Source organism: Homalodisca vitripennis, chromosome 7 (genome assembly GCF_021130785.1).
Source record: "Homalodisca vitripennis isolate AUS2020 chromosome 7, UT_GWSS_2.1, whole genome shotgun sequence".
NCBI classification, from domain to species: Eukaryota; Metazoa; Arthropoda; class Insecta; order Hemiptera; family Cicadellidae; genus Homalodisca; species Homalodisca vitripennis.
Window position 1 is genome coordinate 105,148,132 of NC_060213.1, and position 105,356 is coordinate 105,253,487.

At 33.7% G+C, this 105,356-nt stretch overlaps 2 protein-coding genes across 5 annotated transcripts; one reads left to right on the plus strand and one right to left on the minus strand.

Annotated features, from left to right (window-relative positions):
* Window positions 1-13,507: 13,507 nt before the first annotated feature.
* LOC124366126 (enhancer of rudimentary homolog) lies at window positions 13,508-46,706 on the minus strand. Its single transcript, XM_046822408.1, has 4 exons — window positions 46,409-46,706; window positions 32,416-32,500; window positions 30,548-30,668; window positions 13,508-15,423 (listed from the first exon to the last, which is right to left on the minus strand). The coding sequence occupies exons 1-4, from the start codon at window positions 46,451-46,453 to the stop codon at window positions 15,312-15,314; spliced, it is 363 nt and encodes a 120-aa protein (XP_046678364.1). The 5' UTR covers window positions 46,454-46,706; the 3' UTR covers window positions 13,508-15,311.
* A 3,559-nt stretch (window positions 46,707-50,265) lies between these two features.
* On the plus strand, window positions 50,266-69,101 carry LOC124366127 (polyubiquitin-C). 4 transcript variants are annotated; one of them, XM_046822412.1, is made up of 4 exons: window positions 50,266-50,438; window positions 60,526-60,719; window positions 66,782-67,177; window positions 67,252-69,101. In XM_046822412.1, the coding sequence occupies exons 2-4, from the start codon at window positions 60,530-60,532 to the stop codon at window positions 68,856-68,858; spliced, it is 2,193 nt and encodes a 730-aa protein (XP_046678368.1). In that variant the 5' UTR covers window positions 50,266-50,438; window positions 60,526-60,529; the 3' UTR covers window positions 68,859-69,101. The 4 variants fall into 4 exon arrangements, with proteins under 4 accessions (XP_046678368.1, XP_046678366.1, XP_046678365.1 ...); XM_046822410.1 differs by having other exon boundaries at window positions 66,782-67,053; window positions 67,263-69,101; XM_046822409.1 differs by having other exon boundaries at window positions 50,267-50,438; window positions 66,782-67,128; window positions 67,338-69,101.
* The last annotated feature ends 36,255 nt before the right edge of the window (window positions 69,102-105,356 follow it).

Below are 105,356 nucleotides of genomic sequence, written 5' to 3' on the forward strand. Positions count from 1 at the left end.
ACGATTCACTGGCTGCAGGTAGCTTTTAACTCAGCATCCACATGAAAGTCACTAAAGCAACTCCCAGCCTAGCGTATTTCTCAGGCCGGGAAATACAGCAATCCACTCGAAATTTTGGACTATTGAATGCTCTGATTCATTACTGGCGCAAGAATCGCTACAAACAATGGAGCAACAGCGTTGGACAATGCACTCCTCAAACTTAAAACAAGCTAGTCAATTAGGAAACGCTTAGAATACAACGCTGGTAGGCAGAACAACTACCCACATCTCACATGGTGACCTGGGTTATGTTTTCGAAATTAATCCAATTAGTAAACTGCTGAGAACATTCAACCTTAAACTGCTCACCCCTTGTGGTCCAAAACCTTGTGTGGTGGAATGCTTTACATCACCTGTCACAGCTAGACTCGTCCAATCCTACAAATGGGAAACTATATAAGAAATGGCTCAGTATATCTCAATTAAAGAAGTTTTTCATGCCTAAATATTTAATACTCCGTGGTAAGCGACCATATTTCCTACACAAATCTTCCCTAGGTGATATTAAGTTCAATGTTTCTTATTCCTCTTCTTTCACACTCTAACATTCTTCTTACACATTATTACACTTTTTTGAGTGGTCTGATAAGGAGTGATTCTAGGATTGAGTCCATGGAGCAGTGAGGACCGTCTGAATCGGCGGTGGCGGTGAGTACGGAAATATATACCATCGTCGCAAGTTTTTTAATTATTGTATTGTTTTTATGTGAATTATGTGTTTTATCACGTAAGGATTGGATTTAAATAGTCAAGGGGGGGGGTTTAAGGTGCCGGAAAAATTTAGTAGGGGGGTAATTGGTAAATTCTAAACTTGTTAGTAATGTCGGGGCGGGTTTTTGTCGTAATGGTAGGTGTCGGGGCGTGTCGGTATGTGTAAGTGTTGGTGTCGGTTAAGTTCTAAATTATCTTTGGCGTTTATTAAATTGTTTTTTAAACGATTTACTTTGTTACATGTTTTGTGCTTAAAATTATAATAACTTAGAAAATTCTTATCAAAGCTGTGCAGGAGCAATAATTGTTAGTAATTAGGATTATGGTCGCTCCACGTCTTCAATCGTGCATGGCGGGTACCAACCTAGTCCTGCGCGGGTGACAACGTTGCTTCCAAAAAATTCCATCCCAAATCGTCACACCATGTCATTAACAATATTCCAAGATGCTTTTTGTTTGTTGGTGGCTTTTTGTAAATGGCTAGTAATTGCAGCAGCCTTGGCAGAGTGGACACGTCTTCTAAATTCCTTTCTAAGATCAATGAAAGATCTCTTGACGGGATGAGTTGAGTCTAAATCCCTAGACAATGAGTAGAGGAATAACATTCTATCACGGAGGTTCTTAAGATCCTCATCAAGTTTTATCCTGCCACAATATTTCCTTGTCCTAACTTTGGATGTTTCTTCTGGGAAGGCAATGCTGAAGCTGAACTCCACAGCAGATAGGAAACCATCAAACTTCTCGCTCACATCCCTTCCAGCCACCATTTCTTTCCAGGATTCTCTTCGAAGAAGATTTGTGAAGATGCTGATGTTATTACTGGAAAAGAATCTACAGGTTTTAAACTTTAAATTAGTGTGCTGAGGTGAAACCGATAAAGAGATGCTCTCCAATTGTGCGTGATGATCAGAAATCCCAGTGACAAGGACAGTGGATGAAGCCTGCTGTCTAGGGATATTCGTAAATATGTTGTCGATAAGAGAGCATGAACCGCCGTATTCTCTAGTGAACGAAGTAATTTCACTATAAAGGCCAAAAGATGAGACAAGTTCCACAACCTTTCCAGCACTCCCGCCGACAACTGAAAAATCCACATTGAAATCTCCGGTCAGAACCATCCACTCACCGCGCCGATTTACATGCTCCAAACAACGCTGCAATGACAGCAGAAAAGAATCATAATCAGCAGAGCCTCCACCGGGAGGTCTGTACAGACAGATCACTACCGAGGCATGACGACCGATCCCAATCCTCACTGCAGACAACTCGCACACACCCTCAACAGCAAAACCCGACACATCAAGTGGTGATACCTTGCACGAATCACGTATTAAGATACAAACACCTCCCCTCTCCATATTGGCTCTACAAAATCCACCAGAGACACTATATCCAGGGAGACAAAATGAATCAAGTTCCGATTTTTTTAGGAAGTGCTCAGATAAGCATAGAATCTCCGGAGAGTAGAGTTCCAGCAATACTTCAATCTGGCACAGCTTGCTCTTCAACGCCTGAACGTTCTGGTGAATGATTCTGAAGCATATAGAAGGATTACTTAGTTCACCATTTCGTTTGCAGCACTCTTCTCTAAAAAAGGCTTGTCGGTTCTGGATGGGATGCGAGGGAGAGGCAAGGTATCCGAGTCATGGGAAGCCAGCTGGGGGGAGTTGGCCGAGGGGAGACAAGAGTTCTGGCCACTAATTGATACCGGAGTAGGGAGAGGCTGGGATACAACCTGACATTGAGTTGAATGTAAAGCATCTTGAGTACCCACATGTGTGGCAACAGAGGAAGTGGAGAAGCCCAGCTCAAGGACCTCTTGGATAGATTTGAAAAGAAGCTGGACGAATACTCTTTTACCAGTCAAATTGAAGTGTAGGCCCATTCTAGAGTAATAGGATGGTCCTCTGATAGGAGTGAGGGATAAGAAAGTTATAGTTTTCAGGGAGGAGACAAGGTTCTGAATCTGGGTGTTCAGAGATGAAATTAGATCATTCAAAGAAGGCTTATCATGTCTATATGGTAAACCCACTAAGACAATGTTAGTCTTTTCAGCCACCTTTAACATAGATTTGACACAGTCAAGGAGCCCAACGATATTTGTCTCTACATCATTTGTTCCTGCAAATAATATCAGGAAGTCATTAAAATCCATATCATCAGACACCCTGTCTATCTCCTCAATAACATCACACATCCTACCACTGGGCTTAACATAGCATAACAAATCAACAACATCATACAATCTGTCGTGTAACAAGCCACTCAAAGAGCGACCATGGCTGTCTGAGAGGACCCTGATTTTTCGTCTCACATTAAGATTAGATGTCAACTTGAGGCCAGCTGGTACAGAGAGAAAAGATTTATTAGAGATAGGCCTTTCAGAGGATGACTGTGGGGAAATAGTGCTAGAGTTCAGGAAATACTGGTGCTTCAAAAGAAAGCTGTTAGAATTGTTGGTAAAGCTGAATATCACGATCATTGTAAACCTGTTTTCATTAACCAACGAATTCTTACAATAGTTAATTTATATTTGTTTGACTTATCTGTTTACATTTTAAATTATAAGGACTTAATAAACCATACACAAACACATAATTATAACACAAGAAACAGAAATAACATTTTAATTGAATATTGTCGACTGAGCAAATCTTTGAATAGTCATGTTGTAATTGGCTTAAAAGTGCATAACAAATTAAAACAGCTGATAGAAAAATACCCTCTTAAAATTTATAAAAATAAACTTTATGAATGGCTGTTAAAAAACCTTTATATAATATTGATGAGTTTTTTTTTCTATTAACAAAATAGACTTTTAATGATTGTTTTAAGATAAACTCATGATATAATTAGTACAATTCTCAACTAGACAATTAATGTTATATATACATATTTATATACAGGGTGTCCCATGAAGAAACGGAGAAACTGTCAGGACTTGTTCTTACGGTGAAAATAACGAAAAAAGTTCATATACACATAGGTCCAGAAACGCTTAGTTAGCGAGCTATACAGGGTGAAAGATTTCGCCCAGATTTCAGTGCCACCGTTAAAAGGGAGCCCTATTAAATTATTTTGGGCGTTACCCAGGACGTAAAATTTAATGTATATTATGCAAATTGAATAAAATTGGTACCAGACCTCTAGCTGCAGTAATTTTTAAGATATATGAAGAAATACGCAAAATCCAGTGTCCAAAAACAAGTTTCATTTAGGTTTCAAGTAGATTAACTTTGTTAAATGTGTAACAAACACGTAAAATTCTTTAACAAAACTTGTAAAGAATTAATTTCTTAAGATAATGATGTAAAATAAGTCAATAAAAGTTATACGTAAACTTTAAGAAAATCAATTTTTAATTAAATAAATAACGTACGAAGAATAGACAAAATCGGTTACACTTTTTTTCTAGCTGAACGTACATGTTTTTATAAACTTTTATTTTCACTTATTGTTGCAAAAAAAGTAAATGCTAACAAAATAACTAACCTTAGTTTAGTAACTGTTCGAAATTCCCTCCTTCACAATGCACACAGCACTCTGCTCGACGTAAAATATTTGTGGTGGCTCTGCGAATTATGTCTGGATTGTTTCTTATACTGTCAAATGCGTTGCGAATTCTAACGAGTAATTCTTCCTTGGTATCAACTTTACGTTTATACACCATAGCTTTGATATGTCCCCATAAGAAGTAGTCAAGAGGCGATAAGTCAGGCGATCGTGGTGGCCAGTTGATTGGTCCACCACGCCCAATCCAGTTCAAGAAATTAGCATTCAAATGATTTCTAGCTACTAAAGAAAAATGAGGAGTTGCACCATCGTGTTGGAAAATAATTTTTAATCTTTTTTGTAAAGGGATATCTTCCAAAAGAGCCGGTAAATCATTTTTCAGAAATTGTTCGTACATATTTCCTGTAAGGTTTCCTTCAAAAACGAATGGTCCTAGAATTTTGTCATCAATAACGGCACACCAAACATTAATGTGAAATCTGTGTTGGAAAAGGGTTTCTACGGTACCATGTGGATTTTCTTCGCTCCATAAATGACTATTTCTACAATTGAAGGACCCATTTCTCGTGAAAGTTGCTTCATCAGTAAATAAAATTGAATTCACCCTATCAGCATTGTCTAGAAGCCAATGAGAAAAGTTTAACCGTAAAGGATAATCTGTCGGCGTATAATTTTTATTGGCTTATTTTACATCATTATCTTAAGAAATTAATTCTTTACAAGTTTTGTTAAAGAATTTTACGTGTTTGTTACACATTTAACAAAGTTAATCTACTTGAAACCTAAATGAAACTTGTTTTTGGACACCGAATTTTGCGTATTTCTTCAGATATCTTAAAAATTACTGCACCTAGAGGTCTGGTATCAATTTTATTCAATTTTTCAGTTCAATTTGCATAATATACATTAAATTTTACGTCCTGGGTAATGCCCAAAATAATTTAATAGGGCTCCCTTTTAACGGTGGCACTGAAATCTGGGTGAAATCTTTCACCCTGTATAGCTCGCTAACTAAGCGTTTCTCGACCTATGTGTATATGAACTTTTTTCGTTATTTTCACCGTAAGAACAAGTCCTGACAGTTTCTCCGTTTCTGCATGGGACACCCTGTATATACAATATTTATGTATTATACTTATTGAATATTATTTAGAGACAATGCTATTTAGTCTGTAGCTGAATTAGGCTTTGTCAGTGCATGTAACATGTTTTACGACAAATAAACAAATTTATTATTATTAGGCCAACATGTCACTTAGGGTCGAATAGTTCGGTAAGCTTACGGGTGTCTTTGAGGTTTCCTTGTTTCACAATCTTATTTTAGAGTTTGAGTCGGACCCAATACAATCTTAGGTATTTGGGTAACAATAAGGCTTCTGGTGCAGATAAGCAGAATTTTTCGGGATTATTTTATAAATTTTTTATCACTGAACGTGGGAACCCATTCCTCTGGCCGCGGTTCTCGGAGCTCTGTTTGAGGAGTTGGAAATCGGTAGTTGGGAAGAAAACTGTACTTTTCAGGTGACTGTGATTATAACACCATATAGCTCGGGCTCACGGGGTATTTCATTTACCATTTATATGAGCCACCCCCAACTCTGTGACACGATTTTAGATTTTCTTATTAATTTTTTTGAGTCAGCTATGATTTCTGGAATTAACCCAGCCATAGTAGGATGAGTGATCTGTGGTAACTCCCTCTTGCGGCAAATTTGTTCGATCTTATGGGAAATTTGTCGCACCCTTGTGATAATTTTAATGTTGTAACATCACTGATTAATCTTGTAAAAATTTTATCAAGTTTTTCCCAGATCAAAATTGCTTCTTAGCGAGTACCCAAGAAGCAAGATGAACTTGTGTATTAAGTTCCATGTAAATCAGTTATGTGGTTTCTGAGATTTTGTAATAAGTCAGTGAATTTGACTTTATATAAATGTATATGTATGTATGTGTGTGTGTGTGTATATATATATATATATATATATATATATATATATATATATAAGTAGATATGAATATGGGGTTCCTAGACCACTTTTGGGACAGACAGAAAATCAAGGAAAATACTGTTTAAAGGACAATAAACGAATCTGTAAAATCAAACAGTAACTCACGAATGAAAAATTAACTGAATCCGTTCCAAAAGCGCTACTTCATCACCCAGAATCCCCTACTGACCAAAAATGAAAAAAATCACGAATGAAACCGAATCTATAGCCGTTTGCTTCTACTTTCTTGAGCTGTTTTAATGTTGTACAATATATTGGAAAATGTTGTCAAATCTGCTACGAATAAACGAAAATTCTGTAGTAAATATATTAAAATCTTAATTAAAAATCTTGGAAAAGTTAAAGAAAAAAATTATTGAAAAAATAGTATAAAAGAATTTAAATTACCTCATACAAACCAATATAGTAATTAAAGTACTATTTTGTCCCTATAAATATACTATTTTTTCAATAATTTTTAAGTCTTAGTTTACAGATTTTTCTATAATAAATAGAAGAATCTATCGCTGTTTCACCAGAAATTGTGCTGATTTCTGTCAAATTCAAGTAAAAATCATTACTTTATCAAATTCATAGTTAAGAAATTTTCCCTATTTAAATGGAGAGGAAAAAGGTATCATGCCCCTACTGCAAAAAAGACATTTTTGACCACCATTATGATAGACATTATAATTCTAAAATTCATCTGAAAAAATAAAGATATTTATGAAAAAGAACTAAATTATTTGAGGACTTGGGCTAGAGAAAATCAAATTGATGATCACCAAAACATGTATAATATAGAAAAATTAAGGGAATTAAAGAGAAATTTCAAAGTTGAAAAGAAAAATTTAGATCTATTTAAAGATGAAAAAAATTCAATCAATCGCTGAAAAATTGTCCATAGAAACAAACGATAAAACTAAGTCTGAAATGATCGAAGAAATTGACAAAACTCTTAACGAAAAACATAAAAATATCATTGATGTAGAGGTTTTATCCTCAATTCACGTCTTTTCAAGCAATACATTTTAACGAATTTAAACGATAAGTTCATGTCAATTTTACAAATATCTATCAATTATGAGGCCTGAAATTAAAAGTTTAATCGAAAAATTTCAAGAAAATGTTAAAAATATGAAGGGCTATCTCTCTTTAGAATGTGAATACGAACGAACTTTAGTTAACGGTGAACCACAAATATGTCCAATGTACTTTAACTATAAAATCCGATGAAGTCTTTGACGTAAACGATTTTATCACTAAACAATTTAATAAATTAACGCATCGTGAACAATCTAATCATCCAAATCGAGGTTCTGGATGGACATTAAAACGCTGTAAACAACTGATTTTGAGCCTTAATAAACACGAAATAATGAACGCAGGATCATATATCGATTTACCAAAGAAAATCAAAGATAAAAAAAGCTTGTATAAATATCAAAAATAAAGATGATTATTGCTTTATTTATTCTATCCGATGTGCTATTGAAAAACCCGAGACTCATGTTGACAGAGCAAAACAATATGAAACAAATTTGTAAATGACGAGATATTTTTCAGGTTTCGAGTATCCAATGTCCTTAAAAGATATACAATTATTTGAAAAAAAACGAAGTCACAATTCCAAGTACAAATATCCAAAAATGTCTATAAATATCTACAGTTATGATGAGAAACTCAATATTGTTCCGTTACAAATTTCTGAAAAATATGATGCCGAGTTAGAAATTGATTTATTGTATGTTAAACAAGAAGACAAATCTCATTATGTTTTTGACAACCGATTTAAAATAAACTCGTGAGTTCTCAGTTATCCAAGCATAAGGAAAGAAAAAATTTCTTTGTAGAAGATGTTTAAGCCATTTCTACAAATCTGGAGATTTAACAGATCATTTAGAAAATTTGCAAACAACATGAAGTTTGTAAGCCCAATTATGCCGTTTCCAGGTCAAACGACAACATTTACTAATTATCAAAAGAAATTTTCTCATCCCTTACGTTATTTTATATGGATTTTGAGAGCATATTAGAAAAAATTCCGACATGCAAGAACAATCCACAAAGATCGACTACAACCAAGATTCAGAAGCATATTCCTTATGGTTTTACTCTATATTTAGTGTCAAATGTGACGAATCGCATGTATAAACCGATATGTTATCGAGCCGAAAATGAAGACGATTTGCCTAATGTTCCTGCAAAATTGTTTGAAGAGCTCAATAAAATATCAAAATACATAGCTAAAAAGTATAATTCTAAGAACAAAAAACCTATGAAATTGACCGAAAGAAGAAGAATTAGCGTACCAAAATTCTAGCCTTTGTCATATTTGTGAATGTGAGGGTTTTGATAATCAAACAAGAAAAAAAAGTACGAGATCATTGTCATTTAACAGGTAAAATTCGAGGTGCTGCTCATTTATCTTGTAACTTGAATCTCAAATTTCCTCAAATATTCCCGTTTTCTGTCACAATAATGTCAAATTACGATACTCATTTGTACATAAAAGAATTGGCAAAAAACAGTATGGTAATGTTGATTTGATCGCAAAACAGCTCCGATGAGAAATATATAAATTTTTCTGTAAATTCTGGATATGGGTATGAGTTTGAAGATGATAAACCAAGAAAGTTCATCAAGTTTCTTTCGTAGATACGTTCAGCATTTATGGCATCGTCTATTGAAAAGTTAGCTAAAAACCTCAAAAAAGATGATTTCAAGCATACAAATCATTTTATACAAGATGGAAGAATATTGAATGAATTCTAAAAAGACAGCCAAATGACGACAACGAGATTTTTAAAATTCTATCTGGAAAAGGAATATTTCCCTATGAATTTATCGATAGTATTGAAAAACTTGATTACACAGAAGACCTGAAAATTCAAGATTTCTATTCACTATTGACAGACGAGAGCATATCTGAGAAAGATTATCAACACTTTTTGAGCGTTTGGAACAAATTAAAAGAGAAAAATCTTGGAAATTACTCTGATTTGTACAATATCCAAGATGTTTTATTGCTTGCTGATATATTTGAAATTTCAGAAACATTTGTCTAAATTGTTACAAACTTGATCCAGCTCATTATCTAACAGCTCCAAGTCTCGCATGGTCGCTATGTTAAAATTAACGAAAATTGAGCTTCAGCTAATTAAACGATTATAACATGTATTTGATGATTGAAAATGTATTCGCGGAGGCATTTCTCAATGTATTAAACGATATGTTAAAGCAAATAACAAATATTTGAAAGATTTTTGATAAGACAAAGCCCGGAAAAACTATCTGTTGTACGTCGATGCAAACAAACCTTTATGGGTATGGCCTCATGCAAAATTTACCATATGGCGATATCAAGTGGATGGATCCTAAAACGTATACAACAGCAGAATGGCAAGAAACAATTTGGAACTCACTGGCGACGAAGATTATGGCTATATTCTTGAAGTCGATATAGGATATCCAACAAATTTACACGAACATCACAAGGATTTACCTCTTGCTCCAGAACATTTTTAAAAACAAACTTTGCACAACTCTACTGGATAAAACTGAATACGTTGTTCATTATCGAGAAATTGAAGTTCTATTTGGAACAAGGTATGATTTTTGAAACATGTGAATAGAGTTATCGCATTCGATCAGAAGCCCTTTTATGAAAAAGTACATTGATTTTAACACAAAACATGAGAACCAAAGCTACAAGTGACTTTGAGAAAGATTTTTTCAAGCTGATGAACAACTCAGTTTTTTGGAAAATCTATGGAAAAATGTGCGAAATAGATGTGATTATTAGACTAGGAAATGAAGAATTTTCAATGAAACAGGCCAAGAAAACGAACTTCAAAAGCTTCACTATCTTTGACGATAAACTGTATAGCGAGTCACATGTACAAACAGAAAGTAAAATTTAACAAGCCAATCTACATAGGATTTTCAGTTTCTCGACCTCTCAAAATTGCTAATGTACGAGTTTTATTACAACAAATTAAAGAAGTTTGATCCAGATTTGAATCTTTGTTACATGGATACAGACAGTTATTTCCTAGAATTGAAACGAGATCCTTTTAAAATTATTAAAGAAAATATAGAGGACTTTGATACGAGCGATTATCCAAAAGATCACGAATGTTTCAAATAGGTAAGAAAGGAGGGTTACTATACTACTTTTCAGCTGACCAAAAATTTATCAAGTTTTTTGCAAAATTTCTCTAGAAATTTCTTAAATTTAACTAGGTTTTGCTGAAAATATTGCATTTTTAATCAAATATTTAGGTGGAAAAAATTTCAGCTGACCTCAAATTCTAACATAAAATTGATATATTTTAAATCTTTTTACCTAAATATTTACAAACTAAAAATCCTAGTTAAAATTTTAAGTTTTCTCTTATAAATAACCTGATTCTCTATATTGTTTTAACAGATTTATACCTTGATTGGTATGCAATTTTGCGCGACTGTGATCAAGACTATTATCGTTTTTGTCATAAAATTCCAGGTCTTTGTTATCATTTTTATTTTTATAATATAGATTTAATCGTTTTTTATTTATACATTTTTTACAAGATGATCTGATTTTTTTCGAGTTGTTTTCCCAAATTCTGCAATATCTTTTACAATGTTACAAGTAGAACATTTTTTAAACAGTTATCCATTTATGACAACAAATTTGGTTACATACTTGAACGTAAAAGTTGACAACATGAACGTAAAAAGTTGACAACATGAACGTATAAAAGTTGACAACATGAACGTAAAAAGTAAAATAAAAGGACAACAAGAAACGTAAACAGGACAACAAGAACGTAAACATGACAACAAAAACGTAAAAATTGACAACACGAACGTAACATGAACGTGAATTTTGTATTTTGTGTTCTATTTAAACGTGATTTTGCATGTAAATTCGTGTTTTGAAACAGAAGATTGTAAAGACTCTCACTCTCTAAACTCTCCTTTTACTACTGTTTTAAGAACACGAATTTACATGCAAAATCACGTTAAATAGAACACAAAATACAAAATTCACGTTCATGTTACGTTCGTGTTGTCATTTTTACGTTTTTGTTGTCATGTTTACGTTCTTGTTGTCCTGTTTACGTTCTTGTTGTCCTTTTTACGTTCATGTTGTCAACTTTTACGTTCATGTTGTCAACTTTTACGTTCATGTTGTCAAATGTGTTGTCAATAAATGGATAACTGTTTTTAAAAAAATGTTTCTACTTGTAACATTGTAAAAGATATTGCAGAATTTGGAAAACAACTCGAAAAAAATCAGATCATCTTGTAAAAAATGTATAAATAAAAAACGATTAAATCTATATTATAAAAATAAAAATGATAACAAAGACCTGGAATTTTTATGACAAAAACGATAATAGTCTTGATCACACAGTCGCGCAAAATGCATACCAATCAAGGTATTAAATCTGTTAAAACACAATATAGAGAATCAGGTTATTTTATAAGAGAGAAAACTTAAAAATTTTAACTAGGATTTTTAGTTTGTAAATATTTTAGGTACAAAAAGATTTAAAATATATCAATTTATGTTAGAATTTGAGGTCAGCTGAAATTTTTCCACCTAAATATTTGATTAAAAAATGCAATTATTTTCAGCAAAACCTAGTTAAATTTAAGAAAATTTCTAGAGAAATTTTGCAAAAACTTGATAAATTTTTGGTCAGCTGAAAAGTAGTATAGTAACCCTCCTTTCTTACCTATTTGAAAAGTAGTATAGTAACCCTCCTTTCTTACCTATTTGAAAAGACCGTGAATTGAGGATAAAACCTCTACATCAATGATATTTTTATGTTTTTCGTTAAGAGTTTTGTCAATTTCTTCGATCATTTCAGACTTAGTTTTATCGTTTGTTTCTATGGACAATTTTTCAGCGATTGATTGAATTTTTTCATCTTTAAATAGATCTAAATTTTTCTTTTCAACTTTGAAATTTCTCTTTAATTCCCTTAATTTTTCTATATATTATACATGTTTTGGTGATCATCAATTTGATTTTCTCTAAGCCCAAGTCCTCAAATAATTTAGTTCTTTTTCATAAATATCTTTATTTTTTCAGATGAGAATTTTAGAATTATAATGTCTATCATAATGGTGGTCAAAAATGTCTTTTTTGCAGTAGGGGCATGATACCTTTTTCCTCTCCATTTAAATAGGGAAAATTTCTTAACTATGAATTTGATAAAGTAATGATTTTTACTTGAATTTGATACAGAAATCAGCACAATTTCTTCTGGTGTGAAACAGCGATAGATTTCTTCTATTTATTATAGAAAAATCTGTAAACTAAGACTTAAAATTATTGAAAAAAAATAGTATATTTATAGGACAAAATAGTACTTTAATTACTATATTGGTTTGTATGTGGTAATTTAAATTCTTTATACTATTTTTTCAATAATTTTTTCTTTAACTTTTCCAAGATTTTTCATTAAGATTTTAATATATTTTACTACAGAATTTTTCGTTTATTCGTAGCAGATTTGACAACATTTCCAATATATTGTACATTAAAACAGCTCAAGAAAGTAGAAGCAAACGGCTATAGATTCGGTTTCATTCGTGATTTTTTCATTTTTGGTCAGTAGGGGATTCTGGGTCGCTTTTGGAACGGATTCAGTTAATTTTTCATTCGTGAGTTACTGTTTGATTTTACAGATTCGTTTATTGTCCCTTAATAAAAACAGTATTTTCCCTTGATTTCTTGTCTGTCCCAAAAGTGGTCTAGGAACCCCCATATTCATATCTACTTTATATATATATATATATATATATATATATATATATATATATAATTTGATTACTTAGGTGCCACACTTAAAATATTTTTATTTGCCAAATGTAATATACAATTGTATTTACAATTTTAAAACAGTTTACAATATTGTTAATTTTAATGTTATAAATTTGTATCCAATGTTTGGGTTGAATATCCTTTTTGAAAATTTAATTTACTCAAAAAAATGTATATATTTATCTCTAACAAGAAATGTTAACAAGACCAGCCATTTTTACTTTTGTGTTAACAGCAGACTGTGGCATTAAAAGGATAATCAGTTATCTGAAGTAAGGTCTCATAGCAATAATAATGGAGAGCTCTACACTTCCCAACATTGATATGTCTGTGACCATAATCTTATCCTTTAACTTCATGATTTGTTGACCTTCACTGGTAAAAGTAATTAGGAAATTTCAGGATGGGTATCAATATATATATCCATGGGTATAATGAAACATGTTTATTTACAATTTATTCACAAAAATCCAAATTTAAATTTACATTACTTAAGATTACTATACACGAATATAATGCATTTAATGTAATCAGTTCAGCCCTGGAGTTAAATAGGCTCAAAATGAAACTAGAAATATCAAATTGTTGAGACATTACTGAACTAAGAAACTTGAGCACAAACCTCTCTGAAAAATACCAATAACACACAATTCCCAAAAGTTTTAATTTAATTTTTTATTTCCTTAATGACAGTTTTTGGGTAACTTCATCTCCACAACTCGAATATATTGAAGAAACACCCTTAATAAACTTAAATGATTGATTACTTGTTGACAATAAATTTAACCACACCGGTAAAACTCCTAAGTTCTATTTCATTAATCAAATAAGACAACTGTAAGTAGGAAGTAGTTACTATGGTGTCTGCTGTTATCAATGACTTGCAAATGTGTAGTTTGTATTCTACTGAATTGCTGCTTTGTATTTGTAATGTGCATTGTAGCAAAATATTATACTGTATTGCTAAGCAAGATATTGAAAATGAATGAAAATATAGTGCAGTTCAAAGTTATCTGGAATTGACATTTGGCCAACGCTACAACTCATTGGTAAACAATCTAAAATTGTTAATAAAGTAGCCACAAGTTATTAAATAACTTATAAAATTAACATCAGGAGGTTAGGTTTTAATTAATACGGCTGAGAAACATCTGGAATGTACTCTGCTGTTTGAGAACGATTGCAGTGCAATCGAAAATTTCTAATTATATGAAAAAAATGTGTACCCTTTAATCAGTGGAGCCTGGAAGATAGTTTTCAAGGCAAACTTACTGATTTTCCTATCAACAATAACAGATCATAAAAGTAACAATTAGATTATTCTGTTTACTTGGTTTATAATAATTAAATTTTACAAAACCTTAGCACTTGTATGTGTACAAAATAAGGAGTACAATTAACATTATAGTGTAGGAGCCGAGAACAAATTTGCACTGTATACGCACACAACCTGGACTTTATTCATGTCGATCAAGTAATTTTTCCCAAAAAGAAATTGATCATAAGGTGCACTAGTTTTTTGGTTGAGTTCAAACTTGGAAGATATCGAAAGAGTTAAAATTACAAAACATTAATTTTTACTAAGATTATATTTTTTCAGCTTGATACAATTGAACATTAAACACATAAGTAATAGTTATATCATCTTAAGTTAACTAAAAAGTGGCCTCTTTAAGGGTATGTACATGGATAGCTGACAGTGATTTAATGTTTATAAACAAATCTGATAATTAGTTTTAAGTTTGTTGAGAAAAATAAAATGATCTACAAACTAACCATTATTTCATATTTTTAAACCCTTTTCATTCCCTCTAAATGTCTACCTCCACCAAAATCAGCATGAATAAATTTCTTTCTTAGAGTAAATTTTTCTATTGTTTTCTAGTTACTCGAGTTAATAGCTTATACAATGCAAATTTACTTTCGGCTCCTGGCCTATATATTACACATTTGAAAATTATGAAATAAAAATTAAGGAAAAAGCTAGTTGTCCTCAATAAATGTCAAGTTAATCTTAGTGAAAGTTCTGAAATTTTTTATAAATCTATTTGGAACCAAATACTCTAACTTCAGTATCTTACAATACTCCAACTTTATCTGTAGTGGTTCATTTATAAAAATATAGTTGAATTATTTCGAACAACAAAAGTTCGAGATCTTATAAAGTAAAAATAAGTGTATTATAACAGTGAGAAATGTGCATTATATTGCAACAATATTATATATTATAAGATTTATTCATGATCATTGGTTAGAGCATTCTGCGCACGTTTGAAGTGCATCAGCAGCTTTTCTAAAATCCACTCTCGGGGGTATGGCGCATACATCCCGCTGGCTTCATGGTATCTGCATACAAATCAAAACAAACAACATAAATAAACAAAAAGATTACCAGAGATTTCATGTAACAAAATGAATTTAACGGTCAAATAATCGTTCCGACTCAGTCAGAAAAAGTAGGTACATATACATATCTTAATTGCAAAAAAACACTGATGTGAGAAAATACTTCTTTAAAACAAATTATGTCCGACAGATTTGTCACTCAATTGTGGTAGTGTCAATTTATAAATTGTTGCTACCATAAAATTACTATCATCACATAAATATAATAGTCCTAAAACGAATTTACTATTATACTAAACAATATTACTTTACCTATAATTTAATAAATTAAGCAACAACAGTCTTATACCTAGTGTAAGGGTTTAAATCATTTAGACTCTGTGTCTTATTTTCTTTTTCCTACTTTCTTATAAAAAAGAAACAAAGCTGTTATTAAGAATAAGGTAGGACAGGGCGAGGCAGGCCAAGAATCATATAATCGACACTTTTTTTCAGTTTAGTGGAGCGCTACTTTACCCATTCATTTATTATGCAGAGAAGTTCTCTGCCATAGCATATTATTTCAGTTCTGTGAAGCATTCCTCCACCACGAGTAATAGAAGAGCTGCCCTCTGCCATAGCATATTATTTCAGTTCTGTGAAGCATTCCTCCACCACGAGTAATAGAAGAGCTGCCCTCTGCCATAGCATATTATTTCAGTTCTGTGAAGCATTCCTCCACCACGAGTAATAGAAGAGCTGCCCTCTGCCGTAGCATATTATTTCAGTTCTGTGAAGCATTCCTCCACCACGAGTAATAGAAGAGCTGCCCTCTGCCGTAGCATATTATTTCAGTTCTGTGAAGCATTCCTCCACCACGAGTAATAGAAGAGCTGCCCTATGCCATAGCATATTATTTCAGTTCTGTGAAGCATTCCTCCACCACGAGTAATAGAAGAGCTGCCCTCTGCCATAGCATATTATTTCAGTTCTGTGAAGCATTCCTCCACCACGAGTAATAGAAGAGCTGCCCTCTGCCGTAGCATATTATTTCAGTTCTGTGAAGCATTCCTCCACCACGAGTAATAGAAGAGCTGCCCTCTGCCATAGCATATTATTTCAGTTCTGTGAAGCATTCCTCCACCACGAGTAATAGAAGAGCTGCCCTCTGCCATAGCATATTATTTCAGTTCTGTGAAGCATTCCTCCACCACGAGTAATAGAAGAGCTGCCCTCTGCCGTAGCATATTATTTCAGTTCTGTGAAGCATTCCTCCACCACGAGTAATAGAAGAGCTGCCCTCTGCCATAGCATATTATTTCAGTTCTGTGAAGCATTCCTCCACCACGAGTAATAGAAGAGCTGCCCTCTGCCTTAGTATGTTAATATAATGCAGATTATATAAATCAGATTCCAGAAGTAAAATTGTCTGATATTGAGGTTGTTCACTCTTCAAAATTCCTCAGGGTAGTTGTAGACAGACACCTTAAATGGAACGAACACGTAGAGCAACTGATAAAAAACCTAAATACAGCTTGTTTTGCTTTGAGAACAATTAGCTCTGTAACAAACTGTGATACTATTACGTCTGTCTACTACGCATATGTGTTCTCGCAGCTCAGGTATGAGGTGGCATTTTGGGGAAATTCATTAAAGTCAAAAAATAGGTTCAGATTGCAAAAACGAATTATAAGAATTATGTTTAAGCTCCGAACCCGACAGTCATGTAAACCATTGTTCATAAATAAGAACATTTTGACCCTCCCATCTCTATACATTTTTTAAGTTTTAAGTTTTTACAAATCTAATAGTGAGCAGTTCCATAAAATCAAGCATTTCACCCTTACAATACAAGGAATCAGATACTACACTATCCTGTCATCGGTTAAAACTCTATGAGCAGGGCTTGTATTACTCTGCATTTAAACTAAATTGCCAGAATCTTTAAAAAAATAATATTCAATTCAAACATTTAAAAATTTTTTTAAATGCTACCTCATAAACCGGGCATATTACTCTGTTGAAGAGTACTTAAATACCTAATTTACCTATTTATATTTCTTATTTGCCTTAAATAAGTTTTTTGAGCAAAAGTGTGTGTGTAATTTGTACTTTTGATTTATTTCTTTTTATTTGTTATTTTGACTGTGACAATTCACATGTTTATTTTAGCTCTGCTAAAGAATGTAAACACAATGTGAAGCTTTTATTGAATAAATATTGTAAGTACAGTAGTCCCTCTATAGTCAAGCCCAGTTCGGTTCCCCCAGTAATTCGGCCAGTAGACAAAGGCAATGTGGGAATGCATGTATCGTCGTCATTCATTGCTATCCTGCTCATAATGACAGTGTATTTAACAGCATTGTTTTCCCATTTTTGAATAGTGTACATGTAATAGAGGAAGTTTGTAAGATGTTTTTGTGATAATACTTTTTTTGTGCTTATTGTGTCTTCTATAATTTATGGTGGTTATTATTTGTAGTGTGTGAAGTTGATAAATTTTGTACTGTATAGTTAATGATAGTGATTCTGTGAGGTTATACTGTACTATGAGTTTATTTGTGATTTGAAATATTATCTGACATTGGAATCAGCATTTGTATTACTTTCTTTTTAGTTCACTTTAAAAATTCCGTCAAATAAAAAACGAAAACATAAAACTGTAACAAAAAAGAATGTGAATATAAATAAACTTGAAAATGCAACATTCACCAGAAAAATTAGAAATTAAAATCAGAGTTAGGTAAATTCGAAAAAAGGTTATTTGCCTGCTTACTTTTAGTGGTAAAAAACTATCTTTTGATGAATCACCAGTTGAGCCTTATAAACAAGTTACTAAAAGTTGTGAGTGAAAAGTTGAAACTTGTCTGGACCAGGTGTATAATACCCATGAATGTGGACTTTATTGGAGCTTTTCACAAAAAAAAAAAGCACTTGTACATACGGCTGAAGCTAGTCCTCTAGGCCCAAAAGTTTTGAAAGAAAGAATAACATTTATGCCATGTGCTAACACTAGCGCCAAATATAATCTTGATCTGCTTGTTATCAGAAAGGCTAAAAATTCTAGAGGTTTTTTAAATATAAATTTCTTTGTAATATATACAAATCAAAGGCATGTATATATTACAAATCTTGGATAGTGAAATCTTTGTTTTTTGCAGTTGTTTCATCACAACTTTGTACCAAAAATGTCTTAAGAAACAAGAATTGTCTCAGAAAGCCCTTACTTACTTGGACACCTGATGAAATCAAATTAAAAACAAGCAATGGCTGTATTTAAACATTATTTTTACCACCCAATGTTACCCCAATCCCACAGCCAATTATTCAAAATGTAATTCAGACGATTCAACAAATTACAAAAAAAGTCTACCCTATAACGTGTTGAATAGCGACAAGAGTATGGTCCAGTCTCTTAAGGAAGTCAATCTCAAAAGTGTTGCTTTCAAGCTGCAGAATGCTTGGGAGAAAGTAACTACAAAAACAATTGTCTGTCCATGGGCAAGCATATCGTCCAATCTTCTACTGTTAAAAGAATATAAGAAACAAGCATCAAGTACATCAGAAAATGGTCAATCTAGTGAAGAGGATTGAAGTGTTTGAGATCAAAATCATAATGTAACTTAGTTGAATGAACTTCAGAAACCTATTGCTTCCCTTAGTGGCAGTGATGAAGAAAACTTAACAATAAGTGACATTCAATCTTGGCTTGTTGGGAGTCCTACACAAAACCTTTAAATCATAAGTGTTAGAGAACTTATTCAAGAAATCGTTGAGGAAGAAGATGTGCAGGAAAAGACTGATTACATTCAAGAACTAGTTCCCTCTACAAATGTTGACAGTGCAATAGCAGCCTTTTGAACAAACATCAAGTGGACTGAGGAAAATGGAGAAACACCACATCTTGGTTTTACAAAGACCTTACCACGATGTTTTGAGAAAGTCTTTTAAATCTAAGAAGCAAAAAACAAACTATAAACAGTGTTTTGTCAGAAATGAGGCAATACAAGATTATCTCACAAAACTAACAATTCTTAAGAATTTGAAAATGATGTGAGCCTACTAATATGTTTTAGTTTTCCATTTTTATTTTTTTTACAATTTTTTTAATGTACAGTACTGTACAAGTGCCTAATACAAAAGTATGATAATGTAAATACATACTGCATTTCAACAGCTTTACTATATTTTTTTATAGTAAAGCTTGTAAATCTTTATAGTAAGAATCTACCTTTAGAGTAACAATACATTCTATTATGTAATTTAAACATGATTTTCAATTGAACTCCAGTAATCCAGCTTCTTGACTAATCAGACACATATTTGGTCTGAATTGTGTCGGATTAGTGAGGGACTACTGTATAGCATTATGGATTCAAGGTATGTTACAGTATCTCTTAGTTTACACAACTCCCTTTACAACTGAGGAGTTGTAGGAGTATTAAGACACTTCTCACTTTGAGAAGCGATACTGCCCAAAAAAATCCGTTATTTATTCTGATCAAAATCGTGTGGCTAGGGTGAACAAAGTTAAAAACTGAGCTTTGTGCTAATAGTCTGCTGTATATTCGGATTATATTCGGTCAGGGGGGGGTTAAAACCAACCCAAAATTGTATAGGTGCGAGAAAAAACCTTACATTTTGGTGCCCGAACAGCAACCCGACATTTTGTCACAGCTGAAAGAACATACTTCCTTCTAACAAAACGTAAGGATTAGAATAAAGAAAGTTCTAAACATTTACTGGCACTCAAATCCCGTGAAACTTAATAGGAGTAAGATGGCTCTTCTTGAAGTTATTGTAGTACCTACGACCATTTGTCGGCTATTGCTGCAATTGAGATGAGTATTTTTCGTGTTACTTTGAATGTATGTTATCGATCCATCAGCATCTAAAAAGATGGTACATAAAACAAGCTAATCAGTACATCTAATCTTTTGGCTGCTAACCAAAATCCAGGCACAACAGAGTGTCTGGAACTCCCGAAGCAACCGGTAACAACACAAACAGGGCCTTGCCACGCATTATTATCCTAAAAACTTTCCCAAACAATAAAATTCTACTGTAGATAGTAACTAAAGAGTGACCTGGGTGTATTGTTTGAATAAAAGTGAGATTCAAAAAGAACTTTAAAAGTATGGTCTTGACCAAAATGGAACAGTAGAGAAATTGGAAGCACAGTTAATTAGGTTATTATAGAGACCAGAGTCTACTGGAGTGTGAACTCTGATGACAGGTTATCAACACCCTGCCATGACGGGAAGCCATCCACCTTTAGCAACATAGACCATATCCGAACTATGCAGCCTCGTCACAAAATGGAATATTATATTCAATGGAGAAAACGACGCCATATCATTTATGGATAGGCTTTACAAACTCATAGTATCCTATGAGCTCAACCCTGACGAGATACTCAAGGCACTCAAGGAGCTGTTGAAATACAACGGAATGTCCATGCAGTAAGGGAAACTTAGTCGGCAAATCAACAATCAATCGGCAATCAATCCGATACCCCTGCAGCACTATCACCACGACCTGGAGCCAACACCTGCCGGTTTTTTTGTTCCCAAGTGACAGCTGATGACCCAAGATCGTACATAAAGGTGGAGATCGAAGGAGAAGCTTAATGGCATTGATTGACTCGAGGTCTACAGGCTCCATAGTAAATGAAGACACAAGTCGATTTCTAGAAAGTATAGGCGTACACGGAATACTAACAAATAAGGCAGTAAGATTTGCAAATGGGACTACTATAATGGCTATCAAGTGTTAAACTTTTTCATGAAATATTGAGGGGAAAATCGTCCGAATGTCCGCCCATTGTCTTCCAGGTTTGTTTGTCCCCTTAGGTATGGATCTTATAGGACCTTTTAATATGGTGTCCCACCATATGAACCTGATCTATAACCACATATGAGGTATCGGTGACTGCTGAGCTTTCAGAAGTACAATCATCAAAGTTGACATCTTTTCTCGAAGAAGAAAAGAAGTCATTTGAACCAGTCACTGGAAAACAGATCTTGTAGAGCATAGGATCAAATTGAAACCAGTGGATCCTATAAAGCAAAGAATCCCATAACGCAACAGTTAAGATACAGTGAAGTAGACAAAATATTAGAAGGGGTATTATCGAAACGTCAAGTAGTCCATGGTGCTCCCCCTGAATTTATCCACTTCAAGAGAAGTGAGGGAGCCCGGCAAAGAATTACCTTGATCCGACCCATACCAACGTCCTGGATCCCGGCACTCCAGCTGAGCGGAACCAATCCAAGGTCTTCATTACCGGGCTCCATGAGTCAAGGACGGGAAGTAGAATGTGGGTAACGTTGCCCCACAAGAGGGTGAATGGCTGTTGATGCTAATAAGCTTCTCTACACTGATGACACAACTTTTTTCAATAGTAGTAAAACCTGAATGAACTAAAGAAATTAACCAATACCACAATAAACAAAGCATCAATATGGTTTAAAGAAAACGGTTTTTTAAAGAATGAAACTAAAACTCAAAACATTTTGTTTACTTTAAAACCAATTCCTGAAAATAGTTTTAATCTTGAATCAAGTAGTGTAATCAAAATTTTAGGAATTCATATTGATAATAATCTTTCATGGGGACCCTACATTGATTTTCTCTCTACTAAATTATCTAGAATTATTTTTTTATTGAGACATCTATCTTGCTGCATAAGTGAAAATTATGTTCGGACTGCATATTTTGGCTACTTTCGGTCAATTTTGAGATATGGATTAATACTGTAGGGAAATAGTGCTAGAGTTCAGGAAATACTGGTGCTTCAAAAGAAAGCTGTTAGAATTTTTGGTAAAGCTGAATATCACGATCATTGTAAACCTGTTTTTATTAACCAACGAATTCTTACAATAGTTAATTTATATTTGTTTGACTTATCTGTTTACAATTTAAATAATAAGAACTTAATAAACCACATAGAAACACATAATTATAACACAAGATACAGAAATAATATTTCAATTGAATATTGTCGACTGAGCAGATCTTTGAATAGTCATGTTAATTGCCTTAAAAGTGCATAACAAATTGAAACATCTGATTGAAAAATACCCTCTTATAATTAATAAAAATGAACTTTATGAATGGCTGTTAAAAAACCCATTCAATAATATTGATGAGTTTTTTTCTATTAACAAAATAGACTCCTGGCACACCTGGATATAATTTAAACGGCCCGAGATATCTATGTGAAACCTTGACCCTACCTATTATAACATATTTTTTTAATTTTTCAAGTTGTTAAAAAGTTTGCCCCCCTTTTCTAAAGGGGGGTAAAGGGGGGCAACTAAACATTTTCAAATACAAACCCGTATTATGTGGCCCCTCATTTTAAAGGGAATAAAAAAAGAAATCCAATAATGCAAACTAGAGGTCTCTACGTTTATTTTAACAGATTTTATGACAAATTTACAATAATAAAATCATTAACTGTCTTGTCCTGTTTATCGTAACATGAGTCAACACTAACGCAAATTCTAAAAACAGTTACCTGTTTTAATGTAGCAGGTGTTCAAACTGTTCACCTTCGGCTGTTTGACAGTGTGCTAGACATGTGTAAAAACTTGAGACAGCATTCAAGAAATGATCTCTAGGAATTGTTTGAGATAAGTTCAAAATTCTTTGCGTTAAGTCATGAGATTCAGATTCAGATTCCTTTATTTGTCATTACACATTACAGAATGCAGGACAAGTGTCAACAACAACAACAATAAATTAATAAGTTACAACAATTAATAACAGTCAATAATTAAGAAAGTTTATGTCATAATACTCTTGAACACTGTACAGACATTCATCCAATAAAATATGCTTAATACTATTCTTAAATTTATTTACAGGCAGCACCTTAAGATGTTTGTGGTAAACAATTATACATTTTAATCCCTTGGTAGACGAAACTATTTTGAGTGAGAGTATAACAACACCACTCTTTTGTCACCAAATGTTGCCTGTATCTTGTGTTGTGTTCATGTACTGAGGTGTAATCCTCAAGAGTAGACAAATTGTTTCTTATGTACATTAAAACAGACAATACATAAATAGATGGCAGGGAAAGAATTCTTGATTTTATAAAGAGAAGGTTTACAATGTGTTCTAGCTGATACCCCACATATTAATACTGATGGACCTTTTTTGCAACAACAAAAAGTCTCTGAGCTCCATGATAATTGCCCCAGAGGGAAGTGCCATAGGACAATAGGCTGTGAATGTATGCATAATAAACACATAATAAGGTATCTGTGCCTACACTATCTTTCAGTATCCTAAGTACAAATATACCCTTGCTAACACGAGTAGATAAGATGTTTATGTGATTTTCCCATTTTAAATTAGATTGAATATTAATTCCAAGAAATTTTTAAACTACTGGTAACATCAAAGTGACTTAAACTAACAGGTAAGTCAACAACCATCTCCATGTTAATACAAAGCTTGTTAGCAGCGCACACAATCATTTATTACTCTGGTTTGCTGGCTTAAGACTGATCTCATGACTTCAAGGCTCTTTTTTTTTAACATACACACCTAAAATCATCAGCAAACAGGTAACTACTAGCACCAACAGAACTTAAATTAAAAGGCAGGTCATTTATGTACAAAATAAACAGTGTTGGACCCAAAATTGAGCCCTGTGGTACGCCATGTTTAACATTTAAAGACGGAGAAAATGAACCATTTAGAAACACTGATTGATATCTATTTGTTAAGTAGGATCTAAAAAACTTCACAGTAACATCAGTGAAACCATAAAAAACTAACTTATCAACTAGAATGCTATGTACAACGGTATCAAAAGCTTTAGACATGTCAAATGATCTAAAAGATTGAGCAGTCTTTATTTTCAACTCCATTTAGACAATCATTTATTAATGTTTGAACTGCATCAATGGTACTACGTTTCGCTCTAAAGCCAAACTGTTTAGTAGATAACAGACAGAGTTTCCTTCTACATATTTTACAAGTTGATTATGCACTAAGGATTCCAGTATTTTAGACACTGCTGGCACAATAGAGATAGGCCTGTAATTTTTAGTTCATCTTTGGCACCTTTTTTATGAACAGGAATAACCTTGTTTTGTTTTAAAATATTAGGAAAGACACCCTGACTTATAGACTCATTAAACAAATAAGCTAAGACTTCACTAATGTATTTAGCAGCTATCTTAAGAATAGGAGCATTCATTCCATATATATCAAGACATGTACTGTTGCTTAGGCTGCAAATCGCTGTGTACACACTTTCCACAGTGAATTCCCTCCAAAGAGAAACTAAAAACATTGTTTTGATTTGAACTGACAGCTCTCAAATACAGATGATAATCACTATTGCTAGGTGGTATATTATTACTAATATTATCAACAGATTCGATAAAAAACTCATTAAAATTTACAGAAGTTAGCCCATTTGGTTTTAGTACAGGCTTTCTATTTACATTAAGTGTTTGATTCACTACATTCCATGCAGCTTTTGTCTTATTTTTAGAGTTATCAATAAGGCTACTGTTATAATTAAATTTAGCTTTTCTTATTTCAGATTTATACATTTTTTTCATCTGGTGGTACTTTCCCCTTATAGTCTCGCAGCCAGTGGAACTGCTAGTCATTAGAAAATACAGCCTATCCAACTCTTGTTTTAATTTAATAAGGCCTACATGGTACCATTTACAGCATACCACTTTTCTTTTTATTCAAAATATATTTAAGTGGAATAGATGTATTTAAATGCTGATAAAAAATAGATCAAAAAAATATTTTAAATTTACTATTTACATCACCTTTGGAGCAGTAAACACTAATCCAATTTTATTTGGTTTTATAAGATTTACAAAATGGACTAATTTAAAACTATTTACAGGTCTAATAATATTACTATGTTTTAGACATATTCTCATGAGACTCCAAATAAGCAGTAAACAAAATTGCATTGTGGTCTGATACCGCAGTGTTAATAACTGTAGCAGTCCAACGATCTGGATGAATTGACGTAAGAAGATTGTCTATACAAGAGCCCCCTGAACTGGTTCCACTCGGTCCGAGTGATATCACGTACCGTGATGTGCAAGCCAAAATCACTTATAAGGTCACGCAACTGAACAGTGTATTCATCATGGACGCCAATTGGCTTTGTTTTGTAAACCAGATATTTCATGTAGCCCCAAAAAAAGTAATCAAGTGGGTTAAGGTCAGGAGACCTTGCTGGCCATTCCACAGCGCCCCTTCGGCCTATCCACCTTCTTGGGAAGACATTATTTAGATATTGTCGTAGGAGCACCTAAAACTACTAATACACCTTAGATATTAAGCAATCATGCGTCCGATCAGGTACATGGGAGTCTGAGGTATTTATTTAAGCATGGGATCAAATTTAACAAACCACCAATGCAAGCAAACAATAAAAAACCAATAATAAAATTAAATGCATAGCAATGTGTTCCCCATCGGGTACATAACGCACTTTACAAAAGCCCGGTGTGTACCCAATTGGGTACACAACGGAAGCTGTGAAAGATTGCGTGTACTCCATTGGGAGCACTGTTGTAAACGCGTTAAGCAGTTAGCGGATTCTCAAACACAGCTTTTCACTCATCTTTAAAATAGTAAGGCACCATACAACATTTTTTTTCTGACTTTTAAAAACTCGTGCAATATTATTTACACTGCATTGGATCTAATCCTTAGGGGAGCTTCAATCATTAAATAAGTCCAGTGTGTGTCTTATTGGATCAGAGCACACACCCGATCAACGTTTTCTTGAGTGATAGCTGAATGTGGCCTTTCTGAACATTAGTCATCTTGAAGCAAATTACAGCCCCTTCAAAAAGTCAGAATAAAAAAACAATAGCATTGGTTGGTACTTCAGAAACAAAGCCAATTTTTAAACGTTTGACACATTCCTAAGCCATCAAATCAAATTATTTATTGCCATTGATCACATTTGCATACATGAAATAGGCATTGTCATAGATTAAAATACTAAAATATAAAAGCACAGTAATAAAATACATCGTCATAATTTAAAATTATAAAATATGAAAGTACAATTATGCCATAATCATATAAGAGCTCTGCATAAGACAAGTCAATGTAGAATCAACAGAACATTAAATCTACTTCACAGTTGAGAAATTCAGCTAATGTATAAAATGGATTACTCAACAGCCAATTCATTAGCTTACTTTTAAACACAGTAAGAGATACTGCTTGCGCAGACTCATCTAATTTGTTAAAAAAGTTTACACAATTTATCTTATGAGATGAACCAATTTTAGTTAATCTATGCTGAGGAATATTGAGCTTAAACTTATTTCTTGTATTATGTACATGTATGTCTTGCCTGGTGAGGAATAAGTGTAGGTTAGATTTTGTGTATACTAATATCTGAAAAATATAAAGATTGATAACGGTTAATATCCCCAAATGAACAAAAAGTGGTCGGCAATGATCAAAAGGACCTGCTCTACAAATAGTTCTTATAACTCTCTTTTGAATCAACAAAAGATCTCTCACAGATGTTGCATGACCCCAAAGAATCAGACCATAAGAAATATGGGACTGAAACAAACCAAAATATGCTGTTCTTAAATATTCTATAGTAACAATGTCTCTCAATTTCCAAATCAGGTAACTAACCCTAGAGATCCTACAGCACAGGTTTTTAATGTGATGAGACCAATTTAATTTTGAATCAATGTACATGCCAAGTAACTTTACTGATTGAACCTCCTGAGTTTGAGCTGATAAGCTTAATATAATATTTTGGGTTTTATCTTGATTACAAAGCAATCTATTTGAGGAGAACCAATTCAAGGCTTCATCTTCCCCTGATTTCATGGTCATTTGAAGATTGATGAGATTCTTATTACAGGAGAAGAGAGAAGTGTCATCTGCATAAATAACAGCACCCACAGATACATTTTTTGGCAAATCATTAATCAAAATATTGAAGAAAAATGGGCCAAGTACTGAGCCTTGTGGCACTCCAATAGTAACTGTCTCCACAGGTGAATTTTTACCTTGAATTGAAACATATTGCTTTCTATTAGTCATGTAAGAATTTATAAGCATACATGAATGTTTTGACAACCCATAAAAATGAAGTTTATTCAGAATAATACTAAAAGGGACACAATCAAATGCTTTACTTAAATCCAACAATGAAAGAGCCACAGACTCTTTGTTATCTATTCCATTAAGGGAATAATTTACAATGTTCATAACAGCAGTTGTCGTTGACCTTCCCTTTCGAAAGCCAAATTGTGACTCAGTAAAAAGATTAAATGTTTTGAAATAAAATTAAAGTTGCTTGTGCATTAAAGACTCCAATATTTTAGAAAATATAGGAACAATAGATACAGGACGATAATTCTGAGGTAATTGTTTGTCGCCCTTTTTATAAATGGGGATAACTTTCGATATTTTTAGTAAATCCGAAAAATATCCAAACTCCAAACACTTATTAAAAACGAATGTTAGTGGTTCTTTAATGAAAGGAATAGTTTTTTTGACCAAGTAATTTGACACCCAATAAAAATCCATACTTTTAGAATTTGAGAGTTTTGCTGTAATCTTTTCTACTTCATTTGGCTCAACTGTTTGCCAAAAAAATGTTTCAGAAGGAACTGATCTATCGCCCAACAGGTCATAATATGAGGTGTTAGTGGGTGGAATACCATTTGAAAGTTGATGGACTGAATTTAAAAAGAAATCATTGATTCGTTTTGGATCAAGTGTTACTGCTTGAGAGTTGCCGCTAGAATTTTCCTGTTTAATGATTTCCCAGGCGGCCTTACATTTATTTGGGGCTGCCTCAATGTAACTCTCACAGGCCTGCCTTTTTGCTCTCTTTAACTCAGACCTATAATTGCGTTTACAACCTAAATAGGTATTATAAGCCAATAGAGCATGTTCTGACCTACTATCTCTTAAATTCTTATATACATTGTACAAGCTCAACATGTAATCTTTTTCCTTAGCTAAGTCCTGATTATACCATTGTACTTTCTTTTTTTTAACTCTACATTTATTAGATTTGCTAACTAGAGGGGAACAGTAATGCCAAAGATTGACAAAATGCTTAAAGAAATTGTCAAATAAAACATCAACTGTTATCATACCAGAATTAAATCTGTTGATCATTTCCCACTTTTCATACTTTAACAAATTTATGAATAAGTTTATTTGATTTTCTGTTTGCTTTCTGATTAAAATTTTATTGCAACCACTATTATAATTTTTACTAGGTTCACCCCTATGATCTCGGTATACCTGCATTACATGAGAAATATGGTCAGCGAAATGTCCCTCTAAATAGCTAATATAATATAAATTATCAGTAAAATTAACCAAAATGTTATCTATACAAGAATTAATATGGGTGGGAGTTTTAACTGTGCAATTCAAATTTAGTGACTTAAGTAAGTTTGAAAAATATATTGAGTTTTGACTCTGTAATGCAGTCATTTCTATATTAAAATCACCACAAATGGCAACCATGGCATTTTTAATCAAAAATTCTTTCATAGCCTGTTCAAAGTTATGAAAAAATGAATCAATATTCCCTTGTGGAGATCTATACAAACTAACAATATACATATTTTGTTCAATTAATTTTGAGCAACATATTTCAATATCCATTTCTATGCTAAAACGTTCTAAATTTATTACTTTATAATTTATATCCTGTTTAACAAAAATTCCTGCTCCACCATTTTTTCTAATTTTTCTACAATAAAAACTAGCAGGCAAATAACCATAAGGAACATACAGGCTTACTTCGTCTGTAGTCAACCAGTGTTCAGACACACAAATAATATCAATTTTTTCTTCACTACAAAATTGCTCTAATTCTAATAACTTATTTCTAATACTTTGAATATTAAGTTGCAGTATTTTTAAATGGTTTACAGGCTTACTTATTGCACTAAAATTTTATTGCCATTGATAAGCGCGCTCGCTTTGGGGCGGAGGTCAGGGCCTTGATGCTGGGGGCTCAGGGGGTATAGCGGTTGGCGGCTTTGGAATGTATTACTTAGGGCAACTGAATGCAAGTTGAATGAATGCATGCATGTATGTCTTATTATAGTTTTGTAAATATTTATAAAGTTACATTAATTATAGATGTTGTTTTTTATTATTTTAAAGCTAAGATTCTTTTAATGTATAAGGTAAATAAATAGATTTATTTTTAGTTATACATGTATATGTATGTTAGTTTAATTTTTTACGAGGTTAAGTGGTAGAGAGGACTTTATGGTCCTAACTTCGCCTCTAATAAAGACATTTTTCATTTCATTCCTCTTGAAACATTTTGACTTTAAATCATAGACCAAAAATGCTCTTGATAACTCCATGATTTCAAGAAATTGATCTTTCTGAACAGACAGCACACATACACTGATGAACCCAAGATGCTGTCAGGTACAGATAGGCATCCCGACAATAAGAAAAGAATATTAAGATAATTGCAGTATGCACTGTCTGCCAGTCTCAAAACCTTTAGAGTGACCCTCATATGATGCTGTGTAATTTTCTTGTGTAATTTGTGTGGATGTTATTTAAGTATTTGTGTTAGTTGTTTATGTTTTGACACTGTTCACGTACTTTTGATGGGGCTATTATGAATAAATTATATTTCAATTAAAACTAAATACACATTTTAAGTTCAAACAAACAAAATTGTCAGCATTTGTGCTCTAATTAACAACACATACTATAGGAACTACCAAACTTTTGGGACTCTCAATGCCTCGTCCCTGTACCACAGGATTTGCGGAGGTTTAAGTATGCCACTGGTTCATACAGCCTTTAGCTGAAGGCAGATCACCTGATTATGAGAGTATCTAGTCCTTATAAGAATTTCAAACCACTAATGGGTTGCAAGTTCTGGGCCAAGTCTAAAAAAAATAATTCCTCCAAAGTTGTACAGAGTAATTTTAGCTAAAATCTGTTTAAATACTGTTATTTTGAAGTTATATTTTTATATAGCTCAAATTTCTAAAGGATTTAACAAATATCTGGGAAATGAATGTCTCTGTTTACATATAACTGATCAACCTGTTGGAAAGAGAAAGTAATTTGGTGAACGTGTTATAAAGAAAAAGAGTATACTTACACTAGACAAGCAATGTCCTTCACATCATGTACGAATCTCAATGCACTTGCAGCTTCATAGGTGAGCATAGCTTCTTTATTATGCAGATGTCCCAGATAATTTTCATAGATTTTTAAAATACCTGAAAAAAACATTCCTTAAGATTTTGTATAAAAAGGTTTGAGACAAAGAATTATTGTTCTGACATTTAAAAGACACCTTTAATGTAACGTAACGTAATAACAGCTGCTCAAACTTGAAATATATTTTACCCAAAATCAAGATATACTAAATCAGGATTCATAAAGAAAATACATTAATGTATAATTTTTTTACATCAACCCAAATACTAAACTATTTAAGTTTGATCCCTAAGAGTCAGATCTAAGTCGCAGTCAAATTGTAATTTGTCAAATAAAAATGATAGAAAGGAGTCCAGTGAGACTGGTAATCTAGTTACATCACTAATAAGAAACGATCACAGTTGTATAACATATGCTGTGTATGACACTAGCGAGACTGGTAATCTAGTTACATCACTAATAAGAAACGATCACAGTTGTATAACATATGCTGTGTATGACACTAGCGAGACTGGTAATCTAGTTACATCACTAATAAGAAACGATCACAGTTGTATAACATATGCTGTGTATGACACCAGTGAGACTGGTAATCTAATTGCATCACTAATAAGAGGTAATCACTGTTATATAACATATACTGTGTATGAAACACTATTTCCCCTACAACGTAAATAGGTAAATTATGCATTTAAAGTGTGAGTAGACCTATCTCAGCTTCTGGTACAGATTGGCTTTACCGCTCAGCCTCTGAAAGTGTGCAAGATTTCACTCAAGACAAATTGACAAAAAACAAATTGCTACAGAATTGAACAGTAATGGAAATACCAGGGCAGATAATAAATATGCAACACATGTTATCTCTAGATCAGTCTGAACATAAGAAAATCCGTACCATCAGGAAACCTATATTAGATCAATGCATATTCAAATCCAACAGCCATCCTAACGCTAAATTTTGAAATATGAGATGAGTTACTGAACTAGTAATATATCTTACCTACAAATACAAAACCACAAGTACTGCAGGCTCAATGTTAAAAATTCTGTTACTTTAACTTCACGTGCTAATATCTGGTAGTTTGGCTTTTATCCATTAAATAACACTAACTATACTGATTTCATGTACGATCCAATCTGACAGTGTGGGAAACAATTACTTGAGACATCATATAAATATTAATTCGCTCTTCATCGTTTGTAGTTAAAAATATTATTACTGTGTCAAAGGCGCTACTTTTCTCCCCCGCTCTTCTAAAAACTGAGAAGACTTGATGTTAACTCAGAGTGATAACCTTGTTACATTTCCTCTCACACCTTTCTACACTTATGAAGATGGATGAATTCAAAATGCCACAAATAAATACAAAGGCAGAGGCATATTCAGGGATTCCGGTATACCCTCCTCACCAAAAATAATACAATTCTCTAACTAGGTTTATACAACTATAATTATAACTTAAGCATGAAATATGATTTGAGTATTTTATTAATTTCAAAGTGATGTTTGGATTAGTTTCTCTCTACCTGATGATTCTAAAACCTTCCTGTTGCTGGCATATTACGGCAGGCAAGCTCATGCATTATGTCATGAAATTTGAAAGCTCTAAATGGGAAAAAAGGTACTGTACGGGCTAAGTTTCTGTCTCATGCCACTCCTATTATAAGCGATTGGTGTATCACTTAAAACCGATAAGATTATTTTTATTAACAGAATATTGAATGTGAAGCGCTACACATAATTTAGTAGGAAGCATATTAACAAAACCATTTATTTTATTCAATATTTTACACTTCTTCTCTTACCTTTGCAACAATCCGTCACAGATTCAAAGTCTGAATATATCCTTGACTCAATTGGCCCAACCTGGATTAATAAGATGCAATGAGACTGAAACAAAATCATTTAGTTTTAGATATTGGGATTCATTATTTTTAAACAATTTAGTTTAAAAAAGAAAATAAAATACACTAATTCTCACTCAATGCACTCACAAAATATCTAGGTGGTTTGTTATCTGTTCAAGATCTTTCTTTGATATAATGGGCTCTTGCTAATTACATTCATTATACAAGTGTATAGCAACAATTTTAATGTTGATTGAAGACTCTTGGAGCAATTGGAAAACCTTTTTTAATAGTAGTAAATGTTAATAAAACAATACTTTTCCAATATAGTTTATTTTTTGGGCGAGGCCTTTCGAAAACAAAGATTTCATCATCTGGCAACTTCACAAATAAATATTTACATTACTGTATGAGTTTTTTTCTGTTTATGTATAGTGTTTCCCAAGTGTTTAAGTTCATTGGTTTTGTTGCTTCTTTCATTAATTTCAGATTTTTAATTCTGTGTCCTTAAGACAATAAGACATTTTATTTATCCTTCAGCATGTTACATACATTGCAATAGATATTGTCATTTAGTTTAAACAGTCATTCTCAGTTTTTATCCTTAGGTATATTCAAGGATTAGAAAGTAGATATAATACGAGTACTAATATTTAGATTAAATGTTGTACAACTTTTACAACTTCTTACTAGTACTTAATAGGCTACAACTTCATATCATATCTTTTATGGCTTTATAATATTCATCTAATTTATAGAATGGATTTCTAGATAGCCAGTCATGTAACACTACTGAAAACTTTTTCTCTGCTAGATTTTGCCATGAAGCAGGTAGACTATTGTAAATTTTTAAGCCTTGATACTTATGGTAATTCATGGTTTTAGTTAACCTATACCTTGGTAATTCAAGCTTATTACTATTTCTGGTATCATGGTAATGCGTCATGTTTCTTAAAAGGTATTTGTTAAAATCTTTCTTAACTAAAAGTAAAACATCAAATATATACAAATTTACAATGGTTAAAATACAGGTTTTTACAAAAAGTGGTCTACAATGAGTTAATGGCTTAGAGCCAGTTAATATTCTTACTGCTTTTATCTGCAGGATTAAAATCTTCTCTATGCCTACCCCATTCCCCCATACCACTAAACCATACCGTATAATACTTTCAAAAAATGAGTAGTAGGCCATTTGTACATAACTGGTAGTTACATGATTCCTTAAATTAGCTAGTAAAAATATTACTCTAGACAATTTTTTACAAACACTATCAATGTGACATTTCCATGAAAGTTTAGAATCAATATTTATTCCTAACAAGGTAACTAGATTATTAACATCATGTTTTATATTTACAGATCTTAAAACAAGTAACTTTTGAGTTTTATCTTTGTTTAATCGAAGGCCATTGATTTCAAATCAAGAGGTTGCCTCCAACAAAGTGCCCTCAGACAACAAATTAAGCTGTTCCATATTTTTATGTACATTAAGGAAAGAGGTATAATCAGCGTAAATTGTGGTAAAGTTTAACAGATTGAAACTTAAGTCATTTATTAAAATTAAGAATACTAATGGCCCCATAACTGACCCTTGAGTGACTCCAATATTTATTTCAACAATCTTGGATCTCTTTCCTCCTATCTCAACTAATTGTTTACGATCTTTGAGATAAGATTCCAAGACAGCTAGGTTTGTACCATGAAAACCGTAAAATTGCAATTTTGCCAACAATACATCATGCTGCACAGTATCAAAGGCTTTGCTAAGATCACATAAAGTGACCTGAGCTGCACAACCGCCTTCTAAAGTTAATAAAATTTGTTCCACAAGAGTATCTATGGCCTGTACAGTTGATCTTCCAGTGCGGTAGCCAAATTGACTGTCACTAAATAGATTATGGGATTCAAAATAGTGACAGATCTGAATCTTGAGCACTTTCTCATAAATTTTATTTAACTAACAGTGAAAATTACAAGTCACTATGACAGTTGGTTCTTATTTTCTGCCTCCTGAAATAATAAACTTAATTGGTATATTACTAGCAGTAGAAGCAAGATTTCAGAACGAAACTAAAGAAATCGGAAATAATCATTCATTTACATAGTTGTCACACTTCCCAATAGAACCTAGAAGTCAAGGTATTAATTTCATATTTTAAATAATAGCGACATAGTACAGAGGGTCTAAGTGTGGTCACCCGAGCTGTAGTGCCACTATTGTGACACAGGTGTGTACAACCGTGGCCGCCCGGCCTGTGAGTACTCCCTTGACATGAAACATCTGACCTGCACGTCTGCAATGATAAGAGTTGTGTGCGTGGTCATCTGATCTGCACAGCATTCTCAGCTTGTTTCATCCGAGTGCTATGGGTTGACAGGTGCCAGGTGAGGTTCACGAAGACATTGTGGATCGCCCCACACAGACTATAGTTAAGTATGAACTATTGATGCACTCTGCAAAAATCCAACGGCACATTTCCCCCATGTTTTTTTTATAAAAACAAAATGTGAAGTGAAACTTATAAACTTTGTTTTGTTCATTAAATTGCACAAGTAATTGTGAAGTTAACGGCTGACCCTGCAAAATATGAGTTTTGTGCTACTAGCCCTATTGCTATGGTCCTCCTGAACAAAACAGTATAAGGTTTCAAATGGTGTAGATTTTGTAGAAGAGTAGAAGAGATTCTTGCAAGAAAAGTAGTTCCACTTAAAATGTTCTAAAATTCATTGTAATTTTTATACCCTAAAACCTTATATTGTTTTGTTCAGAATAACAATAGCAATAGGTTAATAACGCGAATCTTGTTTCCAAAGTAGTAAAAATAAATTTGAAAATAAGCATTACAAATTGAACTTTCAACCAACCAATAACTGTTAGATGGCGCATAACTGAACTGTTCTGACCACAGAACACTCAGATAAGCTATCAGGAGCAGATAACTCTGTACCATAGTTCTAATTCATTTATGCTGAATCGCGGTAGGAAGTAGGTTCTTGTTAACTAGACGCGGTGCGTGGACATTGTTTGTTCAGTTAGACCGGTCAATCAGCTGATCGAGCGACGGTGATACGTTCCGACCCGGCTCGCTGCAGAGAGAGAAGCAGTCAGTCGAGTCTTGGAGTTTCAAGGAGAAGGTGTACCGGTCGAAGCTGAAGTTTTCTTCCTCTAACCCTATAGTTGGGATTTAGAGTAATTATTTATCGCGTGTAAATTCAATTTCAAGTATTTAAATTTTTAGTGCGTTTTATTTTCCGATCTGCCTCCGAATCTTCAAAGTAGTAAGTCCCGTACCAGCGTATAGTTAATATCTTTTATTTTTATAATACTGTAATAAAAATTTCTAAAGTTTCCCATCTTTCAGAGTCTGAAAATTTAATTCAATTTTTTGAAGTATTGTGAATTAAATGTTGGTCATAAAGTAAATATCAAGTTTTGTGTTATATTAATTTTGAGTATTTTGAGAAGAGAACTTTTTATTGCGTTTTGTTAATTTAAACCATTTTTTTTGGAGAAGTATACATTTTTAGTTTAATTTTAATTTTAATACCTTTTAACCAGACTCTTAATTAGATTTGTTCGATTGAGTGACATTTTGAAGAAAATTGAATCAAAAGTTTGTAAACTTTGTTAACTTTTTGGTGAACTTAAATTTCGGAATAAACCAAGTATTTCCGTAAAGTTGTTTTAATTTATAAAATATTAGCTCCATATAAATTCAATATATGTACTATAAAAACGGTACATAATTTGCGCCACTCTGCTATTTCTTTTTGAGCATAAACTTGTACAACAGGTTATTTACAGGAAAGAACTTGTAAACTGGTATAAACTTGTATAATTCATGAAAGTGTGTGTAGCTTGTGTAAGACTTGTATAAACTTGAAAAGTGTGTATAAACCTGCATAATTTTGTGTAGTGAGTAAGACTTAGGACTTAGAATAATATTGTGAGTTTGGAATATTTGATTTATTTTAAGAAAATTATTTTAAAATAAAAATGGAGCTAGCGCATGTGGATCTGTTGCTCAAAAAGGAATTGATATTTGAAATAAATTTTAGGGGCGGAAATGCTTCTGAAAACGACACCGTCCAGAATCTTAGAAAAATGTTGAGGTCCCTTTTGAAATTAAATATCGGGGCCAACGCTGGTAATCTGAAGGGGCGTATAGAACCTAGCACTGCATTAAAGGAAATAAAAGTTGATTTGGAGGCATTATCTGTCAAGATAGGAAACTTGTCCGAGGAAAAATCGACAGGCGAGTATTTGAGACTAGTGTGTAGGCACAAACATCTCACTGTGAGAGTTGATGTATTATGTGAGTTGTATAAGTGGGAAGGAGCGTCTGAAACCTTAATTTCAAAACTTAAGGATGGTTTGATTGAAATTAAGGCAAAATTAGGAAAACTTGGCGTAAGCGAGGAGGAAATAGTTAATTTTGAAACCAGTCTTTTAAATACAAGCCTGGAAGAGGAAGAATTCGAAGAGATGAGCAAGCCCGTATCTCAAACGAGAAATGAGAATATTTTAGGTTTGAGTCTTCCCCAGGGGAAACATGTAGAAGGGAATTTTGCAAAATTACCAAATCCCCTAGAGCGATTTAAAAAAATGTTTAAACCCACAGACGGACTAAATGTTTCAGAATTGTTGAATTATATCGAAATAATGTTAAAAATTAAGGGTGAAACTAGCTTAAGTGATAGTGAGATCATAAATATGAGTGTAGGTTATGCCACTGGTCCACTTTACAATAAAATGCTTCAATTTAAGGTAAATGCTAGTAATTTTAGTGAAGTACACAAAGGACTATTAGATTATTTTGTTCCATTTGGTCATAGAGAAGCCTTGAAGAGGGACTTAGTAACTAGATCACAAAAACCTGACGAAAAACTGAGCAGTTATATTTTAAACGTTAAGCAAAATGCAAAATTGCTATTGTGTGATTATTCTGAGACCGAACTAACGGAATTGATAAAATTAGGTATCTCATCTCAAGTAAGGGCCAGACTGGTATTTTGTACAAATCCGAAAAATTTTGCCGACCTTGACAATTTATGTATATATGAGCAGAACGTAGCTTATGAACAAGTGAAGGTATGTGAGGAACGTAGAGTTTGCAAATCGGACTTTGTTCAGAAGAGTAATGTAAATTCAACTGCAAACTCGTATGTAAATAATCCCATGATGGTAAAGAAAGCAATATTAAAATGTTTTATTTGTAATAAACCGGGACATATCGCTAGGGATTGTTTTAAAAATATTCAGAGAGCACAGATACCTAGATTCGAAAAATCTGCGGTCTCAAAAAACTTATAAATAGGGGAGAATTCCAAGAAGGTAGTGCGAGAGTGGAATCTCCCCGGTCACGTCCCACTGACATTAAAAATAATTATAATTATGGAAGAGGTCGAGAACAAATGAGGGCAAGGGGTAAGAATAATGTGAGAAATGCCTGTATGCATGTAAAAAGGGCCGGACGTTCAATGACCCTGCCCGTTGTGAAAGTGTTTGTTGGTAAGGGTACATACCATAATGTATTATTGGACACGGGAAGCGGAGTGAACCTGATAAGCGAAAGCATTTACGACTCATTATTAAAGAAAGGACTGGCCAGTATTCTTGAACATACTGACATTAAATGTTTGTCGGCAGATAACAATGAATTATCGATCCTGGGTAAATGTATTGTAAAAATAAAGATAGAATGTTTTTCTTGGAAAGTTCAGTTTTTAGTTTCGAAAAATTTGTCTTGGCCAATAATTCTGGGTTCAAATTTTATAAAAGAAACTGGCATGGTGGTGGATTTAATAAAACAGGATATGTGTTGGTTTAAGTTTAAACCAGAAGTCACAATCGAGTTATTTCAGAATAATACAATCCTTATAAATAATGTGAACCAGAGTATTGTGGTAGGGTGCAATAAGGCAAAGGAGGGTATTTTAAAAATTATTAACGAATTCCCTCAAGTTTTTACTGATAAAATAGGGCAAGCTATTGACTTCGAAATTGACCTAGAAGTCAGCGACCCCGAGCCAGTGAGATTGAAGCCGTATCCGCTATCCCCCCCCAAGCTGCAAGAATTAAGAAAAATTTTAGATGAACTGTTGGCACAGAACATAATTAGACCCAGTGTGTCAAATTATGCTAGCCCCGCATTTTTAGTAACCAAACCGGGAAGTGATAAATCTAGAATGGTGATTAATTACTCAAAATTAAATAGTAAGTTGAAGAGAGTGGAACATCCAATTGGAGACGTATACGAATCATACCACTACTTACAAGGGTGTACTTATTTTTCAAACTTGGATTTGAGTAATTCATTTTACCAATTGAAACTTACGGAAAAAAGCAAACATTTAACTGGTTTTGTTACGCCGTTTGAATCATATGAATTCAATCGTGTACCATATGGGTTACACTTGGGAAGCGGAACAATGAGCCGCTTATTAAATAAAGTGTTGCAAGGTGTAAAATTTCAGTATGCTTTAAATTATGTAGATGACATAATAATATTTAGCAAAAGTTTACCAGAGCATATAGAACATGTCAGAGATGTTGTGGAGAGGCTGGCCAAACATGGACTTACGGTTAACCCGAATAAGGTGAGCTTTGCATGTAAAGAGATCAAGTTTTTAGGTCACCTAATCTCTAAGGACCAGATAAGAGTCGACCCGGATAGAACTTCTGCCATTAGAGATGCGAGAGAGCCAAAGGACGCAAAAGGCGTAAGTAGATTTATCGGAGCAGTGAGCTATTTCGCAAAGTTCATCCCAAACTATGCAGACAAGGCAGCATGTTTAAATGAACTGAGAAAAAAGAATAGGAAATTTGAGTGGACTCAGGAGTGTCAGGAGAGCTTCAACAGCTTAAAGGAAAGTGTAAGTACACCACCGGTATTAATAATACCAGATTATAATAAGCCATTTATCCTATGTACGGATGCGAGTGACAAGGCAGCAGGAAGTTGTTTAATGCAGGAAATAGAAGGTGAGAATAAACCAGTGGCTTATTATTCAAAAAAATTCAATGAATCCGAACAAAGAAACTTGACTGTGTACCAAAAGGAAGCACTTGCAGTGGTATGCGCGATAAACAAATTTCGTAGTTACCTAGAAGTAAGGCCTTTTACGCTAATAACGGACAATAGTGCACTAGCGTGGGTACTAGGCAATTTTAGGAAATTAGGAAAGTTAGGTAGGTGGGCAGCTACAATTTTAAGCCTACCATTTAAAATTAAACATGTAAAATCAAAAGACAATGCGGTGGCAGACTATTTATCTAGACTATTTGAATGTAGAGATAAAATGCAAAGTGTGGAGGAAATTGAAGAATACCAGTACGGTATACAAAATGATAGTGTAACAGACAATAGCATAAGAGTAGCAATTAAGGAAGAAAATGTAAATAATGTATTTGTAAATAGCGTAGGTAATTTTCCACTAGCTTATACGGACTTTAAGGTTCACCAAACCGAGGACAATATAATACGAAAAATATATAATAGTATAAAAGGTGGCACTAACTCTGAAAAATATTTCTTGTGTAAGGGAGTTGTGATGTATAGAAGTAAGCCTACTAGTAAGCCAAAGATATGTCTACCAGAACATTTAGTAGATATGGTGTTTAAGTATTACCATGAGTCGGAAATCGGGGGCCACTATGGAATATTAAAAACTACCAGAAAGATATGCGATTTATTTTACCATGCGGATCTAGCCGGGCTGATAAAAGACAAAAATGTGCGAAGCTTGTGCGTTAGCGAAAACCGGTAAGGTTTATCATGGCAAACTGATTTCTGGTGTATCAGATAGGCCCATGGACAAATTGTACATAGACATTTTTGGCCCTTTAACCAGGTCCAGTAGTGGAAATAATAATATCCTGATTGTACTTGACGACCATTCAAAAATGGTATTTTTAAGCGCGATAAAAGACGCGAAAAGTAAATCAATAATAAAAGTATTAGAAAGTGAAATTTTTAAAAATTTTGCATATTGCAAAAATATAGTGTCGGACAATGCACAGTGTTTTAGAAGTGTCGAACTAAAGAACTATTTATTCGCCCGAGGAATCAATCATCAATTTGTAACTCCATTTGTACCACAGGGAAACAAAAGTGAACGTCAGTTGAGGACAGTAAAACAGATGTTAAAAATTTACTTTAATTCGGATCAAACTAAGTGGGACACCAAATTAACCGAATTACAATTAGCAATAAATTGTGCGACCTCGGAAGCTACTAAAAATTCACCATACGAAATTATGTTCGGAAATAGGCCTAACCTGGAATTGACCAATAGATGGAACATTAATGATTTATTGGACTGTGATGTGTCAAAGCCAGATAATTTGGATAGGTTTCAAAGAACTGTGTTAAACTTAAAAAAGTCCATTTCGGCTAACAGGAAGAGGGCAGGCTATAGTGATAAGGAATGTGAACACCCATTCAAAGTTGGGAGCCTTGTATACGTGAAGACACACTGGCTGAGTAACAAAGCGGAAAAATTTCAGGCAAAAATGGCAAACCGGTTTTGTGGACCCTACAGGATTATATATAAATTAACAGAAGTGACCTTTATAGTTCAGGATATCAAGGATGAAAGATCAGTGAAGAAAGTGCATGTTTCACAATTAAAGTTAAAGTACTAAAAGTGAAAGTTGAGAACTCAATAAACATTAGCCCCCCCCCGCAAAGATTGGAGGAGCAGGTAGCAGTGCTATTAGCGAACCAGAGCCAGCCAACCACGAGATCAACGAGGCCGCCGCACTGCACCGGCCGCACGATCATTGGAGAAGCTACCTGCCTCGACTCCTCACCTACCACATCCCTCTGCGATGGCTACCTGGGGAGCCACACTGGACATCGGGCAACCCCTACCACATCACCCCTCGGACTACACATCACAGCCTCCACGTAGTGATAAGTACCAAAATTGTTATTTAAAAGTGTGCATGTGGAGGGATATTATTGTACTTAATCCGGGATGAGTGTTTTAAAGGTTTAGGTTCCTACCGTGATTTCAGCTTCGGGCTAGGGAAAGATATGTACCATAGTTCTAATTCATTTATGCTGAATCGCGGTAGGAAGTAGGCTCTTGTTAACTAGACGCGGTGCGTGGACATTGTTTGTTCAGTTAGACCGGTCAATCAGCTGATCGAGCGACGGTGATACGTTCCGACCCGGCTCGCTGCAGAGAGAGAAGCAGTCAGTCGAGTCTTGGAGTTTCAAGGAGAAGGTGTACCGGTCGAAGCTGAAGTTTTCTTCCTCTAACCCTATAGTTGGGATTTAGAGTAATTATTTATCGCGTGTAAATTCAATTTCAAGTATTTAAATTTTTAGTGCGTTTTATTTTCCGATCTGCCTCCGAATCTTCAAAGTAGTAAGTCCCGTACCAGCATATAGTTAATATCTTTTATTTTTATAATACTGTAATAAAAATTTCTAAAGTTTCCCATCTTTCAGAGTCTGAAAATTTAATTCAATTTTTTGAAGTATTGTGAATTAAATGTTGGTCATAAAGTAAATATCAAGTTTTGTGTTATATTAATTTTGAGTATTTTGAGAAGAGAACTTTTTATTGCGTTTTGTTAATTTAAACCATTTTTTTTGGAGAAGTATACATTTTTAGTTTAATTTTAATTTTAATACCTTTTAACCAGACTCTTAATTAGATTTGTTCGATTGAGTGACATTTTGAAGAAAATTGAATCAAAAGTTTGTAAACTTTGTTAACTTTTTGGTGAACTTAAATTTCGGAATAAACCAAGTATTTCCGTAAAGTTGTTTTAATTTATAAAATATTAGCTCCATATAAATTCAATATATGTACTATAAAAACGGTACAACTCTAAAAATCATAGATAACACACAAGTCATACAAGCACAATACACAAGTATAACCATAAATTTACATTTCAGTTAATAAAAAAACAAAGTTATTTGAGATTTCCAACCCCTAAAAGCATATATATTTTGGTTAAACTTGTGACTTGCCAGATCGGCCATTAACCCCATAGATACCACTGAACGATAAACACCAATTTACAATGATTGACACAAACAGAACGCAACATGATCTAGAAAATGTTATGAAAAACAAGAACTAATAGGAAATAATTCATTTGACTATATTTATTACAATCAATGGTTATAAGTAAGATTTCTAATAAGCTAAGTAACAGTATAATTAATATAAACTTAACACATTTAAACTTTAAAAATAACATACATAATAGCTTTGAAACAAATAACATTTTAACAAGTGTTAAAAATAAAGGTACTTTGGTATTAACTGGAGGCCACTATTTTTGGAACAGTTGTTACCGAGGATCTACAAGACAAACATTAGGCTATTAGAAAGAACAGACTTAGTTTGATTTACTGTGAAGATTTCATGTCATTATGACCAACAGTTCTAGTTTTCTGCCGACTGAAAGTAATCGATATCGGCGAGAAGGTGGCCGCTCTGTCCCTATCTACTATTTATTACATGCTATCCATACATACGTATTATAAAAATAAAAAGTCAAAATTTATCAGCCCTCACAGGATCTGAGCTAGAATTAAAAATCCCCCACCATGATCTAATATTAGAAAATCGGAAATGCCCCTGGCCATCAGTGCAGGCTTCGGTGGCGCCTTAGGCGAAAGAAAGAAATCATCTGATGAAAGACACATCCCTCGATATAGTACCCAAATTCAAGCTCAGATCAAATGAGTGCTCTTAAAGGTTATCTTTAACTTTGGTACTACTGGTAACATATTTATGATAATCTAATCAAAACCTGTTTATATCTCGTAATAACAAAAAACACGTAGGGACAGAGTGACCTACTTCTCGCCGAATTTGCTTCTTTTTGAGAGGCAGAAGATCGTCATAATGACATGACGTTTTTCACATATTTCACATGACAATTTTCACAGTAGGCTAAATATAATCGGTTTTCTCTAATATTGTAATTTTTAGATCCCCAGTGAGAAAAACAGTTCCAAAAAAATAGTGGCCTCTGATTAATACCAAAGTACCAAAATAAATAGGAACCATAAAACCAGACAGTAAGATAAAGGCAATATTTATGGTAATTGAAACAAGTGGGTGTGTCAAAGTATGTGTTTTATTAAAGTGGGTTTGTTTGCAGGTGTGTGCTTTGTGTTGATGTTATAGAACACAATATGGGGTAGAGTACGATAAGCGGACCCGGTTTTTTATATAAAAACTATCAAACAATGGTTAATTATTAAACCCATTGATGTAATCAACCAATTAATTAGAACAATAATTAAATCATATGTACCAACTGTACACACATTTTCATATTCTAAACAGAATTTGTTCTGCACATAGCTTTGTTAAAATAAAATAAGATATTTAAATTTAGAAAACTACAAAATGAAAGATGATTTACTATGTGTTTCTCGGTTTCGGGATGATTGCTTAATTTTTCGTTTGATTAATGGTTATGGGGTTTTTATTATTTATAACATTACGTATTGTTTCAACTATTTCTGATAATATTAAACATCTGATTTTAGTACGGTATTTTATATATGTTGATATTGATTGATAGTTCTCTTATTCAATATATAAAGTATCGATGATTGTAATAAGTGATATAAAACCCGGGTCCCCTCATCTTACTCCGCCTGGTAATTGTAAAAGAAATGGCCGGAGCGGAAAAATACGAGTTTTGCGTTATTACCTTATTGGAATTTTCCTACAGAATAAAACAATATTAGGTTTGGATGGGGTGGAAATGAGAAATAACAAAGTTCTATAGGCTAACATAAAAAATCGAATATCTGTTCATGTGTGGAGCAATATTTCTATGTTGTACATCCCCGTTGGGCGTCTTGTGACGATGATTCAACCTCGTAATGATGTAATCGTATGCGGCGCCATCTTTCTAAACGTGAATCAAAAATAATACTAAAATGAGCAAAATTTTGACCCAAATGAACAATGTTTTCAGATGCGGCGCTATCTTTGGAAACGTAAATGAAAAATAATACTGAAACGAGCAAAATTTTGACCCAAATGAACAATGTTTTTCTTAATTTTGATCTACAAATAATTTAGTTGTCATCAGGTTGAGACGAATCCTTCCAGCCACTGCTGCCACAGCCGGGCTGATGTCAACCAAAGAAAAACATCCTTCGAGATAGTATCTGTTAGTAAAATAATAAATTCTAGAGGGGCTGATCAGAAATACAAATGGAAACATAATGCAAAGACAATTATTTAAAGTATAAAAAACTTAATAAATAATGAAAAACCCTAACATAAATATATAAATGGACATTAATAGAAAATAATTACCAGTAGTATGTTGGCGGATACAGCTGAGCAGAAGCAACAAAAAAGTGATAGAGCCTGCTATGTGGGTGGGGATATTTGGCCTTGAAAAGGACTTCTGCCAGGTACCCAACAAAATGGTCACCCCAGACACCATAACGAGGGATGTTCGCCCTGGCTCCTCGCCAGTGTCTTTCAATGGTGTTTGTATGTGCACCAGTATCAGGGTCAACAAAATTAATGGAATGATTCACGGAGAAGTGCCTGAACCCCTCATCACTGAGACAGTTGTAGGCCTTCCAACAGTCGCTTACAATTTTCGTACCCATTCTTTAATTACGTCAAGGAGGGTGTTCCTGTCACGTTGTTCAACAGCAACACTGTCCCTGAATTGTCAAATTAACTGCCGGAGCGGCAAAATACGAGTTTCGAGTTAGTAACTTATTGGAATCGTCCTACAGATCAAAACAATATAAGGTTTGACTGGGTGGAAATGAAAAATAACGAAGTTATAGAACATCAAAAATGGAACAACTGTTCAAGCTCAGAGTAATATTTCCATGTTATACATCCACATCGGGCATCACGTGACCTATTTTCATGATTCAACCTCGTGATGACGTCACCGGATGCGGCGCCATCTTTGCAAACATAAATGAAAAATAATACTGAAATGAGCAGAATTTTGATCCAAATGAACAATGTTTTTCTTAAATTTCGAGCAACAAATTAATTAGTTGTTATTGAGTTGAGACGAGTGCCTCCAGCCATCAGCGCGGGCTTCGACAGCACCCTCGGTGCTGCCCCGCACTGATATCAATGAAAGAAAAACATCCCTCGAGATAGCACCTATCAGTAAAATATCAAATTCTAGAGGGCCTGATCAAAAATATAAATTGAATTGTAATGGAAAGGCAATTATGTACCGTGTAAAAAACTGAATAAATCATGAATACCCCTAATATGAATACGTATATAAATGGACATTAATAGAGAACACTTACCATTAGTGTGTTCCACAGAATGTACAGAAACTAAATAATCTCGTTTCGGCCAAAACGTAAACTCTTAACATGCTTGACAAAACAATCCGACACACACGATTCACTGCAATTCATCGAACTAGTGGATGGTTGATCCATGATTATCACGCCCTCACTTGATCCAAACTACAGTACACGATATCTTGTGAAGCACTGACTTCTCCCAGGAAGCGCTCAGATAACAGATAAGCTATCAGTCCCGGCCACAGATAATATTTACATAAACAGATATCCAGACATAGCATGCAAACAGAACATTAAAAACTTAAATATTTATGAGTATACCTCCTGAAACCATGTTATATATGTCATTTGCATCCCCTAAAACCACATATATTTTTGTTCAGGAGGATGAATCTGATTTACCACATCAGCTTTTAACCTAATAATTGCCCTTTGCCCCACAATATGTTTTTCACAGTAACTTAACACAAACTCCACTATGAAAAGAATGTTCAAGGCATAGAACAGAACAGTACTGAGCAGAATATTGAGGGAATCATAAAATTAAGTTAGTAAAAATAAATAAGTTAGTTCTATTATGTAAACAAAGTGCTTCAAAATTATCTTAGCTCTTTAGGCAAGTACTTATTGCAAATTAGATGAATGTCACTTACTTGTCTAGCTCTAGGTACAATGTGGCCTGAAACCTCCATGTCCATATTAGCTCGCACAGTTAAACTTTGTAGCAAAAAACCCTTTTTCCAAATTTATAAACACCTTTCAGTATTACCTAACCTTAGAATAAGATTGCCAAATCTAGAAACCTTTATACTAAGCAAGCTAAAACTAAGATATCCAGTGGTTTTCCTACAAATACGAACTGAATCCAAGTTCAAACTTGTTCAATTCACTAACACCGGCAACTGTTAACTAACTAAACTAAACTGTGCATGGACACATGGAGTGCTACTCATCAACCGTCACTTTCCCGTCCAGACGTAAAACTCTTTTTACACTGTGTGTCAATATTGCAGTTATCTACGTGAAGGCGTGTCCAATAATTCAAAAACAGGACATTCCATATAATATAAGAAAATCACTTGTTCGCCAAATCTAAGTCCAATTTCTTATTAAAATTTTCCATACAGGTTCCCTCTAAACAGTTTTAATATAAACCAACGCCAAATAAAAGATTTCGACTTATCTTTTTGGCACGTGCAACCCTTGTTCATAATCAAAAGTTGCTCTTGTGGAGAATCTGGGCGGTTAGCCTTAATAGGAATTTCACACAGGTGCCCTATAATCTGTTATAAAACAGACAAACGCAAGTTCAACCATTAAGGGGTTATCGTTTCGTCTAAATGCACGTTCGTCGTGCGTTCATGGTGATAGTGTAGAGCTGATCACACTACAGATGAATGTGACTCTACTGTAAATATTATTCCATCCTGAATATGTGCTCTGGCAGCCTTGCATCAACTACATCTTCTGACAATTTTTGAAATGCACAGATAGCCTCTGGAGACAGCGGAAAGATTTCAGTGGATGGCATAAATTTTATTTTCTCGTAAAAGATTAGAATAAAGCTTTAATAGTGAGTGAACATGCCTTGACAAAGACGTTAAGAGTGGATATCCTGGGGCACGTTCAACTTGATATGATTAAGATATACTACATTAAACTTTACATCTTCTTCTCGCATTTACTGCATGTGTTTAAACTATAAACACCATTTGTAACTCCAAAAGACATCCTCCGAAACTGATAGAGCTGTCCACATGCCTAAAAACCTGTTTAAACAAGTTCATCATTTTCAATTTACAACTGGTAGATATAAAGATCTGTGACGATTCCCAGCATATAGTTGTAAAACCCGACTGTTGAAATCTTATACGGTCTGAATCAGCCAATTAAAATGTTGAATTATCAATAATATTTTTGTTTTAATTCAACATAACATTTAATGGTGTAATTGTAATAGTAAACAATAAATATAATGCAGTCATTCGTACTAGGTTAAGCAATGCAGGAGGAGAAGATATATAGCTATTTAATAGTATATATAGCGGTATAGACTACATAGCAGTTATATGTAAGGTTTGTTTACGGTGGTTTCACTGTAAATGTATTGATAAAACAAATGACATTTATGAAAAAGTGAAAAAAGCAAATTAAATGGGCATATTCAGACTGTACTACATCAGAAATTGAAGACAAGAAAAATAAAGATCATAATCTAGTTAATCATGAATTATTGGAACAATTGTAAAATCAAGACTTGATAATAAAGACAAAGTCTAAAGTTGCTTTCAGACTAATGATGCGATTTAAAACACGAAAAAGTCAATAACAAACTGAAATTACTTGTATTGGAAAAAGAATAAAAGATCATATTACTTGAAGGGGAATTAAAACAGCTATCTCAAATGGTTAAAGAAGTCAAAGTAGGCAATGGTTAAGACCAACAACGAGACGGTGAAAGATTGGTTCACACTTTAAACTCAACACCAAAGATTGATCATGGTAAATTAATAAAAATGAGTGAGTTAGGCATGATCAGCCCTACCGTGGAAACTTATTCTATTAAGGAAGAAACAAAACAAAAGTAATAATTAAAAACTAAATCAGTCTAAGCGTAGGCATAGATGGTCAAACTGTATTATTAAGTTCACTAACAGTTTTGGGGTATAGGAAGTCGAAGAGGGAAGTATGTTTGAAAAAGAGAGTATTCAGATTGGTAAAATTCAAGATAGTTTTGGTAGACTTGCCAAAAAGGTATGATCTGGTGGAATGGTCATGTGTAAACATGGAAGTTAGTAAAGTTAATTCAATTCTTAAGGAACTATGTAGCGAAAATTCAAATTTAATTTTAGTAGAGGCTAGTAAGGCTGAAACGACTCTTCATAAAATACACGGGATGCATTTTAATCCCAGAGAGAAACATGGTTGTCTATTCAAATAACTAATTCACTAGAAGATTTAGAACTTGAGTTTATTTCGATGGACAATTATAGTCCTGTTCTTGAGTCATAAAATGACATAGTATGTAACTCTCTGGAAACTCTTTTTGTACTCTAAGGTCCCCTCTTCGATAGAACCTAAGACTACATTAAGAGCAGAGCCCAATGTTAAAAGAAATCTACAACTTAACACCGGCCCTAGATCAGGAGGCTTGGGAATAACAAGTTCTGAGTTTAGTTGTTTCAAATATTTTCTTTTGTCCTTATTTTAAACATTCAGGGTGGATTGCTTGGCAAGTTAAATGCTCTTGAGTCTGTGATTGTGAATAATAACTGTGATATTATTTCTTTATCCGAGCATTGGCTAAGCAGTTCTGCCATTAAAGTCTGTAACTTAAGAAATTCTAATTTAGTTTTAATATATCAGACAGAAGTTAATAATTATATTGGTACACTTATTTATGTTTCTAATAGACTAAAATATTTTAATGTTGATGTTTCGTCTTTTTATGTTTAGAATAATTTTGAGGCATGTTTTTATTGCTTGATGAAACTTCAGATTATTAAGTCTCTACAGTACTCCTGCAAGCAATAAGTGTTTCTTTTTTGAAAAACTTGAAAGCCTTTTTGACTGATAAGTGGGCCATTTATAGAATTGTGTGTGGTGGTGTTATTAACGCACAGTTTAATGTAACCAAAGATGTAAGGTCTGTCAAAGAATTCCTCAATCTGTTGAGACATATCAATATGTATTGCTATAACTCTGAACCTATTCGCTGTAATGCGTGTTTGGATAATGTTTTTCCAATATCCCACTTGGTTTCTTGGTTATTTTGAATGGTCCATGCCTAATATGTGTAAAAGTCCTTTGCCTTCTTGTGCTTACTACCCATGATTTATGAACTTCAGAAAAACATGTGTTTACCTACTACTCCAGTCTCGTCTGAAAGATTCTTTTCTACTGCAGGTCTTGTCGCCAATGGTCGTATAAATAGATTGGAGCCAAAAAAATTAATAATATGATTTTACACACCAACATGAAATAAACATAAAATGTAAAATTAAGTTTTGTCTTTATTGTTTACATTGTTTGCAAATGTATTCATGAATTAAATAGGTGTACTATAATACATTTTGCCAAGTTTAAATATTTGTAATTATTTATTCAAAATGATGAATCTCCTCTTACTTATTTCTTTCATATATATAAAACATGAAACTCCTCCTATGAATACGAATACAGATTTTGAAAATTTTATTTGAATAGTATTTGTCCGAATGAACGAATACTGTAGCTTTGATTAGTATTGTAGGTTTGAATTCAGTTCTTCTAAGTTTATAATCTTGTTAACTTGAATAGTACCCAACCAAAACTCAAACTTTATTACTGAAACATATGAAAATGTTTATATTCCAGAGAAATTGTATTCATTTCAAAAGTCCTGGAGTTTATTTTGAGGTATTCGAATATGGGAATATCCGACTACTTTAATACTATTCGATTCTCTCGTTACGTCACACCATACGTCACTTCTGGAGAGTGTAGTAGAGTGGCAGTGGAGACTGAAAAGGACTTGAACTTGAACTGCCATTTTGTTTGGTATTGCTAACTCATCATAGAACGTCGTTGAAGTGATGAATAAACTGTAAAAGTAGCAGGATAGGACTAGGACTAACATAGTGATACTGCTCCTGCTAGTTTAGAGAACTTTTAAGTATACTTTTGACACTTCGTTTACTTGGTGTGAGTATTTTAGTTTACTGTTTGTCATTAATTTTATACTCTCGAAAGTCCCTGATATAAACCTCCAGAAGCTCTTGACGTAAAAATGTAGACATAAGAGTAACAACTTATATTAGACAGTTATTATAACTGGAATACTTTTGTCTTCATATTACTAATGTTTTATTGATAATTTCGGGAATAAAGGGATGAGGTTGCTGCAATCTCAAAATGACCCTATTGTGCAATCGTACTAAAGTTAAAATTTCACGTTTTGTTTTTACATGTGAGGAACAAGATGGACCCTTTTTTATAATAAGTGACCCTATTGTGCAATCTCAACAATGCTGCAACTTTTAAACTCTTAGGCTGTAAAAAAAGTGTGTTTTTATTGAAGAACTTTGGTTCATATTGTATTGCTCAAATTACCAACCATTTTTCTTAGCCTACCTTATGGCCTCAGAACATTGTTGGGAACAATTAGCCTAAAGTGGAATGGTATCAATTTACAATATCGTGACCATGGAAAGGTATGTTCATTTTTTTTTCCTGAAAATAATAGTGAAAAAAAATTCGTCGGCAATGAAAATCAAAGGAGTTACGATTTTTTGAAAACTCTGTTTTTGACAGTACCTCTGGCAACACTATCCATATTTGACAGTTTGGTATTACTCCGCGGCTCGGGTAGAGTCCAATAAGCGGACCCGGTTTTTTATATCGAAGAATATAATCATTGATACCTAATATTCGCATATCGAATCATAGACTATCAATCGATATAACAGTAATAACAATCATATGTTTAAATTAAAATGTGAATTTAATTATAACAAATAATAAATGAACATAACCAAAATCAGGGAAACTCATAACTTTAACTAAATGAAACAGAACGAAAACGTTTTTACTAAAGTTGTGTCCACCATTACCTTCTTTTTTTGCATCTGAAGACGACCATGTTAGCTCCTCTGACAGTTACATTTGTTAACTTTCCACAAATATCACATAATGGATTCTTAGGTACTAACCCAACATCCTGAAGCCATAAAAGAACATATTTTATCGTCTTTTAAAGCAATTTCGTGAAGCTTCCTAAGATTGACGGCCATTTTAATACACAATGTTACGTGAAATTTAAAATATTACCTTGTATTATTTGAAAGTGTTTACAGCTGTTCATATAGATTATTTAAGTTGTTAAAAATAATTCATCAGTATCGATTGATTATATAGATGGTTATGATTAAGTAATATCGTTTGCCAATTTCGATATAAAAAACCGGGTCCGCTTATTGGACCGTACCCCGCGGCTCTCTCAAATAAAGAAGGGACGCCATTTTGAACTATTTTGTTCCTCCGTGTCTATTCTTAACCTCCTTATTTGACAGTTTGGTATTACTCCGCGGCTCTCTCAAATAAAGAAGGGACGCCATTTTGAACTATTTTGTTCCTCCGTGTCTATTCTTAACCTCAATGAGCGGATCCACCATTTCTGGGTTGCGGCTGCAAAACTGTACCCACCTGAACATTAAGGTAAGTGATAAGTTACTGAAATGATAGTGACTAGTATGTTAATCCTGTTAACGATGCCTGCCCGCTGCGCACTGCTTGCTTTTTTAGAAAAAAAATTAACTCGAGCTTGCAAAAGTCGAATCCCAGATCACGTGATGCCCCTGCTCCTTAACGCAATAATGCCCGAAAGGCATCAATATAATACAATAATATTCTTTCCCCCCAGTTTATATGCACCTGTGATAATAATACTAGGCTATAAATGCCCAACCCATGAAAAAAAAGTCCATTTTCCATGGTCACGGTATTGTAAATAAATACCGAACTATCAATGGTTAAAACCACCAAATGGGATAAAGTAATTGATGGAATTTTTTGTTGCACTTTTTTTTAGCCATGTCAGCTATAAGGATCTCAAACCACTTTGATCAATTTCTGAAAATAGAATTTTTAGGCGGCAAGATCCATAATTTAGGTTATATATCAAATAGTTGTAGGCTATAACAATCGGAGATATAATTCAAAATGCTAACCTATGTACATGTATGACAAGGGTCAATTTATTTATTCCCACGGTCTACAAACCAATTTTTACAAAACTAGACCTAATATGTTTGAGGGTAGACTTTAACCCTTTGAGTGCCACAGCTCTAAAACTTTTTCACATTGTAAGAGTGCCAGGTGAAATTATGGGGTATATGCAAGAAGTGCCGGGAATTTTTCAGCAAAAACGTGAGACTTTGGCTTAAACACTGTAAAAAATTGGTTTATCAACATATTTTCATGATTTTTTTATTTAATTTGTTGGTAAAAGACTGTTCTAATTTACCTAGCCTATCATAAAAGAGTACACAAAGAACTGTACAAATTTTAAATTTTATAAAAAAATCTATAGGCTTTAAACAATTTTTGGTACTTTGGGATTATTCCGACCACACCCAGACATGAATCGTTATTTAACATTTTGCTTCTACTGATTACTAGATTAGCGTAGAAGACTATTTCGTCAGTATAAAACAGGAATTGTCTTATCGCAAACCCCTCCCCATCCTCAGACAGAGGTCAAAGTCGAGCGTCTAGTAGATAACGTGATTGCAGAGCCTCGCCGCCCGTTCAGCTGGTGCATCGCTTTGTTGTACTTTCGTGTTTTACCTCTACATTTCTCCAAACACAAAAATTTAACAAAAACAAACATTTACCAAACTAAACTCTTTATTAAAAAAACACTCAAAACTTGTTTTTATTCTTGATCACATTCCGCCACCCAAAATGCGAGTGCCTCCGGCCATCAGCGCGGGCTTCGACAGCACCTCCGGTGCTGCCCCGCGCTGATGTCGACGAAAGAAAAACATCCCTCGAGATAGTACCTATCAGTAAAATATCAAATTCTAGAGGGGCTAATCAGAAATATAAATTGAATTGAAATGGAAAGGCAATTATGTACCGTGCAAATCACGTGATGCCGCGCGGCCTGCCGTAATCAGGATTCTCGAGAAAGATAAGATAACAGCGACAACAATACCGATCACAATACCTGGAAATGCTTGTAAGTTTGTAATTTTGTAATTGAAGAGTTGTTTTTTCGTTCTATCATGTTTGTTTCTATAAATTTCTATTTTTGTGTTCTTCATACTGGTGTGGTCGGTATAATCCCAAAGTACCCAATTTTTAAACACTATTTTAAGTTTGAGATAAAAAACATAAACTAATTTTTGTTTTATCTAGTTAGAAATATTTTTATGTTATACAGCATTAAAAAACAATCAAAATTCATATGTATAACATAATTCTGAATTAAAACCTTGAAAAAAAAAATAAAATGAAAAATTGTTGGTTATGCCATATTTGGTTACAATGCCAATCAAAAATTGGTTTACCAACATATTTTGATGATTTTTTTGTGAAAGAACAAACAGAACTTATATAATATAAAACATTATATTTGAACTAAAATTACCTGAAAATAATATCTAACAATTACAAATTTTTTGTAAGGATTAATTAGATTTTCTTCTCTAAGCTACAATGTTTCTAACAATAATAGCCTATTACATTTTTTACTTCAATTCCTAATATATCCTGTAAGAAGTGTAAAACAAGTAGCTTCCAAAAATTTTCTAATCACGATCTTCCATTTTTCGGGTTGAAACTACAAATGCAGCACTAAAAACTTGAAAACTCTCAAGCAAGATAAACGATAACGAAACACAACACACAACGGCCACTGCAATCATCGTTGCATCAAAACAGCTGAACATAAAACAAAAACGGTACTTTGGGATTATACCGACCACACCAGTACGAAGAACACAAAAATATAAATTTATAGAAACAAACATGATAGAACGAAAAAAACAACTCTTTAATTACAAACTTACAAGCATTTCCAGGTATTCTGATCGGTATTGTTGTCGCTGTTACCTTATCTTTCTCGAGAGTCCCGATTACAGCAAGCCGTGCGGCATCACTTGATTAAATTTAAGTTTTTTGCACGGTACATAATTGCCTTTCAATTACAATTCAATTTATATTTCTGATCAGCCCCTCTAGAATTTGATATTTTACTGATAGGTACTATCTCGAGGGATGTTTTTCTTTCGTTGACGTCAGCGCGGGCTTCGACAGCACCTTCGGAGGCACTCGCATTTTGAATGGTGGAGTGTGATCAAGAATGAAAACAAGTTTTGAGTGTTTTTTTCAATAAAGAGTTTAGTTTTTGTTGAATTTTTGTGTTTCGAGAAATGTAGGGGTAAAACGAGGAAGTACAACAAAGAGTCGCACTAGCTGAACGGGCGGCGAGACACTGTAATCACGTTATCTACTAGACCGCTCAACTTTGACCTCTGTCTGAGGATGTGGAGGGGTTTGCGATAAGACAATTCCTGTTTTATATTGACGAAATATTGTTCTACGCTAATCTAGTAATCAGTAGAAGAAAAATGTCAATTAACGATTCATGGGTGTGGTCGGTATAATCCCAAAGTACCACAAAAACAAGCACGTCATCTGCCCACAGTACAAAGGAAAATATTTTTTTTGTACGCTTTGGATATCCATGAAGCTTTTGGCTGTAGTGTAAACTAGTAAATATATGACACTATTGTATAACAAATTAAATACGAAGTCTCCCGTTACGGGAGACCCGGCACTTCTTGCGCTACTACGGGGTCTTCCGGTACGGGAGACTCTGCACTTTTCGGAAGTATATAAGGTCTCCCGTTACGGGAGACCCTGGCACTATAAGGGTTTTAATAAGTGGCCTACACTCGTTATTAGATTGCTAGATATCAATTTACATTAACGTGACCATGGAAAGGTATGTTCATTTTTCTTTTTTCCTGAAAACTACAATTTTTCCTGAAAACAATATTGAAAAAAATTTGTCTGCAACGAAAATCAAAGGAGCTATGATTTTTTTAAATCCTCTGAAAACTCCGTTTTTGACAGTTTCCTATAACTCCGCGTCTCCTCAAACTCAGTATAGCCAGATTTTATAAACCGATTATCATACCAACAACGAGAAATTATCGTACTTTCATTTAAAATAATCGTACCAAACACATTTAATGAAAAAGTATGTTATGTCTTTATAATAAATTATGTTATAATTAACTTTTGGTTTGTTACTTGTATAAATTTGTCAAAAATCTTTAATGGTACGATAATAACTACCCATCATGTATCTTACCGGCACATAAAATCAATGAAATTATCGTACCTTTACGATAATTATCGTACCTCTGGCAACACTATCCATATTTGACAACTTGGTATTACTCCGCGCCTTCTCAAATATAGAAGGGACGCCATTTTCAACTACTGTTGTTCCTCCGCATCTATTCTTAACCTCCTAGTTCAGTAGTGGTAATGGCACACCTTTGTGTTGGATGTTCGGTATCTCACGTGAAAGCAATTCGTAAAGACGAGTATGGAGTTTTACAATTTCATATAAACCACGGGGCTTATAACCGGACTAGGCGTTGTGGTAATAGAAAGTGTGGCAACGAATTTGGGGACTTCCATTTTTGGTGTGGAAAGTACTCTCCGCCTGCACCGAAACGAAAGAAAATCAAGTGTTGGTTTACTGTCAGTGCGAAAAAAGGGCACTTTACTTTGAAAACGCCCGGTTACCATTGACGGACATTTTTTATGTTGTTGCGTCAATATTGTGTTTAGTGCCGCCGCGACAAGATTACCTGGAAAAGAACTTTAATATTAGTTCTAAAACAGCTGTTGACTGGTATTTGTTTTGTCGGGAAGTATTTGTTGACCATGTGGCCAATGATGATGTTACTTTAGGTGGAGTTGGCCACATTGTCAAAATTGACGAGACCAAATTTGGTAGACGTAAATATAACAGAGGACGACTTATTGAAGGGCAGTGAGTGTTTGGTGGTATAGACCGCACCACACACGAAACATTTTTAGTGCCGGTAGATAAAAGGGACAAGGAAACTCTGTTAAAGATCGTGAAAGAAAAAATTTTTACCAGGAAGTAAAATTATTAGTGACTGTTGGCATGCGTACGACTGCTTAGAAGATGAGGGGTTTGTACATGAGACAGTGAATCACTCAAAGGAGTTTGTGGACCCACGCACTCACGCCCACACAAATACCATTGAGCTGACGTGGAGAAGTGTTAAGGATAAAATTCCGCGTTACGGCAGGATAAAGTCATTTTGTGGGGTATTTGGGTGAATACCTTTTTAAGGCGAAATACCCAAACTTCAATGAGCGGATCCACCATTTCTGGGTTGCGGCTGCAAAACTGTACCCACCTGAACATTAAGGTAAGTGATAAGTTACTGAAATGATGCTGACTAATACGTTAATCCTGTCAACGATGCCTGCCCGCTGTACAGTGCTGCGCACTGCTTTCTTTTTTAGAAAAAAATTAACTCGAGCTTGCAAAAGTCGAATCCCAGATCACATGATGCCCCTGCTCCTTAACGCAATAATGTCCGAAAGGCATCAATATAATACAATATTATAATTTTCCATGGTCACGCTAATGTAAATAAATACAGATTGCTATTATCGATTGTTTTTATTCAAATGATAATTCGATATTAAAATTTTTAACTTATATGATTTCAGCTTATTAGTTAATTTAACATAAACAAAACACAACAAGAAGTAACTAATATTTTGAGATTGAAAATGGCGATAAATATGAGGAAAATATGTAAGATATTTCTCACAAGTGACGAGATTTGTTTAAGTAGCTTCAACATGTGGGTTTGGCTCTTGGTAACACATGGGGAGAATTCTTTCCTCCAATTTCAACAAACGGGTTACTTATTGATATCAAGCTGGGCAAGTTATAAATATTATAAGGTTTCTTTGATATCTAAGCCTAGACCTTAGTTGGTTTTGTTGTTTTGTAATGTTATTGTAAAATTTGTGTATTTAAAATTGTAATGTACGAAATTCTTCTTGTTACAGTAATTTATTATAACTCTCATTGTGCATGATTGTTTACATACATCAAAGTTGGATAATGTATTGAATTGTTCAATAATATCAATCGAACATGTCCAAAAACTTAATAGCGGTAATCTGTAAATACTTAACGGGAAACCCAATGTTACATGAAAACATTAATTGTGAAAGATGCACCATCTAATCAAAAGAATATGACGCATCAAATGTTGTAAATGATAAACAAGATATGTAACTAATTAATAAGTAGCCAAAAGTACTATTCCAAGTAAACTATGACTAATGCAGTAAATCCAAGGGCAACACTGGCAATACTCAGGTTATATACACTAGATGCAATAACAATGAATAACAAGGTTACAAATAAAAACAGATAAAACAAAATGGCAATGTGTTCACAAGACACAGATTGCATATATGGCACTGTAAGTTACCATCTCACATGGAAGCAACATGTCAAGTCAGCCACAGAAAAAAAAGGATTTTGACACCCACTATCTCAGATTTTGATGACACTTCGCATTATTATTCAATTGTGTAAGTAACCATGCCAAGTTTTGTCCTTGTATCTCTTACAGTTTTTACAGAGGCCGTGAGAAACAAAACTTGTTTTCCAATGGGGAAAAATATTTATCTTCCTTATTTACTAACCAATTTAACTTAGATGGTTTATTTTTTTATTATTGTACATGAAAAGGTCCGAATAGTGTAAAAAATAAATAAAACTACCAATTGTTTATTTGGGGCCAAGAAAAAATATTTTAAAGTACAGGGGGGCCACCCAACCGGGAATTTTTCTGACAACCGGGAAAATTACAAAAAAATCAATTTTTCTGTTTCCAACTTATAAAATCAAGACAAATGTTACAGCTGTTTGATCAAGAATTTATTAATCTAGTAGCAGTATTATATGTGATATGTGGATCATGAAATTGTGAATTAAGATCGGCATATATTCGCGAGCTTCTCTGAGGGTTGCCCCCACTTAGTGGAGTTTATCTATGTTAGTTCTACTCCTATGGCAAGCCCTTCTCCCCCTCAGAAAAAAAGAAAATAGTGTGTAAGCTAAAACAAGTAACACGAAGAAAGGCGTGTTTGTGTCTGACATGTTGCACATGATTGAGCTGAAGACTTACTTACACGTTAATTTCACACTCCGGGATACATGCGTGGATATGCGTGAATTTTTACAATGTCCCTGGAATTTTTGTAGTGATTGATCATTTCCGATACTTGATACCAGGACTCTTTACTCGATTCTGAAACCAACAAAAGTGCTTAAATACACTTGAAAAATCACGATTTCACAATATACTACTCCTGGGGAAGCTGAATCTCGAATCCAAAAAAATTCTATTCCCGCATGCCTGATCGGCAGTACGCAAATTACTGATTGCTAAAACATTTTTCTACTTTCCGGATGAAAAAAGTGTAGATAGATAACCTAAGTAACGAACTACTGTAGTTTAACAAGTAATATTTTTGGCATAATTAGTGTTTATTATATTTATTTCGGTGCATTGAGAGTCTGCTCCGTCTATTTGTGGACATAAACGAGCATCAGTACGCAAATTAAAATTGGTGAAACTAGTTTTTGTAGTTCTTTGTGTATAAAAACTATTTAGAAACATATAGAAGAAGAAGGAGCTTGAAATAGGTGATAGCGATAAATCTTATTACAATATAATAAACAATTGTATATTTTAACCCTTTGAGTGCTGCAGCAAGTGATTTTGCAAGGGTCTGGTTAAAAAATTAATAAAAAAATTATTAATATAATGTCCTGAGTTTTTGTTTGTTATGTAGATAAATATATTTTCTTTGTAAATGTAATACATTCATTAGTAATTTAACGTTTTTATACCAATAAAAAAAACTTTGAACAAAAACTTAATGAGCAAAAACATTTTGTTTTTTATTTTGACACAACGTAGTGTTATTGAAATATTTTATTTTTTCAGTTATGCTATTTTATACTCCATTTAATTCTTTACAAAAAGACTTATAAAAACTTTTTTTATACTTATAAATAAAGTTTGGAAAATAAATATGAAAATATGAACCGCTACAAAACTAGAAAGTTTCTAACCTAACCTGACACTCTGTGTCTTATCTATACTGCTAATGCTTGAATCTAATGCCTGCAACACTAGGTCTTCATTGTCAGCAATGTTTTTACGACTCATTGTTTATAAATATCACTAAAAAAACACTAAAAACTATACAAATGCATTTAGTAAAGTACTAGCTGCTTACGATCACCGTAACTCACGGTCAAGTCATTGTTCTACTTACACACAGACTAGAACAGCATACACAAACAAAATAATATGAAGATACTAACACCAAAAACCCTTAAAAACTTAAAAACACACACTTAAAAACTTTCAATATTTACAATTAGTGAAATTGTAAACCAACGCAAACAAAACATATGACTGCTCGTCCGTGTCGCTCTCGATTCTAAATTCGACTAGGATGCGCTCTCTTTACAACCGCCGTAAAAATCAGAATCAACCCAAAATGCAACAAAACCTTCATCAAAAGTTACGTTGAAGCCTTTTAGGATGCGTATGTATAGTCATTGAGCCAATTTAGATAAATACTATATAAAATATAAGCGTTACTGCAGAAGTCGCAAATAGCGATTCTGGCATTTCTTGCATATGATGCAGGATCGCAAATATCCGTACTCCGGTACTCAAAGGGTTAAAAATAATAAACTAATAGTAAATAAGAAATTAATGTTTTTAAACACGGTCTATAAAACATACAATGGTTTATCGTACATTTGAACAGATAAACACATTTGATTGTTTTGTAAATTCGAAACTACATCATGAGTCTTAAGAACTGAACTGAGTGAATTTGTTTTTATATGTACGGTAACCACATTTCAGTGCACGAATGTTGTGGGTGATGCATCATGTTGTGTGACATGAAGTCCAGTCTTATCTTACGGTTAGTCAGCAGGCCAATGCTTGTTTTTAAACAAAACCCTTAATCTTGCTCTAGGGTTAGTTGGCAAGGCAATGCTTTATGCAAAAGAGCAAGTGACATGTCTATATTACTTTCATTTCTTTTTTATTAATTTTTATATGATGATATACCTAATAAATCACAACATCTAACATAATGTTTTTGTCTTTTTCAGAAACATGCAGATTTTTGTAAAGACGCTCACAGGAAAAACGATTACGTTGGAGGTAGAGCCCTCTGACACGATCGAGAATGTTAAGGCGAAGATTCAAGACAAGGAAGGGATTCCTCCTGATCAGCAGCGCCTGATCTTTGCCGGGAAGCAGTTAGAAGATGGCCGAACGTTGTCGGACTACAATATTCAAAAAGGTGATTAAGCATTAATTTTCACACAGTATTTGAGATGTGCTTAACAGATAGGCTGAAAATAGAGGTATTTAGTGAAATTTGAATTCATTATTCAATAAATGTTTGACTATCAAATGTCTTCAACAAGCTTGACTATCAAATGTCTTCAACAAGCTGTTGGATAGGAACTGAGACTCAACCAAAGAAGTGGTACCCTGTGTTTGACAGTTAATTCAGAAAAAAAACTGATTTAAGGTGTGCAATTAAATTATATATTACAATTTCATCTATATTAAAATCAGTCGAATCGAAATACAAAACATCTATTTTTTTCTGTACAGTTAGAGATGATTAGTGTCAAACAAAGTAAAATCATAATTCTAGAATCCACATATCAACCAAGCCCTCCTTTCCCATTTATAGACAATGCAAACTGTCCTCAACTTGTTCTCCTCACTATAACATATATGCAGTTTGACATCCAACACATATTTCATGAGAGTTTTAACACACATTTATTATCCATTCATAATAAATAAGGTATTAACATTTTTTTTCTTTTTATAAGCTATCTTTTATTTATCTTGACAATTTTTTCTTGTCTCTTTGGTTTTTATGAAATTTGGTTTTACATTTTTTAAAGCCACAATAGTAATCTAGCTATTGCAATTGCCCTGATGATGGAATTTCCAGGAAATCTTTTTGTATTTTCACCGATCATCACCCTCAAAGTTCAAAACTACCATAATCTGAAAATGAGATTCCTGAGGCACATTTTAAACATTCAAATAGAAATACTCTCTATTTGTACTGAACGTACACCTTCTCTTAATGCTTCAGTTAGAGATGTAAATGACATTCTTAAAGGCCATGCAGATTTTGGAGAACTTTTAATTCGTGAATAAATCTGAAAACACTTTTTGACTAAGTTGATTGCTGATTCTCTAAAGGTGGAGACATCAAATCAAACTATCATTAATCAATGTAACAAGAATGCTTCAAAGAAGGCTAATAAAAGTATACAAGTTACAAACAAAAATACCAATGGAGTTCAGCTCTGCCTCAATGCTGAGATTGCTGATGCGACAGCGGACATAACATTTATTAGGTGCCAAGCTCATAGATATCAACTACAGCAAAGCAATAACGAAGGGCAGACATTCAACACTCAAGATGCAGTACCACACCATTGACAGAGCAACCTTCACCTCCCCCATCTCCACAGCAACTCCACCAAAAGCTTTTTTTTAGTGATGACCTCGAAGAGTACAGTAAATTTAATTTCAAGTCCACTGATACAAATTCTCCAGGCACTGTGACTCTTGCCATGATGCATTCTTCATTTTATATTTCTGATAGTATCCCCATTTGGTTTTTTGCTGATGCATTTTTGTAAGATGGCAATAAACATATATTTATTTATTTATTATTTATTTTATTATTTATTTATTTTATTTATATATTTTATTTTTTAATATCTTTCTGGACACCTTTTGTATTCAATCTATATTTGTTTAACAGAGCACTGGTTAACTAATGGCAATCTTTTTCTCTTAAATACAATTCCTGGTTATTATAGTCTTGTTTCTTTCTTTGTAAGAGAGAATTCAATCAGGTGTAGTGGGATGCATACATCCTTGTTAGATATGGAGTTCCAGCTGCAATTCACTAGTTATATGGCTTATTCAAAGAAGGTGGTGTTGAAAAATGTTGACAATTATTGTAAGCATATATTATAGTACGTATACAGGGTGGGGCACACCACCCGTCCACAAAGTATAGCGGCTGAACTAGGAATCCTGCCATCTCTATATTTTGATCTCAAAGAATACGGGAAAATAATTTTTAACACCCAAAAATAATCCAAAATTACACTTTTCGGAGGTAAAGGGTAATGTTTTAAAGATTTGAAATGTAAAGGCAGATCAAAACGTATCTCATTTTAAAGATCTATATTCACTCATTGTTTTGAAAAGAAATTTAATTGATGTTACTTCTTGTATACAGTGTGACCCAAAATTTCATAGTTGTATAGTTTCATAGGTTTTTTCCTTTACCTTGTTAAAAACTTTAGCAATTACAAATTTTTATTCAAGGTTACCAAAAAAATACTGTTTCTAAAACAGTTATCACTTTTTGGCACATTTACTATTTTTTCCATGCATTTTATAAATGTAATTTTTTTATAGTTCAAATTTAAGATATTTCAAACTCATAAAACCTAGAAAATTTAAATGGAAGGGAAGGTATGACTTATTACACCTATCAATAGCTCTTTTAAAAACTATTTTGTATTTAAAGTTTGGATTTATCTTGGATGGTTGAGAAATGGCACCAAAAATACTTATTATCATTACATTTTGTTGTATGACAGCATGTTTTGAACTCCTGTGTTTGCCATAGGTTCTTTGTGAATAATTAAAAAAAATTGCCTATTTTAAAACTTTTTCTCTGTTAGATGGTTAACTTGAGCAGTTATTATTCTTACAATTATCTGGTTTTATTTCAGTCCAACGATTATATCATTTAACTACCCTTATTTACAAATCTTGGAACTATAATCTGTTTCCAAACAAGAGTTCTACCCTGGAACTCTAAACTCCTTAAGACCACCTCATCTCCCACAATCCATTTTTGAAAGTCCTGAACTTCATGTTGTGACGGTTCAGTTCTCTATTGCTCTGGACGGTAGGTTGCTTCATCGCACCATAAGACCTTGTGGAAAAAATATTCGTGTTCATGTATTTTAACATGGACCCACAAACAAAAGTTCATTCTTAGAAGGTACCATGAAGTAGTCATCTCCATGAAGTTCTTGATATAGTGCATTTTATTGTCCTTAAGGATTCTGAGTACTGATTGTTGGCTAATTCTTACATTAATAGCCACTCTTCTGGATAAGTCACGTGGATTTAGCTGAACCGCAGCCAAAACATATGCTGCCTTATCATCCCTTACAGGCTTAGTGAGTTGTTTCCCTTCTTTTAATCCGATTGTACACTTGCAGTTCAATCTCCTGAAGAAGTGCTCACATCTGACTATCATGCATTTGGTACACCTCATTAACACCTCTTTTCAAAGTCGAATCTTTCCAGATCTCATGCAGTTTTCAACTTTGAAGACAGTCCCAAAAATTAAATTCATAAATCCATTTGACAATTTGAGGTCCATTTCTCTTCTTTCCAGATTTTTATAGGTTTTTGAGAAGGCTGTATTTACAAGAATACATCAAATCAAATCAAATCAGATTTTTATTGCCGGAACATTCTATAATGCATGGCAAAAGTCAACTTTTTACTTGTTAGAATTTTGTCATACACCCCACAATAGATCTCATTCAGACATACAATTTACAAATTTACATACATCCATTCATTCGCCAATGATTCCCACTTCCAGCGACGGATTCAGTCAGTCTTTCTAATTGGTGGTCTCCCAATCAAATGCTAAAAACTCGTCTACATTATAAAATGCTTGTGACACTAAAAAGCGTTTCAAACGAGTCTTTAACACCTTGGGCGTTGGAGCGTTTTTTATTGAATTTGGTAATTTGTTGACGAAATGAACACCTGCCTGTGAAGGCAAGCGTTCATAAACCACCGTTCTGTGCCTACCAGTTCGGTAGTTATCTCTGCCTCTAGTCTCATACGCGTGTATGTCCCGGCCATTCGTCATGGTACATTTAGACATACAAAACAGAGTTGTTTCCAAGATGTAGAGACTGGGCAGCGTCAACAGTTGTAAATTTTTGAAGGCTTCCTTGCACGACTCTCTAAATTTCAACAGAGCGATAATGCGGATCGCTTGTTTTTGCAGCTTGAACACTCTCATAAATTGATTGTTTGCACAAGCTCCCCACAACACCAACCCGTAAGTGAGATGGGGGTAAATCAAGCCAAAATACGCCATCATTAGAACCTGAATAGGGCAGTATTTGGCTAGAGACCTCAAAACATAAATGCCTGAAGCCAATTTGGAGCAAACGTGATCGATGTGATTATTCCAAGTCAACCCTCGATCTAGGTATATTCCCAGGAATTTCGAGCAGTAGACTTCTTCCAGCATTGTGTCAGCCAACATAACAGCTGGCTCGTCATGCCTGTCTACTGATCGCAAAGCAAAATTTAGAAAATTAGATTTTGCAGAATTTGTCTTAAGATTGAGGCTGTTGAAATGTTGGACGCAGTTGTTGATCTCAACAAAACTTTGCTGTTCCAGAATCAATTTTGATTTGCTTGTGAAACAGAGAGTCGTGTCATCAGCATACTGCACAAGTTTTCCGTGCAGAAGTGATGAACCTACGTCATTGACATAGATCAGGAAGAGAATTGGACTGAGAATTGAGCCCTGTGGGACACCATAGCTCAGGTGAATTGGTTCAGATAATTTGTTTGCGATTTGGACAATTTGGGTTCTGTGGCTTAAAAATGACCTGAGCCACTGGAGAGGCACGCCTCGGATGCCATGAGATTCAAGTTTGTCAAGCATTGTAACATGGTCAACGCAGTCGAATGCTTTACATAGATATCTTAAAGGAAACTCCATTTTGTCCCCTTTTCAATGTGGCTTTTGCAAGTGAAAAACACAGCTGATGGATATATGAATGAAGTTTCAACAACTATGGATGGCTCTCAGTTAGTTATGGTGCTTTCTGTGACCTACCTACTTTGTCAATCATGTAGTAATGTTAAAAAAACTTAGGTTTTACGATAAGATACATTTTCAATAGATGAGTCTCCCCATAGAGTTATTCGGTATCTATCATGTGCCTCAAATAGAGCATAATATGTTGTCTTCAATGCTCCAGGTGTACCAATGAATGGCTGTGATCCTTTTTAATGTAAATATTGCAGTACTGATTCTTGAACACAGATGATCACTGTGATCATTCTTGGAGAGACTTTGGTCCAAAATCAGGCCTAGGTATTAAGCAATATTGGATCTCTGGAGTTTTTATTGGATCCAGAAGCAAGTTATTTTGTCCTAGAAGCGCAAAACAAGGCCATTGTTTGAAAATTACTGTTGTGCCATGCTGATTGATTCAAAAGCCTGAATGTACAGATCCTCAGTGGAATTGTTGCTTGTAACCAGAACTGTCAATTGGCATACAGTATTGGGTAGTTGATATCCAGTTACCATTTACAATTTACCAAGTTACCATTACATGCTAGATCTGTATCTTTAGTCAAATTTAAAACAGTTTTAAAGTGTTGGTTAATAGTTAATGTATTTTTATTGTATGGATGAATTCTTAAATTGTGATATCACAACATTAAATTTTGTCCCAATGTATTTATTTATTCAGTTTTGATATTAAGTTTTAAAATTGTATCCATTTTAATAGTTATTGTTAATTTATATATATATATATCTGTTGGTTGGGTTATTGTTGCTATTAATTATATACATTTATATACCTGTATTTATTGGTAGGCTGGATTGAATAGGTAGAATCTGAATTGTTAGTTTTAGTTTAGAATATTATAGTAACTTGACCAAGTCTATTGCACTGTTGAATGTGTTTAAAGACCAATACAGATCTTGTTAGATAGATGAAACAAAATAGGTATTGAGGACCTATTTTGTTTATTTTTACCTACAGTGTTTAAACCATATCCCAAAATATTTTCCCCTACATTTTTTAAACACCCTGTCTACAGCACCTTGAGCCTTGGTTGTGAGGTTTAACATGCTAAAATAGTTGCAGAACTTGTAATCATAAGAAAGTACACAACTCGCTAAATAAAGATTGAAATTAATCTGTTTACTTCCCACCCTCCATACTCTCTTCTTATCGGTAAGCCGGTTTTCTTGCCTGTATTTTATTGTGACATTGGGAGGAAAAATACAACCAAATCTTCACTCATATTTTGGATAATATATATATATATATATATATATATATATATACATATATTTGATAATATATGTATATACATATATATATGTATATATATATGTATATATATATATATATATATATATATGTACAGGTCCAATATATTAATACACGGATATCTTCACTACTGTACAGTATGGTAAAATAGTGACTGTCTTAACTTTTAAAAAATGTACTGTTACAGAATCGACACTTCACCTTGTGCTTCGTCTGAGAGGTGGAATGCAAATCTTTGTGAAGACACTTACTGGGAAGACCATCACACTGGAAGTGGAACCCTCTGATACAATTGAAAACGTGAAGGCTAAGATCCAAGACAAAGAAGGAATCCCCCCAGACCAGCAGAGATTGATTTTTGCAGGAAAACAGTTGGAAGATGGTCGCACACTTTCTGATTACAACATTCAAAAGGAGTCCACACTTCACCTTGTGCTTCGTCTGAGAGGTGGAATGCAAATCTTTGTGAAGACACTCACTGGGAAGACCATCACACTGGAAGTGGAACCATCTGATACAATTGAAAACGTGAAGGCTAAGATCCAAGACATCCCCCCAGACCAGCAGAGATTGATGCAGGACAGTTGGAAGATGGTCGCACACTTTCTGATTACAACATTCAAAAGGAGTCCACACACCTTGTGCTTCGTCTGAGAGGTGGAATGCAAATCTTTGTGAAGACACTCACTGGGAAGACCATCACACTGGAAGTGGAACCATCTGATACAATTGAAAACGTGAAGGCTAAGATCCAAGACAAAGAAGGAATCCCCCCAGACCAGCAGAGATTGATTTTTGCAGGAAAACAGTTGGAAGATGGTCGCACACTTTCTGATTACAACATTCAAAAGGAGTCCACACTTCACCTTGTGCTTCGTCTGAGAGGTGGAATGCAAATCTTTGTGAAGACACTCACTGGGAAGACCATCACACTGGAAGTGGAACCATCTGATACAATTGAAAACGTGAAGGCTAAGATCCAAGACAAAGAAGGAATCCCTCCAGACCAGCAGAGATTGATTTTTGCAGGAAAACAGTTGGAAGATGGTCGCACACTTTCTGATTACAACATTCAAAAGGAGTCCACACTTCACCTTGTGCTTCGTCTGAGAGGTGGAATGCAAATCTTTGTGAAGACACTCACTGGGAAGACCATCACACTGGAAGTGGAACCATCTGATACAATTGAAAATGTGAAGGCTAAGATCCAAGACAAAGAAGGAATCCCCCCAGACCAGCAGAGATTGATTTTTGCAGGAAAACAGTTGGAAGATGGTCGCACACTTTCTGATTACAACATTCAAAAGGAGTCCACACTTCACCTTGTGCTTCGTCTGAGAGGTGGAATGCAAATCTTTGTGAAGACACTCACTGGGAAGACCATCACACTGGAAGTGGAACCATCTGATACAATTGAAAATGTGAAGGCTAAGATCCAAGACAAAGAAGGAATCCCCCCAGACCAGCAGAGATTGATTTTTGCAGGAAAACAGTTGGAAGATGGTCGCACACTTTCTGATTACAACATTCAAAAGGAGTCCACACTTCACCTTGTGCTTCGTCTGAGAGGTGGAATGCAAATCTTTGTGAAGACACTCACTGGGAAGACCATCACACTGGAAGTGGAACCCTCTGATACAATTGAAAACGTGAAGGCTAAGATCCAAGACAAAGAAGGAATCCCTCCAGACCAGCAGAGATTGATTTTTGCAGGAAAACAGTTGGAAGATGGTCGCACACTTTCTGATTACAACATTCAAAAGGAGTCCACACTTCACCTTGTGCTTCGTCTGAGAGGTGGAATGCAAATCTTTGTGAAGACACTCACTGGGAAGACCATCACACTGGAAGTGGAACCATCTGATACAATTGAAAACGTGAAGGCTAAGATCCAAGACAAAGAAGGAATCCCCCCAGACCAGCAGAGATTGATTTTTGCAGGAAAACAGTTGGAAGATGGTCGCACACTTTCTGATTACAACATTCAAAAGGAGTCCACACTTCACCTTGTGCTTCGTCTGAGAGGTGGAATGCAAATCTTTGTGAAGACACTCACTGGGAAGACCATCACACTGGAAGTGGAACCCTCTGATACAATTGAAAACGTGAAGGCTAAGATCCAAGACAAAGAAGGAATCCCTCCAGACCAGCAGAGATTGATTTTTGCAGGAAAACAGTTGGAAGATGGTCGCACACTTTCTGATTACAACATTCAAAAGGAGTCCACACTTCACCTTGTGCTGCGTCTGAGAGGTGGTCGCTGAATGACAAGTAAAGTATGTTATGCTTTGTAGTGTTAAAATTATGTGATTTCTTTTTTAATGGCTTTGTATTTTTAATTCTTAAATTTTCATGGGCTCCTTGCAAGTGTTTAAAAATATTTGTTATTGATAAAATTATTTTTTTACAAATGTTTTTTTCTAATCATAATCCTAATGTCTAGATAGTATTCTGTATTGTGATTCTGTACTAAATGTGATGTATTAAATAATGATTCTTTGATGTGATGCCTTTGATCCTTATTTTTACCAGACTTTATATCCTACTTGTTAATGAGCTATCAAAAGTTGTTCATGTTAGTTTTGTTTAATGATCTATAAAACTTAGGTTGTACAGGTTCTAAAAAATTATAATAATAATGTAATATATCCAAATAGCAGCTACTTGATTCTTTAAGTTAGGTTGGTGATACATGCATAGAAGTAGTTTGTATTGATAAGGGATAATACAGTATTGGTTTAAAAAAGGTTTTGAACGTCCACTTCGTCATTTTTTCATTGGCAGTTTGTTTGCAGTTGCCTATATTAAAATGCTTTGAAAATGGTAATATACTAGTAAATTCTGAAATTGGACCCTATTACATTGTGGTACTGCAATGGTGCAAACAAAGTCAGCTGCCAGGCTCAATGTTTGCCCATCACCGCCACTAGTGGATCAGCTGGAAGTTTGCTGCTGCATTGTTTTAACCCTAGAATTTGCAATGGTGGTGGCCTCTATACTAGCAAAGCTTTTTTTTGGTTGTCTTACTAGCAAGCTATATTTCATTTTCTTAAAAAAAATATAACTTACACCATCATGTTACATACTGTTTATATTCACAAGAAAATGTAATTTTATAATTGTATTTTTTAACCATCCGGGCACTTTCTATATGTGTAGAGTAAAGAGAAGTTTGTCTTGGAACTCAAATTCAAAGTTTGAAAAAGATGTAAAGTTTATTATATACAGTCGATAATGAAAACTTATTTATTATAATCACAAATATAATTGGTTAGTTTTATGTAATGATCGTAAAATTTAAAAGTTAGGAAAAGTTTTCCAAATCATGGAAAAGTGTAGATTTATTTCAAAACATCCATTATCATAATTATTATGTATATATTGCAATTTGAATGAAATTAGTTAGTCCACATGAATTATGATGGTTTTACTGAATAAATTTGTATTATTTATTATATTCTAATGGCTGAATTAGAAGTTTGAATATTTTTAAGAACAAAATTATAATAAAAACAATGTAATTTTCTAACAGTTTCCAAATGTATTGAACACAAAATAAAGTTTTAATTATATTTATAGGGATTAAAAATACATTTCAAAATAAATATATATTTATATAGTTGGCTTTAATATTTGCTCTCAACTTAAATTTCTTCATACTACAACTTACATTACATAAACAAACACTGAACTAATAGATTATAACATTGGCTAATGTTGAATTTCTTAGTTTTACATAACACATTAACGTCAACAGAAAATGTTATGTTTCCTCTAAACAGTAAAAGTCATATATTAATCTTTGCCAAAACGGAAACTCGCTAAAAAAATAGGGCGTACAATAAAATCTGTATTTCACGAAGAAGAAGCAGTAGTGGCAGAAAACCGATGACGAGATTGTAGCTGAACAGATATAGAACACTATGGTACCAGTTCAAACTTCAGAAAAAAATATCCTACTGCTATAATATAGTCAACAAATGACATGCTATATGAAATATTCGCCATTGGGGTGGCTGTGATGACAATTGTAACTGTTAACCAAAGTTAATCATTTCTGAGCCGGGTCAAATTCTTGTGCCCCTTTCGGTTTTCCCGACTCTTTTTTGTTATAGTGTTTTATTTTGTTGTTGGTGTTTGCTCTCGTTGACTCTTCGAGGCTTTGGTGTCGTCTGCAACTGGATCGAGAGAGTGGCTACTTTCACTTCTGTTCAGACCGTTACTAGTGAAGTTTATTTTGTTTTTACCCTTTTATTTAGTTTTGGGTTTTGTTCTGCCCCAAATGTCTGGCTAAACACGGCTGTGTCAACTGACGAGGTTCACGAGCTCCAGCTCCAATGTCCGCCTCTCCCATGATTCTTGGGCCGGGTCCTTACACCGGTGCCATGGCGGGCTACTAAGGTTTTCCTACCTGAGGACATTATTTCTCTGTGATACCCTGCTGTGATATTGTCTCAGTGTGCCTGTTATTTAAGTATTGTTATCCAGTTTGTTATCTAGTTTTAAGTAGTTAAGTTTAGGTTAATTCTATCCTTTAGGAACCCGCCCTGTGCCACAGGACTCCGGGTGATTTTGGCTTTTCCTGTTTGAAATTTGGCGCTCTAAATTCTATCTAACTTAAATTTATAAAGATTTTTAATTTTATCCATAAGTCTGGGTTGACCACTTATAGTTTTGTTCTCCAGGTGCACCTGAGTAGGCAACCTTTCTGGGTAGTTTTGTCTGTGTTTGTCCCCTTGTTTTTTTTTTTTTTCTTCTCAAATATATATTTATATTTTCACTATGGCTGGTCATCCACGTTCTTTCTTTGCCTTTCCTTGCTCTCTCTCCGTGAGTCGGGCCCCGCTCCGCTCCAATGGGAGCACGTTCTTTGTTAAGCTAGCTTGGTACGGGCGAGCGGAAGCGGGGTGTGGCTCATTTCCTTTAAAGTTTGTATATGTAAACCTCAAGTAATCCATATGCTTATAATCAGCATATCTTTCTAAGTGCAATGGTACATATATTACATCATAAGCTTCATTTGGTTGCGAATGAATACGATACTTTATAACTTTGTTAAAAAGATCCGTCATGAGTTTTATACCAGTTCTAGAGTAAAATGGATTTCATTATATTAGGACACTAGATGTGCTTATATTTGCAATGTATTGTAATGAGAGTGGTGTAATTGTTTTAATTAGTCTTGGTGTATAAATCCCAGTATTAATTGAAATTCCTGTTTGATGTGAATGTGATATTTGATTAAACATGTAATGTATATTTGTGAATGTATAATACTAGGGTTCTTTATATACAGGGTGCCCTGTAACTCTGGACAAAGATATATCACATTGCTCAAATCAAGATCAAGCATTTCACCATAAAACATGGGTTTCCTATCTGTTGGTCTCTTGTGTGTATTTTATAAACAAACAATATTTTAAAAAGTAATAAATTATATCCTACCAAATTTGGATCAAATATTTATGTTAACAAACAAATTACTTCAAAAAATGTTATGATATTATCTTTAATACTTTGAAAATGGTGGTCATTAAAATTTTTTAACTTTGATTATCTTAAAACCAGTAATTTTACTGAAGAATTATATGAATAACATTTTTTCAGTCATTAGTCATTCTTTATTTACACATTACGTATTATATGGATACAAGGTACACCATACAGGTGCATTGTCAAAGACATAAAATATAAACTATCCTAACTAAAGCTAAAATACATTTTGCATATCAATCTGCACCTAAAACAGCCTATGATGTAATACGCAAACAGATAATATAATACAAATACATGAAAAAAGATAAATTAAAATATTAAAAGTGGGGGTGCAGTGAATTAGTTCCAGCTATCAAGCAGATACTCAGCCAAGGAGTAATATGCCTCCTTCACCAACTTATCCTTTACAGCTTTTAACATTTGTTTTTATTAAGGCAAGCGATATGGGAAAGTATTTTGTAAAAAACATTTTAAAGGCATATATAATAGGCTATTTTTCAAATAAGGAGAGATTATAGTGAGGATACTGAAATTTTGTATTGTTTCTTGTATTACAGTGGTGTGAGGAGGTAAACTCATTATATAAGGCAGGCCTATCACACACTAACTTTATGACTTCATAAATATTTATTCCTTTTAGTGTCAGTCCCTTAAACTGTCTAAATAATGGTCGACAACTAGTTAATTTTTTAACTTTTTAGCAGTTGTTCTTATTATACTCTTCTGTGCAACCAATATTTTTTTACAGTTTTTCTGTGCATCCCCAGACAACAATTCCGTAACTTAAAAACAGATTCTACACGGGCATAATATACTGCTTTGCATGTTTCTAAACATGTGCACTGCGACATGTACATCTTTAAAAGAAACAATACATTAAATAAATAAAAAATCAGTTAGTTAACTAATTACAACACAGATAAAGAATTTTCTAAGATCAACAATAATTGTTTAATTCATGATTAATCCCGAAAAACTCATCCACTTCATAAAATGGGTGTTCCAAAAGGAAAAAGCCAATTTGTCTTTTGAAAATACCAAATGACAGTGATATTAATCTATTTGGCAGTGCATTCCATAAATTTGGTCCAAGAGATAATTTTGCTAATGAATATTGTTAGGAAGTCAATTTTTTGGTTACAATATTGTTGCGCCCCTTGTGTTGTTTTGGTGGATGTTTTGATATGTTAAGTTGTTTGATGTAGTCATGTAAAGCAACAGTTTATACAGCAGTTGTTCTTATTATACTCTTCTGTGCAACCAATATTTTTTACAGTTTTTCTGTGCACCCTTGACAACAATTCTGTATCATAAAACAGATTCTACACAGACATAATATACTGCTTTGCATGTTTCTAAAGATGTGCACTGTGACAGAATGCTGATAGCATAACGTAAACTACTTAATTTATTAACTAAATAGTTAATATTAATATTATAATATAACATTGAAAACACAACATTATACACATCAATGCTAAGAGCAATGCAATCCTCCAGTTCGTCCAGATCTTTAAAAGAAACAATACATTAAATAAATAAAAAATCAATTAGTTAACTAATTACAACACAGATAAACAATTTCCTAAGATCAACAATAATTGTTTCATTCATGATTAATCCCAAAAAACTCTTGAACTTCATAAAATGCGTCTTCCAAAAGGAAAAAGCCAATTTGTCTTTTGAAAATATCAAATGGCAGTGATGTTAATCTATTTGGCAGTGCATTCCATAATTTTGGTCCAAGAGATACAGTGGAGTCCCGCTAATCCGAACACGTGTAATCCGAATGTCGGTTAATCCGAACAGGTCCAGGAGAAATTATTTATAACGATAATGAATAGTTATAGGAACTAATTACTTAAAAAATGAAAATGGGTGCATTATTTCGTACATAAACAAAGAAAACTTCAATTAAATAGACATACAGTATTTTATTAAGACAAATTGTGTACGGTACAGTACATAAATAATGAAGTTAAATACAGTACCAAATTGAAACTTATAGGTTAATAGTATGAGTTAAATTACTGTATTAAGAAGTGAAATAAAAAAAAGAAATTGGACGTACAGTACTGATATATTGATTACAATATTAATTTTTAAAATGACATAAATTAAGTTATTGTCTTCTGTCGCACTGAAGAGAGTCTATTGGATGACGGGTAGTTTCGCCATCGTGTCATAAACATGATATCGGCAGGTGTAGCAGTAGCCTGTTGCTCTAAGTATCGTAGTGCAAGGTTAAGCGCTGCTGCACCATCTGCGTGTGGCACCAACTCTCCTTTATCACCCAGGTTCTCGTCGTCCCGTAGCGCGTGGACCCGTACAATATCCAGTACGCTCACATTGCTTAACAGTAGTACTCCACACTAAATACGGTAAATGTGCTTAGTATTCGCAAACACGTTTATTTGTCAAGAAATACAATGCAACAGTCAGAAAACATGTTCTAATAAACAATGTTGATAATTCTATAACAAAATAGACCCATTCTCAAGTTTAAAACCGTATTTTTCTGTAATTCTGGCTAATCCGAACAATCACATAATCCGAATAGGGCTCGGTCCCAATTAGGTCGGATTAACGGGACTCTACTGTAGTTGCTAATGAATACGGTTTGGAACTCAGTTTTTTGGTTATAATATTGTTTGCGCCCCTTGTGTTATATTGGTGGATGTTTTGATATTTTAAGTTGTTTGACATAGCCATATAAAGCAACAGTTTATACACAACTAAACAAGGGACTGTCGTAATACGAAGTTCTTGAAATTTTTGTTTACATGAATCCTTATAGCCAATACCAGAAATATAACGTACTGCTGTTTTTTGTATTAATACAATTTTATTAATGTTCTTTTTAAATGTATTCCCCCATATTTCAATACCATAAACCAATTGAGAGTAAAAAAATGCATAATATACCATTTTAAGATTTTAAGAGCTTTTTCATTGAAAGATTCAGACAGTTTTCTCATCATAAATATTGCTTTAGACAGCTTTAAACAGAAAGTTGTTATATGGTCATTTCAATTTAAATTTTTGTCGATAATCAACCCGAGAAATTTTGTAGAATCATACATTGGTATTACTAAATTGTCAACTGCTTTTTGAATTTCAAAAGGAAGATTTGTTATTTGAAGTAAAATTTGCAGCTGTTGATTTATTTGCATTTACTGTTAAAAAATGATAATTATAACTGAACAAATAATAACTGATTATAATTTAATATTTCAACAAAACTATAACATTGCTTATTGACATCATAACGTGATGTCACTATATCCCAGTATGCGTAAATTTTCTGCATTGAAAGACCTTGCTTTTGTTGGTATTCACTGTAAGGAATATTCTGTTACATTATTAATAGGAATATTAAGTGTGATCTGATAATCCTGTAATTATGACTTCTGAAATTACTTTTTTTAAGCCCAACATTTTATTGATTAATATATTATTATGTTATCCAAAGCTGACTGTGCACTGAGTTTCTCTGGTTGGTTGGTTTACCAGACAATTAAAATTTAATTCATTAAGAAAAGTTATTAGTTTAAATTTATTGTTAGAGTGCACTAAAATATAAATATTAAAATCTGTCATCAGAATACAATTAGAACTAGAATGAAGTGAGTCAACTATTCTGGATAAATTACATATAAAACTGTCAATATCACAATTGGGCGGCTTGTAGACAAATAATTATGTAATTCTCATTATTTATTTAGTTATAATTCCTGTAGCTTCCAGTAATCCGTCAAATGAAGTTATATCAAGTTTTTTATATAACTTTTTGATATACAGAAAGTTTTGTGAAAATTGCAGCTCCACCTTTAATTGAGGTTCTAGAAAAAGAATTTGCCAATGTATACATCCCATTATTAAATTTGATGCATTCAAGAATGTTATCGCTCGACCAATGTTTAGTTATCAGTAAAATATCAGGATTTATTTGGTCAATTAAAATTTTAAAATGGTTTAAGTTTGGTTGTAAGCTCCTTGCATTCTGATGGAAAACCTTAAAGTCTGTTACTATACATTTGTCTTTGCCTGTGGTACTTGCAAGGTTTTAGTCTAATCTAATTCAAAATTTATTCTATTGTTACAGGCTATATTAAAACTATTTAATGTGTCACTTGAACAAGATACTGAATGCTCCCTAGTAGAAAGAAAATCACTGAAAACATGTTTTCTCCTAATTGCACTGTGAGGAGTAGACCATCCTGAAAAGTTATTGGCTACTGATTCATTGTTGAGGCGTTTGGTGTCCGTAGACTTTGTTGTGTTCAACACTTCACAGGAGTCACCGTCAACAAATAGTGTAGATGTCTCTGATACTATATTTGGGTTTGACACGCCGAGATGTTCATGATTCTGCAGCTGTGCAGAGATGGTATGTTGCAAATGTTGAACAAACTCGGCATGTGTTAAACCATTCCTTATAACTCTTCTGGCATGTTCATCATAAGTTACAATAGTTACAGAGGTTCCGGTGACATGCTGAAAATCAACTAATGAGCACAAAAATGTTCTGGATTGATACCATCCCGCACACATCCCATGGGCGAACAAATTAGCTGACTGAAGTTTTTTTTCTTGAAGTCCTCTTTGAGTTGTTCAAATGCTTTATCAAATGTTTCATCATTAGGGTTTTGAAAGTAATTATCTTTGGTGATTAGACTGTATACAGCCACTCCGGTTTCAGTTACCTGGCAAGCCAAATGATGATTGAAATAATCCTTATCAACATCTGGTTTACCAAAGTGCCTCTTGAAAACTAGCTACACCAGCACTTATATTTCTGTCATTTCATTTCATTTTTATTTATTGTCATTTGTCAATTTTACATTACTATACACAACATCAAGAAATAAAATGTGTAATACATTACACTATACAAAACATACATACTAAACATTATGTTCATTTAAAATACATAATAATATAGTCAGCCTAAACATGATCAAGTGTAAGACTAAGGTAAAGTCCACACTGCCCAAAGGCCTGTACCATCCAGATGCATTTAAGTGCTTATACAAAACATGGAAAGAATAGTAGTAATAGATTTAGTCAGCCCGAACAGAAAAATCCATCCTCAGAGAGTGAGAAACTGCCACACATCCACCTATTCTATGGTAGATTAATATTAGTTGTAAAAGATTCCTCAAGTGAATAAAAGGCCTTACTTATAAGCCAACATGACAATTTACATGCATATGGTTGAAGTTCTAAACTTCTGATCTCTTGTGACAGTTTGTTAAAACACAATTTGCAAATGTCTATGACTAGCTATAGTCTTCTGTAGCCTGGAGGAAGGTATAATAATATCCTGTGCCCTTCCAGTATAGTAGTCATGGACCTCATTAAAACAAACAAATTCATTTTGGTTTTTCTTTACATGTATTAAATTTTGAAATATAAAAATGGAAAGAACTGTCATTATATTAAAATCAATAAAACATTGCTTACAATCATCCTGATAAGCTAAATTGGCCAAAATTCTCACTACCTTTCTTTGCCATGTGAAAACCTGGCTTGCACCCTTACTATTTCCCCAGAGCATTGCAGCATATAGCAAGTGAGAGTGAAATTCACTAAAGTAAGAGATCATATCTCCACCATCACAAGATTTTAATTTTCTAAGTAGAAAACAGGCCCTAGACAGTTTTGAAATCACTGTGTTGGTGTGAGCCTCCCAAGAAAGCTTCTGGTCAAAAACCATTTCAAGCAACTTAACTGGTTTAGAACAATTTTCCTTTACGTTCAACTTTTTCAATGTGAAACAAATTGATTCTGTTTTATCAGTATTGACTTCTAGATTATTAAAATTAAACCAAGACAAGACAAGACAATTCTTTATTTTCACATTCATCAAGAAGGAAATGGCGTCAAATACATATTATCTTAAAATGTTTCCCAGGTTTGTTGTCATTAGCTGCCTAGGTCTTCACATTCTCTGCGAATCGGCTCTCCAATTCAAGAATTCTTTTACTGAGTAAAAGGGTCTCTCTTGGAACCAGGAGTGCAGGCTTTTCTTCAACTTCCTTCTTTCCATTTTCTTCAGCTCATCAGGGAGATTATTGAAGAATTTTGCTCCAGCATAGGTTGGTTTTGTTTCAGAGAGAGTTAACTTATGGATTGGCAAAGTAAAGTTATTGGCATGCCTAGTATTGTAAGAGTGAATGTCTTGGTGCTGTTGGACGTTATGAGTTGTAGCTATCAAAATACACTCTACAATATAAAGGCTGACTACTGTTGATAACCTCCACTCTTTGAATACCCCTCTACAGCTCTCTCTAAATCCCAAGCCGGCCATGATTCTTAGAGCCTTTTTTTGAAAAATGAGGATTCGTTGGAGATTTCTTTCAGTTGAACCACTCCAAACCGCTAAGCCATATCTCATATGGCTTTCAAACAGAGCATGATAGGCTGCTATTGTGGCTTTTGTCATGCTTATAGCTTTCGTCCTTTTTATGGCATAGATTGCTGAGCTAAGTTTAAGGCATAAGTTATCAATATGATTTAGCCAAGAGAGTTTGTCATCAACAATGATTCCAAGATAATTAGTTGAGCTGACAGATTGAAGATTTGGTAGATCTGAAATGTCATCCTTCTTGTTCCCAAATGAAATTTGTTTCGTCTTTGATTCATTGAAAACCAGGTCATTGTTTCTACAGTAGTCCATAGCAATGTTAACAGCAATGTATGAATTTATTTCTAGATTTTCCACTGAGCTATTGGCAGTTAATAGCATAGAATCGTCAGCATACATGACTGAATTACTGTATGAATGTAAAACCTTAGGAAAATCATTAGTAAATAATATAAAAAGTACAGGCCCCAACACAGATCCTTGCGGTACACCACGGTCCATTGACAGGACCTCAGATCTTGAAATTGTAGTAACTGAGAACCATGAAAGTGCTGTTCCTTGGATTCCTAGATGACAAAGTTTTCTTATAATCAAGTCATGGCTTAGACAATCAAATGCCTTACTCAAGTCAAGTTGCACTCCCACTATATTATTTCCAGCCTCGATATTGTTCACAATGTGCTCAAACAGATCTACTATTGCAGTCATGGTGGATCGTCCCTTAATAAAACCATGCTGTTCCTCTGTCAAAAGGTTGTTCAGTTGAAGATGCTTGAAAAGTCTAGAGAGTACAATTTTCTCAATAATTTTGGATTCAGTTGGAATTAAAGATATTGGCCTAAAATTTTCTATGTGGTGTTTACTGGATTTTTTGTGAAGAGGGATAACTTTGGAAATTTTCATGCTTGAGGGGAAAGTACCATGCAGAAGAGACAGTTGTGTGATATGAAAAATCGGTACCGCTACTTCATTTTTACAAAATTTTAGAATTTTTGAGGATATTTCATTTAAGCCAAATGAGGATTTTGTTTTTAGTGAGTCTATTACTTTACTTATTTCTTCAATTGATGTGGGTTCCATAGAGGTCAGTGGCATTTCAACAGGTGGGTTCTGAACAAATTGCATTGTTGGGTTGATGCAAAGGTTCTGTTTGAGAGTTTCATCAGCAATAGTTGAGAAATAGTTGTTAAAATGGTTGGCTATATCTATAGGGTTGTCAATTTTGTCTCCGTTTTTAACTATGAAGTCAAATCCAGAAATTGTGTCCTTGTGCTGATGATTTCTCTCGCTGTTTATGATCTCCCAAACAGCCTTATTTTTGTTAGCAGCATTGTCAATATGAGCAGCACTAGCTTCTTGTCTTAAGGTCCTTAGTTTTAAGTCGTAAGCCTTCTTTAGCTGCGTAAGAATAAGCAACCTCCATTACCTCATCACTATGTGTTTTTACCTCATTAAGTAATTCACCAGTAACTATAAAGGAAGTGTCATCAGCATAAAGAGTGGTGTTACATGGAACATCGAAAGGCAGATCGTTAATATACAGGGTGAGTCAGAAATATGGTAAAATATTTTAAGACGTGATTTTAGAGCTAAAAATAAGAAAAAAATGTTATATTATAAAGGTAGGTCCGGAAACGCTCCATTAGTGAGCAATGGCTGGCAAAAGATTTTGCTTTGTTTTCAGTACACCAGGTAAAATTAGGTGATTCTGAAATGTTTTGTTCTTACTTTTTAACTCAAATAAGGTGGATTTATAATGAAAATCACCTGAAAAATCAAATAAAACTACTCTAGAGGTTGTAGTGTGAACAGTTTTTGGTAAAAAGTATGGAATTTGCCAAAAATGTAATAACAAAAATACCGTCTTAAATGTTTGATGTCCAATAACATTGTTAAATGACCCATAAACACATTGCATTTCCTAATACAGATTGTAGAGAATTTAATTCTGAAAACAACCATAATAAACAAAGCTAACTAAATGTGTCAAAAAGTTATAAAATTCACTCCTCACGTATTACACTACACAGCAAATGTTTGCTGTTTATAATAAGGAATGAGTATCTGATTGGTAACAGCTGGTAATAATTAATATTTTAACTACAGCTGTTTAAACATTTTTAAATAATAAATAATCAGCTGGACATTTATTAATTTATTAGATGACATATGTCACCTCATTGTTGCACAAAACAACAAACTGTAAAGATACTGTGTGTTTGTGTTAAGTATTTTAACCAGTTATTTTCATCCATTTATTAGTGATTTTGTGTTGTGTGTTTCATTTATTAAAAATGGAAGGTAATATTCATGTGTATTAATTAAACTCTGAATTAGTAGACATGCATTTAATATATGGTTTGGGACGCTGCAATAGTACTGCAGCAAGACGTCTGTTTTAAGAGAACTTTCCTAACCGCTGGTGTCCAAGCGCAAGGTTTTTGCCAATATTCATCAACGCCTATCTGAAACAGGTTCTTTGAAGTCTTCGGAACATAGTAATGCAGGCATTGTCCGATAATGTAGGACTGTTGAATTAGAAGAGTTGGTTCTTAATGAAATTTCTTATTATCCTGAAAAGAGCACTAGAGAATTGTCACTACAGTTCAATGTCAGCCAATCTAGTATTCGGAGAATACTACACAAGTACCAGTTACATCCATACCACTTCCAGCATGTCCAAACTCTTTTGTTACAAGACTACGCTTCTCCTGGTTGCTTTTTGTCGATGGCTTCTGGGAAAATGTGCTGATACAAACTTTTTAAATACAATCTTGTTTACCAATGAGGCTCACTTTACAGGAACAGCTATCATTAACTTCCATAACAACCACACTTGGGCAGACAGAAATCCTCATGCTATCAAATCTAATCGCCCACAACGTCAGTTTTCAATAAATGTTTCAGCTGGAATCTTAGCTGATCATTTAGCTTTTCTTAAGCTATCATCAAACCAGAGAGAATTATGCTTGTTTTGTTTTCTTTGTTTAACGTTTTTAGTTTTCCTTGGGCAGCTATGATTTAATACAATTGACAGCCTATTTACAAAATATTCGTATGCACTATTTACATCCTCCATGTCATACAACAAATGTCAGTCAATGAAGAGCTTGTGTCTACAAACGTATTCAGTTTAATCACTTAGTTTTCTGTATGAAATATTTTTAGATTGAGGAACAGTACCCAGAACAGTAAATTCAAGGTGAATTATAGAGTGATCTGAAATTCTCACCTTCCATATGCAACTGCTGTACAAATGCTTATTTAAATCAGTGGCTATGTTGTCTATACACTTTTTATTTCTAGTTGGTAGTTTGTTTCACAGTACAGATTGAATGATTTTAGATTGTTAATGAACATTATTGTATCATTATCACCCTTTAAAATGTCAATGTTAAAGTCTCCTCCTAGTATAATTTTACAAGTACGTAGGTTTTTTTCTTTTGTACATAGTTTAGTAAATCGTCAAGGTATGTAAGAAATGTTGTGCAACTAGAGCTGGGTGTCCTATATAAAGATATAAAAATTACATTATAAATATTTACAAATATACAAACAGCTTCAAGGAAGCTTAAATGGGTCAAATTAGATATATCAATAACCAAAAAAGGAATATGATTATTTACAAGAGTAGAAGCGCCCCCATTACCATTCTCTCTACAGAAAGATGCAGCTAATTTAAAACCTATTGGAACATACAAAGAGGCTTCCATTTGATGCAACCATTGCTCACTAATAAGAACAATGTTACATTTGGCTTCATCTAAAACTACAACTAATTCATTTAATTTGTTTCTTATTGATTGAATATTCTACTACATAGCACGCACAGTCAAGTCAGAGGTATTTCTAGTTTGTTCAGAAGAACCTGAGGGCTTGCTTACTAAAATGTGGTTTAAACTACAGCTAGGATTAGGTACAGGAGTTACAGTATCACTCTTATTATATCTTAAGTATCTAAGTTTTGGGCCGTTGTTAGTGTGTTTCCCGACAAAGGTCCTACAAGTGTTGACTGCTCAGGGCTTGGTATTCATTGATGTTCTGCTCCTCAGTTGGGAGTGAAGTTGAAGGATTCGTGCTTCCTCCCAGGCTTAATGGCATGGTGTACTTCAACTTTTTAAGAGACGAACTACCTTACCTGCTTGATGATGTACCTCTGCATTTGCGCCAAAACATGTGGTTTATGCATGACGGAGCAACTGCGCACTACTTTCTGGCTGTTCGTGGACACCTAAATGAGAGTTTCACAAATTAATGGATAGGTCGAGGTGGACCAGTTTCATGGCCAGCAAGATCACCGGACTTAAATCCTTCGGACTTTTACCTTTGGGGACATTTAAAAACTCCCAAATACCAACTATTGGGGGATTACTCTTCCCCAATAGATACCATTGAAGAACTCCGATTAAACATTTCTAATGGAATAGAAACCATTAAGCAGACACCTGGGGTTTTTGAACGGGTCTGAAACTCGATGAGAAGACGTCTGAACGCGTGCATTATGAACAAAGGAGGTCATTTTGAGAATCATCTTTAACCTTCCGGTGAGGCTTAAAGCGATTGTAGATATGTTTATTGTATTTAAAAATAAAATGTTGAACTAAAAATATGTTTGTTTTTTCACCAGCGTTGCCAATCAGATACTTGTTCATTATTATAAAACATCAAAGGTTTGCTCTGTAGTGTAATACGTGAGGAGTCAATTTCATAATTTTTTTAACATTTAGTTAGCTTTGCTTATTATGGTTGTTTTCAGAATTAAATTCTCTACAATCTGTATTAGGAAAAATAATGTGTTATTGGTCATTTAACAATGTTATTGGACATCAAACATTTAAGGCGGTATTTTTTATATTACATTTTTGGCAAATTTGATACTTTTTCTCAAAAACTGTTCACACTACAACCTCTAGAGTGGTTTTATTTGATTTTTCAGGTGATTTTCATTATAAATCCACCTTATTTGAGTTAAAAAGTAAGAACAAAACATTTCAGAATCACCTAATTTTACCAGGTGTACTGAAAACAAAGCAAAATCTTTTGCCAGCCATTGCTCACTAATGGAGCGTTTCCGGACCTACCTTTATAATATAACATTTTTTTCTTATTTTTAGCTCTAAAATCACGTCTTAAAATATTTTACCATATTTCTGACTCACCCTGTATATTAACGATCTGCCTTTCGATGTTCCATGTAACACCACTCTTTATGCTGATGACACTTCCTTTATAGTTACTGGTGAGCCTCATTGGTAAACAAGATTGTATTTAAAAAGTTTGTATCAGCACATTTTCCCAGAAGCCATCGACAAAAAGCAACCAGGGGAAGCGTAGTCTTGTAACAAAAGAGTTTGGACATGCTGGAAGTGGTATGGATGTAACTGGTACTTGTGTAGTATTCTCCGAATACTAGATTGGCTGACATTGAACTGTAGTGACAATTCTCTAGTGCTCTTTTCAGGATAATAAGAAATTTCATTAAGAACCAACTCTTCTAATTCAACAGTCCTACATTATCGGACAATGCCTGCATTACTATGTTCCGAAGACTTCAAAGAACCTGTTTCAGATAGGCGTTGATGAATATTGGCAAAAACCTTGCGCTTGGACACCAGCGGTTAGGAAAGTTCTCTTAAAACAGACGTCTTGCTGCAGTACTATTGCAGCGTCCCAAACCATATATTAAATGCATGTCTACTAATTCAGAGTTTAAATACACATGAATATTACCTTCCATTTTTAATAAATGAAACACACAACACAAAATCACTAATAAATGGATGAAAATAACTGGTTAAAATACTTAACACAAACACACAGTATCTTTACAGTTTGTTGTTTTGTGCAACAATGAGGTGACATATGTCATCTAATAAATTAATAAATGCCCAGCTGATTATTTATTATTTAAAAATGTTTAAACAGCTGTAGTTAAAATATTAATTATTACCAGCTGTTACCAATCAGATACTCATTCCTTATTATAAACAGCAAACATTTGCTGTGTAGTGTAATACGTGAGGAGTGAATTTTATAACTTTTTGACACATTTAGTTAGCTTTGTTTATTATGGTTGTTTTCAGAATTAAATTCTCTACAATCTGTATTAGGAAATGCAATGTGTTTATGGGTCATTTAACAATGTTATTGGACATCAAACATTTAAGACGGTATTTTTGTTATTACATTTTTGGCAAATTCCATACTTTTTACCAAAAACTGTTCACACTACAACCTCTAGAGTAGTTTTATTTGATTTTTCAGGTGATTTTCATTATAAATCCACCTTATTTGAGTTAAAAAGTAAGAACAAAACATTTCAGAAGCACTTAATTTCACCAGGTAAACTGAAAACAAAGCAAAATCTTTTGCCAGCCATTACTCACTAATGGAGCGTTTCCAGACCTATCTTTATATAACATTTTTTTCTTATTTTTAGCTCTACAATCATGTCTTAAAATATTTTACCATATTTCTGACTCACCCTGTATATAATAAACAAAAGCGGACCCAGAACAGATCTCTCGAAATGTGGACTCTGTACCAGTAACCAAGACTCTGCGCATTCTGCCACATAGATAAGTTTCAAAAAAGTGCAATGGTTCATCGATAATACCATAAATTTCAGCTTACTGAGAAGAGTGTGATGGAAAATACTATCAAAGGCCTTGCTTAGGTCCACAAGAGTAATATTAGCATACTCACTTTTCCCAAAACTACTTATAATACTAGTTACAACTTCATTCAAAGCTTCTGTTGTGGATCGACCAGGGCGGAATCCAAACTGACTATTACTTAAAATATTATGTTTATCCAAAAATATTAAAACTGTTTTTAATCACATGTCTCTATTATTTTGGAAAATACTCAAACTATACAAATTGTTTGATAATTATCTATATTGGATCTATTACCTTTTTTAAAAAGTGGTATAGTCTTGGAATTTTTTAAGCAGTTTGGGAAAGTAGAACAGCGAAAAGAAAGATGAATTAAAAATGTTAAGGGCCTAACAGTACAATTAGCAATGTGTTTAATCACTCTGTTACTAAAACCAAAAACATCCTCACTCCTGGGAGACTAAGGATCTCATAATATTAAAACCTCAAACTCACTAACACACTTCAAGTGAAAATTTTCTGAGGGCCTTTCAACTTTCCTCAGGAAGGACATATGACTTAAATTGTTATTATTTAATGTCCCAGCACTACTAACTACCTTTTACCCGATACTTATATAATGATTATTAAATTCTTCAGCTGTAATGGGTGGAATCAGATTTTCTCGTTTATAGTAGTTACCGGCCTCTAATTTAATTACATACCATGCAGCTGAACATTTATTTTTGAATTTTGTATTATGCTTTCATTGTACATGATCTTTGCTTCTTTAATTTTATATTGATAAAATTTTCTTTTAGCTATGTAGCAGTTTTTTTAAAAACATGGCATTTTTTATAGTTTTGTATTCTTAACAAATCTTGTAGCAGAATGAATGTATTCTTTTCTTAAGCTATCATCAAACCAGAGAGAATTATGCTTGTTTTGTTTTCTTTGTTTAACGTTTTTAGTTTTCCTTGGGCAGCTATGATTTAATACAATTGACAGCCTATTTACAAAATATTCGTATGCACTATTTACATCCTCCATGTCATACAACAAATGTCAGTCAATGAAGAGCTTGTGTCTACAAACGTATTCAGTTTAATCACTTAGTTTTCTGTATGAAATATTTTTAGATTGAGGAACAGTACCCAGAACAGTAAATTCAAGGTGAATTATAGAGTGATCTGAAATTCTCACCTTCCATATGCAACTGCTGTACAAATGCTTATTTAAATCAGTGGCTATGTTGTCTATACACTTTTTATTTCTAGTTGGTAGTTTGTTTCACAGTACAGATTGAATGATTTTAGATTGTTAATGAACATTATTGTATCATTATCACCCTTTAAAATGTCAATGTTAAAGTCTCCTCCTAGTATAATTTTACAAGTACGTAGGTTTTTTTCTTTTGTACATAGTTTAGTAAATCGTCAAGGTATGTAAGAAATGTTGTGCAACTAGAGCTGGGTGTCCTATATAAAGATATAAAAATTACATTATAAATATTTACAAATATACAAACAGCTTCAAGGAAGCTTAAATGGGTCAAATTAGATATATCAATAACCAAAAAAGGAATATGATTATTTACAAGAGTAGAAGCGCCCCCATTACCATTCTCTCTACAGAAAGATGCAGCTAATTTAAAACCTATTGGAACATACAAAGAGGCTTCCATTTGATGCAACCATTGCTCACTAATAAGAACAATGTTACATTTGGCTTCATCTAAAACTACAACTAATTCATTTAATTTGTTTCTTATTGATTGAATATTCTACTACATAGCACGCACAGTCAAGTCAGAGGTATTTCTAGTTTGTTCAGAAGAACCTGAGGGCTTGCTTACTAAAATGTGGTTTAAACTACAGCTAGGATTAGGTACAGGAGTTACAGTATCACTCTTATTATATCTTAAGTATCTAAGTTTTGGGCCGTTGTTAGTGTGTTTCCCGACAAAGGTCCTACAAGTGTTGACTGCTCAGGGCTTGGTATTCATTGATGTTCTGCTCCTCAGTTGGGAGTGAAGTTGAAGGATTTTCTCTCTCTGTTAAAGCCGCAACATTTCTCTCTTATTGCTGAAGTCCCCCGATACACAATGTGCAAAGGTAACACTTTTGTCTCTACAGTTATCCTTTATTAGTTTGTTCTTGTCTGCCTCAATGACGTTGATCTGTTTTAGTTCTACTTGTGGTTTTTCTGGTAAGCCAAACTCTCTGGTAATCTATCCTCTGATTGCCAAATCTAATAGCTTTTATTATTAAAGCAGCCAGTTTAAATTTCCCACTTTTATTCAAGTAGAGGCCATGTTTAGTATAGTGAAGTCTTCTAAGACAGTTTAGGTTCAGTACATTTTTCATTCTAGCTTTTAGTTCAATTATATAGCTATTTACTAATCTTAGCAATTTATTTATGGGATTGATCCATAGTTTATCATGTTTTAAAGGTATTATAGTACTGATAAAAACAGGCCTAAAATTACTAATTATTTTTATTTGTTTATTAAGGTCTCTGTATATATAATCAAAATTTCCATTCAGGCTGGCATTGGTTCCATCAAGAATTATTAGAGGATTTTTACTTTCTAAGGCACTAGACTCAATAACCTGTGCTAGAGTGGTGTTTGCTTTTACATAGCCAAAAGCGTGAATTTTCCCATTGCTTAGTTTTTCTATTTTGCTACTTAAGTAACTACCTTAGCTGTCACTGCACAGAGTAATGTTTACTTGTGGACAGTCCACTACAAATCTTTCTTTTTTTTATCTATGGCAGTTTTGTAACATTTCTTTATTTTGTCTGTTATAATAATCTTTATGTCTGGATCTGAGTTTTTGACATGTACTGAAGAGTTTGAGGATGGTAATGGAATGTCCTTCCTTATTAATTCAGAGTCTGGTGGGCAGTGTAAAGCTTCATACATGTTTGAAGTAGAAATTATGGACTCAAAAACTCTTTGGCTATGATTTTTCTTAGTTTTTTTTTAAGTTGCATGTTTTTATTTTCCTTGTTACAGGTGAAACTTTTTTGTTAGTTTTTATCTTCGGACTCATCCACACATTTCCTGTATTTTTTTGGATCAGAAGTAGAGGTTTTCTGTGTATTGACTGGCAACTCTGAACAGTTGTTTTCAACAGGGTGCAATAATAGAGCTTTAATAGTGGCTTGTGACAGTTTAGTGTGCTGGTGGTTATGCATTAAATATGCAAGCAGAACCCTTTTAAGGACGACATGCTTGTCCTTAATTTCTAATAGATCAACATAGTTTTCATTTAAACTCGATTCGCTGTGTAGTCATTTTATGAACCAATGAACCATCAGCAACAAGTACACACCACAATCAATGTTATTTTTTTACTGTGGGCAGTCAGGAATTTTGAAGTTTGTACTTTCAGAGGGGCTCAGATATTTTGATATCCTGTCAAAGAGTAGTTTAGAAGAATCAATATTATACTGTTTAACAGAATTAAGGTAGTAAAATGTTTTGTTAGATTTAACAAGAGTCTAATTCACCAGAAAAAATTGGGTGCTGGCTAAACTAACTACTAATATCTTATGTCTTACTATGTCTTACATTTTCATTTTGTGAATTCAAACATTTTTGTGAAAAATTAAAGTCTTTAATTTTTACATAAAGCTTTACATCAAGAATGTACTGAGACAATTCTTTTTGTGATCTAAATATCTTTCCTTTAGGGGAAATAATTTGTAATAAATTTTTCCTTTGTTTTCTCCTATTTTCCTCACTACTTCCTCTCTTTTTCATCCCTTAGGCACATTACATTTTTGACAATATAGTTAATTTTATAAAATCTATTATACTCTATATAATTTTTCAGTTGTTGCCTATTATTAAAATATTTAAAATTTGTTTAGAGATAAAATATGAGAAAGTTTGATAAATAACACACAAACAGATAGACACTGAACAAGAAAGTTTCTTAAACAAATGCACACAAACATATAGACTTTGTAGTATTGTCTTTGAAGGTCAATGGTGATTATTAATTTTATCTACAGCCCAATGCATAGCCCAACTTAAGCAAATGAGAGTGTCAATGATGTTTACTTAATAGCTTGTCAATGTCCATTGATACTAGCATAACCCAGCACTGGGTCTGTTAGATAATAGCAACAGCTGGTTTTCAGTAGTAATCAACTTTCCTGCAAGCTGTTGGTAATAGGGTATCCTGTTTGGAGAATTCTGCCACAGGAAGACTGCAATAGTCAATCTCTGGATAGTATTCTTTTCTATTTTTAAAATATAGATATTTTTAGATTTATTATTGGCACATTAACAGCAGATGCTATGATTACAAATTATATTTTAAGATTCATTAGTCTCTTTTAGAAGGTATTATAACTTTAAATTCAAAGTTAAATATTACAGTGAAACATTTGCTTCCAACAAATGGTAAGTGAATCCAAATTCTTCATTAATTTAATAATATAGTTGTTTATAAAACTTGAAATTTAAGACTTATGAATAAACTTTATACTTATCCAAAACTTTCGGTACAGTACGCTTCAAATATAGCAATAATGAGTTGAAATGTGTTAAAACTGTTAAAGAAAACTGTCCAATATTCACATCATTTCATACACAACAGATCAAGCCAAGAGCATCATCTCTAATACCCAGACCATCTAGTTTGAGCAGTAGCAGACCGTTATGTACACAATCCAAAGCCTTGGGTAAGTCACAGAACACTCCAGAAGTAAACTGTGACCCATCCAAGGCTCGGGCTGTCTGATTAACAAAGTCCACTAGAGCAGCAGTGCCTGTGGACAGTGATTTTCTAAAGCCATATTGAGCAGAGCACAATAAACAGTGGGACTCAAGGTATTGTTAAAGTCTTATATAATCTGCCTTTTCAAAGATTTTTGAGACATTACTAAGTACTGAAATAGGACGGTAACTATTGGACTCATTTTTTGTTCCTTTTTGAAAATTAGTCCAATCTCTGAGTATTGCAGCCTTTCAGGAAAAAGTCCAGTGGCAAAAGACACATTAATCAATTTGGATAGTACAGGTGCAATCACATTGACACTTAACGTGAGTAACAAGACAGGTATTTAATCCCATCCAACAGATTTAGTATTGTTTAACTCAGTACTATCTCTTGAACCTCTACTGTAGTCACAGCAGTGAATTTACTTAAGATACTTGAATTTTCATCATATTAATGTTATTAGTATTTATCTTAACTTTAGGAATGTTCAGACTATGTACAATACTTGAAAAGTAGTTATTGAAGTTTTCAACAGTTAATTCACTATCACTTGTGACTTTTCCATTAATTTTAAATTCATAGTTGTTTGAAGTTCTAGTATTGAGATCTAGTTCATTTTTAACACTGACCAGCATGCCCCCATCCTATTACAGTAGAACCCCTCATATCCGGCCTCGGTTTTACCGCACCTCGGTTTATCCGGCCACTTCCCGGAAGCCAATATCGAAATTTATTTACCACGGCTAGTAGACGCGCAGTTAAACGCACTAGTCTCCCACGACCCTTGCGTTATTTTGGTGTATCTATTTGTTTACATTTTCCTGTGTTGTCCTTAGTTGAGCTAATAGGTTTAACCTGTAAACAGTTCGTTGATTATTTCCAGTGCGGTTAGTACAGTACAGTACAATTGTTTTGTTTCGTCAAGTGTTGTGTACTGTAGGTTGGTTTATCCGGCCGAATCGTTATCCGGCCAGGGGCTCGGTCCCGTGGTGGCCGGATATGAGGGGTTCTACTGTATTAGATTGTTCAACAAAAGCATTGTTTGCACTCCATTTTAGTTTGTTTAGAGTCCTTTTGAAGCATTAAAAAAATATTTTACATAATTAATGGTCAGTATTATTACTGTATTTTGCCATATTATGTTAATTCCTTTATCTTTCAGCAAGTGCCTTAATATCTGAAGTGATCCAATCAGTATTTTATTGTGTACATTTTTTATCAATTTAGGAGGAAAATTCTCATTCATACAACCAAGGAGTAAGCTAAGAAATGTATTGTAACAACTGTTTAATATAAATAATAACATAAGATTTTCTGTGGGAACTCACCTGATCTAAGATTGATACCAACTGATATTGATCAGTGATGTAACTCTAGAACCAATTAAATGCTGTATTCCAATACATTCCAGCTAAGTAAACTGTCTTAGAAATGACTTTGGGGCTTGAAAACTAAATATTTTTGGAGAAACAAGAATTATACTAAAATGTAAGTCAATGATAACCAGTTTTTACACCCTCCTCACATTTGTATGGATTCAAATATTATAAATGATACAGGAAGTGATTCAGATTTTAATTTACATAGTGAATATTAAAAGATACGAAATACATGTTTCTTGGTCTTAAGAAGTCCAAAATTAAAAAATCATACTCTTATTGATCTTTTGATCTACAGGTGCTAGATCGTCCTACAATAAAATCAGCCCTAAAAAGTTATAGATTTGGTTATCACTCCTAGTGAAGGAGATCTAAGTTTCAGATGATGGTGTGAGATTGGATAGTCCAAAAGAAAATGAAACTAAAATCAGATCCAAAAGTAAAAAAGGTTCAAGGCCTTACCTTCTAAATGGAAGCAATACTTAAGTATATCTGCAGTCAAAAGTACATGTTGAATATACAATAATGAACCTTTTAACACTTTTTATAGATTTTATTTGTACGATAAACATTTTGAATTCATCATCAGGTACTTTTAGGATAAGGTAAATAAAGTAAAGTAAATATCTAGATAGGTCTTTGTAAAGAATCTATAATGACATTAAAGATTGAATAATATTGCTTAGAAAGGTTCAAAATCACAACTTTTATTGAGTACTCGTATTTATTTAAATATTTAATTCTTTTTCCCAAATGTGCTATGAAGTCGTCAGGAATGCCTGCAAATTTAAAATTAAACTTAATATCTAAGCAATGAAAAATCATAGGTAATACTTTCTTATAATAAATATGCATATTTACACCAAAAAATCTAATATACTCTCTAAACATACTGTTTTTTCAATATCATCAAAAGATAATTCAAATTTGTCATTCCTTTTTCTGAACTTAATGACAAATTTTGTTTGTTTCATTCTTCCATTTTGCAATTTTATATTTATCGAATGTATTAGTTTATTTCGTAGTTTCTTAGGTGTAGGTCTTTCATATAATATCAAATGACAATTATTACAAACTTAATATCTTATCAATAATTTCTCCTCTATTATAACACTTGTAACAATTGGTATGTACTTCTTTATTTATTTATAAGATAATTAATTGTTTTATTTATAAATGTTGTTAGAGTCGCATCTTCCAAGATATACGTATTTCAGTACAAAAGTTTGTGTTTACATTTCTACAACTAAAATAACTATTTAGGATATTATGTTTACGATTACAAGGATTATTATGGAATAAAACATGATTTTTCATCAGCGAAAGAATATATTTTTGAAATTGTAGAGGGAATTAAAGAAAATATGAACATCATCTATTATTCTTAAACGTCAAAATGAATGGTTGTGTAGTTTGTGTAGTGTTGTTAGTGTGTGTGTTTGCGCTTTCTCAAATCCATTCAACTTCTACTATGCCTTGCACTACTACTGTCCAACGTTTATCAGGCCCATGCTGGCCCGGGGGGACAGGGGGACGTGTCCCCCTGCGCCCTCGCTTTAAAGGTAAACCGGCGCCCTCTTGAAACTAGACGGAAAAGCCAAAAATCATTCGAGAAAAGAGCTAAAAAGGAAACAGGAGAGAAGAAAAAGGTAGTCGGAAGAGGTAGCCACGTGACATTTCTCAGCAATACAACATTGATTAAAACTGTTAAAATTCTTCGTGATGAAATTGTAAGTAATATATCAGCTCAAGTGAAGGAAGCGGTAAAATTCTCCATTTTAATGATCAATGTTCATACGTTGTTCGGAGCATTATTCGGGTCTTTTTTGTTGTAGAAGTTGATCAAGAGACATTTTTAGGGAATAGTGTGGGGTGTAGGTGTAATGTTGTATTAATGATATTTGAAGTTATGAATGATATACTGAATTGGGAATTTAGAAATAGGGTAAGGGTTCGGCTAATGGTGCACCAACCACAGTTGTCACTACTCGGCTTGTTCTATAGTCATTACACTATGGCCTCTGTGCAAAAACTTGTCCCCAACAACTATGTCCTTAATAAAAAGCGTGCTAGAGACTTGGAATTTGAATCCAGAACCTCAAGCTATAAAGGCGGACACGCTACCACTGAGCTAGCCAGACTTCCAATAGCTTGATAAAATTAGTAACATAACTCAGGGCATGCCATTAGAACTTTTCATGTATTTCTTTAAAAAATTATATCTCGGAAACTACTTAACTGATTTTAATGAAATTTGGTACACATATAGCAAATACTTAACTTTTTCAACTTAACTTATTCACGAGGATGAAATCATCCCCTATTTCTTAATATTCATAGAAAAATAATAAAATATTATCGGAAAAATCTGAAACTTCAAAAACAGACGACTTCTACTTAAAATTTCATGAAAATAACAAAATGTTCAAAATCTACCCCAATCATCCCCTATCTCTCATATCTCGAGAAATATTGGAGGTTTTTTTATGAAATTTGGTATAAAGGATCAGTAAATATTAAAAGATTTTTTTATACCCGGCAGGGATCACTTCTGGCTGGTTTTGTAGCTTCCAGTTGAACCTACCCCTGGGCACAGCAAAAACCAATGTGTCACTTAAATCTGGGTAACCTTATGGATGTCCAGGAGCAGCACATCATTAACCGCAAATGTTGAAATTCTGGGGTAAAATAAAATGAAAATGAAATGAAATGAAAAATGTCTTTATTGAATACAACGTAAAACATATTCAATTGGCAAGGTTAGGACTATTAAGTCCTCTCTTACACCTAACCATAAATTTATAAACTATACTATTACTGTAAAACAAGAGCCACAATAAAGTTTACATTACTATTTTACATTAAACAATTATAATCTCTATTTATATAAAGTAATAAAATGAAATAAAGGTTCTCTATGAAACTAAAAATAAATAAATAGAATGAAACTTACAAGGAAATTAACGGACATTCACCCATTACCATTCATACAAAGCCATCGTCCCATACCCTATGCCATGATATCGTCAACCAGATTAGGCCCAAAACAGATGGTCCCTAAGCACCCCCTGAAACCGTTCCCGACTACGAATACCTCTGATATGATCCGGGAGATTATTCCAAAGTTGACAAGCAGAGACTGTGAATGATTTACTGTAAATAGAGGATCTATGAACAGGAATAGATAACAGAGACGCTCCATGTCGAGTATTCCAATTGCTTGTTTCAGAAATGAAAGAAAAGCGTTCAGACAGATAGGAAGGGGAATAATCGTTATACAAAATAGAATGTAACATGCTAAGAGTGTGAAACTGACGGAGTAGATTCAACTTTAACAGATATAATTGATTGATGAAGGGTGTTATATGGTCATATCGTCTAAGGTTAAAGATAAAGCGAACACAATAATTTTGAGCACGTTGTAATCTGTCCGAAAGCTCAACCGTCATGTCATTTGTAACGTCGCTACAGTAATTTAAATGGCAGAAAATCAGGGTCTTCACTAGCATTACTTTCAAATTCAAAGGTAAATAAATAGCAAATTGCTTAAGACTATGAATACCAGCAAATACCCTGCCACCAGTCTCAGTAACATTATCGGCCCAACTAAGAGTTTTTGTAATAGTCAGTCCAAGATTTTTAACCTTATCACTGTATGAAAGAGGACGACCGTTCAATGTGAGTGTAGGAGAGTTGTTCAAGTCGATACCGCTCAGAAGTCTGGAAGTTCCAATAAGAATAGTTTGAGTCTTGCTTTCGTTAAGTTTCAGTCCGTGTTTGAAGGCCCACGTTGCAATAGCGTCAATGTCAGTGTTCATGTCAGCAACAATGTTTGGATTGTTTGAAACGGAAAAGTGGCTGTAAATTTGCAAATCGTCGGCATACAGGTGAAAAAATGAGTGTTTGATCATAGCAGTCAAATCGTCGATGTAAATTGAAAAAAGAAGAGGGCCAAAGACAGAGCCTTATGGCACCCCTCGATTCACAGGTTTCCAGTAGGAGTCTTTGTCGTTGGACCTAACACACTGCTGACGATCTGACAGATACGACCCAAACCACTCCACACAGCCATCAGAGAATCCGATTTTAGACTATTTCAAAAGAAGCAATGGGTGGTAAACTCAGTCGAAAGCCTTAGAAAAATCAAAAAGTGTTAAAATGGTAACAAGCCTTTTGTCCATTGCCGAACGTATATCTTCAGTGATTCTTAAAAGAGCACTGGTTGTACTGTGATTAGTATGAAATCCTGATTGAAAGTTGGACAAAATTTTATTGGATTCGAGAAAGAAACATACTTGCTGAAGCACCACTCTCTCGAGGAATTTAGATAAAGCTGATAGAATGCTAATAGGTCTGAAATCTGAGGGGTCACCAGGACATGAACATTTTAGAAGTAGGCGAACAATAGCGAGTTTTCAAACAGACGGAAATATTGAAGAAGAAAGAGATCTGTTAAAAATATTTGTAATTATAGGAACAACTACGGGAAGAATATATTTCAACAATTTCATACGTATTTTATCGGCTCCAACTGCGTTACTAGAAATTCTCAAGATCGCACTCATAACGTCAGTCTCAGTCACACCAGCAAAAGAAAACTGAAGCCGAGCACGATTAAGTGGAGCAACACTCAACTCATTGGTATAATCACGGGCCCCGGATAGATCAATAGGGATATCCACAAAGTAGTTGTTGATTATATTTAGATCAATTGAGATAGGCTTATCAGAGTTAAGTTTACTTATGCCAAGCTCTTTTACTTTTTTCCATAACGATTTTGTTGATTGTTAAACAAAAAATTGTAGATAGTAAAATCTTATTTTGGCATTGCGAAATTGTTGCTTGGCTCTCTTCCTTAGTCTTTTATATATTAGCGAATCAGCAGGTGACTTAGTACGTTTTGCTTTACGAAATACAGAATCTCTTTGAGCCTGCAAATTACGTATAACATCTGTGATCCAGGGAGCTAGCCGCCTAGTAACCCTTCTCGTCACCAGTGGAGCGTGCTGGTCACAAAGTGAAGAAACGAAAGATCAACAGTAGGGGCTGGAATTACCTCATTCCAAGGTAAAGCCCACGCATCATTGAGAAGAGCATCTGAATCAATATATTTGTAATTTCTGAAGGATACGAATTTGGCGCTTGCCTTAGGAATAGATAGTCTGTAAACACAGAAGATGAGGTCATGTCGAGAAAGGCCAGGGGCAGGGTATTGTCCATGATGCACAACGCGATCCGGGTCAGCAACCGCCATAACATCCAGCAATGTGTCGGCAGTAGCTGTGTGGTGAGTGGCGTTTAGTGGAAGAATAGTTAAATTACAGGAACGGAAGAGGTTAGTCAAGTTGGTCTTGTCGTAGTTATCAGGTCCCAGTAAATTGCAGTTAAAGTCCCCCATTACAATGACATGTCGGTAAGGAGCCATAACATTGATAAGTGAGTGTTCGAATTCCACATGGAAATCCAGGCCAGGTGCCCTGTAGCACACAGCCACTAGAACGTGTATTCCATTACAACTAATATCGATATAATCATGTACTCAGGACACCCTAACCTGGAGCTATCGGAAGAGTAAAGGACAGATACAGGAAGATGAGATTTTACAAAAGCGGCTACTCCACCACCACCCTTCGAAGTGCGATCGTTTCTATAAATATTGTACCCGTGAAGCTCAACGCTCTTGTCAGTTATATGGGATTTAAGCCAAGTTTCAGAGACTAAAATGATATCAAATTGAGTGGAATTGAAAATAGTGCGGAATTCATCTTATGTGGCAGAAGAGGGACTGAGCGTTGACGTGAGCCAATTTAAGAAAAGAACGGAAAGATGACAGTGATTGGCGGAGAGCATGGTGGAGAGGAGGTGAGGCAGAGGCACCGACAGCGCGTCGAGCACGGGCGGGTGCGTCAGGACCCCGCACGGCTAGCCGTGACAAGATCACGACGAGGCGGAGCGACACGCGACACAGGCACAAGACTCGGCTACACACTCAAACCACACACACTCATACGGTTTAATAAAGAGACATATTCTGACAGTGCAAGGGTAAGAGTGGTTGATAGGTCTAGTCTACTGCGGGAGATGACTTTTGGAGTTTGGTGGGGTTTGTTCCCTATCAGAGGTTCTTGCTAGCCTCAACAAGGGTGTGCCACCTCCTGCCTGGTTTGGCTGGAGAGGCTGGTTCAGAGCTGGCCTCCCCTTCTTCCAGGGGGACATGACTGAGATTAGTGCCCTAACTCTTCCTCATGGATCTCGATAGGAAGCGGCCCCTATCCCCTAACCTTACCCATTCTGAATATCATGTCACTCCTGAAGCAGTGCTAAGGTTCTTATAGGACTAAGTGCAATTTATAAGCTTATTGTCCTAAGATAACAAAAAGTTATTTTTTTAAATCATCACTTAGATTCAACCCTTAAGATGACCTTGAAATATATTTTTCTTTGTATCATTCCCATTTATTTTAGATATTTTTATGAAATTAAAAATGAGTGCTTCTATCAGTGTCATTGACATTTGTACAAATTATAAAAATATTTCAAAACATGTACTGAATTTCTCTAATAGTCTTAATTACATCATGCATATGATAAACTTTTCTCAGAAACAATAACAACATAACAAATCACATTTGTAACTCAACTCGACTATTTTGTTTACCGTTAGAGAACATTGAACACTTTTAAACTGCCTTGTGCTACTTATTAAAGGTAATAATAATTCAATTTAGAATATTCATATTATCCTTAATCATTAAATAAAATTATTTGTTACTCTGCAATCCTGTCGATTTAACGCTAACTTATACTACAAGAAGGAAAGTAATATGTGAAAGTGATATATATATATATATATATATATATATATATATATATATGTGTGTGTGTGTGTGTGTGTGTGTGTGTGTGTATTGATTTATGTGTTTATAGATATGGTGTGTTTGTTTAGTGTTGTATATATGTGTGTATCTGTAATCATGCACGTGAGTGTGTGTTTTCAGTGATTGATTTCTTCCTAACACGCTGCAGACACGATCAGTTAGAAATAATTCTTCAACTAAATTAAACAAGATTACTAGATTGAACACACTAAAGAAGACAAAATATGTTAATTTAAACATGGAAACTACAACCGGTTGCTGAGGACAGTAATTGTTTGGAAAGACTGGGTGGCTATTTTAAGTAGTGTTTAGTGCAGGGAGGGAAGACGAGATCCGGGCTGAAACCGTGTCGTCAACCAAAGACTACACCTTATACTCGTCGGCATGACGTCACCCCCTCCCCCTAATGTGGTGAAGTGTAGTATAAGATGTGTATAGAACAAAAATTAAACAAATATTAACTAAAAGTTGACTATCTGTACGACTTGGATTTGGTCACTCAGATGTCAGTACTTTGATAACAGTTTTTTTCAGATGTGAAATGTTCGCTAATCGCAGAAACTTTCGTGTAGACGGATTAGTTAGACTGGCAGCATTGGTGACGTAAAACACTGAATTACTCATGGTTTCGACCAGAGTCGCACTAACTTGTTATTAACATGATCGATAGCTTTGCTCATCGGGGTCAGCCTATACATTACCCAGTCACCTGGTTTGGAAGGATTAGATAACCATCTTTTGTTACAATATTTTTTCCCATTTTTCTCTAACTTTCACCAAGTTATGTAGCGCCTTCGTCCAACTTTTCGATATCGGTAAAACTTGAATCGTTAAGGGGATAAATTTCCAACAAATTCCACTGTAGTTCGAGTGAGAGTATAATTTTCCTTCTCGCCTGTGCTCGTGTTTTTGTCCCACTGTTGGCGATTGTGACTATGGAAATTACGCATAGCCACTTTTAGATTTTTCAAGTTCAAGTTCAATCTGCTTTATTTTCTAAAAATACATACATACAATTTACCTCAAGTGCACCTCAAGCGGCGCATTTTTGTTTACTCGTTCAGCATTACTCGGACACGGGACGTGAAAATGTGCGTGGTCCCGTCCGACAAGTAAATATCAGCGATTTGGCGCGAGCGGAACTGTGATATGGCACGTACATTAAAAAACTCTACTGTGTCACGTACTTGGGGAATACAAAATTACAAAACACTCTTGTAGGGAAGAGTGCGATTGTGGTTGATACAGTCTGAGTTCTTGCCGGTATCAGAATAGTAAACTTGGAATAGGCATCGCCTACTGCCAAGGGAAATATAAATAAGTTTAATTTGAAAAGGATCAAAACTGCTCATCAACTTGTTTTAAAATCAACATTTCGTTTGAACATTCGTTAATTTCTATAATTAGGTATTTTTACTCTTTGGTATTTGTGATGAAACATCAGCTGTAAGGTATTTTCCACGGTTTATTATTCTATTTCAGTTATTTTTACTTGTTTATATTTAGTTAGTTTAATAATTTAATTTTGTAAATATTTATACACTATTTATTGTTACATCTGAAGAAGTACGCTAAAGACGTACGAAAATTCATAAAGAGTTTACCAATATTTGGTTTTTTATTTTTATTTTTGCAAGAGAATACATATTGATACATAAGCGATTTGGAATTTAACCCATTGACTGCGGTAGACGCAAGTTAATACTATTCCGGGTCTGCTTAAGCCGGTACATGACTCGTGTCGCTGTAAAAGTATATACAACGTATACTGTAGCCACATATGTATCATAGTTTAACACATTGACTGCGGTAGACGCAAGTTAATACTATTCCGAGTCTCTTTAAGCCGGTACTTGAGTCATGTCGCAGTAAAAGGGTTAACCTCAACATTGAGGACAATATCCTTCTGGTAACCCAACTTTATTCTCTTCTTGTATTTCCTTTTTTTGTTTCTGAGTACGCCCTGCCTTATTTTTTGTTATTGCATTTTCTTGTTTAACTTTCTTGATAATATGAATAGTAGAAAATCCTACACAAATTTGATGAACCGATTTCAATGAAAGTGGCTAAGCAAAATTTTCATATTGTTTTTATTGGCATTGTTTGATGTTAGGACTATGCCCGAAAGGATTTAACGTTAAATTGCCTACTTCTTGATTTCCATCTATACTTCACCGTCAAGTAAATTTAGCCTATACTTGCCTTAAAAACAGGATTTCTGCTCTCACACTTTGTGTTGCAATCTTATAAGACTCCTTTGCAAAGAACATGCTGAAGAACTTAGAAGCATTCAACGAGAATTAGTTACTAAGTTCAACTATAAAAACCCTGTGTTAGAAATAAACCAATTCCTGACAAAAATTGATGACTTCATGAACAAGAAAATGATCAACCTACAAAAAAGGTGATGAAATATGTGTATTGTCAAAAGGCCTTACTTTTTGTCCTACACAGAAATTTTATCAAATAAGTTTAGTCAAGGACACTTTAAATTTTGCACGCAATGTTCGGATTAAACATTATTTTTCAACTAATGAATCTGGACCTTCAAATCTACCTGGGTGCTTAGAAAAATTTAAAGAATAAAGCGACTGGGAGCCTCCACCTTTATCACCTGATCATCCCGTTGAGCAATTTATCAATGTTATCCTCTCAAATTTGTCAAGCTCATCTTTCCAAAATTCGTTAAAAAATAAGAATAACTTAACTAAAAATGAAATGAAAGCTATTAAATCGCTTTAAAACAATAACGATATTAATATACTACCGGCAGACAAGGGTAACAAAATTGCAATTCAAAACATTAATGATTATTGTAACGAAGTACAGAGACAACTGGCTGATGATGACACTTACCAAATACTGCAGACAGATCCAACCAAAGAATTTAACGAAACCTTAAAAATGTTTTTGGAACAACGAGGATAAGACGAAGATTTATCACAGAGAACTATCAGCATACTAACACCAAAATTCCCCAGAAATCCAATATTTTATACACTTCCGAAAATTCATAAGAATGTCAGACCACCACCAGGACGTCCAATTGACTGAAAGAATATCAGAGTATATTGACGACCAACTGCAGCCTTTTGTGAAACTACTTCCATCTTATGTTACAAATACTAATGATTTTATTGTTAAGCTCTCACAAATTACCCAACCTTTACCAAAGAATTTAATCCTAGCCACAATTGATGTCACATCACTATACACCAACATCCCACATGATGAGGGCATAAACGCAACTAAACATTTCCTTGATACCAGATCTGCACATTCAGCCCTCTACTTCTTTCCTTTTAACACTTATAGAGTTTATCCTGACAATGAACTGTTTTAAAGTCGAAGATAATTTCTATTTACAAATAAAAGGAACAGCCATGGGAACACGAATGGCGCCCTCTTATGCAAATCTTTTTATGGGCTTATTTGAACAATATATTGATATAAAATAAAATAAATTATATTGATATTTTTGTTGTTGTGTAATACTACATTATTAGTACATTTTAATGTATTCATAACAATTTTCAAATTTCTACTTACAAATAAAAGGAACACCCATGGGAACAACATTTCTTAAATTCCAAAAATAAACTTCCTCTGATCTGGTATCGTTACATTGATGATATTGTGTTGATATGGCAACATGGTGAAGATCTCCATAAAGATATTCTATATTCCCTGAACAAATTTTCAACATTAAATTTCACTTGGAAGTATTCCCACACAATCATTATCTTCCTAGATGTTGATGTGTTTTTAGAAGAAGGCTTTCTTAAAACAAAAATTCACGTTAAAGATACCAACACTATGAAATACTTAAATTATACTAGTTGCCATCCTACACATGTAAAAAAAAGTATTCCAAAAAGTTTAGCCATTCTAGCAAAGAATTTATGTAGCGAAGAGTCTGATTTCACGAATTATATATAATAACAAATTAACCAACACATTCAAAAATTTAAATTATCCCGACAAAAATTGTAAAAAATCAAATTAATAGGAAAAATTAATAAATAATAGTAAAAAATCAGAAATTTTAAATACAACAAACCTTTTGCTCTAGATTAACCTAAATATACTACCAAATTCTACCCCGGACTTAACAAAATAAACCCTATAATTAAAACTGCTTTTCATATTCTACAATAATCATCGGAAACTAAAGATATATTTTCTAAGCCACATAGGGTCATCTTTAGAAGACCGTCAAATCTTAAAAATATGCTAGTCCAAACCAATCTTTAAAACAAAAATCGCTGGAAAGAATTTAATGGTTGTAAACTCTGTCAAAAACTACGTTATGGTACATGCAAAATTATGTTCTCTAGTCAAAATTTTAGCAGTATCATAACCGACGAAACGTATCCAATTAAAGGAACTATTGATTGTAATTCAAGTAATATAATATATCAGCTAAATTGTAATTTCTGTAATACACAATATATTGGCCAAACCTTTAACAAGCCCCTCGCTGTACATTCCAGGGAACATAATCAAGACAAAATTGAAACCTGTTATAAATTAAAAGGCATCAATAATGTTCCATTGTATGCTAAAGAAAATATAAATAGGTTTAATTTGAGAAGGAGCAAAACTGCTCATCAACTTGTTTTAAAATCAAAATTTCGTTTGAACATTCGTTAATTCCTTAATTAGGTATTTTTACTGTTTGGTATTTGTGATAAAATATCAGCTGTGAGGTATTTTCCACTGTTTATTATTCTATTTCAGTTCTTTTCCTGTTTATATTTAGTTAGTTTAATAATTTAATTTTGTAAATTTTATACACTATTTATTGTTACATCTGAAGAAGTACGCTAAAGACGTACGAAAATTCATAAAGAGTTTACCAATATTTGGTTTTTTATTTTTATTTTGCAAGAGAATACATTCATATATTTGACACTATATATTTTCAGACTGTATATATATATACATACATACATATTAAGACACCAGACACGAAAGTCCGCGGTGTGCGCTGTAGTCGATCGCCTATATTCCGAGCTACAATATTTCTCATGTATTTATTTAATAATTCATGTAATTTGTATTTAATAAGTATGGATTATGAAATATATATACACGAAACAAGTAAATCTATACAAATTAATTATCTTTAAACAAAAAAAACTAAGTCTTTATGGATTTTTATAAATCTTAGCGTACTTCTTCAGAGAAAAATAATATAATTATGTCAATGTTTACAAACACATAATTATTAAATTACTAAAGGAAAATAACTCTAATTTGAAAAATAACAGTGACCAACGAAAATAACTTCACAGCTGATGTTCATCATAAATGCCTAAGGGTAAAAATACCAATGTTTATGAATGATTATAGGTTAAAACTGAAAGGAAATTTTTATTTTAGTATAAGTTTACGAGCAGTTTCGCTCCTTCTCGGATGAAATATATTGATATTTTTGTTGTTGTGTAATACTACGTTATTAGTACATTTTAATGTATTCATAACAATTTTCAATTGTGTCCTGATTGTGTTCTCTGGAATGTTCAGGGAGGGGCTTGTCATCTCCATGAGCAATACTACAATGGTGACCTCTCATCCTGATACATAGAGAGTAGATATTTGGTATATATATTGCTTATTACAAAAATTACAATTTAGTTGCTGTATTATGTTGCTTGAATTACAGGCAATAGTCCCTTTAACTGGATATGTTTATTAGTTATGTTACTGCTGAAACCTTTACTAGATGACATCATTTTGCATGTACCGCAATTCGTAATGTGGTTTGTGACAGGATTAACCCTGTTTATATATGTCAAATAAACACTTTTTATTACCATAAAATCACAGATCATGGACAAAGTCTGATTAAGCTTTAATTGGTAACCAAGTCAGTTGAAAATATAAAGAATATTATATATGTATGTGTACATAAAGAACACAGCCAATAGTATTGGGAAATTAAAAATAAAATGTTTTCAAATTGGAAAACCCCGTCCAGTGCATAAAATGAATGATCTAACAGCCATAAGTAATATTCAAATACAAATATATTTTATTGAAGACTACTTCAGGTCTAACAAGGGATCGTATTATCCCAAGTGCAAGAACGGCATGGCTTTAAGAGTTGATCTATTAAAATGGATACACGCAGAATCTTAATCCTGGCGGTTTGGGAGTGTTTAATACCATATAAGTATTTAATACTCATATATTTTGAAAAATATATTTCATACGATCCAAGAGATACAGATTATGGTCTGAATTTTACAAAAAAACAGTGCTTTACTGTGTTTTAGTGGCTATGAATTAGTAATTATTACTATAATATACTTCTTATGAAGGATAAGAATATTATTAACTTCACTTGCATTACCCCACATTACAAGTCCATATCTTATAATGGATAGAAAAAAGGCAAAATAAGCCGTTCTCACAAAATGTGTACTGTATTAACAAAGAGCCGTCTGAGAGGATAATTTACTCTTGGCAACTTAGTTCAAAGATATTTACCATATTATTTATTATATCTTATAATTACTATACAATATATTATAAATAATGATTAATAGACCAGAGTATTATTGAAACATTTTATTTATTATTTAAAGGCCTCCGGTTTTCAACGTAGTTGTTCGCCCAGTTACCGGAAATCTTATGTTGCTTAATTATTTTTGTTGCTTTCCATGTCGCATAATCTGAAGCTTCGGTTGCTGAGAGAGACTGGATATACTCTTCAAATGGCCGTTTTTTGTTTTTGTTTTTATTACTCAATAATCTTTTCAGGTGTTGAGCTGCCATGTTGAAGTTTGTCTTATCACATGTATTTCCACTGTTTCGCCATATTCTTCTTAATCTTCCTTTTACAGCAATAATTTTTTGCTGTAATTAGGGTATCTTGGCAACTTTTGGAGAAGGGTCGTAGCCTCTTTGGCAGAACATTGCTAACAATTAATAAAGTAGTCTGTTGTACTTTCTAAATCCTCAACACTTTCAAACTGGATGTTTAAATTCCAATTTCCATTTAATGAATCACAAAATCGAACCCAGTTGGTAAATTTGTTGTATAACAAGTCACATAACTTTCATTAACACTTCTGTGCTTAAATTAAGTATAATATGCGAATGATCAGAAGACAGATCAAGGCATCGATATGATCCTGTGTAGTTTTGATTAATACATTTTGTAACAAAATAATCTAAAAAATGTGGATTTTTTTCATATCAGTTGTTTAATATGTAGGTTCACCCGTAGAAAGATGGTTACAATGATTATCATTTAGAGCTTTTAATAGTTGTCATCCTCTAGGAGTGGACAATCGAAA

What these genes read in the sequence shown, in the direction of transcription:
- LOC124366126 (XM_046822408.1), bottom strand. Translation starts at nt 46,453, where the DNA reads ATGGACATGGAGGTTTCAGGCCACATTGTACCTAGAGCTAGACAA. An exon ending in TTGTACCTAGAGCTAGACAA is followed by an intron (nt 32,501 to 46,408) that starts GTAAGTGACATT and finishes ATTTTGTTTCAG; the next exon opens with TCTCATTGCATCTTATTAAT. An exon ending in TGTGACGGATTGTTGCAAAG is followed by an intron (nt 30,669 to 32,415) that starts GTAAGAGAAGAA and finishes TGTTTTTTTCAG; the next exon opens with GTATTTTAAAAATCTATGAA.
- LOC124366127 (XM_046822412.1), top strand. Translation starts at nt 60,530, where the DNA reads ATGCAGATTTTTGTAAAGACGCTCACAGGAAAAACGATTACGTTGGAG. An exon ending in GGACTACAATATTCAAAAAG is followed by an intron (nt 60,720 to 66,781) that starts GTGATTAAGCAT and finishes GTACTGTTACAG; the next exon opens with AATCGACACTTCACCTTGTG. An exon ending in GCAGAGATTGATGCAGGACA is followed by an intron (nt 67,178 to 67,251) that starts GTTGGAAGATGG and finishes TTCGTCTGAGAG; the next exon opens with GTGGAATGCAAATCTTTGTG.